The sequence below is a fragment of the Tinamus guttatus genome, unplaced genomic scaffold (assembly GCF_059628265.1).
Source record: "Tinamus guttatus ecotype Peru unplaced genomic scaffold, ASM5962826v1 Tinamus_guttatus_pri_ptg000548l, whole genome shotgun sequence".
Lineage (NCBI taxonomy): Eukaryota > Metazoa > Chordata > Aves > Tinamiformes > Tinamidae > Tinamus > Tinamus guttatus.
In genome coordinates this window covers 402,040-538,018 of record NW_028289082.1, presented here as the reverse complement: position 1 = coordinate 538,018, position 135,979 = coordinate 402,040, and the positions used below count along the sequence as shown (strand labels likewise).

The window sequence follows — 135,979 nt, the reverse complement described above, 5'->3', positions numbered from 1 at the left end:
CCAGGCAAGGGTTTGTGGACATGCAAATAAAATAAAATAAAATAAATAAATAATAAATAAATAAAATAAAAGGAAAGGGGCCAGCATCCTCTTTCCTTTTTACCCTGCTGTGTGTAATGGGTGCCACTTGGGGAAAGGAAAAATTCATCAAAGGTCCCATCACCGTACCTGGAGTAATCAGTTTATGGACTTTGCTGCCAAAGGAGATCACTGAGTCAGCTACCGTGACCTGCTCTTTACCTGACCATGACCATGATCCTGTAATAAAGGTAATCAAATCTCATCCTTCAGCACATAAGTGGATCTTTTATGGCATCTGCCCCCTTCCTGTTCTCTGGCCTCATTTTTCATGTCCAATCCCTCTGCTACAAAAGGGCCACATTTTCTTTGCTTTTTTCAACCCCCTTGTTGGCTCACTCTTCCTTACTGCATCAGGGCCAAGCTCTCAAGCTTTAGGCTCAGCTTAGCTTTGGTTTTCCCGTTCTCATTCCTATGCATTTCACTGTTAATGCTGTCTCCCTCGGGCTTTCTCTTATTTCTTTTGTATTTCTTGTCAAGGGACATTCTGCACCAAGAACCCCTCCATTCTGTATCCCTTCCTGGCCCTACTTCTTCCCTTCTGTTTTCCAAGTCTCCCTTATGCCACTGCATTTCTTCCTAAAAACACACTTCCTTGGCACTTCCCATGGAAGTACACCATGGGTAAAACGATGTGCAGGACACATTTCCTAGCAGTAACATCACCTTGTCAAAACTCTCTTTTTTTCCCCAGGATTCTTCCCTTCCTACCAGACCAGACTCTCCCAAAGGGAATCTTGGCCACCAATCCCCATGATAGTCTAACCCCCTGGCAGCACTAAATCCTTCGCTATTCCTTCTTTCCAGCTGCCTCCCTCACATACTCTTTCCTTCTCTAATCCTTAAGGAAGCACAGCCTTGGAATCATAGTTAGAATTAGATGATGGTCATTGTCCCCTTCTAATAGCATAAGCCCTGAATGAATTCTCCTGATTTTAGGGCATGGACTGCTTCTGGAATCTTGCTCCTAATGTTTTTGATCTTTTCAGTCTTTTCTATTCTTTACTTGCTGGATTTTCAGAGCATGGTAGGATGTAACATTGTTCAGATATTAGAGGCAGCATTTGCTTTCACTGCAGAAATAATCTAACCAGAGTCAGAGCAAAGTTCTTATGATGTTGAAGTCATTACAAAGCAAGGATGCACCAGAGGGACCGTGATCTAAATCTTGACATTCTCTGGAAGCAAAACTTGGGTAACAGGTTTCAGTAGCTGGAATGAAAAGTTCCCTTAGAAAAAAACTCACAGCTACTACAGATGGGGCCAGACATTCCCAGCATCTGGCAGCCTGGTCATCCACCGGTGCCACATCCTGTCAAACAAGCTGCTTTAAGGATTTGGCTCTGGGGAGCTCTCTCTGGTCTGTATTTGCAGTTGATGTTTTGTGGGGAGCAGCTAAAGGTCTCTGCCTGCTCAGAGGCGGCAGGGGAGGTCAAGCAATGGAGCTGGAGAGCTGCCAGCTTGGTGGGGGATTGAAAATAATGGGAGCAATGGATATTTCAACCCTGAGTTGATTATGGGTTTTGTCGGATATTAGCCGGACGCTCATGCATTGACCCTTCCTAAATGCTGTGGTGGTGGTTTATTCAATGAAGACAACATGGGAGCAGGGAAGATGCCTACTCCAGGATATCCTGGAGAGTGGCTGCATGTCAGGAAAGGGATGCAGCCTCCCAACCTCTCTTTGGCCATATGGGTAAGAGTGGTGAAGCAGGCCATCTCCTCTCGTCTATCTATGAGGGGGCAAATACTTAACTCCTTCATGCCCATGCAATGTAGATAAGCAGGCTGGATGCATAAAAGACAGAGAAATCAGAGCACGCATCCTTAAGAAATGTTTTGGCCTGAGAGTACAGCAGCAGTCTCAGCAGGGAACCATTTGTTCTCAGAGTACTCACAAAGGGGCTTTGCCCACGACATATTTAAGCCGCTTATGGCCATTAGACAAATGTTTAATCTATAGGAAAGTGGGCCACTGGATGAGCAGGTGCTCCAACACATATAAGACCACGGAGCAGCTGGGCCTTCGCGAGGCTGTTTGGTGTGAGAGTGACAGGGACCAGGGGATGGAACGGGGGGAGCACGGACTTTCAGGGGAGCATAGGACCCGGGTGACCAGTGCCAGAGTCTACAGACTAGGAGCTCAGAGAGCAGGTCTAGCAACTGTGAACCCCAGAGGGTTCTATGGAAGAGCAAAAGGAGCCTCTGAGGTCACCGAATGGCAGCAGTGATGGGGACAGAGTACCCAATTAGTGTATCAAGCCTGTGCACTTCTGTGTGTACCAACTGCACCATGTAACACCCTCTCCTCATTAGGGTTTTGATTGTAAGAGGAAGTGTGTGATGGGCTGGCTAGGAACTTAGAGCAGGAGTTTAGTCACGTGGAGGTGATATATGTGGTGCCATTTGTTGTTCAGGCTGGAAATTAGGGCTTGGTCCGTTTTTTTTGCTAGCCTAGAGGTAGCTTGTAAGGCCACGCGTGCAAGCCAAATAGCCTCCCCCATCCCCATCCCTCAAGGCACATCTCCAACACATCAGATGCTTCTCCTGCTTTCATAAATTCAATAATTTGGAGATTCTAGGTCCACTGCCACCATTTGGTGTGTCCCACAGCTGAGGAACTCTGCTTCATCACTACATCTAGATGATGTTACTTCCTGCTACCATGACGGACTCCTCCTGGCATGAAAGGAGCTGTCTCTGTAACATCCTCACCCCTGGATGGAGACCTGTGGCCCTTGGGAATCCAGTGGTTTTTCCTTGCTCACACAGGGAAGTGGTAACCATGCTGAGAACTGACAGCTATGATTTGGAGAGCTCAGTCAAGCTCCCACCATGGATTGCACCACAAAATCAGTGAGTAGAAACCATAACCAAACAACTCTGTGAATAGAGCAGGTCTTTCTATTCTAAATTAACTGTTGTCATTTGGACTCGGGGCTTACACAGGAAGTTTATGTTGACTGTGTTAAGAAGCACATGGGGCCACGGCTCCCGTGTGCTGTGTGGAGAGTTTGAATACTGTCACCCAGCCAGTGAGCATTGGCTTCTTTGGCAAACTCAGTGCCTGGCATAGATAGCCAACACCTGTACTGGGCTCCCTGCATCTTGGTGGTGTTGCTTGCAGGAGCTGAGCCAGCCCCATGGAAGGCAGCTTGGTCATTGCTCTCAGGATGTGCATCATAAGATCCTTGCAGATGCGGCCGTTGCTCAATAGCCAGGCAGAAAATCTGCCCGATCACTTCCAGCTCTGATCCTAGTTTGCCCTAGATAAAGGTTTGGGTCAGTTTGTGGGAGGCAAGCGCAGAGCAGGAATTAATAACACGGTTCATCTGTGACTGTGTCTCCTCCTCCAAGGAAAAGGGTGGACACCTCTCCGGGCTGGGAAGCATTTCCTAAGCAGGCTCCGTTATTTTGCAAACATCCAAAAGATGGCAGCCTTCCCCAAATCTTGTGTCACGCCAGCTGGCTGGACGCTGAGCACAAAATCCGAGTCCCACCTTGGCTACTGGCACTGCAGCCAGCATGGCTAGTGGGAGACAGAGCCCAAAAGCAGCAGAGAGAGGTAAAAAAAACCCCATGACCCTAGCAGAGCCCCAGCACGGAGGTAGCCTGGTCACCAGGGAGGGTGACCATGCCCACTGCCCCCTAGAACAGGGATTTCCCTCTGGTTGCATGTGAACCAAGTGCCCTTTTATCTTTGGAAACCCAGCGGCTTATGCTGCTGCAGCAGGCTGCTCCGGGTGGTCCATGGTGCTTGGAGCATCTTTGCTAGCGAAGAAGAAGGAAGACAAGTTCCCCTTGGCCTCCCCAGAGCATCCTCGTCTTTGACACCTCTATTGGTTATCTATCCACAATAATCAATCTGTCCCATCTCCAGCTCCCCCATCTCCATTCCTGGAGCTCCCATTACATCAGAGTTCATTGAGGAGATCCCTGGGATATGGAGCAGGTCACCTTAGTGTCCTTGTCCCATTTTTCTCTATTTTCGGGGCTTTCTTTGGAAGTGAAAGAAGGGAACATAAACATAAAATCCTTTTTTTTTTTTTTCTGAACATCCTTTTCATCAGATCACCCTCCCTTCTACATTATATTTGCAATCTGTGGAAATCTACAGACAGACCCAGATATGAAACAGGAATATGCTACGACTATTTTCTCTGCCTCTATTTCTCTGAATATGTTTTTTGGAGAGACCCTTTTACCCAGGGAATATTTCATGAGTCTGAGAGGGATATGGCATGCAGTGTATTTGCACCTCTGTTCTTGTGGCCTTAGACACATTGAATATACCTCTATGAGTTAAATAAACAGTACCAGGCCATGTTTTCAGGCCCTGAGGCCAATTGGCACTGCCTGACCTTGTCTATACCATGAAAATCTCTCACCTACCAGTGCAGGGGCTGGTATCTCTGCTGCCGAGGTCCCTGGCCTGCTCTAAATCCTGAATAATGCCCAGGAATTGCTTGGTTCAAGCCAAAGCTGTGCCAGTCTTGGCAAGCCAGTTCCCACACGTTGGCAGACCAGTAGAAATGCAGCTATCACTTCTTCTCTCTCTTCAGGTAGTTTCTATCCAGGGCTAAGTCAGGTTCAACACAGTTGGGTTTACATCTTGTTAGCCTTCTTGGGTGCTGGTGTGTGAGCAAAAATTGTCCCCACAATCCTCATCTGGCTCTTGTGGTCTCCATGCCAGATTGGAGATGTCTCTGCTGAGTAGTCAGGGAGAGTTTCTTGCAAGCAGGCAACTGAGGGTTTGAACTTTTGGAATTGAGTGTAACTTTTGGAAATAAAGTTAATACCTCTCTGATGAGCTTGCTGATGAGGCTACAGTGATGTTCTCCTTGCTTTGTGTATGCTAGTGAAGACTTTAACCTTCAGCTCTTGGAGACTGTTCAGCATCAGTGCAAGGAGGCTCAAAGGCAAGGACGATTTTTAAGAGTTTCCGCAATAATGAAAGCAATAATTACAACAGTGATAATCATGAAGATGCTAGAAAAAAGGTCCTGTCTGTAGTCAGGTGCAGCACTCTGCCTCAGTGGCGGTCAGGGAATCTAGCTGGAGCATTTTGCACTAACACAAACTAAGCTGGCAATTGGCTTTTCAAGCAGCCCAAGGTATTCCCAAAAAGCAAGCAGAACTGGCACATCTCATATAAGGAGGGAGGTGAGGATGTTGCCTTGCTGCATCAAAGACGAACCTTCAACAGACACTGCTGATCCCTGGCATTGGGGTTGGAGGAAGTTATCATTATCAACATGTCTTTCATGTCACTTCAGAGCAGGTCAGAAGCAGGGACCAGCAAGGTGGGCAGCACACAACCACAGCAGAAGGCATCGCTCCCACCTCCAGCATGTTGGGTTGATGCTTCTAACCCCCTGGACAGTCCTCACTACAGGACCAGGAATGCAGGTGGGGAAGAAATGTGGAGGAAAGTGGAATGGATGCCCCCCATCCTGGTGGAGTCAGGGACCGTCACATTCAACCACCAGCATGTGAAGAACCACTTCTTCCTTTTTATTTTGAACTGAGTGTGGGCTGAGACTACATTGCTCTAAAAAGTGGCATTTTGTAAGAAAATAAGAACTTTTTTTTGGTGAGGGCTGGCTGAATTCATCTCCTTTCAGGACCCAGGACCTTCTCATGGAAGTCCTACTAGAAAACCAAGGAGAATTGAAGCAATGAATGGCAGCTTTGGTTAGCAGCACTTGGTGCTGATTTGGGTCACTTTACGCTTTGTTTTCCAAGCAAATGGTGAGCAAAGGGGAGCTCCGGATATTTCCTTCCTATCTAGTTCTTGTGCTCTACTTCCCGCAGCAGCGATGCTGCCTTCCCATATTCTCAGCACTGGAGCAGGGCACACAGGGGATTTTCTGGTTCCCTGGAAAGCCCCAAGAATTCAAAGAAAAATCACTTTGATCTGAAAAATATATTGATTTTCTTTTCCCCTTTTCAGTTTGTTCAAAAGAAAACAACAGCAACAACAAAAAGAATCCCTGGGAGGTCAGGCAAAATGTTTTCTTTCATGTCTGGGCATTTTAAATCCTTGTTTGAATGAAGGCATGGGACAAAAAGGGGAATGAATGTAAAGGCCTGATTCACTCCAGCAGTGAGGCTGGATAGTCCCTGAGTAATGTGCGAGCAGGAGGGCAAAGCTGGAAGAGTCCAAAGGGAATGCGTGAGATGCCCAGAAACAGCTATGGATGTGCTGGCATCTCCCCTATAGTGAGACAAGTTTGTGCCATGACACCCCTGCATGTTCCTTGCTTGATTTCTTTTGTTTAGTGGAACATAAATGAGTGTTAAGAAGGCAAGTGAGCCAGGACTCTTACTTGGCACCTTGGCTGTATGTGGCTTACCTGCTGCAAGAGCCTCCAGATTATTCTGAAGGATGATTATTGGGGGCTGGATGTATTTCCTTGACTATTCCTTGTGTTTTCATGAGGATAGACTTGCTGTCATCAGTACTGCAGCTCCACTGACTACAGAGGGTCACTAATCGCTTACACGTTCACCAGAATTTTCTTCTTCAGACAGACTTGGTGTTTCTGAACGTCTGTGGCTGAGCTGAGAGTGGGGAACTGGAGGGCAATACTACATTTCCAGGGGCAACTTGCAGATTCCGAAGCTTCAGCACAGCTTTTATGCTGCACCAGCCATGACTAGGTCCAATCTGTTACCTTAAATGTAGACAGATTGTGTGTCTCTCCTCGGGCTTAATTCTCCACCTACTCAGCCCTGTGGAGCTCATGCTTACAAAGTGCCTCTGCAAGCAGAGCACCAAGCGTTATACAAGGCAAAGATACAGAGAAACAGTGGGGAGCAAATGGAAGGAAACATCACGGGATACGAAGTGCTAAGTTAGAAGACACTTCACCCTTTCCTCTCCCTTGTTCACACAATCCCACAGACATCATGTTCAGGACATGGTTTTTTCACTCTATTGCCCATGTACAAAATTAGCTCTATATTTTGGAAATGCACTGGATATGCCTCACAAAAAAGGGTAACTTGACATTTTTCTTGGACACATTCACATTAACAGACCACCACTCATTACCCTTGCTGTGCTAAGGTGTGAGAAAGTGCAGTGATGCCCGTGTCATCATACAAAATAGGGAGTTATCTACAAGACTTACAAAATCTTCCCCAGTGCTCTCCATACAACTCATTGCAAGAGAATAAACTTCACAACCTGCTTCAGGATGAGACTCGCTCTTTTTTAATGAGAGCCGCAATTTCCATTTCCACCAAGCAAGAAGAAACTACTGTAAGTGTCACCATCTCCCCCCTTCCTTTATCAGTTAAAGTCTCTTATTTCTTTTTCCTCTGGGACATGCAGCAGTACCTCTTCCTGCAGCTTTCGGCGTGCTCTCCTTTCTGTCCTTTAGCACACGTCCTGGAGCAATACCTGCTGCAGCTCTTTTTGGCCTGGCCTTTGCCTATAAGGAGAGAGAGTTGTGTCTGAACTGGTTAATTCCTCATGGTCTGTGGCACAGAAACCCACCTCCGCTCCATAAACTTTCCCTTTCCTTAAAACAAAGGTATCCCCACTGATAGCTGGGAATGCATCTCAATCAATATTAGTTCCTGAATTATTCTCGGGAATGGTTTGAGACCGTGCTATTTAGCCAAGAGCAAAACGGAGCCAGTGAAAGGGCAGACAATTAAATGTTGTGGAAGGCTTAGTTCAAATGTCAAGTTCAGACCTCAGCCTTGGTAGTGCTCGATTTATTAGTGCAGTCATAGTCTGAGCATTCAGTTTGAGATGAGCTGAACGGTTGTGACTGTATTGGTTGCACAATCCATCTCCAGTGACTACAGTGGACGTAGAGGCACCCAGCTCACACAGATGCCCCCAAATGGTGGATGTCTAAATTTAGGATGGTGGGATTCTGGAGCTAAACTCCAATCCTGAAGTCTCATGCACTCAACCCAACCAAATTGTCTTTATGATACTTACCACCCCTACCAGTGTCCTGGAGAAGCCTCTATTCTTTCATGGTTCACTACTGTCTCATTTCTACTGCTTAGAATTTAACACCTTACCTGGGGTGGCTATTAACACCATTAAAAGGGCAGCAAACACAACGTAGATGATCCTCATGGCTGGATATCCACCAGGATCACAGAAGGTCTAGGACTGAGAGTTGCAGAGAGAGCTTGAATCTGCTGCTAAGTGCAAAACTGGACATCCTGATATTTATAGATATTTCTTGACAGAGGGGATGGTGTTAGGGAGGAGCGTGACTTTGCTGTTGTCCAAGGATATATTGTTTGCTACTTAGTGGGATATTATGTCACTCCAACCCAGTGGCCATCCGACAATGAGACATCCACTCTGTGCCCATTTTTCACTGGTTCTTTGATGACATCTCGTGTAGTTTATGCAGGCGTCTCTACCTCAGGGAACAGGCTCCTCTTGATCTGCCTGCCAAAACTCATAACCCATAAAACCAGGACTGTTTTTACAGTCCTGTACTGAAACCCATGGAGTACGCTTCTGGATCAGGGGGTTTGGTGTTGTCTTGTAGGAACAGTTGTGCTGGAAAGCCTCTCAGTGACAAGTTCAAGACCCTTCTTTGTACCCTCAGAGACCTGAGGGGATTGGTACTGCACTGGCCTATGCCACCTCATCCATTCCCATTTGTATGCCAAAACCTATAGGAGAACATCTAGACTCTGCACAAGGATCTGAGATGCAACAGAAATGCAGGTTGCTGCAAAGCTGAAGTACATTTCCTACAAAAAAAAAAGAAAAAAGAAAAGAAGTCTGAAAGTGAGGACATTAGTTTAGCCTGAGGCAAGTTTGAGATGGATACAAATCTGAGATGTCCCACCTAGCATCCAGATGTGTCTAGAGGGAAAGAGTCTCTCGTATGTTCCATGTCACATCTGCCAGCCCCATAGACATGTCTCAAACTGTCACAAAACATCTCAATTCAGGCATATTGATCCCTGTACATAAACATCTAAATTTACTTTTCCATAATCCCCAACTTAAACTTCTCCAACTTAGAGAGTGTCAGGTGGACAAGGACATGAAATGATAAAACACCAAGATACTGTGCCCATTCCGTGCAATCCTTCACATACCACCTGGACAATACTGAAGTGCAGAGCAGATTCCAGTCCATATGGTCCTCTTGCTGTTCTTTCTGTCTTTTTGCATTGTGTCCATTGCATTGAAAGTTAAAGGGTAGGACAGAGACAGGAGAAGGTAGAAGAGCAAAGGGAGCAAAGGGATAACCTCCTCTGTGTTCCTAGTGCATCTCTCTTGCTGGTCTCTCTCTGGAAGGGGAAATGATCACTCAGTCCTTATGGCTCTTCCAATCCTTAACTCCTCTACCAATAACAACACAACTGGATGGTTTAGTGATGCCTGCCATTAACTCAGAGCAGCTTCATTCCTGGAAAAATAGCAGCCTGCAGGCTCCCAAATAATGTCAGATAATGTCATGTAATCCATCTTCAGATGAGCAAGAGCGGGACTAAGTAAGTGTAGCACCTTTTTGTTGCAGAAGCTGTTTCCTTGTTGGTCCCTGATCATCTCCACATACTAGTGCAATACCTGCTTCTTCACACTTCAAGCTACATGGTAGCAAGCATTACATTTTGTACTGAGAAGCCTAGAAGTGGAGCTGCTACTCCTAGACAGGTGTAAAGGTGGGAGACTGCAAATCCAATGGTGAAAATCCATGCAGAAAAATTTCTACTTGAAAAATAACAAGGATGATAAGAATAAGAGGATTGGACCAAAGCAAAACTCAAGCTAGCCCAGAACTCTGTTTCTTGCAATAACAAAATAGACATTGAGGCAAACAGTGACTCTGCTTGTGACAATTTTGTGTTTTGGGAGTTTCTTGTGGTGCTTCGCAGCTGCTTTCTATGTATTTACTAATAATCTGAAGAGTCTTCTTCACTGTGGCCAGCCTCATCGTGCAATCAGGTAAATTCCCCACATCAACACAGTCCTATCACGGTCCTATGACACTCACGAGGAGTGTCATAGCTCAGCAATGCTTGTCCCTCTCCAAACCGCCTATATGGCCTGTGTAGTTGTTCCTGATCCTTGGTTACGTTCTTGGTTCTTCCCTGTAATTTCTCCAGCTCAAACATACCCAGGCTGAGCTAGGCAGAGGAGGAACCAAGCGCTAAGAACAGGACCTATCTACAAAATAAATAAATAAATAAATAAAAGAGAGCAGGATTGGGCAGTCCTGGAACTTTGGAACAAAGAGAACATAAAAATCATGTAAAGAGGTCTGTGAACCTATTTGCTTCTCTGCTGTGCACCTCTGGGTCGCTTACTAGTATTTTCACAGCAAGAGTGCCCTGTGCAGAACATGCTCTGATGCTCTGCATGGTATCTCAGGGACAGCAGTAATCACACAGCACGCACCACAGTTATATCTTTTTCGATTTTTATTTTTTAATTATTGAGAGGGAGGGATGACAACCGGGTTAGACAGATGAGAAACTGCTCCCAAAGCCACCGCACTGCCTCCTCTTCCCCACATGCTTTGTCTTCAGCTTATTTCCACTTCTTTGCTATCGGGATGCAGCAGTACTCCTTGCAGTTGGTGGCCAAATTCCACGAATATCCCTTGCCGCACGTGCTGGCGCATACCCCTTCCTTTGGGCAGGGCAGCTTCCCACTCCCGTAGCCTGTTGGGAAGAGGAAAAGGGAGAGGGCCTGGAGTCAGGAAAGGTGCATCAGAGCCTCTCTGTCCAGCCCTCCCATTGCCTTGAAGGGTAAGTATGGGGCTGGTGAATGGAATGGGACATCCCTCCCAGGGTTGTCCTGCCAGAACCTGGACAGAAGCTGCCGTGCCCTCCCTTAATCCTTTGCTTTCATCCCCCTCCTGCCTCTGTCTCTCCTCTGCATTAACCAGTGGTGCAGGAGGAACCTTGAAGAGTACAAGGGCTTGTACATCTATTGACCATCCGGGATGTCATGACCCAGAATGATCTATTAGCTCTTGCAGAGGTACCAAAAAGCCAGAATGTCAGAAAGAGGCAGTTTCATCTATGTCATCTTAGTAAATACAATATGCTCAGACTCTTCTTTGACACAGAAACCAAATTGCATGAGAGAGTCCCCTCTTCTAATATGAACTTCCCTTAGCTCCCAAGACAGGTGACCACATCCAGGCTCTTGCCTGGTGGTAGCCTGGCCTGAGCTCGCTCCCAGGCTGAGCCTAGGGCATAATCAGGGAGACTGTTCAGCCCAGGCCAGAAATATGCCAGGGACACTGCTAAAGGTCAAATGATGCAGACGATCAAGTTCCAGTACTCTACGTATGTCCTGGTCTGGACATAACCTGCACACTCAAATGCATAAGAACTATATACTAAAGTTTTAACCTCAAATATTCCTATGCAAAGGCTAGAATGTTTTTTTTTTGAGAGAGAGAATTTTTTTTTTTACCTGACCAAGTGATAGCAATGACCTCAGATAGTGAGGTTTGTATTTTAGAGAGCTGAAAGTTTCATTAAATGAATCCCAGCTAATCTCTGGACCACTCAGATCCACTCCCCTCATTTTCATCTCCCCCAATATGTCATCTTACCTGGGGTGGCCAGGGAGACCAGGAGGAAAACAGCGAAGACAAGGTAGAGGAACCTCATGGCTGGAGTTGAGCTGAGATCTCAGCAAAGCCGGAGAAAGGAGTCAGAGAGATCTTGGACTGGAGAGCTGGTATGCAGAGAGGCTGGGAATGTGGGTATTTATAGAGCGAATTTCCCTGCAGAGTGGAGGATTCTGGGGACATATGAGAATTCATCCAAGGTCACGCAGTTTGCGGTTGGACACACAGTCATGGTACAAGCACCAGAACTCCCAGCGTCCACCCAAGGATGTCGGCAGGAACCTCCTTCCCTCAGATCTGGTTGCCCAATATCAGATACCATTTCGATACACAGCACGAATGAATAGGGACTGCCAATAGCAGGATTGAGCAGATGGGTCGGAAGGACCTGATGGAAATCTGCAGGTGTAATGATGAGGGGAGAACAAGATCAATATCACAGGTTTTCAGGCCTTTCTTTGGCAGAAATGCAACTCAACAGAGCTGAGAAGCAGCCAAGATGTCCCAGTAACTCTTCCTCCAAGGTCTATTCTTGTCACTGCATTGTGTGGGGCCAGCTATGGCGAGAGGGACCTCATTGTGAGCAGGGCAGGCCTAAGAAGGACCCCGGTGTCCATGTTCTGTCCCTACAAATGCTGGGATTCATGACTGCAAAGTCATGCAAATCAATTCAGCAAACTCTGTCTTTGGTGCAACCTGCACTGCCCCACAGATGGGAAGGGACTGTTGGGGCTGCAGGCCTTTCCCCACGGATCTGAACGGGCCAACTGCTTGTAGGCACTCTCATCATCATTCTCCTTGTCTCAAACACACCTCAAGCATCTGCAAAGGACCTTGTCCAAACCGTTTTACCTGGGCTGTTTAACGCCTTTATAAACAGCCTGGAAAAAGAGGCAACAAGTGATGGGACAGAAGCTGTGGCTCATGCAAAACTGGCAGGTGCCAGTTTTCATTCACGATTTCATTCAATGTCAGTTAGTTCACAGCTATGAATCTGGAAAATTCTATAATATCTGTACATATTATGGGTCTGAATTAGCTGAAGCCATCGAGGAGATGATACTCTGAAAATATCAAATAAGAATAAAAAAAGGAAAATTGTATGTTAAGGAATGTGAGGAAAGCTACTGAGAAAAAAAAAGAAAAAGAGAGAACATTGGACCACAGTGTCAATCTCTAAAATACAACAAAGACACTGTTCAACTCCCCATCTCTCATGGCCCGTAACAGGGCAAGAGGAAATTAAAAGACAGGTGGCAAAATAGGGGACTCATTTCCATAAAATTAGATATTAAATATACAGGCACTCGTCTTCTCAGGAAAGAGACAATTATATGGAGATGTACCAGGAGGATGTGAAAATCACCACAGGTCTAAGAAGATAGAACTGTGGTTCTCCATTTTTGATAACCAAGGAAGCAGGAGAGATGCCATGATAATTGAATTAATTGGAAAAGTATTTTTCAATACTTTCCATATATTGAAAAAGTACCTAAAGAAAGTCTTTTTCCACATTGCATGCAACTGCAATGGGGAGTCTGTTGCCACAGGATCTCTGTCAACTTAAAATGATAAGTATATTGAAAAAATATATATAATTTAATGAAGCAAGTGCAACTCAAAATTAGATACAAATCTTCATTAAGGAAGTCACTGAACTTTTAACTATTAGAAGTGGGAGAATTTCACTGAGTGCTAAGCAACTTCTTAGAGTCTCGTTCCTCATACAACCTTTCTAGTGCTTTACTATCATTACAGAGCTTTTCCTGCATCTAACTGGCCTTATCATTATAAAGATACTCCTGCATCTGTGCTCTGTGCCTCTTGCTGCCACTTTAATCACTAACACCTTATCCTGCATATGCTGGACACAGAGAAAAAAAAACTTACCTTTTCTAGATTTGTGGAATGTTTCCTATGTATTTACTTTCATAAATATCATTATTTCCCTTGTTGCAGTATTTTCTTTTAGGTCACACTTTCTTGATCTCCTATAATTTTCTTTTCTGAATCCCCTTCAAATATGTAAGGATGCACTTAGTGATAGGTGCATAGTGCAATGGTTATTTCCCATGTGTTTCAAGCTCAGCTTCAGCTTAGACATCTATGACAACTTGTCCTCCCAACGCCACAACATTGCTCATTTGTGCTTGTGATTCACTGAAACCCACTTTTTTGGCCATATCTGCTGTATAGTCTGAAACTCCTTGTTTTGTATTCTGCAGCTGAATATTCTCATTTGAGTAGCAAGGTAGTTCTCCCAATTACTTTATCGTAATATATTTATGTCGTTATCTCTTTTGAGCCCTAGGATGCTGATGCTCTAAAGCTCTGCAGGCTCTTTCAACTTTGTCATCTGAGCGAACACGGTCTCGAGACCACCATGACAATTATTAAACAGGATAGTGCAGGACTCCTAAGAGACCTCTGATGAGACGTGGTGTGTGGGATTATCACCCTGTTTCCACGTACATGTGTGCCTAAATCTCTTTTAACAGCACCACAGTTCTTTATGAAGACAGTCCGGCAAAATACCCAGATGCTTCCAACGATGGAAATGTTGTGGAGCATCAGGTTTGGCAGAGATCAGCACACCGGTCAGAGATGAGCGCGCACGGAGAGCTATTCCCGATTCAATGCCCCCATGAGATCCATTGTGTCTGTGCCCTGTAGACCACGTCCAGTGCTTGTGTCTTATCCGAAGGACGTGCAGACCTAGTTCACGCACCCATGGAGGGCAAAACCGCTCCAAGCACCTCACGCTGGCACCCTCCGTGGGCTGGAGCTGCGCTTGGCGGCTCCGTGCGCGCCGGCAGCCGGATCTGGAGGAGGGAGACGCGCGCCGGCGTGTCCGGGTTTGGAGAGCGGCCGTGGCGAGGCCGGGAGAAGCCTACTGAAGCATGGACCCAGCAGCCCAGCACCTTTGTGCTCGGGCCCAGCGGGTCGGAGTGACACCGCAAGGCGCCGCATGGCAAACAATGTGTCTTTGAAGATGGATCTGCCCAGGGTCCTCCTCCGTCCTGCCCACGCTCGTCAGGAATTGCCCTATAAAAGCCAGGCCCTCTGAAGGCACCTACGCGTCTCGCTCAGACCTGCTTTGCTCCTGGTACACTGGGATCTCAGCTCACCTCCAAGCATGAAGCTGCTCTGCACAGTATTTGTGGTGCTCCTGCTCTTCTCCGTGGTCACCCCAGGTATGAGGCTGCTCGTGCTGGGGACGGAGCAGGGCTTATCCTGGAGGCTGAGTGTGATGAGTCTATGGACAGCCCCGGGCAGAACATTTCCTGAGCACTTTGATGTTCAGTTGTCTCTCAGATACAGGCATTCCTATGTTCTGGAGACACAGGCATCGCCTGATCTTCTCTTTTGTCATTGTCTTTTCTGTTAATTCTCACATGCAGCCTATAGGGCATTTGGCCAGTGGACCTCTTTCCACAACTGTCCAAAGAGCCCCTAAAAAAATCACATATAGCAGGACCCTCTTTTCCCTTTCAAAGGGTCCCCTCCACATACAGCTTTCTGCCCCAACTCATCACAGCACCAGTATCTTCTGCTTCACCTCAGAGCTAAAAGGGTTTGACACAGGGTTGAGTCCCAGGGGAAGGGCAGTTTCTGCTTCAAAAAACACCCATATGCATGACCTAGCTTGCATAGCTCATTTTGGTGAACATCACACAACAAATACCATTTTTTGTCATTCCTGCTCAGGGATCTTGCCTGTAAGCTGCAGAGTAGAAAACTTCATAGGGATGAAGGTGTCCAGCAGTCCCCCAGGTGTAATGGAGATAGAAGACAAGAATCCTGTCCTAGATGGGAAATAACTTTCCAGGCTCTGCCCTCCTAGGATATCGGACATTTTCTCTTATAGCATGTGTCTCTCTCGCTCCCTTTGCAGGCTATAGCCAACCAAAGAGAGCTTGCAAAGGGTACTGTGCTAAGACATGCGCCCTCACGGAACGATGGACTTTCCACTCAGCCTGCAGGAAGAAGTTCTGCTGTCGGTTCCAACCAAGGAAAGGGAAATGATCACAGGAGAGCGAAGCCACGGCAGAAGGGAGGCACTCGCAGTGTTTTATACGTTGCATGACAGCAATGGTGTTCACCCCTGTGAAGTAAATTTGGCCAGATCTGATTTCTGTGTGTGCCCTGTGCGGTTCATTTATCTGCAAGGAGCAGAGGGAGCTTGGAGGGGTTTTCTCAGCCAAAACTGGGGAAATTTCACCCTAAACCTAATTTCTGCAATCGGCTGCAGGAACTGAGCCCTAAACCCTTCTCCTTGCCATGGGAGCCCACATGGTGCCCATGCTCACGTCTCTTCTGCAGACCAGGGAGGTGACTCTATCCTGTACATTGCTCCAAAGGGACTTGGTACCAAGCACAGCATCTGCCTGATTGTGCACTAAGTAATTTGCAGGAGGAATGGAAATAATCCAGCCTCAGGATCAGTTACTTTATCCTTAGTCCATAGGAAGAGGCGGCTCCTGGTTTGCTCTCCTCCTGGCTCTGTGACACTGGCAGCAAGGTGGTGTCCCCATGTCCTTCTTCGGCACTGCATTGGCCCAGGAGGCAACGATCCCTCCGAAGAGGGATCCGAAAGGGAGATGTGGTGATGAGGGTGCCCTTATGGCTGGTCCCAGTTTGGGTCAGGAGGGGTCTCTTTCAAAAAAAAAAGTGTGAGATTTCTCTTATTCTGGTTTTGGTAATAGGAACAAATCTCTTTCCAAACTATCTGCACACTGTAAAGCACGTGAATTAACATTTAATCTAAGGTCGGGGCTAAGATCAGATGATGACAATTAGCAAGTCCTATCAAGAGCTACGTGCTGTGGCCTTCTGCTTATCTGCAAATTAGCAAGAAATAGTTCGTCAAGCTCTGTCTGACCCCAGACAACAGGATACGAAAGAAGAAAAAATTGCCTAAATCAACCATTTTTGGTGAGAAGGCGACATATGTACAGAGAGGGTTGAACTTCTCTTAAAATAATAAGACCTAAAAAAAAAAGAACAGAAGAACCTAACTGTTTCTTTCCTATTCCCTCCCACCAAAAAAAAATGTATGAAGACAGTGCAAAGCCAAGCTATGTTAAAGTGTTCTCATTGTAAATGAACGGTAAAATGTTTTTTAGAGTGATGGCTCTGCCCTACTGGCTCTCTTCCTGCTGCCTCTTTAGTCTTCAAACTGTTTTCTGTAACTAGAGAGCATTTCTACTCCTGCATCTGACATCTGCAGCTTTGTAACCTCAGAGGACAATTTATTACTGCCTCTGGGGGAGCAAAGGGACCCACCGACTCCACTATACCAAATAGTTAGTATTTTTTATGCATACATTTTGTGTGCAATTAAATATGTTGTTTTTTCTTTTCAACTGTTTTCAGAAAATCAGCACAGCCATCTGACATTTCCATGGTGAAAGGCGCTTAAAGGAAAAAGAAGCTGTGTTTGCCCTATCCTGACAGCCAGGAAATATATTTCCAAACCTTGTGGGGGAACTCATCCGTACCCGCAGCTATAAAACTTCCTGCAGACGTTACCAATCCTTCTTCAGAAGAGGAGAGAGGGGAGTGGGAAGAGAAGGAATATCTTCACTGCAGATGTGTTCTTTCTATGGTTTAGAAGAGCTGCTTGTCCAAGTTGTCTTGGTTTGATCACCAAGGCTGTTTTTCCACCTGCACAAGGCATTTTTTGTGCTTGCTTTTCCATAACCGGGAACTGCTTTTCCATTCAGCTGTGTGAACACATCAGGTAGGAATCATAAGCTTGCAGTGGGCACCTCAGCCAGTCTTATTCACACTTTAAGTATGGAGAAAAGCAGTATTGGTGATGAGACACACAAAAAAAGAATAGTTAAGAAGAGAGGACATGTGCTCTGTTGAAATCTGAGAAATCAGGAATAACAGAGGAGCATTATGAGGGATAAATATTCATCTATTGCTTCAGTAAGAGCTGCTTTCCAGGACTAACCCTTCCTCTTGGCACCATGAAGCTGAGCATCCAGAAAAGATAAGCAATCAAATAGTATTGAATATACAGAAGCTACTTTTGGCAGCTTCAGCCTTTCAGAAGCAGGATGAGCAAAATCATGGAGGGACAGAACCAGCAACCTCAAAACTTTCTGGCAGCCCAGGATGCAAAAGTGCGGTCAAATCATATGGAGGCTTAGTCTAAAAAGGGAATAACTCCTCAAGAAATAGGGAGAATTGAAGAGATTAAAGCAGACAATAATCTTGTTGACCAGTTTTGTAAGCCAGAAGCCACAAAACATGTTTAAGTGCTTCCCACAAAGTCGATGCTCTCCTCAGTCCTTTCAGCTTTGGGTTGCAGTGGAAGAATGAATGTACCTGGAGGGCCCCATCATCTCGAGCAGAATTGCTCCCTAAAATCAAGTAAAATGCACAGGACCTATAAATCCCTTGTCCTATCGCAGGGATAATGTTGGAGGACAGTCCTGTCCTCCTGGTTTAAGTCTCTGGCATGGAAAATACGGAAAAACTGTATCCAGAGAGTTACTCTGCAGCATAGATTATGCAGTACTTACACTCCAGATCTTTGCAGGAGCAATAAGGGATGACAAGGCCACTATTTTGCACTTAATTTCAGTAAGGGAGCTACATAAAAATGGGAAAATTGTTAAAAAGAAGACAAAAGGGACAACTAAAAGAATTAAATGATTGCAGATAGATTCTTTGCGGGCACCACGGGGGCTATTTAAGGTGACTATACTGAAGTCTCGGACAAAATGTATGACGCCTATTAAAAAAAGCCCTGAGAAAGAGCGAGAGGAAAAGGTCATGGTAGAACAGCAGGATGAGGGGAGTCGTAAGAAAGATAAAGCTGAACTTGTGTGGTAATGTGGAAAATGGAAAAGATAATAAACTGTGCCTGACAAAGTGTAAAACACAATAAGGCAACTCAACAGCGAATTGCAGGAAGAACTTGCAAAAGGCGAAGAAATCTATTAAAATAAGTCTTTTTTTTTTTCAAACACATCAGGAATAGGAAGCCTGACAGAGAGCAGGAGATGATCAGAGTAGAAAAGCTAAGGTCACTGCACATAAGCTAAGTGAAATACTTGCACCTGTGTCCATCTTGCAAGAAAGTAGGGAGGTCTTCATGCTGAACTTCTCTTTGGGGCCACTCATGAAAGGACAATAAAGGTAAAAGAGGTGGAATAGGGAAGAAAAAAAAAAAGGTAACAAATTACCAGCATCAGACATGTTCCCCCCGAAGAGGGAAATACGAGGGAGCTGAGGGAACTGAAGGATGAAATAGCTGCTGTCCTGAGCACAGTGTGTGATCTCTTGCTTGATAGCTCCCAAGGGCTGCGAGATGGTAATGTGATAAAAAAAGACATAAAAGAGGTCCAGGTTCTACAGACCTATAAGCGTGATGGCAGTAACAGATATAAATAAAATATCTGGGAAAGGAGAGAGCAAAGCCTTGTCCTAAAAACCTCCCGGAGTTCTTTGGAGGAGTCAACAAACATGAGGACCAGGGATATCTGGTTGATAAGAACCCAGATTTGATTTCTAGATGTTTGTTGAGGTCCCTTATTAAGGAAAATGCTGAGTAAGAAGAAAGGTTTTCATGGATAAAAGGCGCAAGTTCAGAAGAAGGTCGTTGTAGCCAATAGTATATGGTCATGGTCAGAGGGTAGTACTCCAGGGGGTTGCTGTTGGGGTAAATTAGATCATAAAAGATCTGGAAAAGGGTTTGAATGGAAAGGTGACAACATTTGCTAGTGGTAGCTGTCGTTCAAGGCAATAAAGATGATGGTTAACTGCAAACTTGCAGAAGGACCTCACAGTTTTGACTGTCTGGCTGGTAAAATGGCAGACAAAAAATCAGGGCAGAAAAATGTAAAGTGATGCACACAGAAAACATCACACCAGTTGTACGTGTTGCGTGAGTGGCTGCATATTGACTGGATAGAGGTCAAGGACGCAAGAAGAGAGAACAGGGAACAGCTTTATTCTACCAAACGGCTTGATAAAATCTTGGGAATTTTCACCAGTCATTTGGGGAGCTTTTGCTCTTTTTGATTTCCTCGTTTCAGGGAGGAAGTTCTCTACCTTGATTAATGACAGGCAATATCGCTGCTCAGGAAGATGGAAGAGCCTTTTCCCAGGGGCTGCTTGTCTCCCTAAATTTCATGCCACTGAGGCTCATATCATCATCCAGTGAGTGAAATCCAGGGGACCTTCAGTTCTGGGCAGCCTTCAGTCTTCCTCATATTAGGAAACTTCAGTTGGGAAAAATAAAAGCCCGATAGGTCATTGCTTTGTTATTTACATGGGCCAGCAAAGTCCGTAAACCTATATAAAATGCCCTGATTGGTCTCTAGGATTATACACAGATACAAGCAACAGAGAAGCAGATGGGCGTATTTACATGAATCATTGGGCTAGACATTTTCATTATGCCTGGCATTCCTCATTCTTCCAGGGCAGATGTACTGACTATCACTACAAAAAAAAAAAAAAAAAAAAAGAAAAAAAAAAAGAAAAAAGAAAAAAAGGTAGATCTTTCAAATGTAAAGCACCAGACAATATGGTATCTCCAGATTTTTGTGATAAGTGTTTTTTTGAGGCTGTATGCCACTTGTTTCCTTTAAAATGTTTCTCCATAAGTCATTATATTTCAATGAAAATAAGATATAGAAGGAAGAAAGAGGGAAAAAAATTCTTGCAGACAGAATCTAATCTACTATCACCCTGCATTTTCAAGAAGCATGGCTCAGAAATGCACCCTTTCTTTTGTAGCTGTAATTTGTGTTGCTATTTTTGTGAGTATTTACCATAATTCCTCAAGTTACTCCAGCTGAAGGCAGACAGATATAAAAGACAAAGAATTTACCCGCAAATCCCTGCCTTTCAGCTTGTTGAACAATGTGAAAATCTCTAATGAGAGGGATCAATAAATGACTACATTAAAGTGTTGTGTTTTAAAATAAGTCTGATTTGTGACCACTTGATTATTCCACTCCTGCACATGCTCTGAAAAATATGGTTTGCTTTCCAGATTTACTGGGATCCCATCAAACCTCAAGTTTTAAGGCCCGTCACGTTCTATTTGATTTCACACTGGACTCTCTAGCCAATAAAAAGTGCATTAGAAGAGGAACACAGATTGTGACCAAGGAAGGATTGGCTGCTGAAATATTGAGAATTTCTGAAATGACTTAAGGTTTTCAAGGCCAATCTCCTTGCTTTAGCCAAGCTGGATATCTCTTTATTGTCAGAGGAGAAGGAAGCTTGCTGTGGGCCAGCACTGGTTTATGCCAGGAGGTCACACCATAGCAGCCTTCAGCTGCTGCTGGTCACTATTCGGTGGCCTCTCCTCAGTGCTTCATTTCAGTCCCTATATTTTTTCACTTTCCCAATTGGTTTCATTGCAACCCCACACAGTTACCAGGTTTCTCTAGCCCTGTAGCAATTTCTCCCAACAATCCAAGGAAGCTTTTTGAGGCAATGAGATTTTAGCAGATTCCTACACATTATGGTACTCATATAATTACAGTTAAGATGCAGAATCATGAACATCATTGAGAGGCCAGACATGGCTGTTGGGTAGGCATGCTTAGCTGCAGAAAAGACAGTTTTCACCATTTCTGAAGAAAGTAAAAGGAGGTGATGTTAAGAAGTGCTAAACTCATGACGATATGGGCATATGTTCTGAACAGCAAAGTCTTACGATTAACTTGAAGCTGGGTGGGAAATCCAGCCTGATCAATAACCTGTTAAAAGGAGCTCCCTGTGGCTGTGTTACCTTCTCTGAGTAGACCTGAGCTCTTCTCCTACCACTTCAACCTTCCTTCTAGGCACTGCAACAAAATGGTCTATTGCACCAAAGGGCTGAGATTGGACAAGGATGGACATAATTATTTCAACAGAAAAAAAAGACGCTTCACAACCCAAGGCTGGACTTCTGTATGGCCATGGCAGATAAAAATGAACAACTTCAGCAGGCTCTGCTGTTGGAGATCTCAGCAGAGAAGCCTTTGGGAAGTAGTGGGCAGGAATGATGTTCTCCCAAGATTCTTCTAGACCAGTTTTCAGTAACACACTAATGGAAGCATGAGATACTGCACCCATCCTTCCTTGCTTGCTGCCCAGTCATGCTAATGACAATCTGTGTGGGTATCAGATGAAAACCCTTTTTTGGGTCCTCAGAGTCTGAACTGGTCTCTCTTCCACTCAAGACACCCATGGACTTTCATATAAGAGCATGTTATTACAGCCAGTCCTTTTCCATTGGCCACTTTCCACCGATTGAATTCACTATGGGAAACAGAGAGAAGAAAACTCTGTATGTTTAAGCTCATTTGATGCCCATTTGTGCAAGCAGAACAAGGAGATCTGCTTCTTACAGACCTTGGGGCAGAACCTGTCCCGATGCTCTGCATGGCATCTCAGGGACAGCAGTAATCACACAGCACACACCACAGTTACATCTTTTTCGATTTTTATTTTTTAATTATTGAGAGGGAGGGATGACAACTGGGTTAGACAGATGAGAAACTGCTCCCAAAGCCACCACGCTGCCTCCTCTTCCCCACATGCTCTGTCTTCAGCTTATTTCCACTTCTTTGCTATCGGGATGCAGCAGTACTCCTTGCAGTTGGTGGCCAAATTCCACGAATATCCCTTGCCGCACGTGCTGGCGCATACCCCTTCCTTTGGGCAGGGCAACTTCCCACTCCCGTAGCCTGTTGGGAAGAGGAAAAGGGAGAGGTCCTGGAGTCAGGAAAGGTGCATCAGAGCCTCCCTGTCCAGCCCTCCCATTGCCTCCATGGGTGAGTATGGGGCTGTGAGTTGCATGGGACCTTCCTCATAGGGATGTCCTGCTTTGTTCTCCCACACCTCCATGCTCCTACCCAAGGAGTCCAGAATCTTCCTTTGATTTACTGAACAGGGAGGTGAGAACCAGAATTTCAGGAATATCTTCAGCACTGTATATTCTACACAGAGAACAGAGGGAACTAGACCCTGAAACTCTCAAAATTAACTCAAGTCAAAGGGTGGCATCATCTGATCAGAGAGGACATTTGGTGGGTTGGTGTCCCTGAAGGCAGACAGCGCTTGCTTGGAACTCAGAGAGTTGCAATGCTCAAGTAGGGCCCAGCTCACCTGAACCTACAAGCATATGTCAAAAATCCTAAAAGTTCCTCTTTCAGTACTCTAAAGGGAGCCTGCCTCTAAAGAGATATATTAGAGATCTCTTTAGAAAGAGTTTCTGGAAAATAAAGATCTATTTTAAAGATCTATCTGGAAAATAGATCTTTATTTGCCACACAGCTGCCACACAGCTGCCTGCATGTTATCATTTAGCCCTGCTTAAGACAACTTAGGGTAACCAAAGCACAGTTACAGGAGACTTGCACACATCTACATACTTTATGGACTAGATATCTGTTTGTGGAAAAACATATCACAACCTCCAAAGTCAGGTGAGAAGATCCGTGTTCAAACTTATAACGTATGCCCCATACCTCTGCAATGCAGTTCTTACCCTTACTGGCTACCCAGCCATTCTCCAACTTAACTTTCCTGTGCCATTTACCCTCTTACCTGGAACAGCCAAGGAGACCAGGAGGAAAACAGCGAAGACAAGGTAGAGGAACCTCATGGCTGGGTTTTGGTTGGGATCTCAGCAAGGCCGGAGACAGGAGAGTCAAGACAAGCTTGAGCTGTGCTGCTGATGAGTGGCGAGGCTGAGGACCCTCATATTTATAGTGAGTTTCTGAGCAGAGGGAGGGGCTCTAGGAGAGGTCCTGTTGCTCAATGTGCTTCTCAGTTCAGTGCGCAGCACTTGGCCCCTCCACCCTGGATATTTCAGCAAAACTTTGCCCTCTCCAGAGCTAACATGAATACCAAATTCAAAAGAAAACCATTGACTGTGACAAGAGCAAGCGATAAATAGATAGAACAGAGCTGCTAGGGCAGAGGGACCTGATAGAAAACAAGATCAATATCAACCTTTCTCAATCTGCCAGTCTTTAGCAAAGATGTATGCAACAGGACTGAGCAGTGGCCGTGATGTTCAAGCAACTATCCCTCTGTCATCTATACTGGTCACCCTTTGGAGCTGGCTACAACGATATGGACCCTGGTGTGGGAAGAGTAGGCCTTGGAAGGACCCTAGAATCAGTCATGGTAATGACAGCTGCAAAGTCATGCAAATAAATTCAGCAAAGCTGTCTTCAGTACAACCTGTTTTATTGCCCCCTCTTGCCCCGCTCATGTGGAGGAGCTTCTGGGGTGAGCACCCTTCTCTAGGTGTCTGGACAAGCCAGCCACTTGCAGACACTTCGACTGTCATCATCTCTTCTCAAACCCTCCAAAGAGAACTGGGTTTTCAAGCATGTTTTGTTTTGGGGATGGAAAACACCTGATCCTACTGCCAGGTGATGGTGACAGAATGTTGTTCAGGGTAGTGAAACTAAAACCGAGCACGAGGAGTCTGCCAGGATCTCACAGCACTGAGCGGCAGCGCAACCAGATGGCAAATGAAATTCGGTGATGACAAGCTCACTTTTACTTTCCAGGAAATAAGTGTTTCCAGACAGTAATTCAGAGAAAAAAATCATCACAGATACGACAGAGACAGTCAGAAAGGGTATCGACGAAAATCAGTATGTTAGAATACCCAAATTCTGGGGTACAATCTGTTGAATACTGTGCACCCTGTCTCTGCCAACCTATACTAGGAGAAGAAGTGCTAAGAATCATAGCAAGGCTAGTGAAAGGCAGGGACTAATTTTTATAGAGCTGGACAGTAACCACACCAGGACTCTTCCAACCCAGGAAGAGACAAATAGGTGGGGATATACGACAGCAGTGGAAAAATCTTGTGTTCTCAAAGACAGAATGATGGAAAAAAAAAAAAAAAAAAAGATGGACTTTTCCGAAAGACAGACTTTTCTCAAAGAAAGTCTTCCTTCACACTATACCTAATGGGATAGTGCAACACATTGTCACAGAATACTCTAGAGGAAGGAAGTGCAAATACGTACACAAAACTATTAGACCACTTGATCTCACTTGGGAGTTTGCCTAGCTTAAAGCAGCAGGATGATCTCCAGAGTACTCTCCCAAATACCCTTCCCACCGCAGTTTGGAAATCATCACAAAGCAGGTATGATTTTTAAAACAGACAAGATGTCGTCATTCTGCTTTGGGTGGGAGAGAGTTTAATACTGCAGATGTGTCCAGAATGTGCCTGTTGGCCTCAGGGGCATGAGGTGGGCCTGCGTACTTACCAGCTTGCCAAGAAAGATGCAGCCGTTATGATTTTGTGCATGCTATTACTGAAAATACAAGGAACAGCTGATTTCTTAAGAGTTAATGGCCCTCACCCCACAGGCAGAATCCATTATAAGCCTAAGTTATTTCTTTCGGCAACATGTCTAACTTACTTGGGAATGCCATCAATAATTGGCCTTCCACACACTTCCAGTCTTTCAGTATACCATAGTGTGTCCCACTAGAAATATCATCCTATATCCAATACTGAATTGCCCTTACTGCACTTCAAGCCCACTATTTTTCACTCAGAAAACCCTAATCATTGGAAGAAAACGATTCCCTTCCTATTCCTATCCTATTCCTCTCCTGGGTTGGAGAGGCATTCTAGATCCCACATCCTTTTTTTTTTCTCATTGCTATGATCTCAGTTCTTCCATCTTTTTGGTTATAGAACATCTTTCAGTTCTATGTTATCCAACTATTCCACCTCATCTTGACACTTGATGCCCTGAACTGCAAGCAGCGTGCTGTGGAAGTCTGAGTAATAATATTTGATGTGCCTTACAAGCGATACTCCTTTTTTTCCTTTTTTTCTTTTTCTTTACTTTTTTCTTTTTCTTTTTCTTTTTTTTTCTTTTTCTTTTCTTTTTTCTTTTTCTTTTTCTTTTTCTTTTTCTTTTTCTTTTTCTTTTTCTTTTTCTTTTTCTTTTTCTTTTTCTTTTTCTTTTTCTTCTTCTTTTTCTTCTTCTTTTTCTTCTTTTTCTTTTTCTTCTTATTCTTCTTTTTCTTTATCTCTTTTTCTTCTTCTTTTTTTCTCTTTCTCTCTCTTTTTCTTTTAATAAAGATTTGTGCTTTATACATAGCAGGGCAAGGACACAATGAAGGGCCTTGTGCCATCACCATGGTAACTGGAGTTTTATTAACTCATATTCAGAAACCATTTTGCCTTCATTTCCTTAGGCCAATGTCATGATCGATACTGGGGAGGAAAAAATGAAACAAAATGCCCAGATAGCTTCCAGACCAAATGAAGATGATGGAAATGTTGTGGAGCATCAGGTTTGGCAGAGATCAGCACACTGGTCAGAGATGAACGCGCATGGAAAGCTATTCCCAATTCAATACCTCAATGAGATCCATTGTGTCCATGCCCTGTAGACCACGTCCAGTGCTCGTGTCTTATCTAAGGACACCCAGATTTAGTTCACGCACCCATGGAGGGCAAAACTGCTCCAAGCACCTCGTGCTGGCACCCTCCGTTGACTGGAGCTGCGCTTGGCCTGGATCTGGAGGAGGGTTTGTGAGAGCGGCCGTGGCGAGGCCGGGAGAAGCCTACTGAAGCATGGACCCAGCAGGTCGGAGTGACACCACAACGCGCCGCATGGCAAACAATGTGTCTTTGAAGATGGATCTGCCTGAAGTCCTCCTCTGCCCTGCCCACTTTTGTCGGGAATTGATCTCTAAGTATCTGTGCATCCACCTGTGCTTTTGATGGGTGTCATTCTTTGTTCTTGCTAAGATCTCAGCTGGCCTCCATGCATGAGCATCTTCTACACTGCTTTGCTCTTCTCATGCTTTTCCCTATAGCCATCTAAGTAATGTGGCAGCCTGTGTAAGGTGGTAGCTAGAGAGGACAGACGGGCCTGGAAGACCTCTGGATATTTCCTCTCAACTCCCATGAGAGTTCAAAACAGCTTGAGTCTTCCCAGCTTGCATTTTATCATTAAAAACATCAGTAATGAACAGTTATCACCCTATTCCAAACACTGCAGGCATTCAGAGAAAGGAAACACATGAAGCTCTCTACCAGCCACAGACATGTTCTGGCCACTGAGTTACGCTGAGGTGGCCACCTCTCTTTTCTAACTTCTCATGAGTGCTACAGGCAAATAGCTCTACTCATTTTTTGCAATCTTACCAATCATAGCATTTTAAAATGACTCAATTTTGGAATTTAGAAGGAAAAAATATCATTATTCCTAAGATAAGTAAAAGATAACTCTTTTACTTGACAAGCAACTTTTTTTTTAAAGTGGAGTTTATTTGATTAATAGATATTGAATGCACATATTTTTATAAATATTGAACAGGGAACTTCTAATTCAGGCCATCAGAATGATGATTTCTGGATGCAAAGCCAAAAACTTTAATTTCCTCCCTTGAACACACAAGAGTATGAAGGTCAAGATGGTCAGTGCTCGATGAGTCTACTAATACACAAATGAAACATCACTGGGAGCTGGTGAAGCACTTTGTACCACACGAGAAATGAGAGAGCTGGAGGAACACCAGAAAATTAAGGGAAGACTCTTTGTGGTTTCTTCACAAAATATAGTGTTCACTATATTTTTTGAATTAAATATGATCTATCATTCATGTAATTCTGTTCCCTTGAAGAAAGCCAGAACCTTTTGTCTCCCTGCAGATCACCCAGTCCCGCCGCGCAGATATTGCCATGGGGCTTATTTCTCCCCATTTTTGTTTTCCAGTAACAGTAGTGATTTCTGTGATACTTGCATTGTTCACACAGGCTGCATCTGCACCAGAATATCAAGTATTTTCCAGAATGGATAAGAAATGCTGAGCTCATCACCATGAATGTAAATTTTGGGTTCTTTTTCCCTTGTTTGTTTTCTTGCAATTATCAGTGTTTGCGAATCTGTCCCAGTGAGCACAGACTTGGTCTAGCAATACGTTTATCATGGAGTATTATGAACTGAGGACTTCAACTCTGCAGCAATGCTAATTGCCAGATTAATGAGACTTGTATGATACTGCTAATTAAGTGCTTCAGAAAAGGGGGATGCAATTTTAGAAAGTGGGTACCCTGACAGCTCTTTAAAGGTAGAGTGAAATCACCTATCAAGTTAAATGCTAATGGCCTTTACTGGATTTAAGCTAGAGCCCTTGATTTCCAATTATGTTGAGAACATATTCAAGGAAGAGGGAGGACAGTAAGTAAACCATCCTATCCTATTGCCTTTCAAGAGTGTTAGCCACCTAAGGGCTATCTATGAAAACTTTTCTCTGTAAATTTCATATAAATGGATAAAACCCCTAAAATAGTTCTTCCAGCAAGATATGGATTGCTTTTATGTCAAGAGTTAATGAATGAAGATCAGCTGGATTGCACAAGCCATGGAGTTACCCTCTCCATAGGGTCTATGGAACTGTAGTTCCTCCAAGCTCCCTGCTGCTTACTTGAACAAAACTTCTTTTCCCTGGTGTCCTGTCATGAGCAGAAGATATCAGGAAATGAAGATGCTATAATTCTCCTATGGCTATCTACTCCTACTCTTAAAAACTAAGATTTCTTTCTAAGATTGGCCTGTGTAAAAGCTCTTTTACAATTTCTGGTACTTTTTTCCAGGTGAAGATAGACCCTGAGCTCAGTGACTCCCCAGGACACAGCTTTGATAAGCCACGTTGACTAAGTTCCTTATCACCTTAAGGTGACATTGCTTCTGTTTTCCTATGTAAATTCATGTCCAAGCACGTACTGAGCTTCACCAGCAAAATCATGGTCAGCAGGTCAAGGGAAGTGATTATTTCCCTCATGAACCTTCATCTGGAGCCATGTCCAGTTTGGGGATCTGCAGTGCAAGAAAGATATCAACGAAGGTCTGAGTCCTGCTCTGTTTCTACCCAGATGTGTTATTGATATCTTACAGCTGCATTTGCCTTCTCCACAGTTACATCAAATCCTTGGCCCAGAACTCCCCTCTGATCATACTAATACATCCAGGCAGCTCTTCTTATCTGTTCCAGCAATAAGCTATTTACAAAAGAGAGTCTTGGTTTTAGTCTTCTGGTACATGAAGTACAATTTTACACTCTGAATTTCATTTCATTTCTATTACTTCAGTCCTCACGGTGATCCTGTTCGTTCTGTGTGATACCTGAATCTTTCTCTGTGTTGACAGTACACTCTAGCTTTGGATTCAGAACATATCCTTCACACATAGACTTTCTGGTCTAAAGATGACTCTTGAGGAAATTTCTCCCCCTCCTGCCTGACACTTTTCCTTTCAAGGTTATACTTGCAGTCAGTCTCCACCAAGTTTTTCATGAACGTTTTAATAAAGCGCAGGTTGATGAGATCTGATGCCTTTTCTTTACTAAGAAATCCTATATCATCAGGTCAATCTTCTGGAATCTATTCTGCATTGTTGTATTTAGTAATCCTGTTCACTCTCAAAGCTTTGCAAGATCCTGAGACCAGGTCATAGTCACCTGGATGATACTTTTTTTTTTCTTACTCTAAATCAAAATACCAAGCTTGAATTTTACAGCGTAGCCTCAAATTTAACAGTTTCCTGAGAAGTCCTTGTGACTTCAGCTTGCTTCGTTGTGCCAGTTTTCTGAATTTGGAGAAGGATGTTGCTGAATAAGGCTCTCCCCTGCAGTACTCAAGTGCTCTCAGAGACCAACTTCCAGGTGAGACCATTTCCAGTTACTCTCAGTTTTCCAACCCTGCTCCTTCATGAACACCAAGGCTCTCTGCAAAGTCATCCTACTGTAACAGCAGCTCCACTTTGTCTCTGATCTTAGCATTAAAGAGACTTCTGCTCTGCTTCAGCATCGTTGGCGAGTTACAGCACAGCTTGACTTTTTCCAGGGCTCACTTTATCTGTGTCCTTTTTGATTTCTAAAATGACAACTCACTGCTCTAAATTTGTCCCTCTCCCTATAACAGTACTTGGAATAATAGGCCTTTCAGCATGCAGGAGCATGTCTGACCCTGCTGGACTATCCTATCTCTAATCTCTTTGTCACACATAAGCACAGGTACGCAGGGCACGCATTCTTTATTAACTGGAACAGTTAATTGAATTCTGAAGGAACAGATTTTCATCCCTGAACATCTAACAGAGAGATAATTTGCTCCCACACAAAGCACCTATTTTTTTTTCCTGATGAACCATATGTCATACAAAGCCTTAAGTTACTACAGATAAAGAGAGACTGAGGGCAACAGGCACTCAGCCTAGCAAACCCTAATTCAGGCTGTTCAGATTTGACTTGACCCAGCACAACTTAAACAGTCACTGCTGAGTTAACAAAGCCAACATGCAGTTCCAGCTCCTGAAATTTAAAAAATACACGTGCATTTCCCCTGTCTGTGTAGTTTATGGGGCCTGTAGTGATACAGTGAGATGTGTGGATCAAGGTGTATACTGTAACCCAAAGGGCACAAACCCGCAGATATCTATAGGAAAATGCAGCAGTGGAGAGTCTGATTGCTTCACTCTTTCTGGCTGAACTGACTATTCACTGTTCCTGGTGTGTATTATTCTACTTTGACAGGTTGATGTCAATTGTTCAGTCCTTGTGGCCTCCTGGTACCAATGACTTCATGTGGGAGGCCAGTGGCTTCTATCTCTCCTGCTCCTTCCTTCTGAACATGGTTGGACACTGCTCTTCTGCCCTGCTCACAGCAGCTCTGTGAAACCTGTAGTTTCACAAGGCCTCCTGCTCACTTGAGCAAAGTTCTCAAGCCTTAGAGACAGACTAACATGTTATCAAGTTATTCGTCTCATAATGATGAAGTAAAGTAATTGTGTCCAGTTCTGGGCTCCACAGGACAAGAGGGATGTGGAGCTGCTGGAGAGAGTCCAGCGCAGGGCCACAAGGATGATCAGGGGCCTGGAACATCTGCCCTATGAGGAGAGGCTGAGGGAGCTGGGCCTGTTCAGCTGGAGAAGAGAAGGCTGAGAGGGGACCTGAGCAGTGTCTAGAAGTACCTCAAGGGAGGCAGTGAGGAGGATGGGGCCGGCCTCTTTTCAGTGGTGGCCACCAACAGAACTAGAGGAAATGGCCACAAACTGAAGCACCAAAAGTTTCACAGGAACTTAAGGAAAAATTTCTTGACAGTGAGGGTGCCAGAGCACTGGAACAGGCTGCCCAGAGAGGTTGTGGAGTCTCCTTCTCTGGAGATCTTCCAAACCCGCTTGGACGCAGTCCTGTGCCACGTGCTCTAGGTGACCCTGCGTGTGCAGGGGTTGGACTAGATGATCTCTAGAGGTCCCTTCCAACCTTCACCATTCTGTGATTCTGTGATTCTATGAAAGGTAAAACAGGCTGCATTTTTGTAGGGGGCAACTTGACAGATTTCAGTCTTCCCATCTCACATGAACCCCTTAGAGGGCCTCTAAGTCTCCATCAAATCCAAGGAAGGTTTGGTTCTGAAAATACATTGATTTATATTCTTCAAGAGGTAATTCCTGATGCAGTTTTCACAGGAACTATTTGGGAATTTCCTAAATTTAGTTAGATCCCAAGAACACAGCGGTGAAGAAATGAAGATTTCCCTCAGTGTAGCCACCTCCAGGGACACAGAAAATCTCCACGGACCCTATGGAAAACTCAGAACCACTGCTTTCGCAGTACCATGGGTTTTAAATATATATAAAAAAAGAAAAGCAGTTCACAAACAGGTTGTTTTAGCAACTTACTCACACTGTCCCCATTTGCTGTTTCAGAAACTGATAGGAGAAAAACCCTGTTCATAGGAATGACATAATACTTTCTTGTGGACCCTGGGAAAAAAAAAAAAAGCTGTCCCTTTTACAAACTAAAATCACTGTATAAATGACTGTTTAATTATCTTTCTTCTTCTATTCTTATTATCTGTTTGAACATCTTCCCATTGAAAACCATGGGCAGGTCAAGATCATTTCATTAGTGTCCCCTTTTTCATGATGCTGTCTGAAAGAAACCCTTTATGACTGCAAAGGTTTCCCTTTTCTGCTGTCAAATTGTCCTCCCCCTGTTTCTCTTCCTCCACACTGCGAGAGATCAGGGCTTCCTTTGCTTCAGTCAGTAGAAAGCTCCTCAAAAGGCAGATATGGAGCTGATAAGAAGAGATAAGGCCTCACCATAATGCCTCTTCTGAGAATCCAATCATTAAATCCTATCCCATCCTAATCCCATTAACTCTAGAGCTAAACTGTCAAAACATCTGTGCTTCCACCTAATAAATCAGGCCGTAACACTCCAACACATGATTTATCAGATCTCTATAGAGTGGTCTAAGTTTATGGTACAAACAGCTGTGCTTTTCCAGAATTCACTGGAATTCAAGGTCCAATGCAGGAGTCAGAAAAGCTTCCCACAGAGGTAGCACCGAGTGCAGGGGACAGTCTGGGGAACAACCTGTGCCAGAGCAATTGTCCCGACCCACTTGGAAAAACTACACACAACTTTGGCAAGACAAGTCGTGTGTTTGACATGGCCAGTCCTAAAGATATTCTGAGAGTCCAGAGATCTACAGGCCTATCTTTGGTCACTGTTTGGCTACATCCAGTATGAGAAACAAAAACTGAAAAACTTTGAGATAGAAAACACTAAAACTTTGTAAAAATAATTTTAAATTTCTAATTTGGGGATGTCATATAGGTTGCTGTGAATTTGGTGTTCCTTTCTTCATGGCAAACCTGTAAAGCTTCACCAGAAACGAGCTATTCCCTGTGATTTTTTTTTTTGCCTTCTGATAGAAATCATTTATTAGGAAGATTAAAAAGATTAAACCCACGGAACACTTCTGTCCCCACTGTTGGGCACATATGTCTGCAGTGTCACAGTCACATCCTGCCAGCCTCCTTCCTTCTGTAGCCCGATTTCCAAGACTTATTCATTCACTCCTCGATTTACTGCTACGGATTTGGTCACTGCAATCCCAGCTGATTTTCAGGCATAAAGACCTTTCTCTTGCCCTTGCCGCTCTTTCCCTCTTCTCCCTAGGAGGACGGCAGAGGGTAAATGGTTGGCTGCTTGGATAATAAATTCCCAATCTATTTCGGGGATGAAAACAAGGAAATAGCTGAGCCCTAAGAGCGCTTGTGCTTATCCAAGAAGCAAATGACTGTGGGACTGTAGCATATGGATGGTGATTCCTCTGGTGTTCACCAGCCAATTACTTCTTGGATTTCACAAGCGAAACCCTGCTGATAGGAGCACGTGTAGCAGAGAGGATGAACCTGACGCTAATTATCTCCAATTTGGGAAACGTGGTGTCTTCAGGGAATCCAATGTCATGCAAGTCCAGGAGAGGAGCCTCCACTCCCAGTGTCTGCCCACGGCCCTGGGATCCATCCAGGAGCAGCTGGAAGAGCGGCCAGACACGGGACATCTCCTCCCCATGCTCTCCGGGCAGCTTCTGCCTAGGCCAGACCAGGCTCTTGGCGAAGCTCCTCAGGACACGCTCGGGGATGGAGGGGAAGCAGATGGACGGGCGTTTATGGATCTGGCAGGAGGAATCTCTGGGCATTTAGCAAACAGCACCAATTTAGCTGCATTTCCTCCTGACTGGGTGGTTTATGGACACGTGGGCAATTTCTGCTTAGGAAGGAGGTTGTTTCTCAAGAAACTTGCCCTACCAGAAGCTTTCAAACTCTGCTGAACACAGACCAACCTTGTTTTCTGCATGTGCGCTATTACAAATCAAAGTTGTCACACAAACCCCTGTGTATTTCCTCTCCCTAGTGCACGGAAGCTGTATCCCCTCACCACACATGAGGTTGTATTAAAGGCACTGGAAAGCACAAGCAGCCTGTGGGCTGTTTCCTGACACAGTGAACAGAGCAGCAGCTACGGGTTCAGGAACTCAGCACAAAGCAATCTGTACAATCTGCAGGGGCCGTGGAGAAAAAGAGTTCTCAGGTTGTTGTTTTTCTGTTCCACTACTAAAAGACACATGTTGTACTTTTCATTATGTCCTGTACATCCCTCATTCTTCTTAGGAGATCATAATAACATTTAATGACTGTGATAGCAAGGCTCTGTTGCACCAGGCAATGTCGAAACACAGGATGCAGCGCAGTCTGCTCCAACTGTTATTAATCTTTACTTTACCGGCGGGAAAACAAGCCTAGGAGAACGGGATGACTCGCCCTGCAATATGCAGGGGTGGAAGGAAACAGATTCGAGCAAAGGGCTTTTGCCTACAAGTCTTTCCACTTTGCCATACAAAAAATTCATCCTCAAAAGCCCAAGGGGACAGGGTGAATATGCGGGAACCCAGGTGCATTAAGGAGCTGTGGGGCAGGAAGGTTTGGGGGCAGACTTGAAGAAAGAAAGTGAAGGGGCAACAACAGGGCTGCCCTGAAACTTTGTGGGTAGAGTCCCCTAATACATCCAGGGTGGCAAACACCCATACACGGACTGCATGGTTATAGGAGCTGCACCAAGAACCCAGGCACTCGTTCTGGTTTTGGAAATGAACCAGAAGTGCCAAAAAGAGTTTTACCTCTTTGGCTCTCTACCTGCCCAGGGAATCTGCAGCACAGCCCATGTGCAGCCCCGGGCTGTCACCCTCACTGTGCCCTTTGCTCTGGTCTCAGCAATCACGGCAGGTGGAACTGGGTGCCGATTGCCATTCCCGTATGTTCTCCCAGGTTTATTTCCCAGGTTTATTTGGCCAAGAAAGGCCAAAGATTTCACTTAGATGCCTGCAGCATATGAGAAAACTGCACCGGGACCTCCAGCACCCACCACGCGCGGCGTGGGGCAGTGATTTCCACAGATCCCCATCTTGGACCACGACAATCAGGTAAGAAGCACTTTGACAGTCCAGCTCATGCCCCATAGACAGGAGTTGAAAATTAACTCTGGCTTCACACCAAAGGCTCCCTCGGGCCATGCAGCACAATGCAGAAATAACTGCAACAGAACCAACCTGCACTAAAGCCTCAGGTAGATGTTACCGGCGGGGTCCTAACCAGGGAGAAACCTTAACCATGAACCAGTGGTTAACCCACACTCCTCTCCTTGCATCCTGCCATGCATCACAAAACAATATACGTTTATAATATAAGGTGTTATTGACACCTCAGCCATATTCCAGCCATAAGGATCCTGCCTACCCTCCCCGTTCTTCCCTTCTTAGTCTGCTTGGTGTCTAGGCGGAAGGGAGAGAAACAAGTGTAGAGAGGGACGGTAAAATGGTAATATAGCCAGGTCTTCAATTCCCTTGTGGAACGGGAAAAGGGGGCCCAACCACTGGCTGAATTTGGGCTCCCAGATCATTAGTGGTCTCAGCAATAGGAGAGCAAGGTGGGTTCATTTTGAGTTCTGGGTTTTTTACCCCAAATAGATACAACACATTCCCTGGGATCTCTGAGCATGGTCAAGGAGAGGGAGAGCACAGACACAGCATAATATTTAATTCATTTAGGGTCTCATCAGGGAGAATGAGTCCCGTGCTGCTTTAGCCATCTGGACTGAAAGCAGCAGTGTGTAAGTTTTTATCCTACATTTTATATACGTGGAACATCCTGATGCCTCCAAGCCCACTCGTAACTTCTGGAGCAGCTGATGATTCAGGTCAGGGCAACTACTGAAAGGAGAGAATCAAAATATAAACTTTTGCAGCTATTTACATGAAAAAGAAATCATTAATTAGATTTTCAAATCTATTGAATTCACCTGGAGTGACAGGATTAATGAGAGGTGCAAATGAAGTCAAAGTAACTCGGCCAAAATCCGAACGAGCTCCCTCACAAGTATAAAAATTCAGGTCGTTCCATGTAAATGACAACGGAATCGTCCTCCTGAGCTGCTGCCGGGACAGACTGTGGAAATGAAGGTGCTTCCCCTCCTAACCACGCTCCCGAGCTGACTTCTCCTCGGAAGCACCAGGGATTTGGACCTTCTCAGACTCCTCATGCTGGAGGTGCTGCTCTTGATGGATTTGGCTTTAATTTTTGCTAATTTACTTCATTTTTTTGGCAAAACTCTTTCCCTAGCAGCCTTCCTCCTGCCACTACCTCCTCCCGGGACCTCGGACCTGCTAGATGAATCCGGCCCTGGTCCCCACAAATGCCCATGGTCCCCAAAACACCATAGTCGCCCTTGTCCCCATGGCCTCATCTTTGCCCAGAAAACCCTCAAATTTTAGGTCTCCGTCCCCGAAAATCCCCATTCTCGGGCTCCGCCCTCTATTCCCGCCACACCCCCTTTGGCCACGCCCCCTGAGGTCCCATTGGCTCCCCCTCTCGGGACTCCTCCCCTTCTCTCCCCGCCCTAAAAGCCGGAGGGGGTGCGGAACGGTAGTTTCGCGGTTGCGGGCTGCGCCGAGCCCCGCGGGGGAGCGCTCCTTCCTGTAAGGGCGAGGGCGCGCCGAGCCCCTTCTCAGCCTCTTCCGCCCTCACAGGGCAGGTGCGGGCGGGGATTGGTTCTGGGCGGGGCAGGGAGGTCACGTGGGGCCGGCTCGCTCGTCACGTCCGGGGTAGGTCGCGCTCGCTTCCGGCCGTTACCTCTGGTAACGCAGCGCGGCCGGGCCGGGCTGGGCCTGGGCCCCGCCAGCCGCGCGCCCAGGGCGGCCTCGGGCCCTCCCGACCGGCCCTTCACAGCTCCCCGGTTCCCCTCGGGCACCGAGGGCTGCCCTGGGCCCTCCCGACCGGCCCATCACAGCCCCCCGGTTCCCCTCGGGCACCGAGGGGTCCCCCGGGCCATCCCGACCGGCCCTTCACAGCCCCCCGGCTCCCCTCGGGCACCGAGGGGCCCCCCAGTCCCAGCCGCCCTCGAGACCCCCCCGCCAGCGCCCCCTTTACAGCCCTCGTCTGGCATCGAGGTGCTCCCGGCGCCGCCTCTCCCTCTGTCAAGCAGGAGGGTCCCCCCCCCCCAGCCACCTCCCCGCCGGGTGCTGGGCACCCTCCCGCCTCCCCACCGGGATTCCCAGCCTTGGCGTTGGGTCTGCCCTCCCTGAAGCGGCGGCTGCTGCCTGTTTCCAGCCTCCCTTCCAAACCCAGGGCACCTGCACTGGTATTTCTGCTTTCCGGAGGCTCTTTCTCTTGTCCTTTCTCCTCTCCTTAATCTCTTCGTTTTTTCCCCTTGCCCACCCCGCGAGGAATAGGGGAGATTGTTCCCAGCAGCGCAGCCCAGCTTGGCTTATGACCCTGCTCATCTTTGGCATCTGACAGGGCTTCCTGACGGGTTACAGAGAGGGTTCCCCTCCATCCTGGCCCTGTTGGTGCTGCCAAGGGCTCCTGTATCTCCCAGCTAGTGTCAGGCGAGGGCCTCCCGGGCCTGTTGTCCTCGCTAGGAAACATGGAGTTTGCGGAGCTCATCAAGACCCCCCGTGTGGATAACGTGGTCCTGCACCGCCCGTTCTACCCCGCCGTGGAGGGGACGCTGTGTCTCACCGGCCATCACCTCATCCTGTCCTCGCGGCGCCAGGACGACGCGGAGGAGCTCTGGCTGCTGCACTCCAATATCGACTCCATTGAGAAAAGGTGCGTGTCCCCGTTCCTCCTGGCTGTATCCCGTTCTTGTTACGGGATGAAAAGGGATTGGCAAGGCATGATCACACTGTGGCCTCCCCAGATTCAATCTGGATGGGAGACTTGCCTGGTTGGCTAGAAAGGAGGGTGGGATGTTGTCTTGGCCTGGTGGATTCTCATTCCCTTTGGAAACTGATAAATGGTTGTTGCGTCTTAAGACCCTTTTCTTTTAAAAGGTAGACCTTCTATATTTAAATTTCTTGGGTCTTTTGTTAGTAGTGCTATGTATTTCATTGGTAGCTCTTGGAGCACTTAATAAGGGATATATCGGTATCGCTGTTCCCCAGAGGTGAAGCTGAAGTTCTTGTTAAGCAATTTCCCAAGTGTCTTCCAGCTAAACTGATGGCAGAGCCAGAAATCAACTTCAGATCTTCTTGGTCCCAGGTCATTCTCCTGTTGCTGGAGAGTGTCAGCCCCCTGCTCTACAAGTGCTTGTGGAAATTGGTAACACTAAGAGCAGGAGGAGGCAGCAAAGCTGAGTGGTGGCTAATGCACCTGAGAGTCATTTCTATTCTTGCCCCCCTCCTTGTGTCAGAGAGGCTGAATCTTCCAACCATCTGTTGGGTCGGATATGTCATTGCATCTCATGGTTGTATTCTGCTTGTTCACCTTAACCCTTTTCTCCGTTTAGTCATAATTACTGTTTTTGCTACAAAGTCAAACTTTGTTTTCCTCACCCTTTAAAGTAGTTTGGAAGAAATCTTTTCTTGTCCTGCTACCAAGGAGGGAAATCTAAACAGCAGCAATTAAAAATATCAGGCCTCCTCAGAATCCAAGAACAGGAAGAATATCAGACATTGGTTAATTTATTCCTATGCTGCAGTTTTCTTTTAGTGTTTCTAAAAATAATCCTGCTACTTGGCCAAAGGATACAAAGGAGCAGAGGCTCTTAAAGTTATTCCCATCCTGTACCACTCACTTATCAGAGTGCGTTGGTGCTGTCCTCTTTATCGCTTGTACTAAACTAGCCACAGTCGTACTTTAAATATATTTACAGACAAATGTCATTATTTTTTGAGCCTAGTGGTAATGAGAATACAACTTAAAACATTCCTTACTCATCCGATATTAAGTTATGTTACCAGGCAGTAAAGAAGTGGTAGTTCAGCATGTGATTTGTAACAGTTATGTCTGCAAACAGTCTCAGGTGTTATTGCTGGCCCTAGTTGCTAGAAGGTCACTCGGATAGTTATCTCTGTCCTTGAGAATTCCTTCATGCAAATACAGTGGCAGTATTAAAAAACAAACAAAAAAAAAGAAAAAGAGAGAGGATATTTTAGTTGAATGTTGGAGGGATTGGAGTAACATGGTACTCTGATAAAGGCTGTAGAAACTTGTAGTGTGGCCCTTCTGATTATTGGTGCACAACAAGTCTAACATCACTACGGGCTCAAAAATGACTTTCCCACTTCTAGTACCAAAGAATGTTTTCCCATAACTGTCAAGTGATCGTCAAACTGTTTAATTTATAAGCAACTGATCTGTAGGATCTGTAGGGTTTGTCGGAGAGAGGAATGGTCTCCAGTGATCTAAAGTGAAGCTTTTACTTAAAGAAATGTCAGAGGAGGAAACAGGAAACAACCCAGAGCTTGGTAATCAGGTCTCCTCTTAGGGCATATATCAATCTCTCCTTGTATGTTCATTATGTTCATGGTCTAACTACAGGCTAAGTTTAGAGGGAATTTAAAGGACTACAGGCCTTTTAAAGGTTCATCTTGTCAAATTCTGCATCTCCCATCACCTTCTGCTGGTGCTTGTGGCCTAGAAGGAAACTTGGCTGCTCTTTCTTGGTTCTTTGCTTTGTCAACCCACATAATTTCTGTGAACACTAGTGGTAGCGTGAAGATAACACTTTTTTTTTTCTCTCTTTTGGCATCATTCTTTCAGGTGTGTGTTAAGGAGACTAGAGAGGGCATCTGTGTGTTGTTGTGGTTTTTTAAACACTAAAACACAAAACACTTTCTGGGTTGAGCTGCATTGTAACCACCAGTGATAAGACCAGTACTTCTGAGACCTGCAGAAGAAACAGTGCGATGGTATTACAGGTGTTGGAAAGCAGACCCTTATTTTTGCAAAAGATAAGGGAATGTAATGTAGCCAGACTGAGATGCTTTTTCAAAAAAAGAAAATCCACTCAAACATTTTTTTAGCAATTTGAAGTTTCAAGACATCTAATGAATCTGGAAGCTTCCAGCTGAGTCTTCCAGTGTCATCAGAAAATAGCTGAGTCCACCTCTTTTTTTTTTTAATGTATTTTAAGCAAAGCAGAATTCTGAGGAAAACCTCTTTCTGTTTTCTAATGCTTCCACTCACTGCCATATCACAAAGACAGGATAAGAAGAGCAGAGCACAGCTTACAAATACTCAGATAGATTCCCCCCCCTTCCCCTCCCTCCGGATGGATGATACTGCACATGAATTAGTGCTAATGGAATTTTGCCTTGTAGGCGGCCGCATCTCCATCGTACTTCAGAAGATCTTGTTCCTAAGAGACTTCCTCTTCATTTCTTGCTGTAGGTTTGTGGGCTCCCTGGGTACCATCATCATAAAATGTAAAGATCTGCGCATTATTCAGCTGGATATACCTGGAATGGAGGAGTGTTTGAACATCGCTAGCTCTATTGAGGTAAGACTTCAAAATGATCTATAACTCAGCTGAACATTATGCAAGATGTGCTCACTTGGGCCTGTTCGGTGTTCAGTTTTCTCATATTTTGCTGCACTGTTGTTCAGTGTAGCCTCTGAGAGTGATGCTACATGGAAAAATCTACGGGAAGCAGTAGAAACAGAAGTGGCATTTAAAAAAGCAGATCATATTATGTGGCTGTCAAGCTCCACTGCACCTAATTGTCAATCATTAAGCTTATTATACAGTACTCTCTCCTTCCCCACCCCGGGTAAAACTCTGTTTATGTTCTCTGAGTAACTGTTGCCTATGATTCTGCTGCTGAGTTCACCAGCCTTGTATCAAATGAAAAGGTTTCAACCTTTTTCTTTGTAAAGTGTTGTGATTCAGCAGCAGTAATTTATTTTATGTGGTAACAGAGGGTGGCAGACAAAATCAAGGACGTGCTGCAGCAGGCCAGGACATGCCACCAGAGTGATGTTGAAGGCTTTCCTTTCTGTCACCATTTTCTACTGTTTTGCTTTCTGCATCTGGACAAGTGTTATTACTCGGGAAACAGTTGATAAGTCCTGCTTATGATGGGCTGCAGCTCACTGTAGCAAACAGCAGCAGAGCACTGTGATGTTCTGGGAAAGCTGGCTGATCTGCTGTGCGCATGCCTCTGGATACAGTGCTGGGGCAAAAAATACATCAAAATGGCAGTGAAATCTCCTGTAATGGCTCTATAAACCAAAAAATAAGTCTTAAATCTCTGTGCATAGACCTGTGGCCTAAATTTGCATTTGCAATGCTATAGGAAGGCACCATCTTGCTTTGGAGATGAATAGCAATTTGAATGAATTAACTCACTTCCTAAATTTCATGACTAGCTAAACTTAACTCCCTCTTCCACTCAGGCTCTTTCCACCTTGGATTCTGTCACTCTCATGTACCCGTTTTTCTACCGGCCCATGTTTGAAGTTGTTGAAGATGGTTGGCGCTCTTTTCTACCCGAGCAAGAATTTGAGCTTCTCAGCTCACTGGTAAGTTGGCTCTCAAGGGTTCACACAGACATTCAGATATACTGGAACCATTACTTAATGGCTCATATAGGAAAATAGATTTGTGCAAAGAGTTTTTTGAAGCATTTCACTCAGCAATGTCTGGGATGGAAATCCTACATGGTAAAACTTAGCAGCCTGTACCTGGGTGGAAAATGAGTGTGACTGAAATACCTGATGTCTTTAAGGAGTGAGTATTTCTGTGTATGTGTTAAATATATATAGTTGGTCCTTGCATGATGCCATAGGCAAAGGGAGCTTTGAGGCCTATATAAAAGTTCCTGGGAATGGTTTTGCCCTATCGGGATGGCCTTCTCATCGTAAGAGCAAGGAGTTTTGGCCTGTTTAAAATGGCTAAGCACTTCATAGCTCTGTAGGAAGATGAGAGCAGATACAAAGTGTGAATTCCAAATATTCTTCACTCTAGTTCGTAATAGGAAAATGTTGAGAGGATTTAGCAATGGAAATCTCCAGTTTTACTCTTCTAGGTGCTCTCAGCTCATGCTGACATTATCTCAGTGCCTGTAGGGTAGAAATTGTGTGAAATTACATGTTGGGTCTGTCAAACTCATTTTTAGGATGCTGAACTTGGTGCAGGAGAAGAATTGGCTCAGTTGCATGGACCTGTCTGCTTTTATAGTGCTTGGGTTGGCATCTCTTATTGCTACTAGCCTCTGTTACATTAAATAGTGCCCTTGCTACATTTTTTTGGGGTTTCTGAGACCACATCCATTAGTACATCATCAAAAAATTGATTTTTTTATCTGCAACCCAGCCTGTCTGCAGCATTTGTTACTTCCTGTATATGAGAATTTGATCGGTTTGATCAGATTCTTGTGATAAAAATCTCTAAAAAAAAAAATAAATAAATAAATAAAGCTTAGGAAAGAGTTTGCTACTTTTGTCTTTTCATTAGAGTGCTCTCAAATCTTTGCCTCCTGTTGTCAGAAATCCTAAAAACGGCTCTTTTGTACAACTAGCGCCGCAGCTTCCATTGCATCTCATTTGATTAATTCAAATGCATGATCAGAGCACTCTCCTTTTTTGGAGGCAAAGCAGCCTCCAGGCAGCTTTCTCAGCTCAGCAGGGAAGGCTTGCAGGCATTTCAATGAGAATCAAAAGGCAGGAAGCTGAAGGCTGCTGTTTGGGTGGGAGTGGAGGGAATGTGAGAGCAGCAGAAGGGGAATCCCTCAGAGCTAAATAAAGTGCAGAAGAGGGTTCTGCTTCCACTCCTGTTTTGATTTCTTGGCTGAGCTGAAATCCTTTCTAGATTCAGGAATCTAATCACTTTTGGCTGTTGTATTTACCCCCACGCAGTGCAGCTGCTAGCACTAATCCATTAATTTGCTGGGGTTTTTTTTTCTGTGTACAGGTTTAAAAGTGCAGTGGCAGCTTGTTTGTGGGTCTCTTGGCTTTTTGAATGTGCACCCTTTGGAAGGCTTATGTTTAAAACAACAAAAAAAACCCATTTTTTTATAGTGATAAGTTTCAAGGGCAATAATTCATTCCTTAAAATATGCTTGGCTAACAGCTGTTGATTAATTCTTGGCTTTTAAGCCAAACACTTCAGCTGCAACTCCTTGTTGAAGAAATGGTGACAAAAGCTGTGTTCAAGTGATTTACTTTTCCTGAACAGCAGCTAAAAATATTGTTGACCAAATACTGCTTGTTCTGTAATTACACTTCCTTATGTGACAGGCTGGAGTAAGTGAATGGCTGATTACATTTTTCTTTCTCTCTGAAAAGTCAAATGAGTGCAATACAGAAGGTTACCTCCCTCTCCATTAAATCATCCATCTGGATCTGTTGTGTTTTGCCTTCCCCATATGGTAACAGCTTGTCAAGAACTGCATTTCACCCCAGTGCACCTCTAGTATGTTATGAATTCCATATTTGTGTGTTGCATGTGAGTTTTAAACCTCTGAGCCCATGCTATAACAGCCAAGTAAACCCCGAAGAAGTTATTTAGCTGTCTAATATAATATAGATATCAGGATGTAATCATACATTATAATTAAAATATTTATAAGGGCTTTTCTCAAGCATCTAGTCCTTGCACTGCTGTTCAAATAAATCCAACGTTTCAATAGACCCAGTAGCTCATTGCAAATCTGTGGAAGGTTTAGCTGATACCTTTACATAAATGTCACAGGAATGGAGCAAAAACTGTTGTGCCAGTTGGCTCCAAATTACTTCAAAGATGAGACTTTAAAGGTACCATTGAGAAATAGAGGAATGGTGCAGGAGATGCACAGTACAGTTAATGTTTGCTCATCCAGCTCATAATTTATTTATTTTCTTCTTGAAGCACTAGGTAGTGCCTGCAATTTGGGTGGTTACAAGGATCCCAGGTGTAAATTGTATAAAAACTTTATTCCTCACTGCACTACTGCATAACTGAGTGATTAGATGGGATTGCAGAGTATATGCACTGGGTTTCCTGTTTTCTGAGGAGTCAGAAGATTTAACAGGTCAGGATGGAGAGGCTTCTCTCTTGTTAACTTCTGCAACTGCAGGATATTGTAACAGTGCTATAAATTCTGAAGATTGCGTTTAGCCTTCAATTCATGTGCAGTTTATGGTCCTGAGGAAGAGTTTGGGCAATAGCTGTGTCATTAACATGAAGGTATTTCATTGCCACCAAACTAAATTTCTTTATTCTCTCTATTCTTGTCATGTTGTCTATGCAGGAAGGAGCTTAGCGCTCTGGCCATTTTAACTCTGCTTCCTGTAGCACCTTAAAGCTTCTAAAGAATAGCTGGATTTTCTGTTTCTGTGCTCAGCTGGCAGTGGCAGGAGCAGCCCACGTTTTGCTGACGAGCATCAGCCCTTGCCCACGTCTGTCATTGTGCTCCTGCTCTACATGCACCCTGTTACTAACAGGCCTTGCTGCCTCCTGCCTCTTCCTTAGTAATAGCTTATGTCATTGCTGCTTTGCAAGCATCTCCCAGATGCCTGCTGGTGTCTTGGCTTATCTTGAAGGCTTCTTAGTGAAGCTTGAATTCTTTTACATTAATTTCTTAAGAGGCTTCTTTATTTTTTTGGTATTGTAAGTTTGGGGAGGAGAATAACTTACTGCAGCTTTTCGGTTGCATTTGGAAGTCAGTATCTCCAGACAAATGCTAGGACAAGGCAAGTGCAAACATGAGAAACACTAAATCCTGTGTCCTGTGTGAAACAGATGTTTATTCTTGTTTGCTTTCTCCATCAAGTCCTCTCCGCAATCCTTTGCCACTGCCTACCTGAGCTTGAATTCAGTGTTTCCTGCTTTTGTTTTTTTTTTTCTGTAGGCCTAAAAAGTACAGATCTCTTTTGCTGTGAAGAGCAATAAATGTTAGCTTGGCACTTTGAGTCTCATTTTGCGTGATTTTAGTTGATCTCTAAGGAGGAAACCTATTTTTCTTTTCCTGACGTCCTTGCTTCTTCCTGCAGCGGCATCTCTTGCTGGGTGTAGTTGAACTGATCCCCCCTCACACTTCTAGTCAGCAATGGCAGATACTTTAATTCTGAGAATTACAGGTACAGTAAAAGAGAATTTTTCACTGGTTGGGTTTTAGAATCATCTACTTCATGTTTTATCAAGTTGAAGTTGGCACTGCAGAGATTAACTGGATCTCTGCAAAAGTCGATATGTTCCAGGGGACAAATGGTGCTAATTGATGCCTTTCTCCTCCTCCTCCCCATATAACAGTAAATTATAACCAGATGACACAATGGTATCATCTGCCCCATGTTGTAGATGGGGAGAGGAGGAGGTTCTGGGCAGAGTTAAATTACCAAAGTGGGATATAAATCAGGTCGATCCTCTTTCATAGTGCTGGTATCGCTGACAGACAGTCCCTCAAAGGCTACCACAGAGCTTTTGTTTTTTGCCTTCATCTTCATGCTTCATCATCTGTGCTCAAAACACCACAGCTGAGGAGTTACTTAGGGTCCTCCTTGCACTTGATGCCTGTTTCACATTGCTGCTTAGTAATAGCTGCCATCAAAGTCTCTTTTTCTATCTGTTGCTCTTTGGAAGGCTTTTTAAATTTCATTTTATTTATTAATTTTCTTTGCCTGGAGCTTTCCATGGGCAAATCCGACTGCTGTTTTGGCTGCTACTTTTAAGAGTTTGTTAAAATCAAAGCATGTTTTAGAGGTTTCTGGGTCATTTTGCTGCCAAGCTTGTGCCCACGGGTTTTGTTGGATATAATGAATACAGAATGGGGATGCATCAGCTGAAAGTGCAGCCCAGCAAAGCTGTCCCTGCTCTTGAGGGCACAGAGAGCTCAGTCTTAGGCCAAACTTTAGGCACTTTTCTGCTGTGAGCTCCTCTTTCTGTGCCCCTCTGGAGCAAATAAATCCCCGAAAGCCCTTTATGTCCCCAGCATTTGCTGAGCAGCCTCTCTTTTTGAGGAGTAAAACTGCATTTGAGACCAAAGTGTGCAAAAATCTCGACTAAAATCTTGCAGTTGCTGCTTCTTGTCTGAGGATGGTATCCTCACGCAGCCCCCAAGCAGTTTGAGACTGTGAATTCCCCGTTTTCAGCCAGCAGTGAGAGCAGTGCCCGCAATTCCAGCCTGGATTTCAGTACGTGAGGGCTCCCCGTCGACGTGGCCGCTCGCTGACCTTTGGGTTTGTCACCAAGTCCTGTGTCTGGCCCTGGGTATCTGGTATTCTGTGGCTGCCAGAAATATCACCTGCTGGGTGCAGGGTGCCAGTGTTCAGCAGGTTCTTTCCCAAGCATTTGGCTGCTGGAAGCTGCAGAATTACCTAACTGGAGCTCACGGGGAGACCTTTGCACTTAGGTGACATGATAGTTCCAGGAAGGGCTTTTGCAGGAAGAGCTGTAAATCATTTTGTCCTGTATAGCACAGACTTGCTGCCTGTTGTACCCAAGGAAGGGTTAAAAGCCATAAATCCCCGTTCCTGACCATGTGGGCTTGTTGGGTGCTGTTTACTGGGGATGTGGATGTGCCAAGTGTGGACCTGGTGTTCAAAAAATCCCATGTCTCAAGAACAGGAGTCACTCAAAGCTTGTAGGCAACAGAAGGAAGTATCTGCACTCAGCATAATGAGCTACTGCAGCAAGATATTATGACAAACACCAAGAAAAATCAGTCAACAGACCTATAAATGGACACTAAAGGGGCCAGGTGGGAATATATACCTTCTAATATCTCATCTGGGGAGTCAGGTTTGTCTTCTGTTCCTAGATGGCATCTTAATGTCACTGTTGGAGACAGACTTCTGTGCTGAGGAACTTTTGGTCTGACCCGTTGGAGGGGAGTCCCAGTTTCTGGATGAGCAAAACCGTTACTGCCAGTGGTGACAACCAGGTTTTATCTGTGGTGTCAGTTGAATAAAACACGGATAATTTGTGTGTTTGTGTTTTATTCTGAAAGTAGAAGCTCCTCTTCCTTAACACCATACCGTATAGCAGCAGTATGCATTTTTTGACGCAAAACCTCAATATTCTCATCTCTTTCAGACAGATGAATGGCGTCTGAGCTGCATCAATAAGGAATTCTCTGTCTGTCCCTCCTACCCTGCAGTCGTCATTGTCCCCAAATCCGTTGACGACGAAGCGCTGCGGAAGGTGGCCGCGTTCCGCCACGGCGGTCGCTTCCCGGTCCTCAGCTATTATCATAAGAAGAATGGTATGGTAAGTTGTGCTTGAAGTGGGTATATGAGCCTGGCCAGATCTCTCCAGCCTTAGTCAGTGAAAAAAATAACTTGTGCTCTAGATTTAATGCAGTTCACGAGGCATTCACTTCTATTATTTCACAGCTTATTTCTGAGTGTGTGTGGTGAAACTAGTTCTGGGTGATGGAAGGAGTAACATGCAGTCAGAAATAACTGCTAATCTGCTAATTTAGGAGCATATCTGTCATGAGCTTGTCCTCAGCACTGAGCAAGATGGGACTTGTAAAGCCACCACTGGCTCCCTCTCTTGCTTTCCTGCCAAGAGGCTCCATGATGAAAGGATGGCAGAAACCACCTTTTCCTGTCTCTGGGTAGTGGCCATCTCCTTCACAGGAGCAATCTGCTCTCCAAGTCTCTCAGTAGGGTTTGGGAGTAGCAATTTCTTGCTCTCACACAGATTTGCCACCTTTCAACAAGCTAAAACCTCACTGAGCTATTTATACCTCTGAAGCATGCTGTAATTATGAAACACACTATGAAAAATAGTTGAGTAATTCTTTTAAACTGGTAGTGAGGATGCTGGAGTGTCCAGCTTCTGCACCCTCCAAACTCAGGAGGCTGTTGACTCAGCCAAGCTCCTGAGTCAACTACAGTAATGTGTCCTCACCTCCAGTTGCCAAGATTTGCAATGAATTAGAGGATGTCTAGCCTGACCCAGCAGTTTGCTCTATATTGCTTTTTATTTCCTGCCTAAAAATCAGCCATCCACTAATTCCATAATACTTTTGCTTTCTGCTCTTTCTGCTTGTCTGCAAACCATTGAAGGAGGATTTGCTCAATTGTATCTCTGAACTGTGCGTGTTTCAAGTGTGAGGAATACGTTAGAATTCAGCTTAGAGTGCTTGATCCTGTGACAGGAATGCTTCCTGGCACGTATATTCTTCTCCTGCTTTGAGTCTGTGAGAGCAGCTCCCCTTGCTGCCTGGCTGCCTCACGTTTGAGCTGCTGGGATGCAGTAGCTTTCTGATACAAAGGCACTTACTGAGCAGAAATCCCAGTTTATACCTCTGGGGACCTGGGCTTTATTAGTCTAGGCACCGAATAAAACTGTAACCTCAAATGGAAATGAGTTGAGTGTTTTAAAAACAGGCTTATAAAGACATTAAAAATCATGATCCTAAAAACGCTGGCTACTTAAGAAGGCATCAGCAGGAAGCCAGCAAAGATAATGTTACAGGAATAATTAAAGGCAATAGACCTCTGAGAAGATGTGTGTTACTTAAAGTAGCTTGCTGAATGAATGCTTAATTCAAGGATTTCTAGTTTATTTTTTAGATAAGTTATGGGCAACTACTTACAGAGTCTAAAAAGAACTATAAGATCCAGGGCAAGGGAGAACAGGAGCTATAGGAAGAACCTGATAAATGATGGGTGCTGTTTCTGTGCATCAGGTTTGCAGCGAGAATATTTGCCTCATCTGTGTCCAGATGTGGAACTTGAAGCAGACAGAAGGGAGAAGTGCAGTGGGATGAGAGCTGCACATGCTGGTGTAAATCCACAGAGAAGAGCTGAAGATCGAGGAGGGTTTGAATTTTGATGATGGAGGAACCAAACTACGGTTTATGCATCTCATCCTAGTCAGCATCATTAGTGACCAGAGCTGTAAAGGAAAGCAGGAGTGTCCTCTTTGAATTTAAGTGCACGTTTCTCTAGAGAGCAGCTCTGTTCCTGGAGTTCAGCCCCAGTGATCTAATGGGATGCTTTGCAGTCTGTTCACAGGCTAGCAAATGTGGAGGTGTGTTCTCCGCGTGGTGAATTGAATCCTGTGTTCTAGGTTTGGGGCCTGAATCCGCAGTGTCTTTTAAGTTTCCCCATTTCTCGTGCCTGATTCCTGCTGGTTTGTCCCCGCAGGTGATGATGCGAAGCAGCCAGCCCCTTACAGGTACCAACGGGAGGCGGTGCAAGGAGGATGAGAAGCTGATCAACGCCACGCTGCGAGCGGGCAAGCGGGGCTACATCATCGACACCAGGTCCCTCAACGTCGCCCAGCAGGCCAGGGCCAAAGGAGGAGGTTTTGAGCAGGAAGCTCACTATCCCCAGTGGAGGAGGATTCACAAATCCATCGAGAGGTGGGTGGAATCTCACAGGGCCTCCTTGCACAAGGCTTGACCACGCTGGCTTCCTGCAGTGGCTCTGGCACTGTAAGAAATGGCTACATGTCCTGATTGCTGTCAACAAAATCTTCAGCAAAAAGGCTGTGTGGATCAGAAAGCCTGGATTTGGTTTCTGTTTCTCAACAACCTGCTGCTGCTGCTACAGCTCTCGGGCATCAGGCAATCTCCCTGAGCAATGTGCTGCTTTGGCCATCTGTAGCTGCAGCAGTTTCTTGTGTTCGTCTTTGTAGCACACAGGAGGTCCTTTGCTAGGAAAATTCTGGAAGTGAGGACTGTGCTCTGTGGCAGAGTCACGTTTTTCCTACCCTGCACTTTCCTCTGGTCATTTAATAGTGCTTGGCCACTTGGAAACGAGTTACTAAGTTCAGTAAACTTTGTTCTGACCTATTACAACTGCTCTTAACCTTTAGTTTCAGGGAATCCTTCCCTAAGGGCTTGCAGGAGTGTTGAATGACAGAAAAGCAGTTGATCCCTCCATCCCTGTGTAGACCAGCTATTGAGCTAGGGGGAATTTCCTGCTCTTTGCTTTTAACTATTTGTTTTTGCTTCTGGAAAACTTAGGTGGAATTGAACATGGTGTTGATTTTTCTTTTATAGATGGACTTAGACATCAGTGTCTTGTGTTTTGTTTTATGTATCCTCAAGTAATACAACTTTGATTTACCTACTTGCTGCCTGATTTAATACATTTGTAATCCATGTTTAAGCAGCACTCGATCCACCAGTAACTCAGTGCACCTGAAAAAATGTGAAATAAGGAGAGAAATACCTGATTTACTATTTTTCTAAGGCTTGAGGATGTGTTACAACAGCTCTAAAACAAAATGTGTAACCTTCTTCCTTTTCTCTTGTAAAGAATGCAGCCAAACAGATTTTCATGCAGCTCTATGGTGAGAAGTTGAGTCTAGTTAAAAATATTCTGTGTCTATAGTGGGGTTGCATCCTTGTGGTAACAACTTTGAGGTCAGTGTTGTGTGTGGGGGGGAGAGAAAACCCTGAGACTTCTGGTGTTGATACAGAGAATGAAGATATTTGCTAATGCACATACCACATTGCAGTCACACTTGTGTTTGTTAATGAGATGTTTTGAAACACATTTTATAAATATGCCTGAGCACACACAGAGTTTGTGGGAAATAGGAAAAATGCTGCAGTATTTTAATACCTCCTGAAGCAGCTCCTGTCCTTAAAGGACTGTGACAGCCTGTGTCCAAAGAGTGGCATCCTGCTGCTTGTTAGCTGTGCTTGGAGTTCCCAGCAAAAGCAAGTTTGAGTGAAGAGATCCAAATTCATACAGCGAGACTTTGTAGAGGTAACAGCATATAAACCTCAGTCCCTAACTCCTAGATCATGATCTTTGAATGTCATTTTGCACGTGCCTTGGCCCAGTTGCTGTGCCACTGCTTGTGTTCTTTTAATAATATTTTTCTTTTCCCAAAGGTTCAATATTCTGCAGGAAAGCCTCATCAAGCTCGTGGAAGCCTGTAATGACCAGTCGCACAATATGGACCGTTGGCTCAGTAAACTGGAGGCCTCTAACTGGTTGACTCACATCAAGGAGATACTGACTGCAGCTTGTCTGGCCGCTCAGTGTATTGACAGGTGAATAATTTTTCTTTTCTCAGAAATCTTTCATTTTTTTTTTCTCATTCACTTGTTACAGGTTTCTTGTTAAATACTCCTTTCATGTGTAGGCACTTAGTAATGGGCTACCATGAAGCCAGCTTGCATGTAGCTGTGGAAAATACTCTTTCATCATCACAGTTAAGGAATGTTCTTCCAGCACATCATGTTCACATCTTCATGAGTACAAGCCTGAGGGGGGGGAAAAATAACTGAGAATAGCTATTAGATCATCTGGTTGAGATCTCTTCCCGTGTCTGATTCAGTATGGCTGCTTCAGCTTGCTTTGCTGAACGTTTAGATGGGAATGGGCCCCTCTGACGTGCTGTTGTGGCTGCCTAGTAAAGTGAGCGCGCACACAGTGTTTTGAAAAATAGGTTTTTTTCCAGGGGAAACTTTCCAGTACACCACCTTGCTTCTGGAGTTTGAAATGGGAATGTTTCCCTCAGGAATTGGTCCTATGACCAATTGGTCCTTTGCTCGTGAAATTTTTCTCTCCATAGTCCAATCCGAGCCATCCTGCTCATCCCTTTATAAATGGCATGTGACCTCTCTTAACCTGACAGTTATTAAATAAATGCTGTTAATTTGGTTAACTTGTCCTCAAAACATGTTCAGACCTCAGGCTGGAGAACTAGTTTTTAGCCAGTGCTCAGGTGCCAGGGTCTGTGAGATTGTGCAGAGCGCTGCACTCATAGTCCCTTTATGGCCATGAAGGGAGAATGATCTTCCCAAAGCTCTGTGAACCCCGAGCTGCTTTTTCCAGCCAGGGAATCCATTCCACAGATGCACAAGTAGAATGAAAGGCAGTCTTGCTGGTAAAAACAGCATTACTGCTTTAAAATACTACCTGCTGTGTCATTGGAAAGGAACAGTTTGCACGTTTAGCTATGGCCAGAAAGGGTTGCTCTCGATCGATGGTTTTATCTGCAGTTCTTTCCCCTCACGTACTGGGAGAGATCGCTGACGAAAGTCCCCCGGTGTGTTGGGACATCGGGCGGTTTCGTCACTCGTAGCCTCCCTCAAACCTCTCTGTTTATCTGTTTATCCGGAGGGGTGGCCGGCCAGCCCGGGACGGCGGAGCTGCTTGCTTGCAGTTGAAGCTGAGGAGGTTATTTCAGGTGCATTTACTGGTTCCAGGGCAGGGGGTGGCTGGGAGAGATCTCTGCACTGTGGGAGGAATCTCGGCACCTCCTTAAGGTGGAGGTCATGGCAACGTTGTGGTCGCGTGTCCTGCTTTGGGCAGGGCGTAGATTTGACAGGGAACCTGTGCAATTGTGCTCAGGAGAGCTGCAGTGAGAGGCCTCTTGATCCCCCAAGGCCTGGGAGATGAGGAGAGGACGCTTGGTGAAGATGATTTCATAGAGGCACTCGGATTTTTAGACCCAGAGCTATGGATGAGGATGTTGCAAAAAAATCTACACCTTAAGCATGGCTTTTGCCTTCGAAAAGCAAGATCCATCAGCAGGGTTACTTGCTTGGTGCAGTTCTCTCTTTTCACCCACGCTTTGCAGCTTAGCTTATGTCTCCACACAGTAACATGCACAACCAGCACCTAATTTCCTTTCTACGTGTAAGGCTTTGCCCACAAATAAGACCCTGTGCCAAAGTCTGGGAGGGACAAACGTCACTTAATGCCACCTGGTCCTTGCTCAGGAGTGCTTGACTTATACCCAAACACAGGCATGGCTTTGGGAGGAGGGGAGGGGATCAGCTAGCTTGGCCAGCAGCCCTGGGAGTGTGGGCAGTGACAGCACATGGCACCCCAGCAGTGTGAAGAGGCTTCCTGCCCTCGTGTCCCTGGCTCCCTCTGCTCCTCACGTTGTTCTGCTGATTCTCTTGTGCTGGCTGGTGAGCGAGAAGCCCTTGTGCCTGGCTCTTTGTCAACTTTGTCCTTGGTCAGCACAAATAACTTCCAGGAGACCAAGATCCCCCCTTCATGTCTTCACTGGATGGCTTGTTTTTATTTGCCATAAGCTCCATGGAGGCTCTAATGCAACCGAGCCCAGGTGTGAGCAGGACTCCCATAGCACTGTGTTGGTGAAGGAGGAATTATCCCTGTGTTTGTCTTGAGATTTAAGCTTAAGAGGTGGAGGAAGAAGAGGCAAAGACCATCAAAACCCGAGTGTTGTCAGGGTGGTGCCATTACTGTCCATGAGATGTATTGGCATCCGCTGGGCTGCCTGCATCCATGGGATGTGTTGTGCCTACTTCTTATTCCTTTCCACCCTTCTCTCAGGGAAGGAGCCTCAGTTTTAGTTCATGGGACTGAAGGGACCGATTCTACACTCCAGGTAACCTCTCTGGCACAGATTATCTTGGACCCAAGATGCAGGACCATCCGTGGCTTTGAATCGCTTGTTGTGAGAGAGTGGCTTCAGGTAAGAAGTGCCTTTGAAGCAGCAATATCCACGTGAACAAAATGCTGAGCTCTTGAAGAGAGATTTGTGCTGAGAGAGCTTGGGAGTCAGCAAAAAGACTGGAACTTGTTGCAGTCCTGTTCGTGTGAGCAGCCCTTGTCCTAAGGAGCAGCAGCCTTACTGAATCGTTGTCCCTCTGGGACTCTGTGTAGCCTCTGCCTCTCATGGTATTTCTTTTGGTTTGGGGGAATTCTGTTTTGTGGGCGTAGTTCTGACATCTCTTTTGAGAGCACACAAAACTGAAACACAAATCCCCAGTTCCACTCTTTATATTCTCACTGCAGATGTCCTCAGTCTGGTCCTTTAGTGCCCCTTCACCAGTTCATTCTTATTAAATTCTGTGATAAATTGTATTCTCTAATAAAATTAAATTCTATAGTAAAATGTAATGCTACTTACATAGCCAGAAATGGGCACCACTGCTAGCAATTTCTTACTGGATGCTTGACCAAACTGCAGTTGCAGGAAGAGAGTATTGATAGCTGCATGGAGAGAAATGGCTCCGCATGCTTTGCCAAAGTGCAGCTGTAGGAAAGACTTTTAATAGCATAAAAAAAGAGCGAAATGGCTTTTGCTGGATGTATTTGCATCCCATTACGCCGTGTGTGATGCTCTCTGCTTCTTACCTCCAGGCTGGCCACCCGTTTCAGCAGCGCTGTGCCCAGTCAGCCTACTCGAACAGCAAGCAGAAGTGGGAAGCCCCGGTGTTCCTCCTCTTCTTGGACTGTGTGTGGCAGATCCTGCGCCAGTTCCCCTGCTCCTTCGAGTTCAACGAGCACTTCCTCATCATGCTCTTCGAACACGCTTACGCCTCGCAGTTCGGGACGTTCCTGGGCAACAACGAGAACGAGAGGTGGGTGAGGATGCTTGCTCAGAACCTGCATCTGGCAAAGAAAAGGTCCCTTGGTATGATAAAGGGGTGGGGTGTTTATGCAGGCTCTTATAGCACAGGTAAAGTGCCCAATAAGCCAAAACAGGGGGTTGGACTAGATGATCTCTAGAGGTCCCTTCCACCCTCAGCCATTCTGGGATTCTGTGATTCTTTCCATAAAAGAACTAACAGCTGGAGCTCAGTAATGACAGAAGTCAGGCTTATGGGGAGCAAACCTGTCAGCACAGGACTGAGGGAGAACGTGAAGGACATTCGAGGTGAAAACTGCAAAGTTTGGTTCCTGTAATAACTGTCAGGGAGGAACATGATTCTGTAGCCTGGTGGTCACAACCACAGGGAAAGGGGGGATTGTTGGTTCAAGGCTTTGCTTTTTTTGCATCATCTGTGAACTGTGGCATGTGGAAAAATGTTGAAGGGGTCCTGTCAGAAGGATCTGTGCTTTAGTTACTCGTTTGGGCCTCCAGCATCTTTATTAGATTTGAGGTTTCTTTGGAGGTGCAGAGGCCCAGCTTCAAAAAGACCAGGATGAAGCTCTTCCACTTTTTTAAAGGAAGCAGCCAGCGCTGCCTCCTGCTGCAGTCTGCCTGCCCAGATAACGTTAGACTTGTGCTGAGCTGGCTCGTGAGCTTGTGGCTTTAACTCGTCCCAGTCAACACTTATTTTCTGAACTCTAGTGAGGTTTAGGAAGAGCACTGTGCTAGTGGGGTGGTTTTGAGTATGCACCGAGTAGAGCTGCCAGGAGTATTAAAGAGGATTGAGTCCAGGGAGGACAGGAGCCTCCTGTGATGCCAAAGGAGGTTTGAATTCCTATTTTGAGCTTAGTTTTATTCTCAGGCCTGTGGGTTCCAGTAAGACTGTATGTACTGGATCTCCTAAGCTAAAGAGCATTGAATGAGTAGAAGGGAAAGCAGAGCTGATAATACAAATACACAAATGCAGCTTAAAACTTCCTAGAAACCTCTCTGCCCTTAAAGTAACCTCTATTTAGAAGGGACTGTCTTCTGCAGGGCTGCTCAGCTGGTCATCTGTTAAACTAAATTGGACTTAGAACCAACAAAGCCAAATTTAAAGAGCATTGGATGTTACACGTAATAATCTGCCTGTCACATCTGAATATGCCTGCCTGTGAGTGCAGAACTCTGATGTTAAGTTTGTGGTGTCTGAAGAAAGCACAGGGACAGCAAATCTCCCCCTGGAGCCGCAGTTCCATTTGCTGATGCAAGCAGGCTGGAGTTTGCCAAAATCTAAGGAATAGAGAGCCTTAATAGAGACCTCTTGGAGGTGGATTTAAGGCAGGATAACAGAACTGCCTTCTTGCTGTGCTCTGAGGCTTCCTGCCACCAGAGGGAACTCATCAGGCTTGTTAGTTGTGCAATTCCAGCAATTATCCTGCTTTAATTTACCCTGAGAACTGTGTTATGATCCTTTCTTACCATCCCTAATAGCTCTATTTTGACATCAACATAATAATTCAGTTCCTTTCACAACATATCAGACCATTTCAGGTAGAGTAGGTAGGTACCATTTTAGGTAGGTTCTTTAACTGGACAAAAGACAGTTTCCCAATTTAAAAAGTCACTTTTGCCATTTCTTTTTCGGAATAAATTGCAAAGGTTGAGTAGAGTAAGTGGCATCACCATTTCACTCTCATGTTGGTGAGATGCTACTGAATGGGATTAGACTGAATTACTTGCCCTTGATTTCTCTGGGCTAGTAGCAGGTGGGAAAACTTGGGATATTTTAATTTGCAGAATTCTGACAGAGCAAAGTGAGTTTGTATAGTGGAAATGTGAAAGCTAACTTGGCCATATTTGGTTCGTTAGGTCTAAACTGAAGCTGCAGACAAAGACTATGTCCCTGTGGTCCTGGGTGAACAGGCCCCAAGAACTGAACAAATACAAGAATCCTCTTTTTGAGGCCAACAGTCTGGTCATCTGGCCCTCCGTTGCCCCACAGAGCTTGCAGCTCTGGGAAGGTAAGCCAGGCTTGTGCCTTCTGTGTGCAGTGTTTGTGCAGTGGCTACTAAAGGCAAAGGAAGGCAAAAAAATCCCTGTTTGTAATGATTAACCTTATTTAATTGGGAGTGATGAATCCTGAGAGGTGAGTCAGTACTTCAAAGTGATGTTTAGGGGAGTGGGGGAAAAAATGTGGATTGCATCATGCTGCCTGTATGAGCTGAAGGAATATGAAGAGCATTTTTGGCTTGTAACAAAGAGCCCCTTGTGATTTTGCTTCCCTCTGGGCTTCCAGGTGTCTTTCTTCGGTGGAACAGGTCTTCCAAGTTCCTCGACGAGGCCTATGAAGAAATGGTCACCCTTATAGAATACAACAAGCAGCTCAAGGCCAAGGTTAATGCACTGAGGAGGCAGTTAGCAGAGCTGGAGACAGATGATGGGATGCAGGAGAACCCCTGAGCTTGCAGGGCTTTGGACTCGGGTGTTTCCTTTCAACTCCTCCTTACACTAAAGACTCGACATGGAAAGTGCATGTGTTGCAGAGCCCTCCGGTGCAACGGGTCCTCAGTCCTCCCACTGCTGAAACCTTCACACTATGTACACGTCCCTGCTTTTTTGGGAGAGATCAGTTTTGTTTACAGAAGACGTGCACAACCAGGCGTGCTGTCCCCTCCTGGCAGCTTCTCTGGCTCTAATAAATTGGGTACAGTGTCGGTATAAGCTGGAGCTCTCACCTCTGTCCAACTCTATGGATGACCAGGATGGGCCAAGAGACAGGAGGTTTCGGATTTGTTTTGGACCTTTCTGTTTTTGTTAAACTCTCCAAGCACTCCGTTGGCAGGAATAAAACACAAAGCTATAGATAGGGAGATAAAGGCATTTTGTCCAAAAACACCTTTTCTTCCCTCCCACCAAGGGTAGCTAAAGCAGCCTAGTTCTTCAGTTTCTTGGAAAATCTAGAACTTTTAGTTAAATCACACCATCTCTTATGCGTTTGCACAAGACTTTGTGTTAAGCATTGGCTTGGGAGCAGTAACTTGAATTTCCAAAGCAGGCAAGAAATTTCAGTGCAATACAGAATTAAGGTAGGGATTCTGCCGTTAGCAATTAATCCATGACCTTCAGGTGGAATTGTGCCCACGAACAAATCTCTCAACAAATAACCTTTTCCCTTTTTTTCTGCTTGGAAAACAGAGGTTAAGTAGCTGGCAAAGGTGTCCACTGGCTGAGCAAAACAGTGACTTGGACCCGTCCTTTTAACTAGAGTTGCGCTGATCTTGAAACTTCTGGTTGCACTGGCTGTTTTTGTAAGTTTAAATAGACTCATGTCATTACTAGGGTGAGAAAACATGTACAGTAGCTCTTAATTTAAGTCTCAGCAAAACAGTTTTACTCCAGGTATGTATATTTTGTTTTGTTTTTTTCCTTTCATGTTCATGCTAAGTATTTTACATGTTAAAAAACAATCAAAAGCAAAAGATAAAGTAGGTCTGATCTAACATATCAGGTATCTTTTGCGACTTAAAAAGCTATCACTACAAAAATACTCCTTTGTTTAGATCACTTTTAGCTGCTAAACTATTTAAAAATATTAGGGATCGGCTCTTTTTCAAGTTCATGTCTTCTGTAGCTGTTCTTGCAACTTGCCTCTTAATTCTGATCTTTGCTGGAGACTTTTTCTTCTCCTTTAATAAGGCAGTCAAGAATAAGTCTGAAATAATTATCTGGACACTTGTTCAGTTTGACTCCATTGCTGGGTCTATATGACCAAGAAGATGTGGATTAAATGGATCATGTGGCTGGGACTACCTTGTGAGTTCCTTGCTGTTAGCTGCCTGCTTCTGAAATGAAAGGAGCAGCATTGGGTTGATGTTGACTTCCTTGGAAAGCTTTGATCTACCCTTAGCCATGGCTTTTTGTGTTTTGGAACAAAGATGCCTTTATTTAAAAGCTGCTTTTACAGAAATATGTGTGTATATATACCTATATGAGAATGGAGGGTGTTTAGTTGTCCTAAAAGCATTTGGAGAGCAATTGTCTACAAAAATCCCATGACCTATAAGTGTTCTGTAACCAAGGAAATCATTTATGTAAAATTACTTGACAGTAATTTTAAATGCTACCTGAATGCCTTTTATTTCAATCCTTGTTTCCTTAAACATTTTCTTCTTGACTAGCCTGAACTTGGTCCTAAAGTGTTCCTTGTTTCTTCTTTCTTTCCCTGTAAGAGTTAACCTGCATGGTTTCATTTACAAGGGCTGGTTTAGAACGAGATCCCCATTGAACAGAAATAGCCTTAGGGCAGTCAAATAATTCCCCCTTTGTTTTAATATCAGATATATTTGAAGAAGGGCACTCTTGTTCACTAAATCAAGATGGACACAAGGAATAGTTCTTAGGGCAGGTTAGTGATTGCTGTTACATAACATGCAGACGCAGGTCAGCCCTGCCTTCCTCCTGCGGAACTGTCTTTTAGGTATTTATGAGACGTAGGCCCTTGGAATTACTGCTTGTACCCTTCAAAGTTATGGCTGTGTTGTCTGCACCTGCCTCGGTGTAGGATTCCCATCCAATCCAGAATTTCCGCTGTGCCTGTAAGTCTGAAACGCGCCATTCCTAGTCAGATGAGGATTCAGAAGGGACTGGTTTTTTTTCCCCCCAGTAGACTATACATAAAACATTTAAAGGTTATGTAGCTTCCTAACATAGTAATTAGACATCAAAGTAAATAATAGAGAAGCAAAGAGGTGTTTTGATGTGAGTGCCTGGCTGTTCCAGCCTCTCCTGCACGCGTCCGCGGAGGCTGGATAACCAGCTGTGACAGCAAGCGCAAGGCAGAGCGGTCTGAGCTGGGAGTTCATCCTCCACGCACGTTTCAGGGCTCCATCCCCACGAGTGGCGTGTGTTTGCCTTGGCTCGGTGGCACTTTGGATCACTTGGCCTTAAAGCTAAATACCAGGGTGGTTCTGAACGGCCTGTAGCTCCTTCCCGCTTTTCTGCCTTAGCACATTCCCAGCTAAGCGCAGGCATCAGAGGCTTCATTTCCAAACAGTCGCCTTCCCGACGTGCCGGAGTTAGGCTGGGATGTTCAGACGCTGGTAGCTCCTCCTAGGAGAACACAATTCCCAGGTTTTGTGGGTAGCCTTGTTGCATGTTCCCTCCGGACCTTTCCATGGCCAGGGCCTTCCAGGCCGGAGCCCCCATTGCTTCCCTGCACGTCCCCAACCTTGTGCTTAAAGATCCACGTAACGAGGTGGTCATAAAGTCCCCTGAAAACACTTAGGTCAATCGATGTGGACACTGCCATTTACCAAAAAATAAACCAAAAAGGGAAGAGGAACTAACTTGCACAGTTTTCATGAACACAAAGGGAAATACATACCTGCAAAATGTTGATTGTATTGCTTAAACTCTTGAATGTGGCGATCTGTTCAAGTGCACTATTGTCCATGTTGCATATGATATAACTTAAATTGCACTGTGTAGCATATTGGGTCCCACGTATGCTTTGCTAAAGCCTTGGAAAGTGCTGTCGTGCACAGGTTCCTGTGCGAGGGAAGATGTCTCTGCTGGCAATTCCACTTGATTTGTAACTGTGTGACACTGGATAGCACTGTGTGTAAAGTCATGTGTATTATATATCTGTTACCTAGTTCGGAACTTAGGTGGAGTGTGTTTCTATCCAAACATCTGGAATTGCTGATTGGACTTGGCGGCTGCTGCTTTGAACTGGATTTAAACTGAAATTAACGGGGTTGGGAGCTGTGGGCTGCTGTTAGAACTACACTGCACGTGTACAGAATCCCAGCCCCTGTGGTGTTCAATATATTGCAAAAACGTAACAAATTCAGGAAAAAAAAAAAGCTGTAATGTCTGGAGTTGTTTATCCATTTGGGGGAAATAACAGATATAAAACAGCTGTAAACTTTTGCTGTAGCTTTGTTGAGAACACAGTGGAAATGTCTGTCTGAATTAAAATCTTGAAGACTCTAAAAATGTTCTTTAATTACTGCACAGGGTCAGTATGGCCTTCGTTTTTAGGGGGTGGATGTGAGACTTGGGCGTGAGCTCTCACTGATGCTTCAGCTCATATTCATGTTCAGCTCATATTCAAAGTGCAATATGGGGAATTTTGTTTACCTTTTTGGGGGGATTTGGGAGGAAAGGAGCGGTGGTGCTGAGGAACTGTGAAGGGAGATAGATGCTGATGCAGGTTGTGGGAAGAGACTGGAGTCTCCATCCTTGGAGATGCTCAGAATCCACCTGGACGCAGTCCTGGACACTCAATTTTCTTGAATTCCATCCCAGCTTTCCAAACCTCAATCCCAAGCCTCACCTTGTGTCATCTGGCTGAAGATGTGTCCCCTCTCACCCCTTTCCACCCTATTCCCAGCTTGGACCAGACTTGGGAGTAGAGAACTTGGAGGCAACCACATTCCTACAAGTGTCCTGGGAACAGGCGGCCTGGCTGAGGTGTTGGAAACCTGTTGACCCCCAGGGCTGGGGTATGCACAGGCTCCCCATGCGCTGAACAGGGAGTTTCTGTGGCTGCTGCTGGTGGTGCAGCATCCCCCTTCCACAAACCTGTGCATGCTGCAGCATGAACACGTCTGGAGGGAGCGTAAAGCCAGAACGTTGGGGCTAGAGCTATTTCACTGGAAAAAGGGAAAACCAAGTGGTTCTCGTTTAGTGCTTTTCTAGGGCTGTTTTTCATGCTGCCACTTTCCCCCATGCAATAAAAGAAGACAATGAGGAGAAACTACCTCTGGGTGCTGCATGTGGCTCAGGACGACACGTGTCTAGTGCTGGACGGTGCTCGGTGGCTCAGGGTTCCTGTGTAAATGTCACCACGAGGCTGTGGCCTTTGGCTGGTGCAGCCAGAGGTGATGCTCCTCGGATGCCCTCCTGCTTGGGTGCTTTCCCATTGCTTCATCCGATGCTCCAGGACGTGCTAATGAGGGGTTTGCTCATCCAGTTCAGTATCCGCTTCCTCAAGTCCTGGCAGAAAGCCTGGGCACTGCATTAAAGAGGAGAAAACCCGTTTCCTCATGTAACACTTCTGTTTGTTTGTGTTTGGATAATACCTGGTTGCTAATCTAGTGAGTAAACCTTCTCTCTTGCTTTCCCTTCCAAGCGGAAGATCCAAAGATGCCGTTGGCTTCCCGTGGGGAATTTACCAGGTTGGTGAAATAAAATTTGGTGTTTGGTGCTTTGGGGCAGAGCCGTTTCTGTGCTTGTTGACAGAAAGGGAGCCAAAGCTCTGTCCTCCTCATTGTGTCCTCTTCAGCCACCCTGAGGCATCTCGGGTCGTAGCCAAGATCCTCTGCTGCAAATGCACAAGGTTTGATGTTGCTTTGCAGTGCACAGAGGGCTGCAGCATGAGGGACACTTCATAGCAACAAAATGCCCATTAAATGAACTAATTACCTTACTGTGGCAACGTGCATGTTGTTTCAGCCCTAAAAATACAGGGAGTAGTTGCCAAAATCAGGTTGGTGAATCACAGAAGCTGTTGTACATGCAAGGGCCACTGGATTCCCAGCTGTACGTTAGTGCCAACAGCCCTTGAACTACAGGATCAAAAATTGAAAGCACTCTCCATCACGTTAGTGGTACAGAGCCCTGAACAAATACATAATTTCTACTTAATTTGGGTAGCTGGAAGCTGATCTATTACTTGTCTCAATGTAAAGCACAAGCTGGTAGACCCTGATACAAAGAGCAGGCGTATTTTCAGCCCACTAGTCTTACAGCTCACCCGAGGAATGCCTTGCTCTGACAAGATGCAGCTGCAGGAGTTTTCAGTACCAATTTTTCAAGCAGGCTTCATAAAGCTGGGATGGCTTTTTATAATTTTTTTTTTTCCTCCTTGTAAAAAATGATCCCAATGGTCTAAGCTTGACAGATGCATCCAGAACATAAATCTTCACGCAAGGAAAAGATATGGGAGGAAGGGAGCCTCCTACAAGGAGGTGGATCATCCAAAGCATCCCCGAGGACTCCCCTCGGGGAGATGCAGCCCCAGGGTTTGTGCTGTGCCACATGTGAGACCAGCTGGGCTGGGCTCAGCACTGCAGGTAACAGAATCATCTCATGTCAGAGTTTCTGGGTGGAAAGGTGTAGCTCAGGAAAGGTGCTCAGCCTTTTTGCAAGAGGCTGTTCTGAAAGGGCATAACATAGGGTAGAGAACCTGGTATTCCTTCCCGAAATGGAAAATTATTTTGCATGATGCATCAGTGAGTAATGTAAAACATCTATAAAGGCTATATTACATTATAAACTTTTTTTTTTAGGTTTATAAATCTGTGATGGTGTGAAATATAAACTTTCTTGTCAAAAAATGCTTTCTGTCAGGAGTGGGGATTGTTTCAGAGCAGGTTCCTGGAGCAGAGTGCCACTTGCCTTTGGGAATTGCGTTTCCTCCACGTCTTCAGTGCTGTTTTTAGTGCTGCTCTGAGTGTATCAGTCACTGGTGCTGTATCCTGCATGGCTCTGGGCTCTGGGAATGAAGACTTTGCTGACAAGCAGAAGAGATGGGCTGTAGGAATAGCTTTGCATAACTGAAATGCTCTTGCACTAGACGGAGACCTACGCTTGAACTGAACCTTCTTTTTCCCTCAAGACTTCATGATATCATAGTTGAAAAACTCCTCGTGTTGGATATTTAATCAGTTGTTGCAAGGAGAAAACAGCACTTTGGATGATAGTGGGGTATGTACAGGGTTCTGGTTGCTGCGATTCCTTTAGGTTTGTATTTGCACAGGGAAACGGAGCTGTGCCTTGCTGGGAAAAGATTTTCCTTTGAAGATCCTTAAGGGACACTTACACAGCATCAAATTTACCAGGTGCTTGGGCTGTGTTGCCAGCAACTTGCAAAGCTGCGATTTTGTAACGGGGCAGGCGCTGGTAATGCTGAATTAAAGTGCTGCTGCTTTCCACCTTCCTCCGGATTGCAGAACGTGGGAAGGACAAACAGCCACCGAGCTGGAAGGGAAAAGCTCCACAGCCTGAGTCGGCACCATGGGGGTGAGCGCCGTGATGATGCCGTGGAAAACAAAGGTGCGCAGAGGGTTTGCAAGGTGGCACCTCATGGGGATTCATGAGCTGCCTCCCAAGGCTGTGACGCTGCAGCGGGATCCCCACGGGGTTGGATTTGGGATTCGGAGGCCGGCGCTCGGGTCGTGCCACCTTGGGTGAGTTACCTCATCGCCTTCCCTCTGCTCCTCGTGTTGCAGCTCCGGGCGTCCTGCAGGGCGAGGAAGGGCTCTGCCGTGCCGTGGGAACACGTTGTACCTGAGCAGCACCCTGGTGAAACCTCCAACTGCTGATTTGGAACCGTTCGGAGGAGGAAGATAAAAGGAAAAGTACTGAACTATGAAAAGCCAGATGGCTTCGGGAGGCCGGCTGTAAACAGACCTCTTCAAACCAGAAACACCCCAAAATCTGCCACTCTCCTGCCATTACAGCGGTGGCAACTTCTGCTGGAGAGATGGAGAGGGTAGAGCACTAAAAGGATCGTGTTATCACCCTCCTTGCTATTCTCTCTCCTTTCCTTTAGCAACTTGGATTTCTTTCTGATGACGTTGCCTCATGACCCAGCCCCGATCTGACCTTCCCTTCCCATAATCTGGGCCTAGAGAGAAGGAGCAACTCGCTGGGACGTGTCCTCATCCATTTCCCTTGCCTCTCTTAATTCCCATTTCCAAAATTCTTCCATTAGCATGGAGCAAACCGGCTTTTTCTCTTTGCAGCCTCTCAGTGATTTATTAAAAAATCAAGAAGCTTTAAATCTAGATATGATGAAAAAATCAAAAAACCAAGCTTCTTGCTATGTTATACCCCTTTCTCTCTCCCTGGGGCACTTTCTTTGGGATCTTTATGCTGCAGAGTCTCTGTAGGTGCAATGCACATGACTGAACCAACAGATTGCTTCTTTACACTTTAAATCCACATGAAAGGTAGCCAGGACTACTGAGCTACAAGCCCATACTGACCCACCACAGAGCCTTTGCTGGCCAGGCAGGCGTTGGTTGGGTTGGAAGGGTCATTCTCTGCTCTACCCATATTGGACCATCCGAGTTGCTGATTCCAGCTCATGCTCCGTCCTCACATTTATCTTCCTTATCCTGCAGGGCTCTGTGCTCTTTCTCACAGTTTGACAAACTCCTGGGCACCCTGTGGAAGGGTTGTGCAGCTGGGCCCTATCAGGAAGGCCTTGGATCACAGCCGAACCCTTAGGACAAGGGTGGTCACGGGTCCAGCTGGCTCCGAGCTCCCCACAGCTTGGACGCTCGTGGGGATTCCCTCAGTGCTGGGGGAGGACGTGTCCATTGGCACTAAGGCACTTCTGCTTCTTCATCACCTGCTCTGCTCTTCCCTTGCTTTTCCTTCACTTAGTGGCTGCTCCTCAGCCTGGAACAGCCATTGACGCGGTGAGGGCAGGATGAAATATTGCCATGGAGAAGGTAGGGAAGAGCTACCTGCTCTATCTCACACTTCAAGAATCAAAGAGCACCCCCATGAAATTACCAGGTGGCCGCTGAAGCAAAAGGAGGTACTTTATTTGCTCTCCTACCTTTGAAATCGCCTGGCACCATTAATCACTTCCTTAAATCAGGCTCCGTGCCAATCCTGAACTGCCTTGAATCCTTCTACCTTCAAGGAACACCCGCGAGCTTGTGGGCAGACTTGTCACAAACCCTTCTTCCACTTCCAAAGGTGGCACAGGAGAAAGGGAGGCGCTTTTGGCAGGGTGCAATGATGTTCAGGGTCTTCTGCTCGTGCCCTGCAGCCCTGTCCTGCACTAAGGGATGTGATTAACGGCTGTCGCTTGCACTTGACCCTTCCTCTGATCTCCACTTGGCGAGATCTGCGTGTGGAGCAGAGGGTTTTATTTTGCTAGCAGAGCTACGTGGAAGGTTTCCCTCCAGAAAATCGATATTTTAACTTAGTCCTGACTGAGAATTAAGGCCTCGAGAACTTTTTGTTAGGACATATATATATGTATATATTCTAATCTTGCTGGAACATTTCGTTTTGGCTGACAAAAGTGTTCTACTATTTCAGGATTCCTTTTTGGGTTGCTGAGCTGAAAGGTTTCGGCTCAGTGAACTGTGTACTCACAGGGGCCTGGGTCCCTTACGTGCCACGTCCTCATGTTCTGGACTCCTTCCCAAACAACATCTCCCAAGACACGGACTCTGCACTGGGATGAAGGGATGATACTGTGCCAGGAGAATGGAGCTGAGCTGGTTTAACCAAATTATCTAGGAATAACGGTGCCAAGCGAAGCAAAGAGGTGAGGAGCTTCACCATGCCTGATCTCCAGCAACAGAATCACGTGAAGAGTAGATGTTGAAGGATAGAATACAGGAAAATGGGCTCTTCCCAGATTCCAGGAATAACAGTTTTGAAGGCTTCTTAGGCAGAAGTTATCAAGATTGTCATGTTTAGTAGTCACAAGGGGGATATCGACCACAAATTGTCGTGTATCCTTTCCACTGATCTAACACTTTAATTACACTTTGGGGTATTTGTGGGGGAATGATGCTCTCCTGTTTATTTTGGAAAGACTAGGAATGTGTGGCACCCAGAATTAGGGTTCCAGCAGGCAAACAAGGGCCTGGAATTACGCAAGGCAACACTTCAATAACTTGAAACCCTTTGGATTTAGTTCAACAAATGCCAACATTTGAGTGTAGAATGTAAAGAAAAATCAATGATTTGAGCAAAATCCCTTTCTACTCCAAGTCATTTTGTTGTTGTTGTTGTTATAACTGCTCTTTCTGTGGATGGAAAATTCCCAACCTCCTTGACTTGGCAAGCTCATGTTTTTAGTTAAAGCATATGCTGCTCTGTGTTTGTATCCCGCTCCAACAAAAAAAACTGTGGATAAACAGAGAGCTGAAGGCAGCGCAAAGTTCCCTTCTCCATTCCATCTGTCCTCGTGTTGCCAAGGGAGGAGATGGAAAAAAATTCAGTTGCATTTCAGCCTGCAGGAATGACAGAAAAATTATGACAATTAAGAAAATGAAAGATAATCCCAGCTTCATCACCCATCCTCCGAGGGGCCTTCACTGCAAATGCAGAGAGATCCTGAAATGCTGATTTGCAGAGCCCTTCCCCTGAGAGAAGAAAAGCTAAATGAGAAGAAAGCATAAACTGTACTGGAAAAAAAAGTAAGAGGGGTATTAAAACTGAAGAACAAAGTTTTAGCCTCATTGTGCTGGTTTATAAAGATTATCCAATGCTGCCGTATGGAAAATGGAGTTCACAAATGCTTTGCCTCTCCCTGCCTAGCAATGCAATGCCTTGTTACCCTCCAGCAAAGGCAAGAACCACGTTTGGATTCTTAAGCTGATTTCCCCCGATACGCTGCACGCTACCGAGCGAGCCCGGTGCCTCCGTGGGAAAGGTGCCTGCCTGCTCTTGTGCAAGCTCAGAGCGTTGCCACCAGGGCTCGAGAAATAATTTTGCAGCCATGGTAATGGCTCCGTTTTGCAAAGATGGCCCTTTTAGATTCTGTTTTAAATGCATTTTGCTTTTTTTTTTTTTTTTTTTTTAATATCAGGAGTTTTCCCCCAGGGCCCTCTACCAAAAGTCAGCGTTATTTTGGACTGAAGGAAGTTTGAGGTTAATTGAATGAGGCACTTTGGAGATGAGGGGTTTAAGTCCATGAGATTCCCGCAGGCTTCACAACATGCATTGATCCAGTTTTAGCAGGTAAATTGAAGGGGGTCACATTCTCTAAGACCAATGAAACCCAAAGGTTCCCTTGACCCTAATAAGCCCTATTGGCTGGTCTGAGCTGTTGTGCATCCACTCCCATATCTGCTTCTGGTTCTGCATATCACAAACTTTACTGACTTTGGCTCCTAGATGGGGAGACAGTTTTGACTTTTTTTGTCATATAATGACCAGCCTGGTCAGCACGGAGCTTTTCTTCCTCTGCCCTGTAATGTTTAATATTTGCTTCTGCCATGGCCTTTAATCCTACCACAGAGCTAAGGATGGGTGATCCTCTTTGTATGGTAATACTGAGCATTTCTGCCCATTACTGGGGCTATTTTTTCCGTTATAGTGTAGAAAGGCTATGTCTAGAGAGCCTGTGATGTCATTCTTGCACTGGGATGACATCATCAGCTCTGCAAGGAAATGTATGTTCTTGTCACTCTTATCCAGCTCTCCGTGACAGTGAGGAAGGAACTGGGGGGATTTCAGGACGTTTACTGCTCATGGAGCGACTTCCTCTAGCTGCCGTAAACACAGATTATAAATAAGTGTATTCATTGCCCTATGCATCTGGTTTAGAGTCAAAAAAGACTATATGTGGTGATACATAACCCTTTAGCATCCCAAGGACAGAAAAGCACCAAGTGGTTCATCCTCTTTGGGTCAGATGCTTCCTCTTCTCTTGATATCTGAGCTCTGTAGGAAGATGCATCGTTGCACTGACAGTGAATCCAATTTTAAAAAAAATAGGGCACAAAAATCTGTCCAAAACCTGCTGGTTTGCCCTTGGCTGCTTCCAAACCTTCTCCCCACCAACATCTAGGGATCCAGCTTCACACAAAGCTCGTCCCAGCGGCCAACTATCCCAAAACTGGAATGTTTTCCCTGACCGGAACAGCAGTGGATACTGCCAGCATCACATGGATGCTCCTTGGACTGGAGAGTTCCCGAAGAATTAGTCCTGTTTGATACGAGGAAAGTGAGGACACTTCTGTGTTTGTAGAGCATCTTTTCTATGGAAATCTTATTTACTTTACTGTGTTACAGTAAAGGACTAAGCCTAGTTTGATTTCCACTGAAAATTACTTTTTTCTCATAAGAAAATGGGCTTGCAGTACAGTGTGCACTCCAAAGAGCCGGCTGCTATCCTGGAATGCCGCATCCAGATGGAGCTGGATGGAGGTGGACAATAAAACTCGCTGCCTTAAAAGCCACTGCTCTTTATGGTGTCTGATAAACTTGTCATGAAGCTTTGCCCCAGTTTTGGCCTTAAGATTTTCTGGTTTTCATCTCTCCCAGGGTACATTCCTTAACCCCTGTTGTATTGCAACATCTGCTCACCTCGGAGACCTGTATGAGCTTGTTCTCATACCAAGCTCCCTCTTGCTCAGAAGGACACAAGCCTTTAGGAAAGCAGTGACTTAATGGAGGGAGTTTTACTGCAAACAAATTCTTTTTCTACAGGCCCAGGAGCTGTCTGAAGCAATGCTCCAACTTAAACTGGAAAGTGATTTTTGTAAGGTTAAATATAAGCTGCACAAAGCGTATTCTGCTTCCATAACTTGCTTCAAATAAATCTCTGTGTAAAGACCTGCACTGTCCAAGCCAGTGAGGAAGAAAGATGGATCCTGTGTGCACTCCTCAGTGTATTTCCTTCTGCCTCCGTCCCTCTAGATGTGGCTAAAACGGATCCAGCTCTGCAAAAACAGCCTCTAAGGGAACATTATGTGTCTCGACTGCCTTGTTTTTGGCTGTGGTTACTCACGTTTGTTGCATGACGGAGGTATTTGGCCTTTACGGACGCTTTGAAGGGCAGGGAGGTTTGTCAGTGCTCCCTGTTTTCGTCCCGAGCTTTCCCTGTGACTTTCTCAGTGCTCCAGGAGCTCTGCAGGAAAAACAGAGTCAGCAAAAATCAACTGAGTGGCTTTGAGTTAGAGCATCTGTCTGCCCCTTGCAAGCTCTAGCGGTGTGAAAACCCACCTGGAGCGTGAACACTGATTTACAGGGGATTTTTTACCAACGTTATACCTCTGGATGGGCAAGTGTGCATGAAGAGTGTTATTTGCACAAGGATGCCTCAAAACTCTGTTGTTCTTACATTTTGGGTGCATCCTTCATCCATGTTCATCTGCTTAGATGTAAAAGTGCAAAGCAGTGGGGAAATGGGGCTGCATAGGAGAGTCTGGAGCGAAAAGAAATGAAGCTGTTCCCTTCCCCAAAGTAACAAGTTTGTCTCTTGCTGAGATCCAGGAATTCTTAGTAACCTGTTGCAGCACAAGCCAGGGCCTCTTGATGACTGTGTGACTCAAAAAACCTAATTTAGTGGCCATTTCATAACATTCTCAGCATAAACACTTACTTCTTCTTTTTTGTCTTTTCTTTATCCGCTACGTGTGCATCTTTTCTGATGCAGGTTTACCTAAACTGCTCCTAAAACTTCCAGGAACAAAGACTCTGCTCCCTCCCCAGGGATTTTTTTTTTTTCCAGGAATTAATTCTAACTTTGTCCTAACGCGTATTCTTGCTGTTATTTGTGTGCATGGCTTCCTGTCCTAACCCTGGTTGTTATGGAAACCAGTATATTTTTGCTGTTTTTTATTTTATTGTGATATAAGATTGAGGCGCTGTCATCTTCAGCCATCTCCACTTGTGACAAAACAACCTTGGTTCCCTTCCCCTTTTCCCAAGGTTTTCTAATTACTCTTGCTGCTCCGTACTGTCATGAATTGTGCCCCATCCCTCCTCCAAAACCCTGCCCTGAGGAGGGAAATGAGCATCACATTTGAAAGGAACCAGATAAAACACCTGCCGTCGGTGCATTCAGAGTATTCACTTGACTCTTGCACCGTGGTGGACAAATGGGTGTCTCCAAGGGGAGCTGCCCTTGCAGGGTTGTTATCATATGTTTGCAAAAAGATCTCGATTATAAGAAGGTCTCCGAGGTGTATGTGAACAGTGCCAGAGGAGAACCCGCCGCAGAAAATCCTGCAGAAAACCTCACCTTTCAGGCAGCATCAGATTTTCAACAAAAGGAAATCATTAAAGTCCATTAAAATCCTCCTCCCTTCCATCTCTCCTCCAAGGAAAGGGCAGTGCGGTTTGATGCACGTGTTTGATGTGCATCAAATATAAAGGGATGATCAGACTGACTTTGGTCAGGACTAGGTGCTCCCTGCCTGCCACCAAAATGTGGCACAGCCTGTGTCGATCTGCTGGGTATGATGAACATCAGGATTAAAACAGTTCAGTGCCATGGGGGAGGATAGCTCTTCCTTCCACTTTCCAAGCTGTCACTGAAGTGAAATCCAGGCTCCCTCCTTGGTGGGATAAAACATGTGGCTGCAAGGAGGGGTTCAGTGACCCTACAGGACTACACCCCTCCACCATCCTCTCGTGATCAGATCCCATCCTGCTACGTTCTCCAATTCACAAGGGTCTTCTGAGCGAACCAGCAAATGCTTTCAGGTCACTATGGTCCTGTGCAGCAATATCCCAGCAGCAAATCCTCTGTGATACCCACGCACAAAGACGGCAGCTTGCACTCCTTGCTTCCTCTTCGCATGGTCCATATGCTCCAAGCTGTTCTGCAGAGTCAGCCCTGCCAATGCAGCTCGCTGCAGATGTGATCTCTGACTGCCCACACGTCGTAGGGCTGCACTTAATGGTTCCTACACTAGCTCTTCCTCATCTTCACATTGCAAGTGTCCTCTGTTTTCTTTCCGACTTTGCCTCCTTTCAATGGCTCTTCTTCATGAACACCTGGTGAGAGAGTTCTCCTCCCCTCCGTAGTCTGTGGCTTCCAACCTCCCCACTCAGGTCACCCAGGTCCGTGGCAGCGTAGGACCTCTTAGGTCAGCTCTTGTATGGCGTTTCTGAGGGTGCTTTTGCTCTGTAAAAGAAGTCCTAATTGCCTTCTCTAAATGAGGTGTCAGCCCAGCAGAAAGAGTCACCTGGCTCGTCTTAGTTGCAGAAATGAATGTAGGTGGCACTTGGTTGAGTTGAGAAGACCTTCCCTGGAACAGGGCCCGTAACAAAACCATTACTTCATTATCGTGTTGCCTGCAGAGCACTGACAGTGACATCATGCCACGAAACCGGATAAATACTCCATCAGTTGTGACGTGCTCGGGTCTACAGCCCCAGCCGGAGGGGCAGTTCAGCAAACGCCCCGGCAGCTTCTGTCCTATCGCTTGAGAAAGTCTGTTTTATTCTGTGCAAGGAGATGGGTGTTGCTATCCCGAGAAGAAAGCTCATCTTACCTGCGTGCCTGGTGTTCCGTGTGGGAGGCCTTGCAGAGAGCAGAGTTAGCGGAGTGAGACAGCAAGGACCCCAGCGGGTGTTAGACTCTGCGGGAAGTCTAGCACTAAAATAGGGATAGATTCCCTAACAAAGAACTGAAAGAGGCTTAGAAAGGAAATTCATCTGATACCAGGTTCCCTGAGCTGAGTTAGGCTGGCACTTTCAAAGGATTTTATTGGAGACGTCTTTTTAGGCTCTTTGGAGACATATGGAAGGTAAGTTTCTATATAGGAGGGAAGAGCAAGACTCCAAGTGGTGAGTGGGTTATCATTAACTTGGGCTCAAATTTTGGGGGTTTCACCTGAAGGAATGCGTCCCGCGAGCTGACAAATCCTCTGCAGAAAGTGGAGACTTGCTGCCTCCTCTTTCCACGTCCTCCTCCTTGTTGTAGAGATTCTGGAGTTGTTCCCCTGCTTACAGATGCTGCTTCCTCCTTTCTCTTTGAGAAAATGAACTTTGTCAAAGCCCCAGCATGGGCATTTCACATCGGTCCCTCAGTCTCCTCCAAGCTTCACCACACTCCTTTGCTCTCTGTGAGCCCTCTTACCTCCTATTTCTGCCTCATCATGTTGCCCACATTTGTCATAATCCTCCTTCCCAGCCCATGTCCTGAACTGTCTGTTCTTGTTGCAAAGGGCAGTCCCAGGTGCTGGAGCTGATAGCCAGGCACTCCCCACATCAATGTGATTAACAACACAGCTGTGTGTTCCTTGGGGCATTGGCACAATGTCTCCATAGAGAAGGGACCTTCACTGGCCCAGATGGAAACCCGGTGAGACAACCTTGGCTCCACATAGTCCCGACGCTCCCGATTTCCCCACCTTAATTTCCTAGACAAACAGTAAAGCTGCAAGTAGCAGGAAGTTCTTAATGAGCAGCCAGAAGGGATTACAGAGCCTGGGGCAATTTGTGCAAAGTATCTGGATTTAAATCTCATCTTGTGTCACGCTTTCTAAGACTCATCTTAGCAGTGTCCTGGTGCGCTACGTTTTTGTTTTTGCAGCCAACTGAGCAGAGCAGGATATGGGAATCCCATTCCTAAAGCAAGATTCCCATGGTGTTCTCAGACACAGTAGCATCAGTATTTCTGATATTGCTGGCAGGGAGGCTTATGAGCTGTTCCCCTTCCCGGGAACATCTGGCCATTCCCATGTCTTTCCCATGTGGAAGATCTGAGGAGGGTCTTCATCACTGGGATAAATGATTTCTCCTATGTACAACGCTGTGACTATGTGGTTTGGCAGGAAGCCCTCTGAAGGACAAAAGAGACAAGTTGCTTGAAAACAGGATGTCACATTTGATGTATCATTAATTTTATTGACCATCACAAACCGCAGATGGGGACACACATCGCCTGGTTAGACACTTGAATCCTCCTTCCGAGGCCCATCCCAAGTTTCCCGATTTCCAACAGCAGCCCCACAAAGACTTGCCACAGCTGCAGTCTCCTCCTCACTTCTGCTGAGCTGAACTTTCTAGCACCCAAAGTTACTACTGTTTTTCCCCCCTTCTTATCCCAAGCACTTTTATCTCTCACAGGAGCACAAACAACATTAACACTCCCAGCAATCTGGAAGAATAAAGGCTTTGAGATAAGATTAGCCTTTTCACCTAGATGTTTGTGAAAGTTCTGTGTTTTTTTTCTTCCCTCTTGCTGATGAATTCCACCCCTTAGCAGGCTGGTTGGGGGTTGTTGCATAACAGTTTAGCCACAGCTAATTAACACAAAATTATGCTTGCAACAGGCACAGCATCCAGCATAGTTGCTAAAATTAACATGAGTTTCAAAAGCATCTAGACAAGTTCATGGGAAGTATGTTAATGAAAGGTGGCTATAAATGCATGGACTGTAAAGACACCACGTCTGGTTCCAAAAGTCCTTGAGCTGCAGAGCCCAGAGGTCTGCGAGGGTTTCATGGGGAAACAGCTGCTGTTAGGGACAAAAATGAAGGAATAAATAAATAAATAAATAAATAAATAAATAAATAAATAAATAGATGTCTGGGATGATCTTTGCTTGACACACTGTGGTCATTTTTATACTTTTGGCTCATTTGACAGATATATAGTGATGAGCAATACCTGGTCACCCACAGGAACAGACAACCTCAGGTAGCTTTCCAAAGAATAACATCTAGCCACTCTCTACAAAATAAAAGCTATTTTTCCAGGCAAGTTTCTATGACCAGAACAGTGAGGTACGAGCAAGTGCAGCAATTAAATTTAAGTACTTTATAAATTTGCCAAGCACGGGGTCTTTCTGGTGGCCGGACCCAGTGGGTGCTATTTGTCCAGCAGGTCCATTTCTGCGCATGGTGTCTGAGCTCGTCAGGTTTTGTTTTAAAAATGACTCGTGCTTGGCTCCTGTTTACCCTCAAAGAGAGGGTAACCTGCTGCCCTCGCAGCAGTTGTTCCTTGCTGCCTTGGATGGAAGCGTTTCCCGGGGGCAACAAAGCTCCTCAGAGCTGGATTTCACATTTCTCTGCGTAGCTTTGAAATGTCACCCCATCTTCTGGAGACCTGTTGTGACCCACAGCGCTCCCCGGATGACAGTACTTCCACCTTGGCCAATTTATGCTCATAAACGTGTTTTTTTTTTTTTTCCAGATTTTGTTTTTTTTTTGTCTCCAAGTAGACGAGAAAATGCCTAGTATTTATTTTATTCCTTAATTTCTGCCATTATCACAACAATAATTATATCATCTTGGAGGGCATCTTCCTGCCCATCATCTCCACAATCAGCTTCTATTTTATTTTATTTTTTTAAATTCAAATACCCCCCCAAAGCCCTTCTTTTACTTTAGCTCTGACAGAAACACCTTCTCAGGAACTTCCATATGAATTTCTTGGAGAAATTTTCCACCCGGGACTGGTTATTGAGCGCCTTTGTTCTCAGACAAACCCATCCCACAGCAGTCACCAATTTTCCATGACTTTCTCCATATTGGTTAAGTGAAAAGTCTGGGGTTTTGTTTTTTTGGATCATGGCAAAACACCCCAGTTGCTGACTCCATCTCCTTCCCCCAGGATCCGGCATCACAAAATTTCCTTTCGGTGGTTACATCAAAAAAGTCAAGGAAGAGGTAAAACAGTAATTTCACATTTATTTATTTATTTATTTGCAGGAAATCAGGCTTTGCAACATTTTTACCCCACAGTTAAACCTGAACCTGGGGTTATGTTTGCAAGAGGACGACGGTCCCAGGGCAGGGTGAGGCCTGTGCGCCACCCTCACGAGGAATCTGGCATTTCCCCATTTTTTGGGTGCAAATCCTCATATTTCTGAGGTAAACCCCTCACTATTCTGCACACCCCACCTTAACAAGCGCCACACGGGCTAAAATGGCGCGGGGTATGACGTCACGCTGTCGTCAGAACATCCCCCTGCCCGCTCCGTCTGCGCCCTCCCCGGCGGCGGTGACGCAGCGCTGTAAGCCCCGCCCCCGCCGCCCCTCTCAGCCAATCAGATCGCGGCGCCGGCGGAGGAGCGCGGCGGGAGCTCGGTGAGCGTTGAATGAATGGGGCGGATGAGGGGGGGGTCGCGCGCGCGCCGGTTGCAGCCCCGTAACGGTCCTAACGGTCGCAACGGTCGCTCCCCTCAGGGGCGGACGGTGCACCCGCGCGCACGGCGGCTGTAGCCCCCTAAGGGTCCTAACGGTCGCAACGGTCTCTCCCGTGCCTACAGCGGCTGCAGCCCGGTAACGGTCCTAACAGTCGCAACGGTCTCTCCCTTGTCCACGGCAGCTGCAGCCCTGTAACGGTCCTAACGGTCGCAATGGTCGCTCCCCTCAGCAGCGCACGGCGGCGGGGAGAGGTGCTGACTCACCCCGAGGAGGGGACAGGGCTGAGACAGCTCCATCCTTTGGGGGCTGCAAAGGGACAAACAAGCAAAAATTAAAAAAAAATAAAAAAAGGAAAATACCCACCCAAAATTAGGGCTGTGGTGTCGAGTGCTGCCTTGCTCCTTTTATTTATTTATTTTAACATCCCTCTCATGCCAAATTTTTCTAGGCCTGGCACTACAAAGCACCATCACCAAGTAGTAGCCTCTTTTTCCTAGTTGATATAAAACCTTCCATTTTTCTTTCCTCCGGCCCTCAGGATTTGATTTTGGCTGCCTTTCCAGCGGCCGTGCAGTGAACCTGTTTCTTCGTGGCCTCGGCCAGGGATCCTGTGTCATGTTTTCCCCCCGGGACTTGTGTCACTCATGAAAAACGAGCCTTTTGCCTCAAGGTTATTCTAAGTCGGGGTTATCCAGCTGCCTGCCGGAGATAACGTATAGCCAGGCCCACATATAGCTGTGCCTCCAGACCAGGCAGCACCTGGAGGATCCCTGTGTCCCTCTCACGGCTCTCTGCCCTGGAGCAGGTACCACTTTTATTGAATAGTGGGGTCTTGCTGGCTATTGGATTTTTTTTGGCTATTTCTGGCTTTCTTGGCTATTTCTGACTTCTGGAGGCCTCAAAAGCTTTCCACGCTTCAGCATTCTTCTTGCACTTGGGAAATATAGACGAGCTTTCATATCGATATCCTTACGGCAGAAAAACCAGGTGGTTTGGAGACCAGTGCAATTTCAGAAGAGTAACTTGGTGTTGCTGCGTTGGTTTAGATTCTATTTGTGAGGTTGCCAATCATTTTTGAAATACCAGGAATAGGCAACCTGCAAGATTCCTATCCTGAGAAGTACCATAACTTTCTTTAAGAGACACAAGATTTAGGCTTATTGGATTAGCCCAATGTAGGAACCTCCTGCTCAGCAGCAGGAGCCAGAAACTTTAGGAAATTTGGGGTTTGCCGATGAATTCTCTCTTCTCCATTTTCTCCGAAGCTTAATGTGGGATTTTTCCAGATCAGCCTCCGAGCTCCTTATCTTTCTTATCACTGTAATAACCTATTAATAACTGAAGCATAAGAAACTGCTAACCTCTATAAACATACTTTTGTCTTCTATATTAGCAACGGGTGTTTGCAGCTTATATAACACTTGCTTGCAAAGTTTCACAAAGCAATAGCTGCAGACTGACTAAATTCCAATCAATTTTGGAGCTTTTTCTTTCCCTTCCCCCTTTAATCTCCTTAGAAAATGTGTAAATTTTCTGGCATCCAGGGGAGATCAGCACTTTACCTATGAGCGTGTGTTTGCTTTGTGCTAATCCTTTGCACAGCAAGCCATTAGTTTCAAACCCGACCTTCAGAGATAACCCCAGATTGTACTTTATTTTTTTTTGGTGTTAGTTAAAGGAGCTGGCTGCAAAGTTTCGGTTTTCTGCCTATCGCAAAGTTACGGGCATTTCAAAATTGAGCAAATGTGGACGATGTGATATCCCCGTCTGCTGCTACTCTGGCGTGCACACACTATTTTTTTTTGTAGGAGACAACTCCTACTTTCTGTAAGATTTTGATTGGCTTTCCAAAGAGGCAGTGTCCTTTAAATTGCGCTTGGATTGCTGCTCCTGTTCTATTGCCAGCTGCTGGGAAGGTAAGGATGGGAGCAGAAAAATTCCCTGTGGGATTGCATAATCCTTAAATATAATGCGGGCTGTCAATTTAAATTAGCGGCATGGGGGAAGTAAGTCTCGTATTTTGGGATAAAACATCCTCATTTTGTTTAATCCAAAAAAGAACAAAATTAATGTTTTCACTATCAGCTTGGGTAATGAGTAAAAGCCACTATCTGAAAAAGTAGTTGAGGGTAATGCAATATGAGGGTCATACTTCTGGGTTTAATAATATGAATAATACCTTTGATTACCTAAAATAAGAAGCCGTGGTCTAACAGAAAGTTTATAATAGCACTTTGGATGGAGGAAACAATTTGCCTTGTGGTAGGGCTAGCATTGTCTTGTGCCTGTTCAGTGAAATTTTTAACCAGCACTATTAATTGCTTTGCTATCTGGGCCTCTTCTAGTAGCTTTTAGTATTTATTAACTAATTACAACTTTTTTTATTTCTTCCCCTTCCTCATATTTGCAATAGGGGAAAATGCATGTTGTAAGTGCTTTTCTTGGAAATGACTGTACCATGTGGTGATATAAGGATTTTATTTATTTTTCTTTAGTGACTGGTAGTGTTTACTATTCTGAGTCGCCTAGCAGTATTTTTTCAGCTGAAACCAGGCAGTTTTTATTGCAAGTAAATTTGAAGAAACCAGTCTAGCAGGTGGGAAAACTGCTTTCATCCTAGGATGGCATTTTTATAGCAAAAAACTTTGGTATGTGTACTCCCATTCTAGAGCTCAAAATGTAAAATGCATTTTTAGCTGCTCCCAGAGGAACTTTTGCAGGCCAGAGATATAGGAAGTCTTCCTAGCACTAACATAGCTTTAGTATTCCTTTCTGCAATAGAAAAGCATTATTACTATGTATTTTAAAGAATCACAAGGGCAGCATTAGTTCCTTAATGCTGGTTTCCTAGATAGAAACATGTATCTTATGATATCAAATCATGTGGATGTGCCTCTCTGTCTTCCTGCTGTCTTCCTCTCTTTATCCCTAGCTGCTTTTGCACCTCTGGGTTAATTTCAAGAAAACTCGATAGAGGGACCAAGTCTCAAAAATACCATAAGAGCATCTCTGTTCTGTGAAGGTAGACTATAGAGGAGAGAAACTTCATTAGTGTCGTGACTGAAGATAAGAAGCACTGGCAGAGCTGTACGAATTGATACCAGAGAGAATTCAGATAGGAAAAAGATCTCTCAAATTGCTGCCTAACGTCTTAGATATCCGTTATTCACCTCTGTAATTTAAGTCTGTGCTTTCAGTGCTAAAAGGACAGCTTCTTTGCTCTAGCTTTGTGAGTGGAGTTAAGCAGAGTTATATTGGCTTGGCTTGGGACAAGGAATCACAGAGGAGCTGTTGCAAAGCCTGTGGATTGAGCAATGGCCCTGTCGTCCTGTGATGGGACGTTTGGCTTTCTCCCAAGTCTGTATCAGCCAAGCTGATCTCCTTCATGGCTGGTTTACGTGTGGCCAAGGTTTGGCTAATTAATTGGGATTCAAATTGAGGGCACTCCCCAGTGCAATAAATGGGTAAGCAAACAAGGAAGCCTAAAAAGAAAAGGAAAAAAATAGAGGGAAAAATGTTGGTGCATCTTGGAGTAAGTCATTTCCATCAGTTTTAATGTGTAAATGTGCTTTTTAACAACATTTTTTTTTTCTTGGTCTCTCATTAACCATATAGCAGCTCATTTAGCAGTCTTATTTATCTGAACAGCAAGACTCCTTAACATATCAGAAAAATTACCGGTCTGTCTGGTGTGTTACCATAAATGAAAGCATCACTGAAGTCAATTGTTTGCTTTTCTGTACTTCCTGGAAATTAGTGCTGAAATTAACTGGTGATACTATGTATGTGTGTGAATATCTGCTGCAGGAACTTTCAGTCGTGGCCTTTCTTCCTCCCCACTTTGCTATTCATTACATGCAACAAAAGTATGTGGGAAAGGAGCTGATGAGGTAATAGCAGGCAAACTAGTTTAAAAATCTATTATCATCTGGAAATTTACTCTCTGTATCACTCTAGGGGAATCTGCTAAAAGTTGTTCAGGTGGAGATAAGGAAGGATTTACGTAACTGTGCCTGAAAAAATGTATTTGAAAGAAATAAAATGTAATCGCAGAAAAGGCTGGGGAGGATGTATGCGCAATTTCTTTGCGTTACATTATTCTGCTTTCCCCTTCCCAGCATAAAAGATTTGGAGAAAAAGAAAGACAGATTGGCATGTTGTGTTTTTTTACTTTTTTTTTTAAATGGGGATAGGGCTTGCCAACAGAAACACGTTGCAGAAGTATCCGACTGCTGTGAAGTGAGCAGCATTCCTCAAGAGCCCTAGGTAAATCGAAGACTGAATCTGCTTTATTTGTTTCCTGATACTGCCCATCATGCACATTAAGTTTGTGTGAAGCAGTGTTCTTTAAGGAAATTTACTCTCTCCTCTTGGTTTAACCTAACCTCCTTAGTATTGCATCAGTATGATGCAGTTATTTGTGACAGTCTGCACAGGTTCATTGCAGGTACTTCTGAGTGAAAGTTCATCATCGTGGTAGCTGAAACTTGGAATTCTACCTTAGACTCCTTTTATGCTTGCAATTGTGTTTTCTAATGACGTTTAAAAATGTTGCAGTGGAAATTGGAAATAGTACCATTTTGTATGTTTTCTGGTTATAGCAGTCTCTTTGTACTGGGGCTGTGGATATTTTCCTGTGCTCAATGTGGTGAATACATCATCTCAGGTTACTTCATAGGCTGCTATAAGCAGATGCTGCTCCGAGTTGGCACCTTGCATCAACCGCCTCTTAAAATCTCCATTTAGGTGCTCTTTAAAAGTTTAAAAAGTTAAAGAATATGGATGAGTCATTAATAATAATTCTAATAATTATAATTATAACTAATAATTCTTTCTTTACTTGTCACAGCATATTTAAAGGAGAAAGATGCCAATTGTGAAAAGCGTGAGCAGAGCAGTGACCCAGCTGCTTCAAAGCCCTGGCTGTGGATGCGGGATATCCGTAGTGCCCGTCCGATGCCTTGGGATCTCGCCTCGCCAGGTGGCCTCTGATGCCAGCTTTCATTCGGTGTCTTTTTCCGAGTCAGAGCATCCTCGGGTGCTAATTACAGGTCAGGATTCCTGTCATAACAGTGTTCTTGCTCCAGCTTGTCCGTCAAGTTTCCCCTCTCCCTTACTTCCTCCCTAGTGGGAAGAATATGGAAATTGAGGGGAAGGGAACAGAAAAATCTGCCAAAATTTTCTGGAATGGTGATGAGCTTTCCCATATGATGCTATATAGCATCAGGATCCCCTGTAAACATTTGTACTATTTTTATTCCAGAAAGCTAAAACCAGTTCTTCAGTTGTGTCCTTGAAAATAATTCAAAAACCTTTTAACTCTCTGGGAAGAAGAGTACTCGGTTTTCCTGTATTTCATAATGGAACTCTGTATTTGGATATTGCTTTTTCTCTGATTAACGATTGCCCGTTGTCTTTTAGGGGGTCTTGGCCAGCTTGGGGTGGGACTCGCTAAGCTTCTGAGGTATGTCATGGTTCTGTGACCTGCTATTAGTGAGGAATTGAGTTTGTGGGTGGTTTTTTTTTTTTAATGCTTGGTTTTGTAAATTCCAGATGGACTAACTTTGTTATTCCTGTGATTAGTTTAGGTATACTGGTGTACTTTCTGCATCTATTTTGGTCATGAGTCCCAAAATAACATAATTTTATGCAAGCGACACTGAGTTAGTTTGACTTTAAATGAAAGTATTCACAGTTTGAATCCTCAGAGTACCGCTCAGTTTTCTTTTTGTTTTTTCATAGTCCAGCAAAATACTGCTGGATTTGAGTGCTCAATAGAGAGGCAAATGTTGGAGTTTTAAACAGGCATTATGTGGCTGTGTGGAGAGGAAAAAAAATTAAAATCAACCTAAAATTTATATAGTACTTTACTAAATACCTGATTGTTAGGCTTTACGACTTTTTTTTTTTTTTTAATCTATCAGAATTTCAGTTCAGTAGCTTCAGGAATAAGGTGTCATATTGAGTAGAGTTTAAAGAAAAATAAAGATTAGGAGATCAGGATACAAGGTCTTGAATTTGTTGTGATTTGGTGAAAGATGAATTAATTGCAGCAAAAAACATTCACAACTTTTGTCTGGTGGTTTTTCTTTTTTTGCGACTTTAGTGTTTTCAACCACTTCTAAGATATATTTAAGAATTCTGCAAATAACAGAAAGCTGGAATGAACTCCTGCTCCATCAAACTTGCTTTAATCTTGTGTTGATTAGAAGAGCACAAGTCAGAGATTACTCTGTCAGTGATATCTACTGTTTAAGTATTTTTCCTACTGAACTGAATAGCAGAATACAAAAAAGAAGATTGTGGACTAACTATACCATGTGTGTCTCTATTTTTTTTTTTTCTTATACAGGAAACGTTTTGGAAAGAACAATGTGATCTTGTCTGACATTAGAAAGCCTGCAGATGATGTTTTCTATAGTGGTAAGTGACTTGGTTGAGCATATGGAAAAAATTTTGACCTTACCTCTGAGGTCAGTAAACAGATTATCAAAATCTAAATAATGTGTACATTAAATGAAATGAATTGCTATTCAAATCATTCAAAACTCCCAAATAGTTCCTTTCTGCTTTGAAATCTTTCTAAAACATTGATTGCCTCTGTAGAACACTCCCTTTTCCTAAATATATATGTTTTTCTCTTTTACACTGTGTCTTTGCCATTTTATGTTGATCAAAATGAACACTAGAGTCAAGTTGGGCCTGGTTTTTATGCTTCTGCTGTAAAAACAGATGCATTTATTCTTTTAGGCTGAACAAACTGGAAATTAAATTTGTGCTTTTTTCTTTCTATGGAGAAAAAAAGTTATGATTTTCCATAGAGTAGTTTAGATTCTTATATTTTCATTAGAGTTATGAATGAGTTAGTTTTCTTCCTCTTCACCATTTAATAATATATTTGGATTTTTGATTAGTATAATAGCAAGCGTTCCCTGTTCTCATGCCGTTGACTGGAGGCAGAGCAGGGCAGGCAAGAGAGGGGAGGGGGAAAAAAAGTGTTTAAATTAATCTGTTGTTGGGGTAAAGGTAACAGTTTGCCTTAGTTTCAGCTGTAACTGCTAATTGGTTAAGCATTGCCCTGGGAAGGTATGTGTTTTGTTGTGCAGTCAAATCTTGAATAGATATTTGGGCAAGAACCAACAAGCTGAGCTTCATCTTGAATTTTTCGTGACCTTCGTTCTTCTTGTCACTCAATTTCCTATTGGTTCTGTTTCTTCTAGGTCCTTTTATCTATTCGGATATCTTGGACTACAAGAATTTGCGCGAGATAGTGGTGAATAACCGAATAACTTGGTTGTTCCATTATAGTGCTTTGCTCAGTGCTGCTGGAGAAGCAAACGTCCCTTTGGCCAGAGCTGTAAATATTACTGGTACGTGATTTCAGTGCTCGGCAACAGTGAGTTCAGTCCATGACTTCCACAGAAGCTTGAGGAAAATGCAATGTACATCCTGAAAAATCCTGTTTATTGTTCCAGGTTTACACAATGTTCTGGATATTGCAGCTGAGCATAATTTGCGACTCTTTGTTCCCAGCACTATTGGAGCCTTTGGACCCACCTCTCCTCGAGATCCAACTCCTGATCTCTGCATTCAGAGACCAAGGACAATCTATGGAGTCTCTAAGGTTCATGCTGAGCTCATGGGAGAAGTAAGTGGAAGAAGGGGCTGGCAGACATCATTCCCTTCCGTAGTCTTTTTGGTTTTGACTTCTCCACATCGCCTGGCATTGTAAATGGCATAGTATAAAAGAAAGCTTACAAAATTTAGTGAAAGATTACCAGAAAATGTGGACTTTTGCCCAACAAAATTACCTCCTCTCCTCCCTCCCCAAATAAGCCCCAAGATTGAAGCTGTAGCATTTTTTTATGTTCACAACTTATTATTTATTTCTTAAAATTATGAAATTATTAAAGCTAATACTTGATATCTACTTTCTTCTCCCTTTAATATTTCATGCAAGGAAAGGTCAGTTCTGGAGGTTCTATTACCCAGAAGTGTTTCAGAAGTTAGAACTTACCAATTTCTGGACACTAAATCTATTATTACAAGCTAATCTATATGAAGAATCCATAACTAAGTATGTGATTGTAAACTAGAAAAGTATGAGCAGAGAGCTTAAACAGTTTGCATGGAATGGGGACTCCCTAGCTGATAGTCCTGCTCTTTCACTCCTGTGATGGGAAGTTTTTAAAATGGGACGAGCAGATTTCTTTTGTGGGAACAAATTGCATGATTTAGTCTTGCAAAAACTGTAAAACTGTAAACTGTAAAACTGTTTCTCCCTTCCCCAGTACTACCATTACCGATATGGTCTAGACTTTCGATGCCTGAGGTATCCAGGAATTATATCTGCTGACTCTCAGCCTGGAGGGGGAACAACTAGTAAGTCACTTGCTTCTCTCAGTGCTATAAGAACAGCCAACACACAAACCATGTAATTGTTCTAATATGTTTGTAGAAATTTAGTTCTGGGCCGTATAGAGTAGCTGTTTCAATAGGAAATTGGGACAATACTTGTGTCCGCTCCCATCTTAGGACTTACTTTTATAGTCTTTACCTTTCAAGGTAATCAGAGAAAGTTTGTGTCAATTACAATCATTGAAATTATTTCCTTTGAAAAAGATCTTAAACTTCTGTTATTCTGCTGTAGTGTACAAATGCCAGAATAGCATCAGAGGCTTAAATTGGCATCCTATACTTTTGCAGTACAATTTAAATCATGCACAGCTTTTTCTGCTGAGTTATTAGACAGGAAACTTCGGAGATTGACTAGGACAGTTGGTATCTTAGTTGGCTGTCAGAAAATGAACAACAAATGGAGTCAAATGAGAACAAATGTCCATTATCTTTTTATGCAGATTATGCTGTCCAGATTTTCCACGATGCCATAAAAACTGGCAAATTCCAGTGCGACCTAAAGCCAGACACCCGTCTCCCCATGATGTATATCGATGACTGTCTGAAGGCGACTCTAGAGGTCATGGAGGCCCCTGCGGAGGCCCTGAGCATGAGGACGTACAACATCAGTGCCATGAGCTTCACTCCAGAAGAGCTGGCACAGGAGGTGCAGAAACACGTTCCTGAACTGCAGGTGACCTACAATGTGGATGCAGTCAGGCAGGCCATAGGTTAGTACCCTCTTTTTTGATGATCTTCTTTCCTTTTGAGACAGTTTTAATTACTGCTGCGAAGTTGAAGTTTCATTTTGATTCTGGAACCCTGCTTTGGTAGCTCACATGTCCAGTGATATCTTTAAGAGATCCTTCTTATGCCTCATGATTTTGTTGTTTCTTCTTTCTTTTTCCTGCAGCTGACAGCTGGCCAATGAACTTTGATGACAGCAATGCCCGGAAAGACTGGGGGTGGAAACATGATTACGACCTCCCTGAATTGGTGACTACAATGTTCAGCTTCCTTGGGTCTGACTCCAGGATTGCTCAAGCTAACTGAAATCCTTTGTAAGATGTTTCCAGATTTCCACTGAGAGGACCAGGAAGAAATGGCTAAATGAGCTTATAAACTTCTGAGTCTTAGAGCATGTCAATTGTCACTTTTCCATAAGTAGCAATAGAGTTGGGCAAAAAAATATTGTAGCTGGAATTTACTACTCTTAGGTAAGTTAGATAAAACAAGTCACTTGGTACTGTTTCCAACAATAGCACCAATGACAGACACGGAGATCTTGAACTTTCACATGTAAGTAGCTAGAAAAAAAGAAACCACATACTCCTGCCTGGTGACTTTTCCAATCATTTCCTTTGCCTGGTGGTCCTTTAGCAAACGACATGGGCAATATTGTCAAACTGACTGTTTTGGGCACATTATACAGAGTTAACGATATGTTTTTTGCTTCTTAGTGGAATTTACTAGATCATACTAGGACAGCATTATTTTTTCCTTTTTTGCCTACAGCTAAGAGATTAGAACTACTTCATGTTTCAAAATTGCAGGGATTGATGCAATTTTATTTTGAAAAGAAACTGTAGCTAATAGTTCCTATACACATACACACGCAATGCTATATAAACCTACACTTGTCTATATGTAAGGCATACAACGTGGCATTATTCTTTTAATGTCTATAAATGTGAAGGAAATTAGGACTTGAATTCTCATTGTGCTTTAAAAATACCAGGATATACAAGCTAAGCTTTATCCTGTTTGAAAATGCTGCTGCCTTCAATTTAACCTCAGAGATAGGTTTGAAATCCTAAGAGTTGTTATGTACATGCAAATCCAGGGCATAATTCCAGGTTTAGGAATAGGGTTATTGTTAATTTTTGCCTTTGTTTTCCCAGTTGTTTGCCCTGCTAGCGTGGTCATACACTTCTTGGAACAAGTTTTGAAGGTGGTCTGATTAAGATAGACTTGCAGTAGAGTCATGGTGGCCTTTGAAATCATTCATGTTCACTACATTCACTGTATATGTTTTTCATGTGCGCTGTATGTGTATTTTTAGATATTATGTGTATGCAACTATTATATGTTTTAATTCTTTAGAGAGGAATCCAGAAGCTAAAACTGTATCTTCCTATATTTATTTATTTCAGGGTTTTAATGGCAGCCTTTTATGCCATTCTTGTCTGGATTCATCGCATAAAACCAATCCGCAGACTGTTGACTTAATGTGAAAGATGGATTGTTGTTTAGAGCCAAGGGGCCTAAATTACTGATGTCCATCCACTCTCCTCCCTAGAGGACGATGGGAAGTTGTCAATCTTTTGCTACTAGTTTCTAGTTACAGTTAAGGACTATTCCACTGGTTTGAGTTTCATGTGCAGGAGGTTTAGGGATAAATAAGGAAGTCTTAGTAGATGCAGGTAAATGAGATATGGCTACTCAGAGGCTACTGCAGAGACTTGGAGAACAAGAAATAACGAACTAGAGATCCAGGAGAGCCATTTTATGTAAAATATCAATTTCTGTGGTGTAAATCTGGGCTATATTACTATTAGTGTAGTAATGTCATGCCTTGATAAATGGCATCTGGGAACTTTTAATTTCTTATTACTATTTTTTTTCAAAGAAAAATATAATTCACTTTCAAAATAACTGGAAATTCCTTATGTGAAGTTATGTATATCTATTTTGGTCTTGCATACTTCAGGGGATCATGTGGGTGACATGTTCCGTTTTGAAATATTTTCTTGCCTACATCTTGCTCACTGTGTTTTCTGAGAACAACTCTTCATTACTATTCTGTTAATCTCTCTATAATCCCTGCATGCCCTGATCTTTGCCTCTTTGTGAGGAAGTCCACTGCATTCTGTGTGGAATAGTCTTCTCATGAAAGTAACCCTCAGGTGATTACTCTGTGGTGAAACCCTGTTATTTTAAACATTTGTCAAGCTTTTATCTCTTGGTTTTGTATGTATCTTATACTGTTTGATCTGTTAAAGTATGGATTTCCCAGGTATTTAAGGTTAAAAACCTCAAGGGATGTGGCCCATATTGAAACTTTTTGTACAGTGTTTACATTTCTTAAAAGATTTTTTTTTTAATGGTGCCCACTGTGATAGCTCTCACATTGTTCAAATGTAGTATTTGGCCCAATGGGCCAGCAAAGTTGGTCTCAGTCACACCCTACAAGAAAAGACTGGCTCAGATTTGTCCTCTGCCCTGCCAAAACTGGATTATCTCCCACCAAGCTGTTGTTTGAGGCATCAAATGAAGGCTTTAATATGATCACAAATGTCTTGTCTATTCCAATCTTTTATGATTTACTATCCTTATACACATACTCTCTCTATGTATATTGATGTGTATACACACACACACACACACACACACACACTCTTTAAATATACTGTATATGCATAGAGTTGTTGATGGGACTGACTTCATTTCCTTGATTCAGACGAAGTTCCAGGTCTTCTCCTTTATTCTAGCTCAAAGCTGGGCTTAAGCAAAAATGTTCCTTCTGATACAAACTCTTCTTGGTTGTGGTGTTGCACAAAAGCTTTGAATAGGGTGTTGCAGTGAAGATGAAACACAAATCTATGGCATTTTGAACAAATCTTTTGCCAATAGTCACTGATTCCATTTAGAAGTAGCCATTTAAGGAAGTTCTGTTTTGCAAAGTATGAAATCAAACAACTGCCTTTTACAATATGGTTTGAGGTAAAGATATCATAGGGAAGGAATGTGATGAGATATGGGTACCTCGTCTAGTTCCTGTTTGAAATTCTAGTTTTCAACCTCTGACCAAGGATACATGCATCTTCCCCTTTCCTTTCCAAATATTCCCCACAACCTCTGTGGCTTTGTTAAAAGTATTTTCTGCATTAGACCAATTTGAGGTGATACAAAATGTTTAACTTTTGCTACCACTGTGAAGTTCAATTTTTTGGGAAGAGACTTCTCTCATAACATTTGAGGGCTGTACCTGTTACATTACCTATTCAGTGAAAAAAGATTTTAAGAGTATTTTTTCAACTGTTGTTAGCTGTGGACAATGCCTACTTTAATAAAATCCTATACAGATATGTCCTGGTTTTGTTATCCTTGCTTAAAACAGTTAAGGACAATGATCCAAGGATGCTGCTTAGTGCGGGAGCCTCTTCCTGAGCTCCAGGAGTGAAACATGATGAGAGGCTTAAAGAAAGACTCAGGGATTCCAGAATGTTTGCCTGTGTGTTTAACTTTCTCCTGCTTCTTCCAGTTGGTCTTTCTTGCAAACAGTTGCTCAAAAGTACAGTGTGGTTTACCCTCTAATGTTTAGTGTGCTGCTAAACAGGTGTACAGGCTATGCTTGCAGATGGCAGCCATCCAAAAAGTACTGGGTTTCAACTATATCACCGGTGCCTTCTAGTTTTCCTAATCCTTTCTCATGTAGGGAATGGAAATCCAGTTGCTCTGTCCTCGGCCTTATTTCCATCCCTCTTTTGATCAGCGTGTCCTTGACATTGCAAGAGAGGAGCAATGCTGTTCTAGCAGAATAGCTTCAGAAACCGCATGCCAAGGATTTGGAATTACGGGGCCTTCATTCCTTCTCTTTTGTGTAGATCTGGTTGTGCAACAGCTGAGTAACATTGATCCAAAGTTTGTACATGCACAAGTAAGAATGAGACATGTGTTCTCCAGTGTGTTCGTCCCCAAACTCATCATCACAGACCTACCCTGCCTCATAACTGGGTGATTAAACACTCCCTTCCCATTAAGCCAGGCCTTTCCCTCCTCCTACCCCTCTGCTTTCTAATGATGGGAATTTCTTGGGGCGGAGGAGGCCTTTCATTTAGCCACGATTTAAAGATTAGCGTAACCCCTGTGTTTCTTGCAGAACAGTTGCAGATTTTAGAGCACCCCGTTCTCTCCAGCAGCTTCGTTTTGATAATTGGGTTTGACTCGTGTTGACACATGTCCAATTTGCTTCTGCAGGCACTTCAGGTGCTTGTGCCTCATCCAAAGCTGCTGTAGGCTGCGGAAGCATCTTCATTTCCTTCAAGGTTATTCATCAGGCCCTGAAAAAAGCAACATTTAGCTCCACTTTTCAGCGATTAAGAATATTTGACTTAGTCATATTCATGCAGTGAAAACAGAAGCCTTCTACCTTTTTTGCTCTTTATTTATTTCTTCCTTCTCCTAGTGATTTGCTTGGTATCTCACTTTTTTTTTTTTTTTTTTTTTTTTCCTTTGCTTCACTGGCGTGCCTGTTTAAAGTGGGAATTCAGGGATTTGAAGCAATTCTGACATCAGGGCACTGGGTAAACGTACACTGGAACGCTGTAAACTGAGGAGCTCTGTTCCTGCTTGCGCTGTGGCAGGTTTTGAGGTCAGTACCTGTGGCACTGGTCTGTCTGTGGCAACACACCATTAATACCTAGACTGCTGCCTAGGTAACCACTTTGCGTTTTGGAAGCCTTCTCGCTTCGCTCCTCAGCTTGAGCAGTGTCAGGCTGTGATCCGCTGCCTGCCCCTGGAAGTGGGACCCAGGGACGCGGTGACACGAGAGCTGCTGCTCGTCCCACGGGCGCCGCGTGGGGATCCGCGCGTCTGGGCTGCTTGTGCCTCGCATCCATGAAGCCCCTGGCTTCTATTTTAGATCCGCGCTCGCTGGAGCCGTGAACTCTGCCCTGGGGGCCTCAGACAAGTGCTCACCAGACCAGATGCTCCTCACGTTATCTGGGGCTCTGCCCGTAATCGTACGCGGTTCTAAATTCACCGCGGCTCCCACGAGGAGGCCCGACGGGGGCTGATCCTGCTGCTATTTTTCCTTGCGGGGATTCACGTCCCTTGTCCCTGGACCGCTGCATGCACAAGTGTTACTTGCTCTTCAAGCCAGCCCCAGCTTCTGGGATAAAGGGGGGTGTTTGAAGATCACTGTAACCTCATCCAGCAGCAGGAAGCAGAGTCAACGCTCACAGATGAATTTTCCCCATGGAAATAGGGTCTGCTGAAAATAAACTTCAGCAGCGCGGTCGAGGACCTTAAATTTGAAGCAGGTGTTGAACAGCCAAGTTAGAAATTTACTTCCTGCACCTGAGATTGCACCGAAGAACAAATTGGGAAGGGTCCTGGGAACTGCTGGAGATATTCCCTGCTAAATGGCTCTCTGAGCAAAAGTGCTGCCCCTCTCACAAAAAAAAAAAAAAAAATCCTGAATTCAATGGCATTTCATATGGAAAATGTATAGGTTTCCTATAAATGACATTTTGGAGTGAAGTCAGAAATTTCCCGTATGCATTTTATTAGGACAGGATGTTCAGTTTTACTTTTCCAGAGCTGCCTTTTATCTTGAAATGTGCTTCATCTCGGAGGATTTTCAGACAGTGAGAAATTCCATTCCTTTTCCTGATCTAAAGACATTTTCCTGGCACAGAAATGCCAGTTTTCCCGGGCGTCCGAGTGCTGGGAAGAAAACAGGAGCCCTCACAGAGGTCAGTGCTTGAATGTCTCGTTTCTTTGCATCCCTGGATCTTTAAAGAGGACCTTTTAAAGTCTCACAGCACTGTGACAAGTGGATATAGATAGATGGGAGAGACTGGAAAATGGGCTTGGCGTCACGTGTGGAGATGTGCTGGATGATTCAAAGCCATCTCTGTGCAGCTCTCAGCTCTTCTGGGGGTTTACAACATGGAAAACTGCAGCAGGAGGGGTTATTTCCTAGCGCAGATGTAGCCTTGGATTTCTCATCCATGCTTCTCCAGAGGCCTTGGTGTGGGCTTGTTCCTAGCCCATGCAACGGTTCTGGGTGCTCCTGGATCCTTGACTTGCAATGGCACCAATCTGGCTCTGTCCTTAGGAGCCAAGCAGCTTGGTCCCTCTCAGTTTGGGAGTGAGGAAAATATCCTTGGGGCAGAGAGGGGAGTTTTGGGCAAGGGAAAGAGCAGTGCTTTACCTGAATGCCACCTGTGCACATGCCCTGGTCACCGATCCCATCTGCATCACTGCCCTGCAGGATGCTCAACATGTCCCCAGCTGCCTTGGGCGAGGGCAACCTTTGCTCCTACTCCTGTGGGCCTCATCAGCCCCCTCCTTGGCAAGGAGAACGCGCCGGGACCGACTTCCCAGCAGGATAAACACGTCCTTGGGCATTTCACCTCGCACAGTGGCGTCAACCCATGTGGCCGAATGGGTGGGATGAGGTTTAGACCAATCCTGGGTGGAGGAGGTTCTTGGCAGGGGACATCAGAGTGAAGCTCCATGGTCACTCACAAACCAATAGCTTTTTGGCAAGGAAGGAGCATTGCTGCAAGGATGGTCTCTTCTTGTCCGTCCTGCTCCATGGGCACTCAATCCAATCGGCCTTTTGGTAGCTTTCTCTATTTGTGCTTGATGATCTTGAAGGTCTTTTCCAACCATAATGATTCTACGATAACATGATGGGGGAGACCCATCGTCAGTAGAGCTGTCACAAGGACAAAGCAAAGTCCAGAGTTCATCCCTGAACCATCCCCTTCCCGTTCAGCCAGCACTGGCAAATCTAGTTTAGCACGAGTTTGTGTCTTGAAGCTGATGGATATTGGTATCCACCAAAAGTTCCCATCATTGATACATTATTCAATCGCTCTTCTGTGGGTTGGTGCTCTCATGCCTGGTGGAGGATTAGGCTGAAAGGGCAACCCCTTTCCTTAGTGGAACTCTGAGCGTGCCCCAGCAATCCAATATTTCTGCCTTATCTAATTGAGAGAAGAAACAGCGCACAGAAAAACAGACCAAGACTCTGTGGAACTCATTCCCATATAAAGCCAGGCTGGAATTATCCTGGAAAATGAATATATTGCTCTTGTTCCACTGACTTTTTCAGAAAGGAAACTTTCTATAATTATTCTATAAGATCAGCAATGTTCCTTTTGCAAAAAGACAACCCTTCCCTCTGCCTGTGTCTGGGCCCTCATTCCCACACGAACACACACTTCCCTCCACGCTCTTCCCATCACATTTGCCCTTGAAGAACACAAAGCAAGGCAGGACAATAGATGAAAATGGGCAATTTCCCTTTTTTCCAGCTGCCTCTTTTTTGGGCGCAGCTCCCTGCCCGAGTGCTTGGATTTTTCCACGCTTACGTGTGCGTTTGCAGGTCTGAAGCTCTGCCAAAGCCCAGTGCGTGTCACAGTCGGCCTTGCTGAAGCCCAACGTACTTGGGGAACTGGGAATGACCTCAGTGCACGGTCTGCAGTGTGTCCGTCCACACTTCCCCATGCAGCCCAGCTCCAAACACCCAACGTGAGGTTCAGCCCTGGCTTTGGCAGGGACAGCTCCGTGGCACCACCTCCTCAGCCCGGATCAATGAACGCTGCCTTCTGCGGCACCAGCAGCCCAATTGCAAAACCTCTGCACGACACTCGGCAGAGGACAGAGCCTGCGCAGAGGTTGATCCAGCTGCTTTTTTTTCTCTCTGGCAGGAGAACAGCAACACCTTTGATTTTCCAGACGCCTGGCTCCAGTCCTGCCAGGTGGAAAGGCTGCCCATCCATCCCCCAGGAGCGCCGGGGTCTTATTGAGACGTGTTGCAGAGCGTGTAGCAGATGTCTGGCTCCTGGTGACCCCGGGCTGCCCGGTGGTGTTTGCTCCATTGGCAGCACGTCCAGGGAATCCGCGCCAAGAGCAGATTTTTCCACCTCCAGCCTCTGAACTTTACAACAGCAGCCAGGCCTTTTCCCCAAGGTGATGCTGAGCTTTCAGGAGGGAGCAGAAGGATGTTCTCCCTCCATCCCTAGACATACAGGGATGCAACAGGAGTTAAGGGGCAAGGGAATTTTGGAAAAATCACTCTGGGGTTCCATCTTAGTCCGTAGCTCCTCAACCATCTGTTAGGTCTGTGGGATAAGGGTATGTGCTATAGGAATGCCAGGACCTGGAAGTTGGCTTGTCTGCTTTTCCTCTTCAGTTTTCAGGTCCAGAGATTTATTTAAAAAGGTCATTATTTGGATCTAAAAATATTTGAGACCTTTTATTTATTTATCAAAAATTGCAAGGTTTTAATAAGTACAAATTTTCGAGGGGTTATTTTCTTTATTAAAAATTCTTTCTGGCTGTTTTGCAGATATCACCAAGAGTTTTCTGCTCATTGCTCTGGCCAGTGTTTCTGCCTTCCTCCTTGATGGTTTTTTATTTCTCAGGGATAGTGATTAGGTATTTGCTGAGCTCAGGACATGAACTTCTTGGACACTGGTTTCCAAAGCTCTTTGTATTGCTGCCACCCGCCACGCCACAAAAAAACGAGTCTCTGTCTCTTCCAAGGCACCTTGGTGACTTCTTGTTGAGTGTGTCACAGCTTTATTGATGTTGGGCCAGGACAGGGGTCTCCATCCCTGCTGAGATGGCTGTTGAGGTGGAAAGTTTAATGTAAGACTTGACTTGTCTTCTCCCAAGAAGCCATTGATGAAGTAGCTCTTCCTTTGGCTGGGAGGTGGAAGGGGAAGTGGTAAACGCTGCTGCCCCTATGGGCACTCTTGGCCATGCTCCAACTGTGAGGATTTGGGGAAAGGATGGAGCAAGAGATGCTGTTAGAGCAGAAGTCTTTGCTTGGCAGAGGAGTAAAGGCCTTTCTGGGACTAACTCTTTTCCTTTCCCTGTCCTAGATTTGGAATGCCTTGCTGCAATGCAGTGGATGATGAAGGAAAAAACTTCAAAAATTTGTGGGGAATGAGCTTGGGCACTGCTCTCAGTTATTTTTTAAAGGGCTTTAAATCTGGCCATTGCTCCTTGCTCCTCCCCTTCCCCAAACTCCAGAGCCATTGGGTTTTTGTTTTTCGGTCTAGTTCTAAGGAAATGAAGCATATGGACCCAACCAGCTGCCTGCCTGCCCATCCATGCAACAAATGAATCCAGTGACCAATTTCGGATGGAGAGATTTAAAAAATACCAAGCTTGTAGGAATTTGGGGGCACAGGTGCCTGCACTGAGGGAGATCCTTGTATTAGACACCAGAGAAGCGACTCCTCAGCTGGATCTGCTCTCCACTGCCCCAAAACACGGGCCTTTCTTGCCATCTACTGGTGGGAGCTCTGCAGAGGCAGCCGGAGCGGAGCGGACTGGCAGGAGAAGAGTTTGGGGGAGCTCAGGGCCTTCTGGAGACCTTGTCCTGCTGAGGACACCCCTGCGGACAAGAACCCCAGTGAGGAGGGAAGTGAGCACAACCTTGCAAGCAGCATTATTCTTGCTTTCCAGAAGGCTTTTCCTGCTCCTGTGGTCTACCAATACATCCTTAAACATATTCCTGGCTGCTCCTCACCTCCTTATCCTGGTGGTAGTGTTGCCCCTCAGCTAAACCTACCCTACAACGCAGCCACCTCCCTGCTCTGTCTTGGTTTTGGCTCAGGGATGTTCCCTCCTCCAGCTTGTCCCTTCTGCAACCTCTTCCAGTTTCCTTGAACCTGGAGATCATAAAGGTGAGCCTTGGGCGGCCTGGCCCATGGGGATGGTTGGCTTCTGGTGAGGTCAGGGGGCTGCAAAACAGCAGGGATACTCCACCAGCCCCAGGCAAGACCTCAGGGAAGCTTCAAGAAGCAAGAGGAGCTCTCCTGAATGCAAATTTCTGATGCACTTGAGGGATGTTGGGTGGGAGGGATCAGGCTCTGGTAGCTCTGTGCAATAGAAGTATATTCTATATGCAAGGCTCCACATGCTTATTTTTTTTTCAGACTTTGACAAATACATCACACTCAATTTCTCCTTAAAACATTTCCACCGCGGGTGAACCACCACCAAACGTAGGGGTTTTTTTAGGGCTGTTTGAGCTGCTTGGAAGCTTTGCTGACACCTCTTCGTGTGTTCATGCTGAAAGTCCACCCTGATGCATGTAGAGTGTCTCCAACCCCTTCCCCACCAACATTTGGGAGGATTTGGGGAATAGGAAAAGGTGTCAGGAGAGGGAGCCAGAGCTTCAGCATGCGCAGGGATCAGGGCTCTCTGCTCATCTCTCCAAGCACAGGGTCTCCCGCATCTCCTAGTCCAGCTCCAAATTTAGGAGACTCCCATAGATCACGGAGAGCCAGGTTCAGCCCCGCTATGGTGCACACTGAGACTAGGCAGGAGCCACCACCATTCTGAAGCTGTTCTCTGCTATTTGAGGATGCCACAACATGCCCATCAATTCAGGCGTTCAGAACCCTTTCAGGATGCTTTATTTCTTGAAAGAGATGCCCCAAAAGAGTCTGCATGCAGGACAGTGTCCTGTGAGGCAGTAGTTTTAAGCAGTAGTTTTAAGCCATATGGGACCTTTGCTCTGAATTGTGTTGAGCTCTGTGAGGACTGCATGGGAGTTTTAGGTGGGATTTTTCTTTGCCCCCATTCCTGTGCCAGGAACCTTTTTAGGAACCTAAATTCAGCCAGACTGGTTCTTGGGCCCCACAAATACTTTCTGGGTTGGACTTTATTTCCTAGAACTTTGTCAGGCTGCATGGGGGACAGTCCTGGGGCAGGACTGACCTGTTCTGGTGGGGTGGACTCCATGGACAACCATGTGTCTAGACTTTCCAGAGGGCTGGAAAATGCATGATGCTGGATAACCTGTCCCCAACCCTACAAATAGGTCTTGTCCAAAGCAGAGAAAAGCAGAGCTCTGAGTGTGAGAAGAGGTGATAAACGTGTCTTGCGCATTGCCAAGTGAGAGGTGATGGCAAGTGGGAGTCTGGTGGCTTGAAGCCTCAGGAAAAACAGGATCCTATTGTCTTCATTTGCTGATGATGAAGGAAAAAAAAATGGACAGAGAGTCTGAATTTGTTTTCTGCACTTTGAAGCACATGGGCTCATGCATGTAGGGTAACTTACAGGACTAGGAGATGAGAATATGAACGGGTCTCTGCTGCCCTTCAGTGATTAGCAGCTGCTTGGCTGGAATCGCTCACCATGAAAGTCAGTGGAAATGTGATTGGGCACAGATGGGCAGGAGGGATGTGAGCAAGACCTCTGCTCTTCAAGAGGCAAAGGAAAAAAAGACAGAGCTCTGTGCTGTCAAACCCCAGAGTTCATCTGAACTCAGCTAATTGCAAGGAAAACATCAGGACGTGGCAACAGCCTCCTGGCTTTGGGTGTTGGAAAGAAAGCAGGAGGAAGGATGGAGGTGTGCAGAGTAGCATGCAGAGCAGTCTGGAGTTCTGGCAAAGCAGTTGGAGATACGAGCCCAGGACCTGTGTGCACACAGCAGTGGCCAGTGATTCCTCTAGTCAGTCCTGCTCTTCCTCATCTTCTCACAACCCCAGTCTCGACATATTGAGAGAGCTGGGCCTGTTCAGCCTGGAGAAGGCTGAGAGGGGACCTGAGCAGTGTCTAGAAGTACCTCAAGGGAGGCAGTGAGGAGGATGGTGCTGGCCTCCTTTCAATGGTGGCCACCGACAGAACTAGAGGAAATGGCTGGAAACTGAAACACCAAAAGTTCTCCAGGAACTTAAGGAAAATTTCTTAGCAGTGAGGGTGCCAGAGCACTGGAACAGGCTGCCCAGAGAGGTTGTGGAGTCTCCTTCTCTGGAGATCTTCCAAACCCGCTTGGACGCAGTCCTGTGCCACATGCTCTAGGTGACCCTGCGTATGCAGGGGGTTGGACTAGATGATCTCTAGAGGTCCCTTCCAACCTTCAGAATTCTATGATTCTACGATATCTACCAGGTCCATGGCCTCTGATCGACCTCAGCTTTGACCTGGGCTCAGAATAGCTGCCCTGATAAAATCTGAGGAGAGCTATAGGGGCAGGCACTGCTTCTGATGACAGTGGGACGTCCTGTTTGCTCTGACAGCCCCAGCCTGAGGCTGAGCAGCACCGGGTGCTTCTGCCGTGAGCATCACTGTCCTGCATCTCGTCTCCCGCTCAGATTCAGAGCCTTCTAAATAATTAATGGCCCTAACGCATTAGTCTATAATTAGCTCTCCAGACCTTTTCCCCATAGGCTGGAGCTGGAAACATGTTTCTTTTCTCTCTTTCTGTGGCTTTTTTTTTTTCTTTTTCTGGCTTCAGCTGATCAGGAATGGAGGAGGGGAGCAAGGGATGTCCAAGGACCTGTGGAAGGGGAACATCTGCCTGCAAATGGTTTGGCAAGAGACCCTCACAGCATTGCCCAGGCTCAGAGGCTTCCAACGAGCTGCAGCCATGGGGAGGGCTTCGAAGGATGGTTGGTTGTTGGAGAGAAGTTCAGCTGTGCTCATCACGGGCTGGAACGGGAAGAGCCCCAGGGAGAGTCGGAGCTGTCCAAAGGGTCTTCAGCCCCACTTATATGGGATGAAAACCCTTGTATGGGGACCCAGGAGAAGGCAGGAGATCCTGCATTGGGGCCTTTGCAGTGGTCCTGCTGGGTGTATAGGTCAGAGGGAGGAAACCGCTAAGCCCCAGACTTAACCTAAAGTGAGCAATGGGCTATGTTTATGCATACAGGGACACAGAAAATGCTAGGTTAGCTGCACAGATTTAAATATAGGTGGCAAAGAGGCCCTGGCACTAGCAAAGAGCAGTTCGGCGCCTGGGTGGGCCCTGCCCAAGGGCTGCTCATAAAGAGTCTAAAAATGATTTCTGACTTTTAAATGGTTTCCAACAGGTTTGGGTGCATTAAATGCTCATTTCTCAAAGATGTAAGTTCCAGTGAAGTGCCCCAAAGCGGTGCCGGGTGCTGTCAGTCAGGTGAACTGGAGATTTGGGTCTCCGAAGAGGCAGGGATGCAGTTAAATAAGCCATTCCTCTTTGGAACGAGCTATTTCGTGAAACACCCTGTCCCAGCCTATAATACTCTTGCAAGGGACTTGCCATTCCCGCAGGACTCACCACCAGGTTGAAGGGAGGCAAAGCAAGCTTTTTTTAGCATATTTTCTTATTTTATGGCAGGGCTCAACATGTGGTTTTCTCTTGCACAAAACAGGCTAAAGCGAGGGGTGATTTGCCAGTCTCCCATCTCCGTGGACAATCCACCCTGCCCCAGTCCTGTCTGCCCAGAGACCCCTCATTTGGCACTGGGAAATCTCCACAAACCTCTTGAGCAGCTCAGAGACCAGCATGGCCCATGCCATACCATACTGGCTTACTGGAAGCACTTGCTTAAATATATATATTAAACAGCATGTATTTAAACTGATTCTGTAGAAAAAAATATCCGCTTTCTGAGAATCCTGGAATAATTAAAGAGTTGCCTTAAGTTTCAGCTGTGGGGAAAATGTGGTATTGGAGCCAGCAGAAGGCTGCAGGCAGATCAGAGCTGTGCTCGTGCAGTGTATGGAAGCTTGGAGGAACAGCAGGATCTAGTGAATAAAGCACTGGGAGGGTGGCACAACAGGGAATGTGAGAGCATCACATATGCAGGTCAGTGCCTCAGTTTCCCCTGCTGCAAAAGGGGCTAATATTGCTCTCCTTGAGAGACCTCCAATAAGATCTGCATGAACAAAACCCCTGTTCACTACCACATTGTCACTGCTTCTATTAACTGGTGTCTGAGAAATGATGGGATTATTGGGGCCCACCAAGCAATGTGAGGGCCCAGCTCTGAACCAAATCACCCACCTTGTTATGGGCACAGGCTTGGCACTGGATGCGTCTCACTGAACCAAACAATCCCTCTACATGGGTGTGTGGGGATGGGTGGAAAATAGGCTTCTGGGGACAAGGAGGACATGGGAATATTCAAAAGACACCTCTGGGGTGTGGATGGAGACAAAGATCCTGCTATGGGCTTCTCTGTTTTGTGAGTATCGCCCTGGGCTGGAAAGCCCAACCAAAGCGACCTGAGTGAGTTCACCAGGGCGGAACAGCAATTGGGTTGAGCAAATGGGATTGTTCAGTTTACAGTGGAGAAGAAGAAGACCCAGGTAGACTTGGAGGTGTCTGTTATGCCCCAGGTGGACAGGACAGGCCCCTGTCTTGGGGCAGGACAGGACAGGCCCCTATATCCACATTGTGCCACCCTCCCAGTTCTTTATTCACTAGATCACACTCTTCTTCCAAGTTTCCATCCACTGCACGAGCACAGCTTAAGTGGTGGGGTGGACAGAGGATGGACAGGACCTCTCATGGGAGCCTGGTATCTCCATCGCTTGAGGAGTCTATCAATCAGGTAGGTTGTGCCAGAAGACTTATAGGTGAAGTTTCTCCTTCTGTGGGGCAGGGAGAGGGACTGAATGACCTTTTAGGGTCCTCTTTAGCTCCATTAATCTACATTTCCAAAGAACCAGGCTGAGCTCACTAAGGAATAATCTGGCTGTCCCCTTCTCCCAGCTATGTGAAAACCCAGAGATGAGCAGATAAGAAAGCGAGGAGGGGAGGTTTAAGTTCAGAGCATGGGTCATGGGAGAATATTATAAACAAAGAGGACATTTAAAAGATGATATATGTTGCACTAATACTGTTCCCAGTCTCTCACTCAGCACTGCAAGCAAATCACCCTTCCTGGACCCATCAGACTTTCTTTTTCATCTCAAATACAGAGAACGAGGGCAGTGATGCAGCGATGTGAGGTATTATCTTGTGGCTGGGGCTGGCCCTTCTCTGCAGGTTTCTTTTAGCTTCCCTCTGTAATTACCCCCATAATTGCACAATAATGAAGCATGTCTTGGCCTCTGATGAGCCCTGGGTCCCTGCCATGTTTTCTTGAAGGAACATGGGGTTAATACGAGGTGAAGTCTCCTACAAGCCTCTCACATCATCTGATGTGTCTCAGCTGAGAAGCATCTCAGTTGTGTCTCCCACACAACTGGATGGAGAGAATGAAGTGGGATTTTGTTGGCTACATTTATGCCAGTGAACAAATCAGGACCTATGAGCACCCATTCACCACCCCCATGGTCATCTCTATTGGGTCATCATCCCACCGGATCATTATAGTTTTGGCCGGGCCAATGAGCACAGACTTAAACAACTCCAAACATGGATGAGAAGTTACTGCTGTCCATGGAACAGCCTCTTTATACGTCTGGAGGATGCAGCTACATGGGCACAGGCTTTAGGACTGGCTTGATCCCTGGCCTGGATTATTTACTAGTCAAGAGGTCACTGTTAAAAGACAACCCCAGTGTTGTCATTCATAGGGCTTTTCTTTGGACTGGCACAGGACCTTTGGATAGGCCTGAGACCCTAAGGGTTGTGGGGAGGACCCATCACTCCCAGAGCACCCAGACATCACTCACTGATGGTGACTTTCCACCTCCAGGCAAATGCAGAGCTGCATCCCAGATGGACACTGTCAGAATGACCTGGGTTGGCTGAGAAGCTTGCCTAAGTAGGTATTTTTTATGCCAAATCTGGAAGAAAGGGAATTAGTAGTAATAGGGGATGGGGAGAGATTAGGAACAGCAGTTACTTCTCAAGCGTTGGTTGTACAGGCTCTGAGAGAAAAGGTGGTCCTTCTGCCAGGGGTCTGTGTGCTGGCCAGGCTTAGCAAAGTGACCTGGGATGCATCTCCTTTGGATGGAGAACAGCAGTCCTTTCAGTTTGTTTTCTTTCCCTTTTAATATAGCCAAGGTTCAAGTTTTTGGAGGGATAGCTTTTGCAGGCTTGGCATTTCAACAGGCAAGAAATGTCCTCTAGCAGGCAGGTCTCTGCTTCCTGACAGCCTCTACTTTCAGATGATGGTCCTGCAATCAGTCTCATTGGAACCTGGGCTCAGGAGAGATGCTGGGATGTTGCCTTTAGGTTACTGCTGCTCTCCTGGCTTCAGCATCATGCCATAAAAAGCAGAGGAGATGCCCATCCAGCCAAGCAGGATGACTAAATTGCGGTTGCCCCCTCTCCAAGAGGAGCAGAAGATGCTGACATCTTATTCGTCTTGTAAACAGTAGTGGTTGGTTCGTGAGGGAAGCTGGCAACGTGCAAGGTTGCTCTGCACATCCCACAGTGAAGGAGGAACATGTTCCCCCGGGATTTCCAGTAAAATGCGCCATCAATCTTTTGCAAAGGGCCAAGTCACGTAAGTGGTTTCACGGGTGAAAGCAGACAAAACCAGCTCTGTGCGAAACTGCCATCCCCGGAGCCAAGTTTCCACGGCTGATAAAAGTAATTCAAAATATCTGATTTTGGACAAGGACGAGCTGAAAACCAGGGCTGGTGGCGGGCAGCAAGTTACACGTGTGGTGCCAGGGCTCAGCCGACCCCACCACTCTCCATCTGCTTGTGAAATGCGGGAGCTGCTCGTGCTGCAACCCCCACGGCTCCATTTCTCTCCTTCTCCTCCATCTCACCTGCGTAACGGATCGGTGATGCTAATTCTGTCACTCCAGAGCTGTCACCAGGTGAAGTGAGCTGGGGGGCAGGTAATAAATCTGCCATTGCTGCGATCCACAGCGTCTCTGGTGTTTAGAAAACCAACTGTAGCAAAATATGATGCAGGGCCTGTGCACAGATGGCATAAATTCTGCATAACCCCCCTGCACTCCTTCATGCTTCCTACTTGAAAGACACCTGAAAGTCAATGCAAAATTAAATAACTCAGGTATTTAGACATTAGTCAAGGACATGTTGGGGGTACAAATACAATTCTCAGTCCCATTTTAGCTCTGTTACAGGTGTCTGCTCAAACCGCAGTATAGACATCTGTGAATCAAGTACTTGGATTTGTGGTTGGGGCTCTCATGGTTTCCCTCCCTTGAAGTATGAAGATCTCATCTGGGAGTCTCTGGGTAACATGGACAAACCCCACCAGTCTGGTCTCCTCTCAGGAGGAAGCTGGAGCCAAGTGGAAGCTGCCTCAGGCCTCTTTCTTTTTTGGGACAGATTGTTCCAGAATGCCAAAATCTGTTAATGATAACAGGATAAAATGTAAAGAGCAGGGGCCTGCATTGCATGAATCCAGAGACCCACGAGCACAAATGTCTCTGTTGGAGAGGGATGTGCAAAACCAGGTGGGTTAGAGTTGCAAAATTTTATCTACAGGCATAAGACCAGCCCTCATGGGTTATTCTCCCCATATCTTGTCTGCAACAGTGTCTAGAAGATGATGCCTAGGGAATAGTATAAAAATAAGGCAGACTTAAATAATCCTTCACCCTAAAACTTCTTCCAGATTCATCCTATGGCTCAGTGTCTTCCTGAACAACTCTGTTATTTCTGTATATAAACTTACCACCACTGAATTTCACTTTCATGAATTTATCATAGAATATCATAGAATAATAGAATATTATCATAGAATTCTATGATTCTATGATTCTGTCACAGACTCCCATTGAGTCCATGATAACTTTTGACAGCAACATCATCCTGCAGCAAAGTGTTCCACGGTTTTGCCACCCCAATCTGTGCTTAAGCACTAGGTAGAAAGGGAACAGCTTCATGCCCATAGTACTAATGCCTGCAAAACCTTACTGCACCTTGACATATTGAATCAGGCCAGGGTAGAAAACAAGTTAACAGTCCATCTCTGAGCAATGCAGATGCTTTCCTCCAGCTTCTAGGTGCAGGCGATTGACCTCTGTCCCTTGGAATTACTGCTGCCTCTGGAGCAAAGGGGAGGACGCACTGGTCCATTTATATCTCACATGGAAAAGGAGCAGGGTCCTTTCCTGTTTCCAGGCCAGATAGATAGGTAGAAAATTGGACTAGAAAAAAAACAAAGAGAGAGAGAGAGAGCCAATAATTCAGTAATTTTCAGTGTACCTCAATGCTCTGGCCAAATTCAGAATTCTTTCCCTTGAAGGTTTTAAAATAGTCCTTCCTGACGCTTGAAGATTGATGGGTTCATTCTTTTTCTTTCCAGATATCATTTATCTTATTCTGACCTTATTCTAGCAGCTCCAAGTGTTTAATGTCTGGGATATTTTCCAGGATAGTTTAAACACTGACTTCAAGGGCTGATTTGATAGTTTCCTGCTTTAGTATATCCTGCAGTTGGATGACATACTGGATGCAGGTGATTTCTGTCTGGTTTTCACCATAGATGAGTAGTTCTCTGTGGGACAAAGTCATTTCATCCCAGCTCAGAGTCTGCCTGACTCTTTCTGCACATAACACCTGCTCTGTTTTTTTGAAAATTGCTCCAATATGCTGAATCTGAAGAGGCCCCCATATGAAAAGGAGCTCATATAGCCCTATACCTTGCTCAGTGAAGGCGTCCACTTGAGTCTTGAACACCTCCAAGACTGGAGATCCCACAGAATCTCTGGAAGTCATCTGGGTAACTTATTTCTACTCCTTTTCAAGAAGCTATTGCCCACAGCAAAGTGAGTTATGGGTCAGCAAATCAGCACCAGCCTGCCTTCAACCTGTGCAGTCTGTACCCTGGGGTAGAGGATGGATGAGGGGTGTGTGTGTGTCCTCTCTCTGCCCTTTCTGTTTTGGAAGAGGCAACTTCTAGCAGCAGAGAAAGTAATGAAGGGAGAAACAGTAAGATCTTTAAGTTCTGGATTTGCTAGCGCTCATCTGCCAGAATATGAGTGTGGTTTTACTGATGGGCTTGAACTTGGTAAGGGCTCAGAGGAGTGTGAACTGAAGGCTAAAATAACAACAACCTTCTGTCACAACTGTCCTTCCTTTTCTAAGTATGTCGTTTGCTGGTCTCATCTATAATCTTTGCATCAGGTGCTGAGTAGATAGCAACGTGCTGCATACAAGGTGGTTATAAAAACCCACGCAAGATGCCATGATTTGGTGCTTGGAGGCCAACGAGGGCAAGGTTATGGGCATTAAAACTTTGATTCAGGATGAAGGTCTTTTTTTCCCCATTTTTTGATACGGCCTCCCTAGCTCTGTAGAGACAGCTGGGGAGGCAATGAATGCCCACATGCTGGCATGTCCTCCATGGTACACCCAGATTTGTTATGTGAAATGTCCTGTGATGCTGCGGCCTTCAGAGTTGGACTTTAGAGGTCTGTATCTTCCTTAGTACAGATGAGCTAGCACACTGACCCACCTCTGCAATCATTTTTTCCCTCCAGAGATGAGCCAGAGCTGTGTCAGGCCCCATGGTAGGGTATGAGTCTTGCCCCATCACATCTGTGCTGGAGCTGAAGGCAGGGCACCTTCTAGTCAACCTGGTTTGATCATGGGGTCGTGCAGCCCCACAGCCTCTTCTCCCCATCCAGATGCAGTCAACCATCTCTGTCAGGTCTTAAAATGAAGATCCATCAGTGCAAAAGACAGCAAATTGTTTTGTCTCCAGGCAAAAGGCTCCATCCACAGCAGTCTGCTCTAAAGGATGCTTATTCTGCAGTAGGAGTACTTGGCAGCTTAGCTGGCTTGGGAAATGGAGTAAAATAGCCATGAATTGCACAGGGGGCCTGGAAGTATAGGCTTAAACCTTCACATCGTTCCCCATTTTACAGTAGTCACCCAGGTATCCTCCCAAGTTCACTTGGTGCAAGGCGGAGCTATGAGTTGCATATATTGGATGTGAGCCACTGACCTCCAGCCAAAGGACACTTTCTGCTCTACCAATCTGTTCACTTTGCTTCCTCATTAATGCCTAGGCTACTTCCATGCTCGTCAGTTGTGATTTGAATAATTTGGGCTGATTAATGTTTACATAGTAACATTTGGAAGAAATAAAACCTCACGTCAGCCAACAGCCAACTACAGGCTCTGAAATGCTGTTTTGTTGGATTTCCTGAAGAAAGAGGTTTACATGACTGGGCAGACTTATGCCACTTGCTTGTCTGTGAGATTAATCATCTTAAAATATGTCGACAAATCACAACCACATGTCAGGTAAGGTGCAAGTCTCAAAAATTCACATTTTGGTCAAAAATGGTTGTTGGCTGGAAAGCAGGAGTTGCATTACAACTGTCTCTGAAAGAAGGGCCTGATACGAGCAGAAATCCAGCAACTAGGGCTTACATCCTCCTGCTCAGCACCTGCATAGCTCCAAACAAGACCAAGACATGGTGAAACTGCAGCCAGAGGGTGGGAGATGGGGGAAGGCAATGAGGGGGGAGTGGGACCATTGCACCTGGACAACCAAGGGACTCGGGAAGAAGGAATGAGGATTTGGGGATTATCAAAGTGTCTTGTGGGAATGGGTGGAATAAGCCTAGGAGAGGTGGGATGCAAACCTGAAGCCTGTAAAAATTAATCCATAGCACAGAGCTTCTTTGCTTTTCTCCTGATCAAAGACCACTTTTCAAAGGTTGCTGGAGATACAGAAATCCTTTCAGTCAATTTTCTGCCTTTTTTTCCTTTTCATCTCTACAGGCAAAGAAGCAATATCAGATCTTCTCCTAGGAATGCTCATATTCTGCCTCCATCTTCAAAGGTGCTGGTGAAATCTGTGATCCTTTAAAATCAAACCAGGAAGGTTTGCAAACCAGGAAGGTTTGCAAAACCGGGAAGGTTCCTCCTACCCAATCTGCTTTTGACACAGCCGGTCTCTGCTTTTCCCTGTTCTCCTTTGGGCCGGGCAGCTTGCCTGCCTTGGCTCAGATGACCCCGTGAGTGTCCTAGCAACTCTAAATTCCCCAGAGGAATGTGGCGGGGGGTGGTTCAGAATAACAGTAATGGAGCTTTTGAACTCTCCCAATTAGCAGGGGAGCTCTGAATAGCTGCAACAGCAAAGAGACAAGGATGGATGGACAGGGATGGGATTAGGGTGCAAGCTTCAGCGATTCTTCAGTTTTGGTCTGTGTGATATTTGTGGTCTGTGTGCTGTGTCCAGCGAGCCCACATTCATCTGGAATGGCACTGGCATTAGGTGGTGAATCCTGTGCCTGGGGTTTGAAATGATTTTGTATTCAGATATGGTATTTTGGTGTCTGCAATAAAAGCAACCTAAGTGTGCTCTGTATCTGAGGTCTTATTAAAGCCACTAGAGACCCTTGGGTCTGTCCACCTACTAATGTGTGGGCAACTACACACATGCCAGTGCCATCAGAATCACCTGGCTATCAGAGGAGCCCTGCATCTCCAATGACTATAGCAGGAGCATGTTTTTGATGTTGAATTTTATCCTCTCCCCTTTATCTGGGTTCATGAGATCCCCTGCAGTGAGCAGAGACCTAGCTGGAATTGGAATTAAAAACAGCGCTGTGATTAAGACGAGTGCTTTATACCTATGTAAGGCTCCTAACTCCCCCAGGAGCTTTGCTGATGTTGACACCTTCCTATATCTCTTCAAAATTGGTCCTGCAGTTGCCCCCATACATGGCATTGACCTGACAGGGGCATTTCTCACCACCCTCCCTCTCCTATAAACCCCAAGCAGCTGGGAAAAGGAGGAGGAGAATGAACAGAAACTGAACTAACACAATCCCAAAACCCTCCCCCAAAACTGATCTCTTTTTTGTTTTCCCCCTCAGGAAAGGAGCAACTCTGGAGGCTCCTTGAAGCCTGCTGGGAATCTGAGCTGACTACTGATTTTATTCAGGAGATGCTCTGGTTTTCAGCAGTGGGATGAGGATAGAATCCTAGGAGACCTAAAACAGCCTTCCCATATTTACTTATTTATATGACACTCTGGATGTAAGCACACATGAGCATGTAGGGATTTATAAATGAACACAAGTTTGGGTTTTCTTTTGGGTTACTTCTTTTTCTCTCTGAAAAAAAAGGTTAAAAAACATCCACCAAATCGAGCTAGGTCTGAGTGTTAGCCAGGTTGAGAGCAGAAGCTTGAGCTGGGATTGCACACACGCCAGGTGCTTCCTCAGCGTCTCCGCAGATGGTTGGGAAGAGCCCCAGATCTGGCGAGGGGTCCACGTGCTCTGCAAACGCAGGAGAGCCGGCGTTTCTGCCTTTTCATTATCTGCCAAAATCGGATACTGCCAAGGAAATGAGAATGCATTCCCTCCTGGCTGCAAGAATTAATAACTAGTTCACGGAGACAAATGATATGGGCTCCTCTATGCTCATGGCTCAGCAAACAGCATCGCTTTGCTCCCAGCTTTGCTTTGCATGCGATGCCAGCAAGAGACTGAGACCAGCCTGTGGGGGACAGTTATCTCCCCAAATCCCCCCCAAGATGCTTTCCAAGGCCTCTTGCTTTAGACAATTTCTGCCTTGGATCATTTAGCCACAGCGACCAAGCAGCACCCCAAAATCACCGTGTTATTGCTGCCATGCAGTGACCGACCAGGTAAGGAGATGCTGTAAAGCTTTCCCAGCTTTATCCCTGAGAATGGCCCTGGTTGCCTTATCCACCACTTTCATGACAGCTGAATATGTCCAGACAGGTCTCCAGGGCACAGCACAGGCTGTGACGAGGGTTAGTTTACGGTGCAGATGTAGCTGGAGTAGTCAGTCTCAAGCATGTTCCACTGTTGGATAAATATGCAGATGGAAAAACACTTAAATGTTTGTGGGAATGCAACGTCTCTGAGATTCCGTGCTCTGTCAAATCTGGTTGGGATCAAGGGATTTACAAGTTACATGGAGGAAAGAGGGGGTGGACTGCAAACACAGGGATACCCAATCAGCATCATCGCACAAGTGTTAGAGGCTTGGGGGGAAGAAAAGCTCAAAACATCCCATACATCAGCAGTCAGGATGGATACCAAGGAAAAGAAGATCGGGACAAACAGGGAAATTTTATGAGGCATAATTAATTTGATCTACCAAACAAATCACAGTTCTGCCCTGAGGAAGCAGGGAGGCAGAAAATGAAGCCGGGTGTCTCGAAGCCACGTGCAAAATGCAAATCCTTCCTGAGCAATTTCTGGAGTAGCTGAAGGTCAGGGACTGATTTGGAGAGCGGCGTTTCTGACCACATCATGATGTGCTTCCCAGGCAAGCTGGAGGGCTGTGCAGCTCCCAGTACAAGAAACGAGCTCAGAATACGAATTAGTCACGGCAGCGCTGAGTGGGAAACGCAAAGGAGCACATTCCTCGCTTGACAAGCAAGGAATGGGAGACAAAAGCTCTTCCACGCTGAATTAACGCGCTTTTGTTTTGCTTTGCAAGCCCTGCCGGCCTCTCTTTCCTCCCTAGAGCAAAACTCTGTGTCTTGGGCAGGCTTCCTGGGTGAAAAGGAGGAGAGGGAAGGGGAGGGAGATGCATGAGCTGGAACCTACCTGCCTTGGAAATGAGGATCAGGCTTGCACTATGCGGATGCTCTCCCAGAGCTGCATCCCAAGGCAGACTCCATAACAGCTCAGTGGAGCAGGAACAGCCGTCCCCAGATGTGGATGCTCATCACTGGTCTATGTGTGCCAGGGAGATGTTTCTGGACATTCACATTTGCCTTTGGGACTTCTCTAAAAAAGAACACCTGGCTCTTAGGCTGAAGCATCCATCCTCTTTAATAAGATCATTTTTGCAGAGTTCAGGACTCCAAGTCTACGACTTGCAGTTGAATAGTCTCACTCAGCAAATGTGTACCATGATGCAAAAATCTCGAACGTGGGGCTGAGGATGAAGAGTCATCTCTGAAATGAGATTCCCAGGAGGAATGGCAGGATGGGCACTTTCTTGCCCTGACTGATGGTCCACTAGAGGCTCTTTTGATGATGACACTGCTCCTTTGGGACTTGGATGGAGAATAGCACCTTTGTTTAGTATGTCTTGTAGACCCAAACCAGTTAAAGCTCTGGCTAGGCCTTTGGTACATGAGCACTGCAAATGCGGGAAATAAAAATGCTGCAGATAGAAGTGACTGTGTTGAGAGTTTCTGTTGTGGTTTTAGTTCAGAGGTCCTCTAAGCTCAGGTGTATAGGATTTAAGCCTTGCCACTACGCTTATGGGCTGTGGATTTTGCAGCATCTGGGAAGAGTGAGAACCTCAAAAAGCATTGTTAAAAATAAATAAATAAATAAAAGGAAAAAAAATGTTTGACAGGTGCCCAGAAGAGCTATGGAAGTGGCGCTCACGTGGTGGTCACCCAGATCGCAGCAGAGCATCAGCAGCAGATGGATGTGCTGAAGCAGCTCCGTGCGGAAAGGGAGGTTCCACCACGGAAGCAGCCAGGGCTCCCTTGTCGTGCAGGCCAGCGCATACACAAGTGCCACGAGTCCTCAGGGAACACTCCTCCTTCGAGTCCTTAAGGAGCCATGCAAAGGTCAGCTCTTGTTTTGCATTCCTTCCCACTGCAGACTTTTTTTTTTTTTTTTTGCTTTTATATAATGCTCTAAGACCAAAACAGAAAGGATCCCTTTGGATCCAGCTAGTGTAGGACAAAAATTAACATCTGAGCAGAGAGGATATAGGGGAACATCACTAGACAGTAAAGTGCCCAGTAGGACCAGCACGGTTTTTATTTATTTCTTCTTTAATTATTTCCCCTCCTTTAATGAGTCCTACAGCAATGTGGAGGACAGATGGGTGAGCTCAGAGTGTTTTGCCTTTCTTCCTCCATCTCTTATTTCTACAAGGAGATGATGCAAGGAAAGGCAAATATTTGACTGTTTGGGATGCGAAGCAAGAAGCAACCAAAAGGCAATCAGGGATGTGATTCCCCAGCCAAGCAGGGGTTTCTATGGCATTGGCACTATCATCAGGCTATCGAAGGGGATGGAGCAGGAATGTCTGGCAACCAACTGTAAAGCAAGGCAGAAGGTGGGACATTTGCATCTGTTTCAAACACATGTCCTTATCTTACTGCTGCAGCTGAGGGCGTTTCAGAGAAGAAATAGAGTTGGAGGGGACATCAGGGAGGGAGATGAGCTTGGGGAGATAAGCTGGAAAACAGCAAGGAAGAGCAGGCTTGGGCAAATGATATACAGGAGGAGGGAATTTGGAAATGAGTAGCTGGAGACTGTGAGGAGGGAAGCACCGGCCCAGCATCATGGGAGGAGGCAGCGACTGCAGAAACTGCTTTACTGTCTTCTCTTCTCCAGGGGTTGATGTTTACCATGGTAGAGGATCAGTGTCCTGCGAAAATCCTCTGCGGGTTTCAGGGGGACATGGGGCTTCAGCAGCTTCCAATGCACAGAATCACAGAATCACAGAACGACTGAGGTTGGAAGGGACCTCAAGAGACCATCTTCCTCATCCTGGTCAGGTGGCCTGTTAGTAAACACCCACAACAGCATCTGCATGTTGGCCTGCTCTTTAAGCCTTACCCAGAAGCTCTCACATCACTCTTCATCCACCCCTAGGCAGAGCTCCATACATTCCAGTTGGTCTCTCACATAAAATCAACCCCCCAGTGACATCTTTCTGCAGGAGGTTGGGCCTGGGAAGAGGCAGTGGTGTCCTGCACCTCTCCCCGATGACGACTGAACAAGCCTGGAGCCTGGAGTGACCTGGTGGGGTACAGGCCTCCAGATAAGCTTTGTACCCCCCAAGCACAACCCTCAGCTCCGCCTTTCTGCCCCTTCACAAGCCAGTGAAGTGTCCAAAATGTTACCGAAGACAAGGTAACCCACATGCTCTGCCCTCCCCTCATCTACCCAGCCATCACGGAGGGCTCCCAGACTGGTTAAGCTTGGTTTCCCCTTGGGGATATAAGTGTACCCTGATGTCCATCTTCTTCCCAGGCTGGAGCAAGCCTGCACACTGGGCAGCCCTGGGGTTTCTGCAGGGCTGGAGGTGACGCTGCGGGGCCTGCAGTTGCCGAGGGGCAATGCCTGGCCCAGCAGGAGCTGGTCCTGCAGCCTGGTGACGCTGCTGCTCCTGCCCTGGTGCTGCTGCATTTCCAGGGCTGGGGGGCTGCCATTCTAGGAGTTGTTCTTCATGCCAGCCAGGATACATTATGTTCCTTTGACCAAAGAACAGGTAGGAGGGCAGCCTCTTGGGGCTCCAAACACCACCCTCTGTCCTGCCGGGTGGAGGAAGCAGCCGATCAGCACGAAATCCACGGTAACGTGGCCAGTAGCCTCCACACGGCTCTGTCCACTGCTTGCACATCCCTGAAGTTCTCCCTTCTTGAGCGTCTCCTGGGTTTTAGAAGGAGAAGAGTCTTTGTTCTTTCCAGTGCACATCGCTTCCACGGGCAGTGCCATCTGGGGAGGGAAGGGACAGCGGAGGGACCCTCCTTCCTGCAGGAGAGCCTCAGCAGATTTGGCCTGTGGGAGACACCTTCCTGCCTTTCCTGCATTGCCAGAATTGCAAAAAAATGACCACTGATGTGCATAAGCTGTCGGGATTCATGGCTTGTGCTGGAGGTGGGTAGGGACTGAGCTCCAGGCAGATTTCTTTCTGCAAAAGAATCAGCCTGGGTCTTTTCAGCAGCAGGAGCAAAATGAGTTCCCTAGAGGAGACCGAAACACATGGGTGAGGTCTCCATTGAGCTGAAAGGTACCTGCCCACAGCCATTCCAAAACAAGCCCCAAGCCCATGATTTCCATGCCAGGCTAGAGGTCTGCAAGTGCAGCCTGAAGAGGAATCAGGGGAATTTGTCTCCTTTCTAGAGAAGAACAGGACAGAGGGAACCCCCAAAATCTCTCTTATTGAGCCCATTGCAGACTGAAATCTCTGTCTTCAGCTTTAACAGAAGTCCTTGAAACAAACCATCCCCCAAGCCACTTCTATCCTACTCTCCTCAGTTTCCACCAGTAAAACAGCCTCTGCAATGTGTGAAAAAACAAATAAATAAATAAATCCAGGCATTACACATAGCTCAGCAGGTCTTCTGGATAATACAGTTTCATATAGCCATCTCCTCATTAGAAGCTTTCATCTTTGTCCAGGGAAGGAGCTTGGCGCATGCTATTCCCAGGCAACTGGAGATCCCCGTCCTTTGTCAGAGAGGAGAGCTGTGACACTTCCCTTCTTGCTGCATGGCATTGTGCCTGATCCCACACAGAAGGCACAGAAAAGGGTCTTTCTTTTGCTTTTGCTGGCTGCTTTTTTGCCTGCAGGAGGGGATTTCCATGCAATATCACAAAGCACCATCCCCTGGAATCCTGGAGGTTGCTGATCCTCCCATCAGGGCCTTTGGGCCATCCTTCTATCGCTGTCCTGTCCTTTTGTGAGGCAACACACAATCTGATAAATAATTCCCTTTTTCTTTCCTTTTGCATCTTATCATCCAGATGTCTTGGGAGCATGGCATCCCTGGGATCAGCACTCAGAGCAGACTGCTGGCAGCTGGTGGAGATAACTGAGGAATCATCATCGCTTTTCATCATCCTCTTAGCAAGCTGGCTAACCTTCCTGATGGGCTGAGAGGGCTGGGGTCCTCTGCCTCTGTTGGGTAGACTTGAAAGAGACCCAAGCAGGGAAAAGTAAGTTATTTGGCCCTTTGTCTGCTGCTCCTCCAGCTATGGCTTAGCCAAGTTCATACAGCTAACTATCATACCCTAAAAAAAGTGGTTGAACCCACGCTTCCTTTTGGGGATGGTCCCTGGCCTATGCCAACTCCTGCCGGCTGTTTGAGTCAGTGCTAGCTGTCCTGGACCAAAATCATGCCAGGAACATTATCCTGGTAATCACTTTTCATGAACCTTTATTGACCCTATTGTGTCACTAAGTTGGACACTACTGCCTTGGTGGTCCCCCATGCTTTATGGGCTCACTAAGGGCAGCTGCCTCTCAGAAAGGCCTCGATACCACCATAGGAAGTAGGGGCCATAGCTATCTTACAAGCTGCAGATTGCATGTGATGGGTATGAACTGAATGGCATTAAGAGCTTGGTCCCTCTAATTTGGTCAGGCTGTGTCAGGCTCCGGATTCTGATTTCCCACCAAGAGATGTTTTCATCTAAAATCCCAATCCCAGCTGCAAAGGAGATGCTGAACATGCCAAGGTGGTCATGTGTGAAACTCAAGGCCAAAAAACTGCATGTCTGTCTGAGCAGCCTGGGAGCTGCAACCTGGGGCAACCGGGCTTCCGACATCTCATTTTCTGCTCTATTATATGAGAATAATTATTCCAACTACCTTTCTGGGATGGTAGGAAGAGGTGACTCAGAGAGCTGACCTTTGTAGATAGCCATGGAATATTGTACCTAACGCTGTTACGGGAAGTGTCCTCTGGCATATACTTCCTATTGAGCTGCTGCGTTAACTATTTTGTCTGCTACATAAAGCAGTGGAGGGAGCTCCCTGTGCATTCCCAAGCAATCCTCATCCTAAAGAAATCCCCTTGCAGGACACAGCATTTTTTGCAGCAGCTCCTTCCTGGGCCCGTCCTTCCCAGGGAAGAGAGACAACGATCTAAGAATGCAGAGCTCTTGAAACCTCTCCAGAAAGCTGCAGTTTATGAGAAGCCTGTTCCAACTGGCATGGGGAAGTCATCCGTGGAACAAAAACATTGTGTAATGCTTCCCCCTTCCCTCCTGCCGTGCACACTACCCGCTCCGAGAGGCAGGAAAGCTAAAAAGCCACCAGAAATAGGAGATATTGAGGAAGAAGCAGCTGTGAAGCACTGCATCTCTTCCTCCAACATCTTAGCACTGTGGCATTTGCAAACCCTTGATGGGGTCTGCAAAGAAGACCAGGGACTTGGCCTCCCAAGGGATCGGACCATGTGACTAGGGAGAAGTTTGTGTTATCCTCCTTTTGCCAATGGGTATTGGGCAAATCCAGCTTTCAGCTGCTCTAAATGAAGAGTAGATGGAGCTGGCATTCAGGTCCTTCTTGACTAAAGTAAGTTGGAAGGACAAGCAAGAGTCCCCCGGCCATGGGACCAAATTGAATCTCAGTTACCTTAAAGTCCACCTCTAAATATTGTAGTGTGGGGCCCAACTTCACATCAGTGAGTGCAGTCACCCCGTGTTCACCAGGGGTTTTGCCTGGCAGGAGAGAGGTGCCAGCACTGTTTGACCTTCCAGGCTCTATACAGATCACACAGACACCAGTAAGGATTTATGGAAGTGGTTTCCACATCTTTCGGTGACACTGTTGACATTGCCTGGGTAGTTGCATAGATCCCCTGGAGACCTGCTGAGCTATGAGTAACGTCTGATTTTATTTACTTTTATTTTTTTTTCCTGAGATTTGATCGCAATATGCGCAGGAAGGGAAGTGTATCTGATTCTGTCTTTGCTGTGTCTGCCACCTCCGCCTTACAAGTCTTTCCACGCTCACACGTCCCCGTCTGCCTTCCTTGATCTAAAATAAAACTCTCTTAACAGGCAACCTCAGTCTATGAAAACATAAAGCTCTGGGAATACTCCACTTGAGGTTTTATTCAGATGTTAATAAAAAAAAAGGAAGGTCAGACCATGGCATCTGAAATACCTCAGAGCAGAGGCAATCTGGAAATTCAGTTTGCAGCTCCTTAAATATGTGGTCTCCTGGCCTGCCTGGTGTATGTGGGACCTGTCAGGGCATTTCTGGAGAGATATCTTTATTTTAGTGGGAGACATCAAAATACAAATTACTTGATGATCATATAATAGCACTTGGTAGTTCCAGAAGAGTGAAAAATGAGACACTTTACTCAGAAATAATTACCCTTTTATAGAGGCCGAATCAAGGTTGTGACAGATGAGCAGGGTCCTGTGCATTAGTTTGTTCTGACAGATCCAAGCCAGAGAGTGTGGCCATCTGATCTTAGGTTAAAACATGTGAAATTGCTTTGTACTTCATCTTAATGAACTTGTAAAAATAAGTCAAAATAAGTCAAAAATAAAGCTGGGCAAATTATTTTCAACGGATTTTCTTATAATTAAAAATATAGCACTTTGATTTGATTAAAGCAGCGGGACTTGGGTCTAGTTTGAAAAACGACTTCTACCCAATAAAAGAAGGGGAGCAAGTAGAAAAGTTTAATTAAGGCTTTTGCAGGGAAAATATTTTGACTATTTATTATAAAGCTATATTCTTAATGGCTTCAAATTAAAATTATTATTAGAATTCTCTAAAATAAAACAAAAACGAAACTTTAAAAAATATTAGATCAACTCCCCCCACCACCACCACCCGAAATGTGCATCTGTGTGAGCTTTTGGGGTAAAAGAAAAAAAAATGGACTTCAAGAGGAAAGTTGTTGTCTTCCAATCCAGTCATCTTATTTAAAAAATAGGTCAATTATTCATGTAGACTAGCCTCAGATTTGCTCTTTATTTTCATTAAGGAGCATTTCTCACATCTAGTGGCCAATGGACAACCAGAGAGTTTGAATCAAAGTCTAGCCGAGCCCTGCTTTAGATATAGATGGTCCAGTTGGATGGCCAACCTATGAAACCTAAGCAGCATCTGAGATGCAGCCAGTGCTCCAAATACAGGTATTATGGCCTTAATTCAGATGGCTGTGCTAAGGGTTGCATCCAAGGCCACAAAAGTGCTGACCTTGACCATCTCCGGCCTTTCTTGGTGCTCATGGAAGGGGATGATGGTCTCACAGGACTGGATCACTGGGCTGTGTTGTCTTGGCTTTACTGCTGGTTTTATTGCTTGTGACACCCTCAAAGAGTTGGACGTGGCTCTTGATCACTTGGATAGGGAGAAGACCTGGCACTTTTGAGGGCATGACTTGTCTCCTTGCAGACAGCTGAGCCCTGATGCATCCTTTCCAGGAATTTTATAGTGGGAGCAGTGAAACTTATGTTTCTCACGGCCCAACCTTTGGATGACTCCTATTTTTTTGTCTCCAAACATAGCTCAGCAAAAATCAGACACTCATCTATTTGTTTATTTTTTTCATAGCTTGTTATGTTTTTAAATGTTTGAACCCACTTTTGACTTAGTGGTTGAACAACAAAACAACACCTAACAAAAGAAGACCCTTTTTTTTTTTGGCTTTGCTTCTGGTACATTCTTGTCCAAATGTGTAACATATTCTCCCCCTTGAATTTTATCTCCTGCTGTGAGGTAGAGTACTTGCTAGTGAAGCTGTAAAGGTGTCCTCACGATGTGCATGGATAGAAAATCCTGGAGAAATTTGACTGGGAATCTTGTGTATCTGGAAACCTTGAAAAAAACACTGGACTCATGCTCCCTAGCTTACAGTTGCTAATACTGCTTCACACAGATCTCCAGAAACACCCTTTGCATCCCCCAGTGACTCTCCAGGCAGAGGTGAAGCCACTGGGCACAGTGAGAGGCCAGATGCAGAAATCAATACAGACATCATTTTATAATTAAAAAAATTGTGCGTTTTGACAAACAGCAGTTGTGAATCTCCCCATACCACCTAGTGTAGAAAATGCAGGTCTGGAATGCAGACATCTGGTATTTCTAACAGCGCATATAACAATTTCATAATGCTGTGCTTGTACTAACCTCCTGCATTCAGGTACCTAAAGGCAGCCCCCATGTTTGACCCTAGCTGCTCTTAGAGGGAAACAGTCCTCTTCTTCCAAGACATTATCTTCATAGAAAGGTTATCATTGCTGCGTTTTGTTTGCAAATGCCTCTGAAAATCAGCATGTGGGGCAGGAAACATTTTTTTTTATTAAAAAAAGTAAACAAGAATTTTAATGATCTTTTCTTCTTCTTTTTTTTTCCCCTTTAAAATGTCCATGGGAAAATAAGGCTACTTCTCAACTAGTAAACTAAACAGCATCGTGGCCAGTTCTCAGCTTTGTCTGACAGTCTGGCCACATCCCTATTAAGCTTTTTAGGTGCCTGAGCAGTGCAAGTTTCCCTGTTGGAGCACCGCACTGCTTAACTTACAAGTATAGACAGAGCTCCAGGGGCCTTTCTTAGCAGAAAGAAATGGCACTTTTCACAGAAATGCACAGACACCTCAAACTCACCAAAACAGTGGCCTGCTCCGAGCACAAATTCCCAGTGCAGAAAAGGGTGGACAAGACTCCCAGGATGGGGATAGAGGAGCCTGTGTTCGGAGAGGAAACTAAAGAAACCCAGGATTCTTAACTTAGCAAAAGGAGGTTGACTGTTTTCTATGAAAGGCAATGGGGAGAAAAAAAAGCACCAGGAATAGAGGAGACCTGTTGCAATGAAACTGGAAAAAAATATTGAATATAGTTGTAAATTGAGTGAGAATGGAAACTGGAGGCAGGTTTGTGACCACAGGAGCTTAAAGAGCTCTCAGATGCCACTGGGGAAGGAGCCCCAGTGAGCTTTAAGACAGAGAGGGAGGAACCACCAAGGGGTTGCACAGCATGGAGCCCCTGGAGACAGAGGACTGAACCTGATTCAGAGGCCACCAGCAGTCCCATGTGGTTATGAACCCCTTTGCAAGGTGCCTTGTCCCTCCCATGGAGACCCACAAAGTTAAAGCACCAGCTGAGAGCAGACACATCCAAGCCTTCCCATCACAGGGCTGCACCAGGCTGTGCCTTTGCATTTCCACATCTGCATGTCTCATGGGGCCAGTGCTCTGCATTGGCATGAGCCACACAAACCCAAAGCCTTGAGCTCTTGTTGCATCCTCATTCTCCCCTCATCAGTGGCAGAATCACATTGACTTCCAGTTCGCATCCGGGATGGAAGCAGCAACGTGGGCTCCCCGTTCTCGCTGTCCCTCCCTAGAGAGGCTTCCTGCAGGCTCACGTGCACACATACAAAAGCACGTACACATACACACACACACAGCTTACAGACACAGACAGACGCACGTCAGCGCGGCCACGCAGAGCTCGGCTCAGCGCCCGCTTGGTTCCCTTGGTAGCTGTGTAGACATGGTTGTATCTGCTCGGTTTGGGTTGCATCTGTCCTCTCCAGCATGCTGCTTTGGCTTGGTGGGCTGAAGGACTCCACTGCTCTAACACGGTCAGGAAAGGTGTGGAACCAGGAGGGAGAGCCTGGAGACAACCATGAATGGCCTGTCTCAGGTACCAGGTGCCTCGAGTTTACCCTGGCTAGACTGGATGTCCCCATCCTTGCTCATCTAGACTGTGGTTATCTCTGCCCTCCATGCCACGCAAAGCTCCTTGCACTGAAAGGCAAGAAAATATAACATCTTAAACTGTCTTGTATTCTGCCAAACAGGCAGGGAATCCTATGTGTTTGCTGCAGGTCCAAAACATATTGGTGGCAACTCATTAAAGCAAAATTTCTTCTTTTAATTTTATAGCCACGCTTTACTAAACAAAAGTCCTTTTCCTCCTTTTGAAGTTCCCTGCTTTGGTGGAAGTGTGTTGCTACAGAGGATCCAGGACTTGCTGGTGGTACTGGGGGAAATGTCAGTCTGGGATGATTTCTCTGTTATGGGATCTCATGGTAGGATAAATTTTCTTCTTTGCGTTACTGCTTATGGGGGTAACCACACACCACTATACTGACAATGAGATCTGGAACATTTGTGGCTCCCAGTATAACTTTTAGGGCACACAGATGACCTGTGGCCAACTGGAATTCCGATATAAATGTGTCCATGATGTGTCCATAATCCGTACCATTAGCAAACTTAATCTAGTGTATATTGGACTCAACAGAGCACGCAAACAGCTCAACTTCTCAACACTTTTTGGGTTGCATCCAATTCAGTTCCCTCTCCTTCACCTGCCAAGAGGGCTCTTTTCCTCTGGTAATCAGCTTCTCCCTGAAATGACCAAATGGACCTTATGCCTGGAACAGCCAAGGTTGAGGGTCAACTTTCTGAGGGTGACTTTGTGGAAAGATGGCCTGAGCCTGCAAGAAGGTAAAGGGGAAGAGAAGAGGGATTTTTTCACTGTTTTGTGGCTTGCCCTTGAATCTCCCCTTAGGTTTCTGCGTACAACCAACCATACTGGAGCTGTGTCAGCCTCTCAACTCTTGCAGGGGGCGGAGGAGAAGGGACTTCTCAATGGAGCTGGATAAGTGCACGTGATGGGTTCACATGTTCTCCATGGTTCCTGCAGGTCTTGTCTTCTCTACAGGCATCTTTGGCCCATCTCAATGCCAAGCTCTGCTTCTCTGCCCCATCACCAAGACCAGCTATGGGTTCCCTGTTTGCTCCTGTTACCTCTGCTTCAACGAGGTCTTTTTGCAGCTAGCTGTTAGGTGGAGAGCCCTTGTGCTGCCCCGTCTTCTCCCTCTCCCCTATCCTTCCCTCTTCAGTCCCCGCTTCAGCACAGTGAGAACCGGCGGGAGTTGATGTTCATCTTGGTGACCCCGATGAGCTTGAGCGGCGTGGAGAGGCTGAAGGAGCTCATGAGCGGGAAGTCGCAGAAGAGGTCGGAGAGCTCGTCTCTCTCCTCCAGCTCGTATGTAGCATCATTGAGCATGCGCTGGTGCAAGTGGCAGGTCTGCTCAATTTTCAGCTTGTTGATGTCGCTCCGAAGACGCATGAGCTGCCTTGCCAGCTGCTGGTCCTGCAGGCGCATTTCTGCCTGAAACACAAAGCAGGGAGGGGGAAGGAAGGGGTATTAGCAAGGGCACATCAGCTTTTGCTCCCATGCTGCACCCAGCTAGAGTAGAGACTGCACCAAAATCATGGTAAAGCTCAGCTAGAGGTTCCACCCTTTACAGAGAACTGGAAGGGCAGATGGCGTGGAAAGGAGGTGTCTTCCAAGCCAGCAATGCACCCCGGCAAACCAGTGCTTGGGATGGTGATTTTTTACAATTCAGGTAGTCTGCGCTTAGTCAGAGTTCCAGGAGCACTACTTCTTGTTTTTACCTCTCTGCTATGAAACTGGAATTAAAGCCAGCCATGCCAAAGTGTTGGCTTGGGGTATCAGTCAGCACAGGCTTCAGAGCTGTGTCTCAGAGCAATCCTAAACAAGTCTAAATTAATTTTGCTCATAAGGGAGCAGCCGCAATGAGAAGTGGCAATTAGAGGTGGAAAGCAGCAACTAAGAGAGCTCCAGAGACCCAATCCCCAAGTACTCAGGCCAGGTTTCCAGCCTGCATAAATCAGTGCAGCTCTGCGGGGTTGTGCTGGTTCATGACAGCTGGGAACGTGTCCCTCCACATTCCCCATGGCTTGTCTTGGTGTTTGGAAGCGGCTCTCAGGATAGGCCTCCATGGTTTCCCAACGGAGACACACTGACTATCCTGTGGGCTAATGAGCCAAGCTTTTCTCAGAGGGTTTGTCCTCTCTTGGCACTTAACTTTGGAAGGTGGAAGACTCAGGCATGATGAAAGGAAACAGCTCTTTTCATTCTTTTTTTATTCAAACCTATAATTAAGTGGAAAAATTGTTGCCGCAGGATATTGGGGGTAGCAAGGAGGGAGGTGAGCACTTAGTGAGATTCACAGCAAGGTTCAGCTTTTATCCGGATAAAAGTAGTAGGCAGTAGAGTTAGAATAGCAAATACCAAGAACACGATTCCCACTCCCTCACCTCACTGTTTTTTTTAATCCCTTTTTTTTTTAAAAAAAAAAAAAAGCAAGAAACCACAAAAGCCACAAAGAAAAGAGAGTGGTAGGAAATAAATCAAACAGCCCTTAGCAAATTCTGTGGCTTAAACCTCTCTGTAACTACTGGAAACCAGGGGAAGCAAAACTGGGTGGAAAATAGTCCTCTGTCCACCCCAGTGTGGTGTCCTGTCTTCATCACAGGACCCAAACCACGGTGAGAAAGGAGCCACTCGTTACCACAGCTCCTGGTTTTGATCCCCAGGGAATTGCAGCTCTTCTGCCCCAGCACTGCCAGAATAATATAATATAATGTTAATAACTCAAGCTGATTTCTTCTCACTCCTGGTGCTGTAGCTAGGCAGGCAGCATGGATGAACGTGCCTGAGCGCTCTGTGCCAGTAATTGGGCTCCACCTCGGTTGCCTGGAGAGGATTAAGCCGCTTTTGTGCAAAATTCAGACCCTCATTGTTGGCAGGGTTGAGGCCATATACCTTCCTTGAGAAATCACTATCGCCTTGCAGGCCTCATAACCCATGCCCCCGGCACAGCAATGCTACTCTGCAGGTTTTTCTCCTCCCACATGATTTGCAATGAAAAAAAAAAAAAACCATGGTGACTTTTTCTCCTGTTTCACAGAATGCTGCAATGTGACATTTTATCAGGAAAGTGATCGCAGCCGCTATTAAACTGGCCCTCGGGCACTCCTTGTCAGTATATCAAGCTATGGAAATGTCAATAAATGTTTTTATGAAAGGTTTTTTTTGAGGAATGTGGGATAAAAAAGGACTTAAAAATGAAACAGGATGCCATTATGGAGAGAAAAGCGACTTGGAGATTTCTATTTTTTTCTCTGCAAGCTCTTCAATTCTTGACCTCTTCTTGCTCCCTGTGTGTTTCTAGGAAACTGTTTTGCTCTTGTGCAAGCCTGAAAGCAAAGATGTCTGTGGCGTGGCAGCAGATTCATCGTGGTACCCTGATGTGCTCACACCTCCCATCACCCTGCAGCCGACCTGATCTGACCTGGTGCTCCTCGAGTTTGCAAAAGCAGCTTCTTCTCGCTCAGCTGGCCTGTCCATGAGACGGACACAGCGCTGCATTGTCTGCTGAGATGCAGGGGCAACATTACCCTCGGGGCCCGTCTGCACTCATCAAAAGAGACCGTTTCCTTAGACACGGCTCTCACTGGCTGTGCCAAGGCATGTCATGTTCTGGGGCTGAATGGGGAAGGAAGGAGGATGTGTCAGACGGATGCCATGCATGGACTGGCACAGGCAGCACTTTCCCAGAGAGATCGAGTCCTCTTCTTGCCTCTGTGAGGGCTGGGACTGGGATATTGCCCTTCGGATTGTCCCCGTGAAGGGGAGCTGCCTCTCTTTGTCAGAGGAAAGAGAATGGGAGAGCACAAAGGCGGGTGGTGGATGACGGAAGGATTATGCACACAGTGAGGACATGGCATGGGAGATGATGGCTGTCACCGCCCGGACCCTTTGGGAGTCCCCTCAGCTTCTTACTTGCTCGGAAGTGCCTTGTGTGGTGACAGCTCCCAGGGTGGGGACACATCCATGGGAGCATTAACGCTGGGAACAGCCTCTTGCTGCTCCCGCTCATGACCAAGGCTTGGCTCGAGATGCGAAAACTCTGCAGTCCCTCCACAGACTTGTTCTTTCCAACCCTCACAGTGTGGTGGGGTTGTGGCTAAGCCACTCTCTGGTCCAGCTCTCCCCTGGAGAGGGATGTGCACCTGCCTGGAGGTCCTGCCCCTCTGCCAATCAGACCACCAACTTTGCTGGATGATCCCAAATTCCTCTTGCTTTGGGGTCATGCTCTCACATGCTGCAGGCCTGTTGGGACTCTGCAGCTCTGATTTACGAGGGTGGGAAGGTCTGCTGTGGCCATGTGGCTATGCTAGATGGGATGTATGAGCTTTTGTCTTTTCGTCTGAGAAGGTGACACTGGATGTTGCCAAGAGTAGGCAATCCGGGAGAAAATGATGTTATGTGTTCAAAAACACCCAGAATAACAGCAGAACTGGGGTCAGGACCCAGAAGTCTTCATTCTCCTCCTTCCTTTTCCCAGACACTCTTCAAGAACATTAGAAACATATAAGCCATCAAGGCCAAGGATCAGACCATTGCTATGAATGATTAATGATCCCTTTTTAAAGTGAACACTGTTGGATCAACAGAGATCCACAAAGCTTCTTGGAAAGAAATAATAGGATTACAGTGTCCACATCACGGGAAGTTGTGGGTCCAATGCAGAAACATTTTTAAGTGTGTTTTGTTCACACAGACAAACTACCCCTTGGCTTTCTATATTCCAGCCTCGCTTCCACAGGCAAAGCTGCATGGCTGGAGCACTCATGGGATTCATGAGCTGGTGGTCTGAACTGCCCTTGGTGGCAGGGACAACCTAACCCAGGCCTCCCCGCTTCCTGGCAGAGGAGGTTCTGCAACTGCCAGACCAAACCTGGACCACAACATCCTGACTGAGCAAATCTTATGAACTCAGGAAGGTTTTTCCTGTTTGGACTCATCATCTCCCAGGGAGGTCTAAGAGAGAAGAAGAGAACATTTTGGGAGCATCCTTGCCTTTTGCGCAGTCTAGGTGGCTCAAGCCCAAATATATGTATCCCAGGATGTAGCCCGGACTTGTCTCCAGGATTTTCTTACCCGTGCACTATCTGTATGGTCATAGATTGGAACGTCTGAAAGTTCTCATTGCCATTGCTCTATCATTTCCCCTGTGCATTGCTGTGTGGGGGACAGCAGAGAACACCCCAGGTAGCAAGAAAGTGTGGAGTTCTTCTGGACCTCTTCCCAAAGGAAAAGTGGCCCATGGGCACAGACCCAACATGAGGTCCGCGAAGCACAGGATGATGGCATGGGGAGAAATGGCTGCTCCCAGGGGGCTTATTCTTTCTATTTGCAAAGATAAACAAGCCTAAAGCAAAACAGGTGCTTTCCAACTGAAAGCAGACACCTTTGCTGGCTGCCTTATTAGGATACAAAAAAAAAAACCCTTGCTGGATCTGTTGGAAAGATTCCCAAGGACTTCATTAACACTCGGGTCTAGTTCTTAATCAGTCTGGTCAACTATGCACTCTGGTCAGGCCTTTCTAATTGACTGACCAACTGGACAGAGATGTTTGCTGATTTCCTTGGAGAGCACTTCAGACATTTGGGTCTCTTTTAAAGAGTCTGTCCTACACACTGGCTCGTACTCTGATTTCAGTGCAAAAAAACAGTGAATTCAGGAAGGAGAAAATATTTTCCTCCTGGACTAAAGTCAAAATTGTCCTAAGACATACAAATTGGCACTGGGATTCTGTCCTTTAACCCCTTCTATTCATTTAGGAAGAAGAGGACTTTGAGGGCCCATTTTTAGAGCTGAATTGTCCCGACAAAGTTCAAAAACACAGCCTGGCCATTCTGATCCTTGGGTCTTTCACCACCTTTACTTTCTGTGATGTTCCAGAAATCTTGCTCCTCCAAGGTGAGATCTGGATGTTCTTCTAGTCTGTGCAGAGCACACTTTGGAGGTTCTTGCATGCCCTGGCTGGTTTATGGCCTTATTTTCAGCAATGATGAAGAGTGTCCACATCTGACCAAGTAAAGGCAAACAAGAGGGCAAAGAAAAGACAGAAAGTGTTAGCAAAGGAAGTTTTGCTAACACTTCTGAGAGAGCTGCAAAAAAAAATCAAGAGCAGGAATTTGCCTGTCTGAATAAATAGGCTTTTCAAGGCCAGGTTCTCAGCAGGTCCCATCTGATGCCTCTGGCTGGAGCTCAGCAGACATATGTCAATCCTATAAACTGGGGCCAGGCCTTAATGGGCAAGACACAGAATCAGGCTCTGCGAAAGGTCTTGCATGGAGAAAGATCAAGAACAGCAGATGCACAGTAAGACCTTGGGTTTGTCCTTATCTTCACTTCAGGGCATGGGGAGCTAGCACCTGGTCTTCTCTGGAGATGCTGAAGCAAATCCTTTGCAGCACTGAATAGCCCATTTTTTTGCGGACTGGGAGTAACAGCAAAAATTAAAATTAAAGTCGGGCACTCCTGGGTCACTACTTTGATAAGTAATTAACCATCCTGTAGCACCATGGCCTGCTGACAGTTTGGCCATATAAGTACTGTTTAAATCACTTAGTTCCCAAAAGAGGGTGGTCCCAAGGACCAAGTTGTTTCTAAGGAATGGTCCTTAACAGGTTTCAACTCCTGAAGATCTAACTGTTTGGCAGGGTACAAGCCAAAACTGTGCTGGGGCCATGGTAATGCTACAATCCAGCCCACACCATGCCAGGGGCTGTGCTAGAAATAGTGCAAAATGGGTGATGGAGCTTCAGAGCTCATGTCCTGGCACTGGTGTATTTTGCTTAGTGGAGATATAGGCTCGTATCCTTGTTTCCTGGTTAGAAGTCTCCATTGGTATAGCCATATCCTGCTCCAAAGGCTTCCCATTTGCTTTAATAGCATGCCAGGATGGGTTAAGGAGTCAGGCTTCAGCTCTGAAATCCTGCTGTGTTGCACCGAATGGAAGCCTGTTCATTTATTCCCACAGGATCTGGGTTTTTACCCTTCAAACATAATGTAAAATGCATCTGTGTTTTCCATCATACTTGGAAGCTATGGATGAGCTGCGTCCTGACTGTCTGCTGGCAGCTGTTACCCAACAGCAGTGCCTCTGACATAGCTATTTAGTTGTGTGGTCAGTCAGATGCGTGCTCCCTTTTTGGGGAAATTGTTCTAAATTACATGAGTCACATCCAGATTCAGTGAAGATCGGTATAATTAAGAGCCAGGAAAAATGGAAAGTGAGCAACAATTAGGGTTTGCTTTGCCTTTTTTTATACATTTAAATGTTTAGTTTTTCATCAAATGATGATTTATATACCACATCCCAGTCTGAAGGGTAGAATTGGATTCCAAGAAAATTTATACTTCCATCATGGGCAGAATCCAAAAGAACAGACCAAACCCCTTTAAGTCTGGGGCTCTGAGAAGGGAAATCTGCTCCTTGCTGCTTTGGGAGATCTTGAAACTTGGGATTTACATCAAATTAAGATTTTATCACAGATGAAAGCAGGGACCTCAATCCTGGTCTGACATCAGGAGCTGATATTCTCCACAGCCCTGTGTGATTTTAGGAGATCAGCTCAAAACTTATTGTAATAGTCCTGGATTCCTGAAAGTACTGTATTCACATCTGAAAGACACAGTTCTGAGAAACACCTCAGTCACCAAAAGTGCTGACATTTAAAATCTCTTCTGTAAATAAGTTCTCTTGAGAGCAATCTATCTAGGCTATAAAGCATCAGCAACCAAAAAAAGAAAAAAAAAAGTCAAAAAAAATTCTTTGGAATGAGGATTGCAAAGACTTTTTTTTTTTGAATTATCATTCACTATTTTCCTCAAAGACTCCCAGAGTTTATCAAAAGCAAACCATTTGCACAAGAACATTTCACAAGCGCATCTGAACCACACACGCTTTCCCATTTTTGAATTGCAAAATTGCAAATATTGCTGCTATCATGACAGTTGCAAATAGAGATTGGAGTAACAGGCAAACACCCAACCAGGCAATGGAAACAGAGCTACGTGTCATCACTTGTACCCAGTTCCCAGGCACCTGGGTTATATAATAAAGCTTCTTCATTGCAATAAGGAGGAAAGGTCAGTGGTTAGTGTGGGGGCACTTGTGACACATACGCTTTGATGCTGGGAAAACCACTCAGCCTCCCTGCTTGCACCTACGCTTGGGAAGAGCATCAAGGCTCATTCCCCAGCCTCTAAAACAGCTGTCACAAGGCAGCCACATCCTTCATATTAACCTCCATTGGCCTCCAGAAAGGATGTGCTGCAATCGGTCTTCCTTGGCTGTGCTGACTGCGTCACTGGGTTGGGTGCTGCCTTGGTCAGTGCTAGTTGGCTTAGGCCAGATATGATTTTGACAGCAAAAAGTCACCAGCTCTCCCCTTGCACTGGGAGGTCTCAATTTCTTCCAGTCTCATCCCGAGTGTCTGTGGGACTTTATGTCCCCACCATAACAGCCAAAGACATCATGTTGATCAGGTACTGTAGGCAACTACCATCTCACCTTATAACTACCCTGTACTTCACCTGGGGCTGAAGACATGCATGAGTATGGAATCACCTGCATTTTTATTCTTTTCTTTTCTCTCTCTCTCTTGAAAGAGCACAGTCTAACAGAGACAGGAAGGCACTTACCAGTTCCTTTCTGAGCCACGTCAAAGCTTCATCGATGCTCTCAAAACCACCTATTTTCCCTGAGGTAAGAGTCACCTTGTCCTGGGAAGAGCTCCCATTGAGCTGTAGCTGCACCTTGCTTAGAGGGACAGTCTCCTCCGTGGCCTTTTTGGCCTCATTTGCCTCTTCCTCTCCTGTTGACTGGGGGCTTTTCCATGCCTGTTCCTCCAGCTTTGCCTTCCATTCCAAGTACGATGGACGCCTGGTTTCAAGTCTCAACTTCTCCGTCAATGCCTTGAGGCTCCTCAGGTGATCATCGGGAGGAACGGCACCTCCCGAGCTGGTATCTGTGCTCTCCAGTGCCTCTTCTATTTGAATTTTAGGCAGAGACATCCTCAAGCAGCATAGAGGTGGGCTGTGCAGGTCACGAGCGGAGGTGGGAAAGGCTCAGAGCTGGACACTGCTGTGGTGTGATGGACCTAGGTCCTTGGAGGATGTCTGCATCTAAAGGATTCCCCTTTCAGGCACCGTGCTGTCCCTGGATGAACACCTAGAAAAAAAGGCAGAGAATTGATTTTGGTGGTGAGACACAAAAGGGATGGAGAAGGGGAGATGGTTCATCCTACAAGCAGACTGCAGCAGATGGAGAGAGGGCTTTGGAAGAGGCACAGTGCTAAGTTGCTCTTAGCGAGTGTTACCTCACCTCAGACACGACTGCTTTTTGGGGGCAAAAACAGACAGGTATTAGCTTTTAGTGAAGCTCTTGGTTACCTACACCTCCGATCGTAAGTCAAGAGGTCATGAAAGGGTTGTCAAAGATGCCAGGACGCATTTACATGCCCTTCTGGGGCTGTATCATATATCCCAATGCCCGCCAGAGCCAGTAGTTGCTATTGCTCAGGACAGGGGTATTTCCTGGTCAATGTGTGCCATTTTGATGATTTTCTGGCTGTCAGTTTTTTCAGATAGAGAAAACAGGGACAGATGAAATAAGACTTAACTCAAACATCTCCCAAGAGTTTGATCCAAAAGGAGAGTTGGAAAGAAAAAGTGGGTTAACCCATTCTGACTGCTGAACTGTGCTGGGGGAGCAGTCTTGGCACTGCTTAATTCACCAGGGTGAGTATATGCAGGGAGGCTTTTCTCACTCACTCCGCACACTACATGCATTTTCTGTACATGGAAGATGACTCTTGGAAACCTTTTGGCAGTGGATCGGCACTCAGGAGACGGGAGTTTTCATCCCAGGTTCTCCTCTGGGCATCACACGTGGACTCAGAGGCTCCATGTTCACACTCTGCACCGCAGTTTCCCTCTCTTCAAAGCTGGGCTAATGATACCTCCCTCCCTGAGACCCCTGAGACAGAGAACTCGGGCGACGGTAGTATCAGATAAGAGACTTTCTCAAGGTCGTGTGTTCATCTATGGCTGAGCTAGGAATAGATCTCGTCTCTTATACACATCCAATGCAAAACAAATACTTTTTGCCTGCCTGGTAGCATGCTCGAAAAGATCAGTCAGGATATATGGAGTTTTTTCTAGCTGGATGCGCTAGAACACTGTAATATGAGTTACTCAGCCATTCTTTTCCCTTCTATTTACGCCCACAAAGATGTGTGTAACTCTGAGATCCAGACCATAATTATCCCTCTCAAACCTTTTCAGTAAGAAAATTAAATTTAAAATAAACACTAACAGAGAGCAAGGTTTATCCCACAATTGTGTGCAGGCACATGAGCTGAGTGAGGAGTTGATAATATACACACAGACAGTCCGGGGGTGGAGAATTAGTCATGTTGTGGTCTTGTTCCTACTCCTATTTATGTTAATGAGAGTTTTACGGGGAGCAGGAACAAATCCAGGCACTGTATCAGGTTAAAGCCAACAATTCTCACTTCTGGAGCTGCATTTCTTTCTTTCTTTTTTTTTTTTTTCTGTTGAGAATGACCACATTGAGTTGAAAGCAGAGCACTTGGAGAGCCAGACCATTTGCCAGCTCCTCAGCTTACGCTCTGTGGGGCTGAAGGCCTATGAATGCATTTCACTTGCCTGAAAGATGAACAGGATATTCCTAGCCCACCAAAATCAATAAAGTGAAACATCTAAAAGATTTTAAGGGCTTTGCCTCTTTGCGTTCCCTCCCTAGAGGTGAAGATTGTCAGGAGCTGCCAAATGCAGCATCCTGATGGAGGTGACAACTCTGCATCTCCATAGCAGGCAACCCCTAACACAGATATTTCCATTGTAGGGCTGAATTTTCTGAACTCCACAATTACAATTCAGAGTCGCCACAGATTTTTTTTTTCTTCTGTCTCCTGCATGTTTAAAACCTTTAGAGCAAAGTGTGTGCTCTGCTGTAGCTCAGGTTGGTATTTATGGCCCAGGGCCCTGGAAGCCCCTTTGCTGTGACCCTGCTGAGAGCAATGCATTTCTCCCCATCCCTGCCTTGCTGGAGCTGCTGATGGATTTGACTTCTTTTTCTCTCTGAAAGCGACACCCATCCAGCCCATCCTTCACCTCCTCCCAGGTGCAATGTGAATTTTTCCTTTCACTCTGTGCAGAGATTCTCCCTGAACGGGAATGTCTGTTTCCCAACCTGACCAAACTCAAGGAAAACAGAGGGAAGCTGCCTCTAATTTCTTATTGATACCTTGGGCTGGGGTCAAAGATCTCCTGCAGAAAGAGATCTGAAACCAGTAAAAAAAAAAAAAAAAAAAAAAAAAACAGAAAAATTTTCTCTGCAGGAGACTGTAATACAAACCTGTTTGCTGCTGGAGAGCTAGCTAATTCCTGGGGACAAATCCATCTTCTCCCTCAAATAAGCAGTATTCTCCTAGACATCTTGCCCCAGGCTCCATGTTCCCCTAGCCCAGACTGAGCAAGGGAATTTAAGTGATTAACCCTTGTTTTGTCTTCATTAGTCATCACTAGTCAGTGCCAATGGGTTTATGATGTGCCTAATTAAGTGCAAGAGGAGATTGGCATCAAAATGATGGGTCTACTCCTATTAACACCCAGCAAGCACATTTGCCTATGGGTACCCCCCTTCCCTGCATGAAACCTATCTATCCTGAAGGCATAGGACATGCCAGCTGGGGTAAATGAGTCAACAAAGACTCTTCAATTCCTTTTGGGTTGTGTTAGGCTTGCATCCGACGAGGGATTTTAGCTTCCTCACCATGCAGGATCCTTTGGTATAATGCAAAGGGAGGAGCAAAAGCACACAGCTAGGTGGGAAATAACAGGGCTATCAAACCAGATCGCATGTGAAATCCCACCATGCCAAGACTGATTGAGCTGACATGCCCTGAGGCCAGGTTTTTGCAAGTTTGCAGATCAAGACAGCTAATTCTTCCCTTTCCCAGGAGCCAGATGCACCGTCATGAGGACTCCTCTGCCTCCACAGCTTCACCTCTTCATCCCTGAAACAGATTCAGTGGACCTGTCCCCACCCCATGTCTGCACACATCTCTGTCCATGCATTAAAGAGGGAGATGGATGGTGAACATCCCCTTGTAAAGCAGTCATGATAGAAGAAATACTCTGAGGCAGAAAAAGGTGGATTGGGTTAGGAGAAAAACCTTGGCTCTATCCTCACTGATGATAGATAATAATACAATTTGGATGTTGTTCTTTGCAGGCAAAAGGGAGATTGCATGAAATCTTGCTACACACAGGCATTTATGCTTCAGGGGTTTTATGTGTCTGAAAAGTTTTATAAGTCTGTACCTTCCTATCATCAGCCTCTGAACAGGACTCGTTCATCCCTTGGGAGGGTCAGACATTGGACAGCAAGAAGTCTAGAAGAGGAGAACACTTCTATGGGTGATATTCCCAGATATTCTTGCTCAGGAAAAGGGCGATATTCCCGGGAGCTGGGTCCGTGCTGGCCAGCAGCAGGTTGGCAGCGAGCAGGAGATGGTTTTTTGCAAGGAGGTTGCCATAGCAATGGAGTACGGGAGGACTCCGCTTCCACCACCGTCTCCCCGCTGCTCTGCACAGCATCCTCTGGGCAGCAGCAATGATGAGGTCCCCAGGTCCTGGGCAATGTAAGAGGATACCCATGCTGGCCTGATGTGTCAACTCTCTGGAGCATCTCCTTTTTTTTTTTTTTTTGGTGCAGTTCCCTTCTTTATTCCAAAACAAAGTCCCTGAGGAGGTGAGCAGTTGCATCAAGGACTCCAGTAAGTTCAAGGCTGCACAAATGGATTCTTTAACACTTGAAATACGCTCACATGGAAAACTGTTCTGGTTCCCAAATGTCCTTCTTTCTTGTCCTTAAGTGACTTTCAGCCTCCACCTCCCCAAAAAGGAGAAGACGCCAGCAAGACTGGTCATTCCAAAGACCTGATCCTGAAGCCAGGAATCCCTCCAGGACAGAAGCCCAGGATGAAATCAGTGCCTTCAGGATCAGATGTTCTCAAGTGGTTCCCATCTTCCAAAGAAGCCTAGGTAGGGTCATGTAGAGCTGGTGCCTGCCAAGCTCTCCAAGCCATCTCAAAGCCACACTAACTTTTGGGTGGTAGAGTTGACTGAATACCAGGCTGAAGTCCTGGTAATCTTGTATTTGCTTGTAGTAGGAGTATCTGGAGACAGCTTCAAAACTGACCTTAAGTGGCCTTCCTGAGTTTCTGTCCCTGTATTGATCCATATTGCAAGGCCCTGGGGCTGGTTTTGTGAGATGGTCACATCACAGCCCCATGCTGTGGGCTGAGACCCTGGTAAAGCACCTCATTTAATGGGATCCTGAGTGCAGCGGGGTGTTCCTGCAAATCTGTTGTCAGGAATAAAACCATCAACCTCCCAGACAACTCAGATGCTGAGGTGAGCAGTGGGGATGCACCTTAGGAGGTGGCATTCCCAGATCCATGGGGACAAGGAGGGAGAAGTGAGGTTTTCCATTCACGTATGACCCAAGCATGCACAAGTCTCATGTCTCCAGATGCTGACAGCAGCAGGAAATAGTTTGCATTCCCTTACCCTAGGTTATATTTTCCAGACTGATCTCAGGTGTTAGTGATAGTGTCAAAACCTGATTCAATACATATACCTATCCCTTCCTGCCTAGCTGCAGCTGATCCACCCAAAACCTGAGCTGACTCCATCAAAGAAGAACTGACATTCGTGTCTGCTTTTGATGTCTGATAGCTCCATTCTCAGCCCAATCCACTTCTATTTACTCAACAGATATTCCATGGATAGCTGGAAATCCAGACTGAATATAATCTAGACATTGCCACATGTTTGATATTCCTGCAAAGCAGTCCTCTAGGGAATGGGAAATCTTGGAAAACCGGGAGGTTTTACAGCAGCTTCCACCCTTCGGCCACGGAAAAGAGAGGCAGCACTGACCCTCAGCCCATAATACAAAACAAAGTGTATTTATCTTAAGAAGGAAAGCAGGAATGGCCACCTTCTTGGTGAGAAGACCCCCTCCATGCTAATCCTTTTCTGGTAACAAGGCCACTGGAAACAAAGGGACTGTGGGCAGAAGTTGCAATTCTTCCATGCACTGTCCCAGTGTCCAAGCAGATGTTGGCATCTGCAGGTTTGGAAGCTGATCCCGTAGGGAGAAGACCTAACTTGCCCCCTAAAATCCTCCTGAAGGACCTGTGCTTTGTCAGAGCTACTTCCTTCCCCTGATTTCCCTGTTGCCACCCCAAAAGCAGCTGCGTTTCTCCAATGAAAAGAGCATGCAGAGCAGGCAGGGATGTCTGTGCCAGTGCCACGGGGTAATGTGAAGGGCTGGGACTCCTTGGGAACGAGCCAGATCATGCTGAGAAATGCTCTCTTCCCAGGAGACTGCCACATGGAGTTATTTTTCCCTAAATGCAGCATGGAAAGCAGCAGGCTGAAGGGTATATTTTAGGAAAAGAAAAAAAAAAAAGGAAAAAAAAATGGCTTTTTCTGGCTTAGTTAGGGTTCATTCTGCCAGCACTGAGTCCCCTCGAGCCCCTGCAGTGGTCGAGACCCCTGGGGTCCAGGTTAAAGTGATCAGGGGATGGGGTCAGCCCTTGCGTGATGCCCTAATCCCCTTTACATGCCCCCTGTCCCATCCAATTACTTGCTGTGGCAGCTGCCCGGGTGCTAATCACCCAAGCGCTGTACTCAGACCTGCCTCCTCCTAGGTGCTCGAAATGCTGATCTGACTTAGGCTTTGTTATTTTTTAGCACACACATATATATGATATACAGATAAAGCAAGCTGGTAGCAAGCAGACTCCCCCCCATTCCCTTCCTTCCCCCAACAGAAAAAAAAAGACCAAATTACTATGAGGCTGATTTGTTCTTTCTGCAGTGTCTCCCTGCCAGATTTTGCAAACACCTAATGGCTGCAGCGCTGCTACCAGCCCAGAGCACGGGAAAAGGCACATTCCTCCCATTCTATTTATTATTATCATTATTATTGTGCATTCCAGATCCCTCCCTGAAGAAGAGGTAACGTTTCAAGGGACATTCGAAAGCAGAGGAGATTCGAACTGAGAGGAGCAGCGAGAGGACCAGCCCGTTGAAATGATGGCTGGTAGGGAGGAGATAGACCCACAGCAGCCAGGGTGGGCTTGTTCCCACTGAAAAGTGGCAAATCCATCAGATATCGGGAATGAGCAGACAAAGCCTCAGCAATGTGCTCCCAGCCGGACACAGCTGGGAGGACATTCGGTTTTCATGGGTCCACTACACCAAGGTATCTAATGCAGAAAGGGCAGAGTGGTGCCGAATAATACTGGGAGCATCCTGGAAAAAACAGGGAGAGGTCTCCTTTGCCCATGCAGGTGGATGGCAGTGTCCCTGTGCCTGGATTGGAAGGGGTGCAGGATGCACTTTGGTGCTGTGCAAGTGCAGCGGGACCGGGCTGGGGTTGCACGAGCGCGTACACGGTGGGGGGGGTATTTTAGCAATCATCCATATCATGCCAGTTATAAGGGGCAATGAAGAAGTTCTGGGTGATATATATATATATATATATATATATATATATATATATATATATATATTTTCCCCATCGGTGTTGCATGAGCCAGATCGGAGCAGGTGGAAACCTGCTCTGCTCGACACGCAGTGCCTGTTTCAAAACCCGGAGGCAGCTACGCCCTGCGAGGCCACCATGCTTTATCCCACACTGCCTGCACCGAACGAGCTTCCCAGGGCTCCCGCTCCTCTCGGACAGCGGGCACAAGGAGCAACAGGTGAATGTCCCAAAGCAGGGCCAGTCTCTGCCCCCTTGCACCCCGGCTAGCACAGAAACCCACCCCACAAAAGCGGTGAATAGTGCTGCAAGGGGGCTCGTGCACTGCCCAGCTTTCCTGCCTGTCCTCATCAGCACCGTCCAAACGCATTTCCAGGGGATTTCAGCAAGGCTGGGGGGACAAAAGCCCCCAGACACATAGAAAGAGGCATGGCCAAGCCTGATGCTGAAGCCTGGTGTCCCCAAGCCTGGTGTCCCTGTTGCCTCCACCCAGGTGTTCCCCAGGGAGCAGGTCCTCGATGCTACCCATGTCCGTAGGGTTAGAAAATCCAGGGGTCCGGCTCTCAGCGACCTCCCGTCCCCGATTTCCCCGGGTGTCCCCAGCAGTCTGGGCAGTGCCCCATCCCCAGCACGGATGAGACGTCGCAAGAAACAAACTTACCGGGGAGCGAATCACAGGGAATCTTCCACGGACATCTTGGCTCGCTGCTCCCTCCTCGGCGCTCCAACTTGCTCTTTGCAAAGCAGTGTCACCAGTGCCTCCAGGAGACCGTCTCATCCTTGGCTCTCCCTCGCCTCGCAGATCTGTGTGTGTGTGTGTATTTTTTATTCAAGGGACTTTTTTTTTTTTTTTTTCCCAGCGGTTGCGTCAGGCCTGTTGCCTGGAGACGGAGCGAGCTATTCCAGTTTGAGCTTTTCAGCCCAGATTTCCTGTCTCTCTTTCATTCATGCCATCAAGCCCTGAACTTACCTCCCACCAAGCAATAACCCTGAAGAGACCTGAAAGGGAGAAGCCGCGCAAACCGGGTCCTGAACATCCTCCCACCCCATGGGATGCCAAGCAGGGAGGAGGGGATGGAGATGCCCTCGCCGCCCGTATCCACGGCAGGGGCCCAAACGCCTTTGGCTGAAGTTTTCCAGAGTCCACAGCTGGCTGAAAGCTCCGCGTTTGCAGGAAGAGGGTGTTTTTGCAAGGATATATCAGCACCTGAAGTGAGGTGTTGGAAGCCCTGGACTTGCAGCTGGACATCAAGGGGCACCCGCGGAGAAGCCCATGGCTAGTACCTACTCGCTGGTCCCCTCTAAAAGAACAGAATTGTGTCAGTTTTTTGTTGTTTTTTGTTTGTTTTTTTTTGTGTCTTTTTGCATGGAAAGAGGCCCTTTGGTTGTCTTTTGAAAAGTGCCTAATGCTCCCACATCTTCTCTGGGGTGGCTGGAAACCATTTTGGCGGCTTCCGAGGAGGGACTAACGCAGAGAAGGGATGAACAGGGGCACATAGCCCAGCAGCTTGCGCTTCTCCCGATTTCCAACCCACCACCTGGGGGCCGGAGCAGGTCTCCTCCCTCCATCACAGCCTAGAGATTAACCCCTTGGAGCCCAGGGGTGGCTCTCAAAATCAGCCCACACATCAGCCCCAGTGCGCATCTGGTACTGAGCCTCAGGGCAACGGGTTGCGCTTGTGACCCAAGTGATGTGAAGGGTTAAACGATGCCTTGGGCACCCGTTTCCATCTCAAGCTTTTGTGAGAGATATCCATGTACTGCCTCTTTTCTTTCTACCCTCTCCCCTCACCTCCACGGCCAGCAGAGAGACATTTCCAACCTCCTAGGCTCTGGATCTCGTCAAGGATCTTGCAAATTCCTGAGTGGGGGCAAAGGGGGAGTGAGGGGGGGGACTGGGATTTCCAAAGCTCCCTGGAATGGGAGAGACCTCCTTCCAAATGACAATGAGACCGGGCAGGGGGACCCAGAGCACCCCAGTGGTGCGGAGCATCATGCAGCACCGAGCACAGCAGGGAATGGGCTCCCTAAAAGACACAGCAGTGCAATCTTAGAAGAAGGAAGAGCGACATTTGCAGCCGTTCACATTTCTGATGCAAATGTGGTTGTTTTTTTTTTTGCTTGTGCAGCATCCTTTTTGTTGAATTTCAAATATTCATTTGCAAAATCATTCTGGTGATTAGCTCCGTGTTGCAGGTGTGCGAGGCTTCTACCCGCCCTTCCCCAGGAGATTGGTGGTTCAGAGGGAATGGATGGGAGACCTGCTCCGTCATGTTAAAGCCTTCTGATGCCTTTAGGCTCTTAACAGCAAATGTGAGGCTCAATGTGTCCTGTGACAGCTCATCAGGACACAGGCTGGGTCTGTGCCAGTGAACTGAAGTGTTGGGGAACGGGTATGGAACCTGGTGATATTCCATCCTGGCCTGGTTTTGACCCTGGTCGAAGAGCCTTGGGCACAGTTTGGGATCTTGCACATTCCCAACAGACAATTTGGGGTGCAGACATCCAGTTTTGATAGCTAAGAGAGGCTATGGATGTGACCAGATGGGGTCGGTTGGCCCCCGGACCAGGCCTGGCACGGGTTAGTTTACTAGCAGAGGTGTTGCTACCAAGGCTGGACATCTGTATCATCAGCGTAACAGACCACACACTGTCACCCTCTTGTTCTTCTGTAAATGTTTATTTTTAATTTAATTATGTAATGGGTTTCAAATGAGCTGCCAAAGACACTAGTGAAAGGCTGCAGTCATGACCCTCTGAAGTCTCCTTATGGATTTTGAATGTTTTGACCTGAATTTATTTAAGTTGATGTCACTCAATAGACAGGCCCTTTTCGAAGCCATTTCTGACCTGTACTGGGGACCTACCCTTCTCCTTCCACTGAAATATGCTCAGGGGCAAATATGCAACCCCAGCTGCCTGCAATAAGCAGCAGAGATTAGGTACCATGAGTCCACTTGTCTCTGGGTGCCCACTTCATCCAACAAAACCCCACATGGGCTCAGCACTGAGGTGCAGCTTCACTGGTCACTTATCTGATCACTGAATAAAAGTCTTATCTTTAAGACAAAGTCCATGGCAGTCAACCTGCTTGGGCACTGCCATCTCTAGCATAGGGAGGAGGCTGCTGTCTCAACCATCTCCATCCTAGCTCCGAGGAATGTCTGAGGGCCACCTGGGTTGGAGTTAACCTGGAAATGTGGCGTTAGTACCTACAGAGGGCAGCAGGTCTCCAGCTAACACTGTCACCATCTGTCCCCTGGTCACCACCAGGGCCAGACTGCAAACAGAGACACGAGCAGAGGGTTATGGTGACCCAGCCATTCAACAACCTGGATCACGGGTCTCTCTTTGAGAGACACGAAGAGGCCCAGGGCAAAGGAAGTGACCAAGTGGTGTCATGACAGCTTTGTTTCCCCATCCTCCTGGAGAGGCAGGGCAGTGTGAAGACCTCACTGGAGATGTCAAGGCAGCCAGGGGCTTGGGGGTTTTTACAGCTCCAGTTTAGACAGGAGCAACTGTCTCAGTAAAGGGATAGCATCCAAAGGGAAGGTTGTAAGGGCTCTGTTCGAGACCAGGAAGGGCTCCAGCACTATACCCTCTCCCTGAAACCAGGAAGATTGGTGTCTGCAGGATTAAAACTTTACCATCAGGGCCTCCAAGCTATTAAGAAGGAGGCTCTGTTAGAGGCTGGAGTATGTGAGCATGATGCTTTCATAGAGCATTTCCATTGCCAGAAGCATGATTTTGATGGAAGACCCAGTGCAGCTGTGTTGGACGAAGTTGTTGTGTTCCCCGCAATGTTCACTCTTTGTCCCCCACTACGTGCAGATCACCACCCCCACGGAAAAGGCTGGAGCAAGGAACGTGCATCCACACTGTAGCTGCCACTGTTTGCAAGACGACAGCTTGGCCAAAAGTGTCGTCAATGTGGTTTTGTGCTGAACTGTTGGACTTTGAGATGTGCGTGTGTCCTTTCACACCCACGCAGCCGTGGGTGAGGTTGCATGTCTGCAGGAAGCTGCTGAGCGTAGGAGGCAGCAGGAGGCGTGTGGAGGAGTGAGGTGAGGTCTTCAGCCCTCAAGAGCGTTAGGGGAAGCTTTGGCTCCAGCTTTTCCCATTGTCCATTCCGCTTTTGAGGTACGGACCTCTGGCAGGATGGATTTGTCCTTCTCCCTTCAAGATTTCCTCCAAGGTGAATCTGTCACCAAAATCCTCCAGTTTGTCCCTGATACTGAAGTGCCTGGGGTTTGATTTGGCACAGCTTGATGGTCTCATTGGGCTTGTCTCTTGTCCCATGCTCACACAAGTTTCTGCT

General features: G+C 45.8%; 4 protein-coding genes across 5 annotated transcripts; 3 read left to right on the top strand and 1 right to left on the bottom strand.

The window, feature by feature from the left end:
• The first annotated feature begins 14,802 nt into the window (after nucleotides 1-14,802).
• DEFB123 (defensin beta 123) lies at nucleotides 14,803-15,692 on the top strand. The gene is made up of 2 exons (XM_088534367.1): nucleotides 14,803-14,860; nucleotides 15,562-15,692. Exons 1-2 carry the CDS (start codon nucleotides 14,803-14,805, stop codon nucleotides 15,690-15,692), a joined length of 189 nt encoding a protein of 62 aa, XP_088390493.1.
• Nucleotides 15,693-36,122: 20,430 nt separating this feature from the next.
• On the top strand, nucleotides 36,123-56,421 carry MTMR9 (myotubularin related protein 9). Of its 2 annotated transcripts, XM_088534373.1 has the most exons (11): nucleotides 36,123-36,138; nucleotides 36,955-37,144; nucleotides 39,710-39,818; nucleotides 40,715-40,840; nucleotides 46,332-46,505; nucleotides 48,398-48,615; nucleotides 50,101-50,262; nucleotides 52,523-52,664; nucleotides 53,336-53,556; nucleotides 55,419-55,570; nucleotides 55,846-56,421. In XM_088534373.1, the coding sequence occupies exons 2-11, from the start codon at nucleotides 36,960-36,962 to the stop codon at nucleotides 56,007-56,009; spliced, it is 1,653 nt and encodes a 550-aa protein (XP_088390499.1). In that variant the 5' UTR covers nucleotides 36,123-36,138; nucleotides 36,955-36,959; the 3' UTR covers nucleotides 56,010-56,421. The 2 variants fall into 2 exon arrangements, with proteins under 2 accessions (XP_088390499.1, XP_088390500.1); XM_088534374.1 differs by lacking the exon at nucleotides 36,123-36,138 and having other exon boundaries at nucleotides 36,820-37,144; nucleotides 52,523-52,658; nucleotides 53,330-53,556.
• A 17,636-nt stretch (nucleotides 56,422-74,057) lies between these two features.
• On the top strand, nucleotides 74,058-83,979 carry LOC104574630 (L-threonine 3-dehydrogenase, mitochondrial). Its single transcript, XM_088534357.1, has 9 exons — nucleotides 74,058-74,083; nucleotides 78,993-79,194; nucleotides 79,565-79,607; nucleotides 80,496-80,566; nucleotides 81,364-81,513; nucleotides 81,619-81,791; nucleotides 82,435-82,525; nucleotides 83,002-83,271; nucleotides 83,454-83,979. Exons 2-9 carry the CDS (start codon nucleotides 79,011-79,013, stop codon nucleotides 83,591-83,593), a joined length of 1,122 nt encoding a protein of 373 aa, XP_088390483.1. The 5' UTR covers nucleotides 74,058-74,083; nucleotides 78,993-79,010; the 3' UTR covers nucleotides 83,594-83,979.
• A 32,926-nt stretch (nucleotides 83,980-116,905) lies between these two features.
• Nucleotides 116,906-125,239, bottom strand: FAM167A (family with sequence similarity 167 member A). The gene is made up of 2 exons (XM_088534353.1): nucleotides 124,716-125,239; nucleotides 116,906-117,517 (listed from the first exon to the last, which is right to left on the bottom strand). Exons 1-2 carry the CDS (start codon nucleotides 125,085-125,087, stop codon nucleotides 117,254-117,256), a joined length of 636 nt encoding a protein of 211 aa, XP_088390479.1. The 5' UTR covers nucleotides 125,088-125,239; the 3' UTR covers nucleotides 116,906-117,253.
• Between the last annotated feature and the right edge of the window lie 10,740 nt (nucleotides 125,240-135,979).

Excerpts from the sequence above, each read along its gene's own strand:
- DEFB123 (XM_088534367.1), top strand. The coding sequence starts at position 14,803 with ATGAAGCTGCTCTGCACAGTATTTGTGGTGCTCCTGCTCTTCTCCGTG. Across the intron at positions 14,861-15,561 it reads CTTCTCCGTGGTCACCCCAG|GCTATAGCCAACCAAAGAGA; the intron begins GTATGAGGCTGC and ends CTCCCTTTGCAG.
- MTMR9 (XM_088534373.1), top strand. The coding sequence starts at position 36,960 with ATGGAGTTTGCGGAGCTCATCAAGACCCCCCGTGTGGATAACGTGGTC. Across the intron at positions 52,665-53,335 it reads TTGTGAGAGAGTGGCTTCAG|GCTGGCCACCCGTTTCAGCA; the intron begins GTAAGAAGTGCC and ends TCTTACCTCCAG. Across the intron at positions 55,571-55,845 it reads GAGCTTGCAGCTCTGGGAAG|GTGTCTTTCTTCGGTGGAAC; the intron begins GTAAGCCAGGCT and ends CTGGGCTTCCAG.
- LOC104574630 (XM_088534357.1), top strand. The coding sequence starts at position 79,011 with ATGCCAATTGTGAAAAGCGTGAGCAGAGCAGTGACCCAGCTGCTTCAA. Across the intron at positions 79,608-80,495 it reads GGACTCGCTAAGCTTCTGAG|GAAACGTTTTGGAAAGAACA; the intron begins GTATGTCATGGT and ends TTTCTTATACAG. Across the intron at positions 81,514-81,618 it reads CAGAGCTGTAAATATTACTG|GTTTACACAATGTTCTGGAT; the intron begins GTACGTGATTTC and ends TTATTGTTCCAG.
- FAM167A (XM_088534353.1), bottom strand. The coding sequence starts at position 125,087 with ATGTCTCTGCCTAAAATTCAAATAGAAGAGGCACTGGAGAGCACAGAT. Across the intron at positions 117,518-124,715 it reads CGTGGCTCAGAAAGGAACTG|GCAGAAATGCGCCTGCAGGA; the intron begins GTAAGTGCCTTC and ends TTTGTGTTTCAG.